Source organism: Anarhichas minor, unplaced genomic scaffold (genome assembly GCF_050575085.1).
Source record: "Anarhichas minor isolate MPS153535 unplaced genomic scaffold, ASM5057508v1 ptg000067l, whole genome shotgun sequence".
Classification (NCBI taxonomy): domain Eukaryota; kingdom Metazoa; phylum Chordata; class Actinopteri; order Perciformes; family Anarhichadidae; genus Anarhichas; species Anarhichas minor.
In genome coordinates this window covers 3,361,899-3,481,443 of record NW_027466513.1, presented here as the reverse complement: position 1 = coordinate 3,481,443, position 119,545 = coordinate 3,361,899, and the positions used below count along the sequence as shown (strand labels likewise).

Here is a 119,545-nt window from a genome sequence, read left to right as displayed (position 1 = left end):
CAGCTTTAGTTACTTTACAATTTCATATTTTATAGGAAGAGTTTTTAAACTATGATGTGTTGTTATAAATTAAATTACCCAAAAATGTTTAAAAGTACAGTTGAAACAACTTAATCATTTAAAGTCTTATTAGTTTTTTATAATATTAATAATAATTATTTATAGTTGTGGTTGAAGGTGTCTCGGTAATTGTGACGCCATTCTCACTATTTTCAGAATTTTTTACAAACATTTGATTTATGGTGAAAATATTCAGAAAATTAATCTATAATCAAAATAATCATTAGTTGCAGACTGATACAAAATTGACTCCAGCTCAACCAACTACAACCTGCTTTTACATTGATGCCAGAGTAATAATACTTCAGTAATATGATATATAATAGTTTAACACTCACAAGGGACATTTTTCTGCATTGAGTGCTTTTACTTTTAATATTCTAAGTAGCCAGAATTGTACTCACATACTTTAACTAAAGTTACATTTTCAATGCAGGACTTTCACTTGTCCCAGAGTATGTTTACCGCGTGGTACTTGTACTAAAGTAAAGGGTCTGAATAGTTCCTCCAGCACCAGTAGACGCTCTTACTTCAGTAGCTGCTTCATGGCTGCTGGTCATGTGGACGTTTGGCCAGAAGAGGGCGACAAAGTCCTTCAGCAAAATCTCCAGACAGCCTTCTACCTGGTGGTTGTTAAAAAAAATGATAATAATACCTTATTCACACTTTTAGCAAGTTGCCATCATTTAAAAACTTGTGGCACAGATACAGTTCTTTAAAAAAAAAAATAACAATGACAAGAAGCACAATTGAGTGTTTTCAATGTATTGTTTACAAAAGAAGCAGTTATTATTAATAATAATAATAATAATATACCAGATTTATAAAGTGTTTTTAAAGTTACCATGGATGCTTTACAAAGTAGGATAAAATAAGGAAACAAGCGGTTAACTATTCAATAAAAAGATAATAAAATAAAAGAGAATTAGAATAAAATGGTGTGGACAAGGAAATAAAAACATAGAGGGGGGTCAGCTGGGGAAGGGAAGTCTGAAGAGGTGGGTTCTAAGGGTCTTTCTGAATGATTAATGACAATGTGGGGTACATATATGTACAGTATATATAATGTACAGTATGTATAATGTATATATATGTATATCTGACTGAATTCTGTTTGAAATATGAGAAATGCAAAAGAAAAATCCTTTTCCAACATTTCTCTCAAACCTACAGTAAGAGAGAAATAATCTAAAATGTTTTATTTTAACAAAATATGAATGCTTGAGATTTTATTGCACATCAGAGCAGAACCTTCTTAAGACGATATTGTTTTAAACCTTGTTTCTGAGAGACAGGTGTTTTCATCCATTCGGATAAATGTGGTTCTTGTGTTTGGTGAGCCAAAGACATATTTCCACCCTGGTGGACAATAAAGGTTCATTGTATTATTGTGTTCTTACATAAATGACGGTCACAAAGGAAAACAGAAATGCAAACATTCATCCATAAATAAGCAACACTTGTTCCTTAATTGTATTGTTATTTTCTTAATGGGATCACCTTCATGCTGACCTACTGCAGACTGAGATGAACACTGTAAATAGACTTTAGAATAAATATATGAAACTAAATGGGTGTTTTGAACCAACCACACAGTTGTGCCCCTTTGTCCGTTAACAATTCACAATTCCAATATTATTGTAAAGAATTCCAAATCTATTCTCGGTATGTTTAGGTTTGTATCTGAACCCGACACACACAGCTCATGTCTGCAGATGAAAACGGCAGAGAAAATAAAATGTTGGGTTGCATCTCTGTCTTTGCACTATTGATTTCATGTCAATCCAAATATTCTGTGAGAAAGTGAAGTTAACTGACCCGGGTTTCTTCATAAAAGATCAAAATGGACGATTCTTCTGAACCGGCTGTTCATTTGGGTTTTATCCCTCTACATTCATCAGATCTCAATTAGTCGGCATCCATTGGTGAACTATGGAGTCTTCTTTAACAGCTGCAAGTAATTATTTTCATCTGGGGTAGATCGTTCTGATTTAGTAAAAAAAGTCCCATAAGAATAGTGAAAGAGACAGTTTCTCAGAGCTCATAGAGGTTTTCAAGACTTCGTCTGTCTTTTGTCTGAGCAACAATTTAAATACACACTATTGTATAAAAGGGACAAGCAGCAAACCCTCACATTTGAGTAAATAGTGACAGTTGCTTGATAATTGAAATTTGAATCCTTAAATTTCATGTCAGTCAATTCATGGATTCTGCACTAGGTCTTCATTTTGGTTTTAAAAGGGTAACAAAAAAAAAAACAAAAAAAACAAAAAAATAAATAAAAAGAAACCCAAAGCATTACAGCTTTAACTTCAATGCTATTGCTCACAGTATGCCATTCTGTTTTCACTTTAAAAAGTGACTGTCACACAGCTGAAGCCGTCATTGTGTCCTGTATAATTGGCACAATATGGACAAATGTTTACGGTTAACCACCGTCACCACTGCAATGAGGCAGCTGGTCGTACTGGGAACAGTCACTTAAGAGTCCCTTGAGGAGCCGTCGCGGTTAGTTGAGCATCTCACCAGTTCATGAGGGCAGAGTGTGGAGGTCAGCATGATGCAAAGTGACACTAATGCACCCGTGCATAAATGAAAAATATGTCTTGAATTATTGACGGCAACATCTGATGTCCACAGAGTTGAATTCTCGGAGTTAACGTTTGTTAACTTACGATTGGCCGCAGCGATAAATATGACAGACGCCCAAAGACAAAATGCATTCACTTCTTTTTATTATTCATAAGATGGGAATAATTTTGTTTTTTTACATCTTATGCACAGCAGATACAAAGACAAACATGTTTCTAAACCACAAACTAAATTCCTCCATCGCTCTGATCCTGCTTCCCATTTCAAAATGCCCCCTCCCCCCAAGAAAATAAACAACCCTTTACGTTTGTAGTCCAGTTTCACATTCTGAAACATCCGTTTTACAGCAATCTCGTTTTATCAGAATGGCACAAGCCACGTTCAGAATACTTCCATTTGTTTTAGACAGATACCCATTTCCCCTTTAAACAAATTGCACTTCTTTAAAACTACGTCAACAGGATTATAGGATCAAAAAGTTACACCGAAAAACACAAGAGACGACTAAACATCCAACTTATACAGGTTCATTATTTTTAGTTGCACAAAAATGCATAAATATACATTACGCAAAAAAGTACAAAAATACTTGTACTTTCCTTTGCTCAAATAAAGACACACTGATATGATCGTAAGGACACGGGGTTGTCATATAGAACATAGGGATGCATTCACGAGGTCCATGCGAGATAAGCCACAACAGCCTAGCTTTCACAGAGGTAAGACCAAGGTTCTACAGGGAAACAAAACATTTTCGCTGTCTAGGCCAAAAAAAGGTAAAGAGGCAACACAAACTAAGAAAATTAGGATACACAGAACTCTGCGTTCTAAATTCATGCCATAAAGACTAACATGCAATGACTCTTAACGCTTCTAAACCTCTCGGGAGCAGCGGTGACCCCATTCAAGGACTAGCTCAACAACAACTTCAATGCGTCAATTTTCCTCAGCAATAAAGATCCATGAAGTTTTGACTCGGCTTTTTGCATGAGGTTCTTTTTTTAATAAATTTTTTTATTTGAAGTGCTAAGATGGTACCGCAGTAGTTGCCAAGGATAAGCTCAGATTGTCGACAGCAAGATGGTTTCAACTCAGACTCCCCCCAGAGACAATCGGGAGGAGATATAAATACTGTTTATAATAATGCACATTTGTCCATTAAATAAACCTGATTAAATTAATTAATGAAGAGCGTGGCAAACCTCCCTTCAGCTGGACAGAAAGGTGTGGTTTCCAGAGGCCTGAGGAAGAAAAACAAGCATTAGTCTAAACACAACTTCATCCACACTTGCCACAGCGTAAGAAAGAATATTGCCATCAACTGATAAATGACAACATTGTTCGGCTTAATTTCTGTAACCAGTGTAGCATTAAAGCATGGCATTAAAGCATGGCGGAATTAACTAGCTAGCTGATTAGCTAGCTCTCGGCTTCAGAAAACTAGCATGCTAAAGCAGAGAGCTAGCTAGTTAGCTTGCTAATTCCGCGTTCAATGCTACACTGGTCACAGAAAATGAGCTGAACACCGTGCACTACAGAGCTCAGCTATTTTAGGAGATAATTTAGTGTTTTTTTTGGGGGATTAAAGTATATATTAATGGCCTGTTCTTGGGGTATTGTATTTAATCTTTTCATCGATTTGTTGACAAGACAGCATCGCCAGCCTTATCCTTTAAACAATATGTTTTTAGGCATTTTCACATACTGCAGATTTCAGTCAAACATTGTGTTAGTCTCATTATGCAGGTTTACATTTGCATGACATTAGGTTAGCAGTTAGTAGATAAAGGTGGGGGTTGGCATATCTTTTAAAAATAAACAGTTCGACCAAAGGTTACTCACTAAAAATCTAACAAAATTGCCGGGACTTCCATCCAGGCTGGGCAGTCTCAGAGGGTGTAGGGTACCAGCGCATCTGAAACACAAACATAATCATTTACAGCAGAATATAAACCAGGCTTTAGTCCTCAATTCAGCAGATCAACACAAACTATTTACTTTTGGACAAACTGGTTTAGGAGGACTGTCCCTTTAAGCCCTGGTCAATGGAGCCATGGGAATGTGGGTCACGTAACTGCTCATTGAGGACAATAGTCCTCGAGTAATTAAGAGGCATGGAAACGTGGAGAGTCTAACCTCTCCATGTGTTAAACATTCCCACAGGGTAAGAGACGGTATCTTTCCATACTTGTGGCAGAATGAGACATTTCTACACTGAATAAAAGAAACAGCTCGGGAGATCATCAACAGACATTTGATGTTACGCCGCTGTGTGTCACAGTCAAACTACGAAGGCCGAGAGTCAGTGGGAAGGGAACTTCTAGCGATCTTTCAACGGATTGCAATTAAAAAGGCTCCCCCCCCTTTGTGTGGCTACAGTCAGCTTATGTTCCAACAGGAACGTGGACAGTAAGTTGGCACCTTCGGAGAAAGGCCATCAGGTCGAACAATTTCTCCAAGCAAATACCTCACATTCCTCCGTCCTCTTACGCCCCGACAAAAATGGTCCATGTAATAGCTGCCGACTTTGCAGTGTAGCACTCCCCTGTGCTCTTACATTGCAGGAGGAAGTTGGATCAGAATGAACTTTAAATGAACCAACGAGGGAAATGTTTTCCATTGCTATTGCTACCAATGGCCCTGCCCACTGCTTTGTATTTAGCTGCTCTATTTCTGTAGCATTTAGCTAGCAATGTAAACACTTTGGGACAAAAACGTTCCATTGTGTCTGCCAAAAATTGTTCACCCATTTTGTTAAAAAGAATATTTGCAGACCAGATCTTAACATGACATTTAACTGATTTACTGTCTGAATGCAAACCAGGTCTTAGTTGGGATTAAACTATAACCTATTTTATTTAGTCTGCGCTGTAGAATAAAACATGGGTGTTTCATTAGTGAGAGCACATTTTGTCTTCCAGCACACAGACGGGACGCACTATTAAAAGGAAACATTTATATCTCAATCCACAAAAAACAACAAAGGAGACCATGAGCCAAAAACAGCCAGATGACGACCACAAAGAGGGATTTAAGGTAAGTGCGTGGCACCGTAACGCTACACCACATGAAAGCATGAACACGTCACTTCTGCTGACAGCAGAGCGGGAGTCGAGACATTTTCCATTTAGAGATGACAAATCTTTTTATTGCGATATAAATCAGGGTTTTAACTTTATTGCATTGAAGACTTGATATCTGGGGTTTCTCTTTGTGCCGTTATTGTTGTACCTCAGATGACCACTGGGGTCGTTTCAAGAATCTGAACCTCTGCTATTAATTGAAGCGGTGGATCCTTAAAGAAAAAAGCTGGAAATATGTGAAGTACTTATTTTCTATGGAGAGCAAGAGAGCCAGCTGTGCGTTGCATATTGCGTAATTATGAATCCCACTGCTCTTCTTGGCAAGACCTGCCCTGCGTAGCTGCTTGAGGCAGAGATGATTGGTTGAGGTTAGGCATTGACCTCGAGTAGTTATGGTCAGCATAGCCCATTGGTCAGGACATAGGACCAGAACAAATCAGGTTACCAGTACCTCTGTTAGCCTAGACAACTGACCCATCCTAGCGCTTGAATGCTGCAAAGGTCTTGCCAGAAAAGCTCTGGGATTCATAATAACAGTTGCATGATCCTTTTTAAATTGTGCCATTAATTACACATTTAATGTTTCTCAATTTAAAAGATAATATTGCACGTCAAGAAAGTTGCAGTTTGTCGTAATATTTAGTTTTGTGTGAAACTCTTCTCACACAATGTACCTCACCAACACCAAAATGGCCATTAGTTTGACTTGCTAGCTAGTTAGCCAACTTAGCTATGATGCACGCACAAATGTAACGTTATCTTACCAGATGAGTTTTATTAAATCATTTTTTATCAGCCGGGAAGCAAAAGAACGAGCAAGACACGGTGTAAAAACACCCCGACTTCAGAGAGAGACGTCACCGACACAAAATTGGGGTCCGACGTCTTTCCAATTACGCATTTTCAGTTTTATACTTAAGTTTTACGACAATGACTTTTATGGAGGTGCAAACATTTTTTTTAACTGACAAACGTTCAGGCAAAATTCAAATCAGGATCAAATAATGATTTATCTCTCGCCATTGACTACGGCACATATTTATTTTTAACTAAGGTCCCACGGTGGTCCACTGTACGGGGCAGGACTTTGTCTCTCGATACTCATTTTTCAGTAAATTTGGATTTAGGATTGTACCTGGGTGCAGGTGTTCATGCTGTGTCTCTACGAAGGATCACTGTTTTGTTAGAGCTGATGTTGGACTAGAGGATACTTAGGAAAGTAGAAGGAAAGAAGACAACGGTTGGTCCCTCACCTGGGCGTGGAGGGCTGCAGCAGCGGCAGCGGCTGCCGGGTACGTGAAGGCTGCGTGAGGGAGGCCTGGGGCCAGCTCCGTGGTGTACAGGGGGTAGGGAGTCCAGGCGTCCGGGGACGCTGGGATCAGCGCCGCCCCTGTCAGATCATCTGGGGAAGTACAGGACGGGAGGAAACGAAAAAGCTGACTGACCTATCCTTGAATATACGGCCCTGCATCATGTAGCCAATCGGTACAGAAGCTAAATATTGTAAATAAGGAAGACAATGCGTCATCAAAACATGCTGCAAAAAGAGGTTTTTGTTGACTGTAATGTGGCTTTTATGTCTACTAACGCGTCCCATTGTAGTAAGAGCTTCAACTGACTCTAAAAGACTAGAATTAACTTTTACAACCCAAAAAAATAAAATAAAAGGTAAAGTCAGACCAGATTTCGCTGCCCATTCATTTCTACGTGGAACAGGCCGGGACGGGATGTTTTCGAATGTCCCGTCAGTTTGAGAGCAGCTGGAGCTGATTGGAATATATTTGTTATACGCTGCCGTTCAAAAGTTTGGGATCGCTCGCCAAAAAAAAAAAACGCTTCTTTACAGTCGGATGTCTGAGAAGAATACTCCATGTTTGAATGGTCTTTAATGCTTTCAGCTTGTAGAAGGTCCTCTTTACTAAGCGATGATACTTGGGTTTGTACATGGGAACAAAACCACATCAAGATCCCTCCGAGTAACAGCTGAATAAGAGTAAAAGAAACTGGAAGCCTAGCATCAAGGTGTGCAGATTTAAACTGGAACAGCTTTAAACTTAATAGAAATAAGAGGTTAGTACTATTGGAATATCAGCTGAACAGTTTAAACCGTCAGAGAGACTAACTCAATAGTTAGAGTTCAATAAATCTGGAGGCTCAAAGACGCTTTTCTGGACTGGAAAATAAATTCAAAATCTAAGAGTACGGTTCCAACAGCATTGTAACACTTTGACAACAAACTAAAAGAGTTTTAATCATAAAGTTCTTTGTCTTTTGAGGGCAAAACTAATTCAAAATAAATAATGCATCAAGTGTAAAATCCAAGAAGAAAAACAGGTGACTCCAAGTTTTATAACGGCAGCGTTTCCTGCATGGCCAAATACGAGCAGCAAAGGATAGAGTGAGACCAAGGACGATTTACAATTTTACTGAAACCGTTTCTCAGTTTACAACCCAAACCACGCGGTTTTTTTCTGCCTCGACACGAATTCCACAGAGCGAATTCTGGTCTGAACGCAGCCTCGACACTGTTGTCACCTGTCGACATCTACTGAACCAAGCAGGTGTTTTATGCAAAGAGGAGCAGACACAGCTGCTGCCTAATAAAAAAAAAACAAGAAAAACAACTTGTGAGAGAGTGGAGACTTCCCAGCTGTACAGAAGCAAAGCGGCTGAACTAAGAGTAGAGATGATGCATGCATGTGGAGGTGAGTTAGTCTTTAATTAGTTAGACACTGTTTTTTAATCTCTGCCCGTTTGTATCTTGTAACAAACTATACTGAGATGTATATATATATTTTTTTTTAAATGGGCAAATCGAGTTCTGGCATTGCTAAGGTGAGAGTGGACGAGAAGAGCCTAAGAGTGGTGCAGCCGTACAACTTACATGGGTCCCGTGCAATGAAGTGTGCTCCTAGAGCAGGGTGGATATTTGTGGGGTTCGGGGTGGCCATCAGCTTACTCTTTGCCATCTTCGTGTTGGCTTTAGCAAACTCTAAGCGCAGGGTCTGGGGACTTTCGGGGTCAAAACGGATTCCCTGGGGGGAGAGACGGAGGAGGAGGACATAGCATCGTAAGGGAGGTGGGCTGAGTTAAAACAAAAGGAGCTGTAGCTCAGCAGTCTCACATGGCCTCCTTTTTTCCCTAAAGCCGTGTTGCAATACTCTGGCTGTATCCTCCTAAAAACATACCCTCTCACGTCTTCAAATAAAGACCGGAGGATACACTCCTGGAATATTCCAAACATGCTCGCATCCCTTTCTCTCCTCGTGACCAAATCAGGAGCGCAGGAGGAGAGCGAGATGAGGGGGAAAGAAAGGGGGTCGATGGGGAGACTTCTGAGTGCAACTCCTTTCAGGTGGTTGAACCCTGCTTGTGTTCTTGTGCCCTAAGCGTTGTGCCCACATGCAGGTGAGTAGTACTTTAGTGTATGTGTGTGTGTGTGTGTGTCTAAAAGAGGGGATGCTCATAAGGAAGGCTATGCTATGAGAGAGAGGTGTTAGATACTGCCAGATACGTGGGCTACTGGGTGATACAATGAGAGGTTACACTACTGGAGATGTGTACAAATAACACTACACATGTGGCTAATAGAACAAAGTATTACGATTAAAGCAGTGGTATGCAAAATAAAGGAAAGCTATAACAGACTAACGAAGGGGTGTGTATCAAGGTCAAAGTAAACTACCGTAAGGCTACGGGATTCTGGCCTCTTTCCAAAAATGGCCCTGCCATTGAATTGTAGGAAACAAAATGGGTTGACGTTGAGATTTTATGGGAAAGAAGACGTTTTTTTAAAGCTCCCAATCACGAACAAAAAAAAGGGACAGTTTACCCCAAAAACAAAAATATATATGGCCTGTAGTGCTTTTTATCAATCCAGATTTCTTTGGTGCGAGTAGCTGAGTGTAATTAGCCGTAGAGATCTCCGTCTTCTGATATAACTAGACTATATGAAACTCTTCTTGGGGTGCTCACACCAAAAAATAAAAATAAAAAAAATAAAAAAATACATTTGAAAAACTTTCCAGAAATCATGAGCCGGTTACTGAAGACAATCCACAGATCTTTTTGTTAGCGGTTTCATTAAGAACTACTTTCTTCCGACCAAACTACACCCCGGCCTACGTATCACTGCATCACTCATGTAAACTTTAGCTCTAGCTGGTTAGCTAGGTGAGCTAGCAGTGTAGCTGCACGCTTCCTTCTGCGCAGCAACACGTTTAGTTGGTGTAGTTCAGTAGAAAGAAAAATCTCTTTCAATCATAGTTCCTACGTGACACTGCCGACAACAGTTTGTAGTTTTTCAGTAACCGGGTCATGATTTCTGGAAAGAGATTTTTAAAAGTAACGTTGACGCTTTGAGCTCCACAAGCCGAGTGTCATATTGTCCCATTATACTGGAGAGAAGGCGGACGTCTCCAAAACAATGTAGATTGATAAACGGCACTACAGGTACGACGACAAATGTGAATTTATGATTTTGGAGGTTAACCGTCCCTTTAAGCAAAGGGTGGAACAAATCTGAGAAATACAAAGAAACATATTTAAAAGAGGATTTGAAAAAGAAAAGGGGGATGTTAAAACAGCAACAGACTCAGACATAATAAATCAATAAGAACATGGGAATGCTTACATTTAGAGAATTTTTGGCAGCTTCAGCTCCAGTGCGACTGTCAAAGGTTACAAACCCGACAGGCTGGAAGGAAAAAAGGGAAGAAACACTTTGACAACCAACAATAATCATCTTAACATGAAAGAACCTGCAGTTACATTAATGATGGATATTTATCTTAAGATAAAAAATAAGAAAAGGACATTTAAGTCTTTAGCCAATGTTAAAGTAACAAAAAGACAGAACAGCATTAAAGCAGCTCCGTCCACTGACGAAGCCTCTCACCTGTTTTGATGTTAACTTAATCAGTGACCCTTCATAACCCTGCGGGGAAGAAAGATAGCCAATTATCCACCCTGGAGTCACATGCAGCAAGTCAGGCATGAACGCTTCTCGCTGCGTCGGGAGAAACCCGCTTGTGTTCACCTTCAGTTTGAGCTCTGCAGCAGGACGTCACGAGTCCTGAGACGCTGTTGCATTTATGTTTGTTGTGGTAAAATAAGGCGAAACATACACATTCAACAAATGCAACTACAGCAGGGCGATAATATATCGTCTTTAAATGGAATCACAAAGACAATTAGGTCGTCTGAATTGATAAACACACAACAACTCCAGCTTTTCAGAAAACCTTATAATTTTGCACTTTAAGTTCTTAATTAAAAAGAGAAAATACTCAGAACGTTTCATTTGTCAAGTATTTAATTCACACAGGAATGTACAAAAAAGGCTTTATGTGGTTATTTCATATAGAGGGGTCGCAGGAGACTAAGGTCGCCAAATAAATCTGCAGGATTTCTTCCAGTCTTTTATTTAACATTTTATTTATATAATATTTATATCTTCAGTTAATCTTTAAGCCACATGAGGGAGCCTAAAATGTTTGTATCGTTCTAATAATTGTAGCCGACTTATACAATTTAACCTAATATGAAAAACTAGCGTCTCATTTGTAAAGTATTTTATATGCGTTTATGTTTTTAATAACGCAGGAATAAAACAAAGTTGTGATACATTAAAGGTACAAGTCTTCTAATATAAGGTGATGTCATTCTTTTCACAGTTAATAGATAAGGCCTATTGTGAATTATGATGTGATAGTTTGCCATTTTTAAAAAGTGGGTTCCCAGAAAAGTTTTTGCGAAACACTGATTTAAATGATGATCTGGTCTTGTTTTATAGCATTGGCCAATGTGTTTGCGAGTTCATTGTACAAAGTTAGTTCAAACCAAAAGAAAGGGAGCACTGTAGTGTTTGTTTTAAATACCAGAAAACATGATATATATATCGTTAAACGATAGGCAATGACAACGCGCAGTCCTGAATGCACCATGAATTTGACTACAAATAAATATCCTCAAAGCTAAAAAATAAAGTTAGCCACGTTTAGTTTTAAAGCACATGTTATCAGATATGTGATGGTTCTCTCTTACGCACAAGTTAAAGCATGGCGTCCAGATAAAGCCACTGGTTTTAAAACCAGGTTTAAAAACAGCACAAGGGTCGATTAAAGCAAGAGCAAATTCCTGAGAACTGAAGGGGAATTTGGCCAGACCGGAGTATTGATAGATGGGATCTCTGCTGATCCTGATTTACAGCCATGGAAAATTAAACAACTTTCACTGGCTGTCATAAATCCTAAGCAACAATCTGAACCAGATTTAGCCGAAGAGAAAACAACGAGGTAGGAATACAGTGTTCATTAAAAAAGTTCTCTCTTTGAAAACCTTCACTAAAACCCATGTTTGCACACACTGTTGCCTACTGTAGAGGCATAAAAAGTATAACGGTGTCACAATGACCTGAGGAAACGGAACATTTCAGTGGTTTCACAACAACTGAAAGTTACGAAGGTGAAATAAAAAAAAGAATAATAATTTCCATATGAGGTGGGCGAGCTGGGTCATGGAGAGGGTCGGTTGGCCAATCGCGAGGGCTACTCATTTACACATTCCACGAGATCATCCATGTGCGAGGGACACCACTTCCAATTTGGTTAGTTAGGACACGGGTGGGAGGGGAGTTTATGGAACTGGAGTCCAGTCACAAAAAACAACGGAGCAGTGGAGAAAACAATGATGTGGCCTCATTTCCATATATGCAAATATCTGCACGTCCATCAACAGGGGGATTGTTTGACGCAACTAAAAAGGAACTCTAATGAACTTTTTTCTGCGTAATTAGGATTCTGCATCATGAAAAGTAGTTTGCAAAAGGAAAACCTTCAGACTGGATTACAGCTGCTTCCTCAGTACTTAAACTCGTCTTCCTCTGCGTGCAGATAATCCTTTTGCAAACACTTTCCACGAGTCTTCTCCAGAACCTGGCGCTATATCTTCGTTTTGTTTTTAGGAAAAGTGAGAAGTCTGCAGCATTTGTATACCTCAAATCACAATTCTTCACAATTTGTGCAACCCAATAGTCACTTATAACTTACCTTGAAAGGTCTGAAGAGAAGGTAAAGTTCCCGTGGTTTGATATCGACCGGGAGGCCGCTGACGAACAGCGTTCGCACCTGCAAACAAAAACACTGCATTTAATATCGTGTATTTTTTTTAATTTGGAGTCTTCATTCTCTTGGTTATCAACTGAGCTGCACAAAAAAAAAAGAAAAAGATTTATAAATGCTTGGCCAACATCTCTCATTGTTCCTTAATAAGCAACACACATGGATGGACTTTTATAGTGGAACTTTAAGTCAAAAGTCCTGGAAAAGGAGAATACAAAGAAAAAAGGCTCCATTCCTGAACTTAAGATTTAAAAGAAATGCTACAAATGATTGTGAAAATCTTAAGACAGACGAACTTCAACGGTCATGAATTAAACGGTCCCATTTGCTCAGGGGTACAGTTGTTCTGTATACAACTGTTTAGTTTAAGTCTTCCAACCTTTTTAAGCTTGTGGCCCTTTAAAGTGACACCAACGTCTTCTTGGGACCCAAAATCAGTTTGCAGATGTGAGCACTTAATTCAAGTAGTGATTATTTCCTCCAAGATTGTTTTACTTTGATAAGTTAGGGGTCAAAATATCCTGTAATTAAACTCTTAATCAATTACTTTCAACCATCTCGCAACCCCTCAAATTCACTGAGCGACCCCTTGGCTGGGCCCCGACCCTCATGTTGGGAACCTTGTCAAGATCCAAAACATTAGATGACCCTCAGTATCCTACATTTGCATATGAATGAAAACCGTGATCCTCCAACATGATACGAGCTCAGTGAACAGCAATTGCTCTTCATCCTGATGGAGACCCCCTGGGTACCATTCAAGGACCCCTGGACTTTCCCCCCTCGAGCAGACGTTGAGAACCGATGCCGTGTGCAGTCCAGTGTGGCCGTGGAAACAAACAGTGCAGCGCGGAGGCCCATTAGTTCCCAGCCGGTGGGGAGGCCCGCAGTACAATGGGGCTGCCAGACGAACAGCGCGACACCATTTCCTTCCTCTGACCCGCGGCCCTTGACCCCGCCGGCATTTTTCAGGTGCCGCACAGCAGCGATTCTCAGCCCTTTACAAGTCAGCACATAGAGCGACGTGGAGGCCGGCTCAGCGGGACACAAACTCAATGGAGATGTTTTCATTTGTCCACCGGCTCCTCCTCGAGTTGTATGAACCCAAAAAAATCTGAAATGAGTCAGTCAAATTTAGGCAATTTCTCTCTAGAAATAACTATTAACGAGAGATAAGATTCTGTGTGTTGATGATTTAACACTTCAAGACTAAATTTATGTTTTTTGAGCCTCAACACAAACATCCGGTTTCATCTTTGTTCTTGATTACAAGGAGATAAAAATACACAAAAAAAGGGAAACCAGGCTAAGAAATGTCAAGAGGCCACACGTGTCTTTGTTGAAAGATAATGGGAACAAAGGAGGAGCAACAAAAGGCCCAGCACTCCCCTCAGAGTGTCTCCATAAGGAGTCATTAAAGAGGAAATATAGCTGGCCACACACACACACACACACACACACACACAACTGGCACAAAAAAAAGAAAGTCAACATGGATTAATTTGACTCCCCTGTTGAGGCTTTATGAGTTTTAGGTCTAAATGAAGTCACATTTCTTAGTTTAATTCAAGATTTAAACCTTTTAATTCTAATGCCATTACATTAAAGGTATTTTAATAGTTTAAAACAAAGTGCCTTGGAGTTCTCTTGTGATTTTTCTGTCAGTGCAGTTGATTTAAAAAACACAAATACCAAACAGGATGTCATGCAACAGTTTTTAATTAAATCTATTTATAAAGCATCTAATCAGAAACAGAAGTTCCATCTTTTAGGTTTCAGTTTCATGAAGACCTGGTGCCTCTTCACAAATCTGAGAAACCTGCAGCGTCTGTGTGACGCATCTTATTTAGTTTGACACCTGAATGAAAACAAAATGTCACCGCAACAAAGTGGATGCTCAAAAGTGAGGAAAAAATATATAAATGGATAATTGATAAATTAAAAAGAGTCCATATTTAACTTAAGCTATTGGACATTTTTTTCTTATTCAGTTAATTTACTGAGTGTTTAATATCAAATTATTATTTAAAAAAAAATTAAATACAGCTTACAATATTTGCAGTTTAGGTCACAATTTATAAAATATTTATAAAATGCACGGCTAACGGCTTAATTGCTTCATTTAAGTGCAGTGATTACTTCACACCTGGTCAAACACGTTTTCATTTGTAAAAAGAAAAAAGAGAGACGTTACTACAATGTTAATTAAGGAATGCATGTTGAAATAAAAATGTTGGAGGATATTCCTGCACAGACTTCCACTGGAAGTAGTTTCGCCTCTTTAAATTACTTCCTTTTCAAAGCTGCTCCAGAGGAGCGAAAAGCCACTTTGAGCTAAAAGGAACTTCAGCCAAACGAAGTCTTTAAACGACCCGAAACACAGTTTTATTCAGCTGCTAAACTTTGTTTTTTCTCTGAACTGACCTCTTCCTCGATGGAGACGTTGTTGTTCGGCTCTGCGTCAGCTTTCAGACTCATGTCGGCGGTCGCTTCTGCGGCTTCAGCTGCTGCTGCACAAAGTATCAAGCTTTTCCTCGTCGACTGATATTTCCCCCAAGTGCGTCTGAAGCTGCAGTGGAAGTCCTGGTGGCGTCTGAACTTCAGGGGCGAAGAGGTGCCGAGGTGGTGAGGTCGTGCGGACGAGGACGGCGAGGTGTCCGAGGATATCTTGCAAGTATTGCTAGAGAGAATCATTCATGAAAAAAGGGAGGAAATAGGGGAGTGAAATAAATATACAAGACCGCGCGCTAAAACTATAAAGGTGAGAGGGTGGATTTAGTGCTCCGTGTGTGTGAGAGTGAAAGACGTGGGGGGGAAAGAAGTGCGCGTAAAAAACAAGACAGCCTCTGCGCTCACATCAATGCCCCTCAGCTGTGGGGTTGTGCGGAGGAAGAACAAGTAAACTTTTCTCATTGGTAGCGCGTCTCTCTCTCCTCCTGTCCGCTGAGTGAGTCCCCCTCCTTTCTCTCTCTCCTCCTCCTGCTTTTCAATTAGGTCATCAATTATGTCGGAGTCTGCTGTGATCCGCAATCACGCTGCTGATCCGCCTCAGCTGTTGCAGGAAGACCCGCCGCCGCATCACCGTTCCTATGGGAGCCGGAGAGCCAATGGGAACTCAGCCCAAACCTATAAAATATAACCTATATAAAATAAATATTATTAATTCATGGCAGGTATTTTTTAATTTATTATTCTGTCACCTCAAACAATTAAAAAACAAAGTTTAAATAATAATAATATATAATATTGAATATTCTGTCTTTCTAACAACTTCATGACAACACATTTAATGTATTTGTTTTTATTTTTAGTAAATGATAGAGTGAGTTAACCTGCAACTTGATAATGGATTCATTGGTTTGAGCTTCTTCAGTGAGGATATTTCCTCCTCTCTTTAGTCCTCTGTGACAGTAAACGGAATATATTTGAGTTGTGGACAAAAAAACAACCTGATCGACATTTTGAAGATCAAACAGCTAATTTATTAATCGAGACAATAATCGACAGATTATTCGACAATGAAAATAATTGTTGGTTGCAGCGCTGTGTGGTAGTCTGAAACATGTATGACCACCACTTAATAACCCAACACTAAAGGGCTTTTTAAAGGGAAATTTGAGGCAATGTTATAAATGTTGCACATTTTACTACAGCGAATGTGCTTTAAAGCAACAAAGATTTTGATTTAATTTGATTCTTATTTAATTTTGATATAGTTTACTTATTTAGTATGCCTTTATCAGAGTGAATTAATATTGTGTATTTTGTTTATGTGTGAAATAGTTCAATATATTGTACAGCAGCATCATCTTCATATTGTACAGCAGCTATTTCATCATCATCAACTGCCTGTTGTGATTTAAGGAAATATTTCCTATCTCTCTCTCTCACACACACACACACACATTTATGTGATGTGACTGATAAATCGACTTGATGAATAAAATGATAAACCGTGTTTACAGAGATGTAATATCTTTATCTGTGCCATTACACATCTAAATCAATACATTCAACAATAATAATAATAGTAATATGAATAATGATGATGATGATGATGATGATGATAATAATAATAATAATAAGAAGAAGAAGTAGTCATGCCTGTGTGTGTTTTAATGCTCTGATCCTGGCTGATGTAAGAGGGGCGTAGGGCGGAGAAACGACCGTGTTGTGTATTGAGGCTCGGCCCTGGACGTGATCCCAGCATGCAGTGCGTTTCCTCACAACAGGACAGCTCCCAAAGGCCACACAGTTTCCTGACTTTGTATAGAAACACAATCAGACCTGCAGGCCGAGGAGGAGGAGGAGGAGGGGGGGGGGGGGGTTCTCACTGTACTTCTTCAGAGGTCTGATCTAAAAATAGAGGAGCTCTGCTGTGTTTACACTGTTTCTGTAACAACTGACTGAACCAGTGGGTAAATATATAAACAAATATATATAGAGAGAGAGAGACAAAGCGTTGGTCACGTGTGTAAATGATCATTGATTACTGCTTTTCTTTGTTTTACATCACTGTAAACTAAATATCTGTAAGATGTCGGTCAAAACGATACATTTTACAAAGAAAACAACTTCACAGACCAACCAGTTAATGGGTTTAATCGATGGGAAATAATCGACAGATTAATCAAAAATACAAAATGTCTTTGAAATCATTGAAAAATAGCAGCTCTTTTACAATTAAACACAGCTCTAAATGATTTAATGAGACAAAATCAATCGATTTGAATAAAAACTGAGCTTCGTATGTCTGATTTGTTTGTGATGAAGGTGGAAGCTGGAGGCCTGTAGGAGCCGGTGTGAAGGGTGACAATCATGATATTGATGTTTTAACCGTTCACTGGATGAACGCCAGGTTTTATGTGAGTGTGTGTGGTTAGTTTTAACATCTTTTTTTGTATTTTTGTTCAGTTTTTGTGTTCGAGTCTGTGTGTGTTTCACCTGGCTGCATTTCCACTTAAAGTTGAAATATAAATTGAGGCACGGCTCTACATCTCATATGAATGAAATACATTTGCAGAGATCCGTCCCCTTCGGTCAGCAGCTGCTTGTATACTTTTGAGAATGTTAAGGAACAACTCATATTACGCTCTGTTTGTCATTGCAGTTACACTCGCTGCCCATGAAATATTGACGGTGCTGCTGAGTGTTCATTAATGTATTCAGAAAGAACAGTTCGTTCAGGCCGTATATGACGGTTTAAATTCACAGGAGGCCACCATCTCTATGCACAAAAGCTGCATCATTTTCTTATTGCATTTCTTTTATTTTGCCTGGTTAAATAAAGGTTAAATTTGATTCAGGAATTATTACACTAAACCTCTCACTCTCCTCACGATTCACTGAGACAAAGTGAGGCACATAATGTCGATCATTACGCTGCTTCTCTGTCAGTTTTGCTGGAATCTCTGTTGTCCAAAAGCATGAATCTTAGTGCCTGTTTTGCTTTTACACACATAAAGAGTTTGATGTCTTGTAATGCAGAACAGTGAAACACAGTTCATCGCTTTAAATATCAGTTTGATGCTTTAATAATTGTGTAAATTTGCCTTATTTTGATACATATTGTTATTAACGTCAGGATCATTTTGGCCAGCTCTATTTGCTGCATGTCTTTCTTAATATGACGGGACTTTCCTAAACCTCTGCTCGAAACAAAAGCAGATTATTCCCATTGTTTGAGAACATGCAAACAAAATATGTTGATTTAAGAAAATGCTTGTTTTCGTATCATCTCTAATTTCTGACGATTGACACCTTTTGTTAAATCACTAAATATGTCATTTGAAGCCTGAAAATGTTTTTAATGCCTTTGTTGCGTGTCACGTCCTCTCTTTTCCCACGACTCTTCAATGCAACCGTCCAGAAATGGCCAAATTATAAAATAAAAAATAGGGACCAATGCCATACAAAGGGTTAAAGAGCAAGAACTGAGTCACTGAAGCTCTGAACCTTTTATGCCCAAAGAAGTCACTGACGTCCTCACTGTGAAGATAGATTGGTGAGCAAACGATGTCTTATTGATGCGTCTCTGCGGCTGGATTCAAAGGAATGCTTGACGTAGTTTGGAGCTAAATTCATAAACCTCTTCTCTCTAAGTGTCGGCATAGAGGCTTTACATAATTGAGGGCCGATACTTTTATAGCTGAAATTATCAAGAGATGTTTTTTTGTTTTATTTTTTAATGGATTGCCTCAGAACCTCAGGGGCTTTATAGGAATTTAAATCGCTGCTGCTCCTCATTAATTGAAGAAACAAGATAAAACTGTCTTCTGCTTTTACAACTAGTCCCACGTGTCTCAAATGTATCCAGTCTGGAAAAACTGTAGATGCACAAGAGGCCGTGAGGACGGAACCGTGTAAAATTGCTTGAGAAATGTTCTTATGGATAGAATAGAATAGAAATATACTTTATTCATCCCCAAGGGGACATTTGTCATGGAGGCTCACGATAGTTTGTGAAACAGAAATCCATGCAATCCATTAGTTTTATACAGGAGCACGAATGGTCTGTTTGTTTTTCGTGTCTCTCAGAATGACCTTTTCTTTCTGGTTGATGTTACGATACCAAACAAACGTTACTTTTTGGCATCAAAACCACTTATAACGGTTTTGGAAAAACATGGTTTGGGCTAAAAATAAGTTAGATTTAGGCAACAAAACCACTTATATGTGTCCACGTATACAGATAAAAAAAAATGTAAGGAATATTTTCCTTTACGCTTTAAAATAAAATTCTGTCCACTCGACCTTCGTTTTACTAAATATCTCGTCCACGCTGGAACGTAAAAAACTACGGGCCAGTAGGTGACGATAAAGGATTTCTCAACGACACTGCAAATACCAGAGAAGAAGAATTTGAGCATGCTCAGTGAGCTCTATTTCCTTCGGCGGTGTAAACGACAAAGTGGTGTTGCTGCTTAGCGTCACTTTAAGGCGATGAAAGCCCAAAAAAACGTTGACCTGGAGACTTGTTTTACAAAATATTCACACATCTTGGTGGCCATTCAGGAACCTGCCATGGAAGACTCTGAGATGACGTCATTGTTTCCCAAACGCTCTGTTTTACATGACATCACAGATACAAAGAAACCCGAAGTTTTAAAACCCCTAAATCCTAAAACTCTGTTTGAAAAATATCTGTATACGTGTAGACAGGGCCGTATAAGTTGAAGAAAAACATCACGGTTAGGCTTAAAATAACTACGAACAGTCAGGTCTAGGCAACAAAACCACAATGCAGTGCCGAACACAGGTCTCGTGGTTAAAAGTCCCGTGTCTGTTGGTCCATATCCACCATAAGTAATCTTTCTCAATATTTAATTCTACGAGAATTTGTATGTATGTTTAGGAAACCAATATTTTACATTTCATGACTATTTCACAACCTGCTGTGTTCCTGGTTAGACCCAGTGTTTGTCATTGGTTCCTAACATCTTTGGCTCGTGACTCTTAATACAAAGAAAATACTACTTCTCACAGGTCGAGTAAGTTCATAATCTGATGCTAAGAATGCTTGATTTTAATAATTTTAGATTCACAAAGAGGTGAAACCACCTAGTGTTTCAAAATAAAACAAAGCAAAAGCTTTAGAGAGAGAACATAATTCTGTGAAGCAGAATGTTTTTTGTTTTTTTCTTGTTTCTCTCACTGGTAATTAGCTCATGACCCCTTCCATTCATCTTGTGACAGAAACCACTAAATTAAATATGACACATTATATGATTCTTCTCTAAAATACCTGATTAATACCAATGCAAAAGCAGTGTCCTATCTAGTGATCTATTCATTTTAACCCTCCTGCATTCATATCTGTTTAACTTTTACATTCTTTTATAAATTATATAACATATAAATAAGATCTTATGACGTTAATTCTCTTAAAGTCTACTGTGTCGATGGTGGGTCTGCTGTTTAAAACCACATAACTTTATTTTAGATTCAAGATCCCAGAGTTTCTAAATCGGTTAGACGACATTTTTGGGGAAATAAAGACTATTTCCATTTTGATATGTCTTGAGGTTGATTATTTAACTCAGCTTATAAATCAGAAGCTTAATCAGAATAAATACACAATGCTGTCAGGCTGTAAAATGATTTTGACAACATTAAAGCTACTTACGGGGAAAAGTAAACTGTAAACTGGACATTAAGGAGTTCCTGAGCTTTAACAAAAAACAATACGTTCCACTGCATTACCCTTCATTGAATCAGGCAGATAATCCAAACAGTTCAGGAGCATTAAATCAGACCCCCCCTCTCTCTTTCTACCCACAAACACCTGACAGAAAACCGAGAGCGAACAGCTCAGAGGCTCTGGATAAACCCTCATGTTTTATTTGCGAAAAGCGGCCCCATTGTCCCATAAGTCACCTCGCACAGCACTCTTCTGCTTCACGCCACACTGAGCCTGTCCTACTGCGTTAGCATCACCCGCTGCTAAAGCACTTAGCTTGTGTTCTGCGTGTCCTCTGTGGTACAGCCAAACATCCATTTGGAGGTCCTAGGAAAACTTTGAAGCGCTTCCACCCACACACTGAGCGAGGGGGGAGCAGGGGGCGCATTTGTGACGTTTCGTGAATACTTTGTCCAATAAATAGTGCCTCTTCATGAATACATTAGAGCTGATAACAAACATGGATGTAGCCACGGCCCCAAAACAGAGCGACGGGTATGAAACGTGGTTCCATCGACTGAAGGATTTCATTGGGAGAGTCTAAACCAATAATATCTGTAAGGCCCCGTTAGCGAGCGATAGCACCGGTTATCCATTTGGTCGCCACGTTTTATCTGTTGCCCCTTTTTTTTCTTCTTCTTCCTTCCAACACTTGTCAGACATTGTCACACCTGCTGTGAGAGCCGGCAAGGACAGAAGGAGGGCGGAGAAGCCTCCACGTCGGCTTTGAAATCAATCGACCCTTTTACATGCTGCACCGCTAAACACACGCATCAAACATACCTCTGTTTGTTTTATTGGTAGACGCGTCTTCAAATGTTTTAGGTGACGTCGTTTGTGTCGCAGCAGTAGTTTGGCGGAGACAGCCGACTACATTTGTAATGATTTCAATGTTCTGCTTTCATTTGATGTCACAGCTGCGCTCAGAAGCAGTTTCACAGCTGCCATTTTCCATCAGCTCTTTGTTGTAGGCGAAGTTATTAAGAGGGGATTTTCACAGGAGGCGTATTTTTAATAGATGATTGTCCACAAAATGGAGGAAGTTCAAAAACAAGTTGGCAGTCGAGTAATTCGATTCTCAACAAATTTACTTAATGCTGTAGTTTCGTCAGCTGCATGATCGCCAGCTAAATTAACCTCAATCAACACCAGCCGCATAAATATAGACAGTGCAGGCAAGGCGGTTGCATCAGGGCCCGTAGGGTGTGTGTGTGTGTGTGGGTTTGTGTGTGGTGGGGGGTCCCGTAGAGTGAGCGGGCCCCACAACTACGTGTAGGAAGAGAATGAGCTCTTACCAAGCAGCAACCTCTGGTGATGAAAATAAAGCCAACCCAAAACCAGTGCCCAAAACTGCAGTTCCTCAAATGGCCACTTGAGGCTAGCTCCAAAAGCGAGTCATTCCCCATTGAGCGTTTTCGCCTAGATGTCCCCCATTGCTTTGTGGACTAAGGTTTCAAAGCCTCGAGTTCGGCATATTGGCCGTAGCCATCTTGAATCGGAAGTTACAGTATCTTTATCTTCTGTACTGTACATTCCAAAATGAAAGATTAAAATTTGAGCGGTGTACCGTTGCATTTTATTGGACCACTAAAAAGTTGGCAGGCTTAAAATTTAGCGGGATACATTCATGAACACAAAGCGTTTAGCTTTAGATACCAAAGAAACCACAATGATCAGAATCCTCAACCGGGAGTCAAATCCTCTGAACGGCAGCTGGAACAAACCATTTTCTTTCTCTAACACCTCCTGGTCCAGATGTGCACCACTGACCACATCTGTCAGGCCTCACTATGAGGAAAGAGAAATAGTTCACAGCTTTACTGAAGAGGCGTTTGGACGAAGCTTTCTCACTGACACCGATGAAGTAAACCATCCGAACGCACCGAAGCAGGCTTTGTTTGTGTTTTGCACATCAGCATTAATCACTTGTAAAGAAAACCAAAAAGGGTCTCGGCCACATCAGAAATATATTCAGACAGTCGTTCGGCTTCCTAACGTTTGTCGAACACAGTAACCCCAGTTCATTGCCTCCACCTCTCCTGGATCTCAGCGCTGTTGTGTTTTCTACAATGACAACAAAGTCGGTGCCAGCAGCAACTGTGTTTATTGTTTCATAAGAAGCAGAAAACAAAACTATGAGCTCAAAAATGTTCCGGAGGATTTGCCAGATATACTACTGCGAGATTGAGTGTAACACATTGTTTGCTGCTCAGATATATGAAAAAACATTTATTTTTTTCTGGCAGTCTGTCGATCTCTCTGTTTTTCTCACACACATTTTTTTGGGGGCGATTCTGGAGAAACGACAAGATGATCTTTTTCTTAACTTGATATCAAAGTGTTTCCTATTACACTCCCACTCTGAGCAGCCCTAACGAGAGGAAATGATGAGGAAACAACCCACTGGGACCATTTAAATAGTCATTTTCTCATGAAACTAGCAGATAAAATGAAACTCCACTGAGATTTCCTCAACATGGGAAAAACATGCCAAAAAAAAAAATTTTTAATCACATTCCGAAGGAACTAATCATGCAAAATAAAGTAAAAACGTTGTTTTAAATATAATTTAAAGACTGATTTCTTCATTTTCAGAGGTGGTGTCGTATGAAACACTAAGTAACTGTGAAAACGGTGAAAAATAAACACTTTCACAACATCCTCCCTCAGCAATAAGGTCTTCACTTCCTGTTTGTGTATGGAACATGGGACACGGAGGGTTATGCTATTTAAACCAAAAGGGCAGCAGATTCCCAGCTAGCAGAGGCTGGTGGGATCTGGAAGTCTGCTGCCAGCTTCTCAGGGGGACGTGCAGTGGGTGGGAAAAGGGCAGAAAGCAGGACGAGAAGGGAAACAAGATAATGACGCAAACAAGGATGGAAAAGAGGATAATTAAACAGGGGGGGGGGGGGGGGCTGGTCATGCAACTGTGAGGCGGAAGCTGCAGCATGATATCAGATTTTTACAACTTCAGATTATTTTAAGATTAAAGACAGACGTGTTCTTTTTTTAAAGAATCGGCTTTGCAATTAAGGAAAGAAACAAAATTGTCAGAGCTCAAAGATAAACACAATGTGTTGTGGTGAGTAACACTAAATGTAAACATACTCTTGTTTGTTTACAAGAAAACTTCACGGGGCACCTTTAATATTAAGCTGGAGGCAGGCTGTAGTTAGCCTAGCGTAGCATAAAGCAGAAGGAGCCTATCAACACCTCTGAAGCTCATTAACATCTTGTTTGTTTAATTCATATAAAAATCAGAAAGGTAAATAAATGTAAATTTGTGGTTTTGAGGGGATTTAAATAGTGTTGTTTTTTTTACGGTTAACAACCGGACTCACAAAGATGTTTCCATGTTTGGTCCCATGGTCCCTAATACAGTGCTGCAGAGATGATGTATTTTTGTTTGCCGAACAGCGCGGCAGTGGCTAGTTAGCTAGCTAGCCATCCGTCTCCATAGCAGCGTCTACTCTGCAACAAACTGCAACAGCACTTTACAGCCCTACTGACGTGTGCTGTCCCCAATAACAACGTTTTCTTTTGCACCACTCAAATGCAGAGGAAAACAGTTCAATGTCCGTTCTACTTCTACTCTATTTCTATGATCTGAACCCATAATGAGGATTGTGTGTAGCAGTGTGTGGACATTCAACCAGCACAGGGATTTCAAAGACAGGAAGGCCTCTTGATAACAATCAGAGCCAGCAGTGCCTGTAACGCCCTCCGCCTGCAGGCGCCCAAACAGAGCGGACAATCTCCTCCAGCAAACTTTAAAACGATGTTTGGACACGCGGTCATGTTCTGGTTTTGTGGCATCGTCTCTGGAATGTAAACTCCCCACTACCCACTCGTAAACACAGAAGACTTCTAATGAAATACAGTGGAAAGCTCCATTTAAGTTCCACATCATCACATGCCGAATAAATCTCATCGAACTTAACATGATTTTGACTCAACATTAACAATCATTATTGATGCTGGATCTTATTTCTCTTGGGGATTTCTTTTTTTAAACGACCTGTGATACTTCCACTTATTAAATCAGCAGTGTGTGTATTTGTGTTGTTTTATCAACACAAACGTTGTGTTTGTGGTCGTCGCTTTGAGGCAGATGTGTGTTTATTTTGCTCAGATAAAGATGACGTGCGTCGTACTGTCGACTGCAGCCTCTGGACTCATTAGATCATCTTTATCTCCGCAAACCCTTCACTTTAAGCTCTTCATTTGTTAATATATTGCACTTCTGGAGGAGGGATCCCTCCTCAGTCGCTCTCTCTGAGGTTTCTTCCTATTTTTTCCGTGTTAAAGGGGGTTTTTTTTGGAGGAGGGGTTCCTGTTCCGATGCGAGGGGCCAAGGACAGAGGATGCTGTTTGTTGTACAGATTGCAAAGCTCTCTGAGGCAGATATGTGTTGTTGGGCTCTATAAATAACATTGAAATGTGTTTTTTGGACAAAAATAAATGACACAAAATGTTTTGCATGTTTCTGTTTACACCCTTCAAAGTGATTAAAGCCAAACAAACAAACTTTCTGCAACTTTCTGTGGACTGTTTAATAAAAACAATGGAAGAGACTTGAGCCCTGAAATCCTGGCAAACCCCCAAAAGTTTTGATTACAGATTGTTGGAAGAAAATGCAAATGTGATACCTATAGAGCACCACTTTGCACCTCTTAAGCATCATACGTTTCCTTTTTTCTTTCATGCAGACTGACTGTGAGAAGCTTTCACAGCGCTGTGATGACAACATGCTGCTGTCTACCACCAGAGCTGAGAGCTGCAGCGCGCTATTTCTGTGGTGAGAGGGATGAGCCAACAGTGGAGAAGATGTTAACAGTTTCAGTGTATCATGGTGGACATTAACCTTTGTCTATCTATCTATCTATCTATCTATCTATCTATCTATCTATCTATCTATCTATCTATCTATCGATAGATGTAGACATCTATCGATAGATATCTATAGGTTAGAGAGATCAATATAGATAGATAGATAGACAGACAGATCATTTAATTACCCTATACATGTCTTTACTTGAGCATACTTCTTATGCACATATATTGATTTTTAAAAGAATATAGTCATGTTCTAGCCTCTTACCCCTCCTGCAGAGCAGTCTTCAGTGCAGTGAGACCTTCGTAAGTGTTACTGGGTAAATCTCAGAGAGCATCAATCACTGGACTCCAAGTCCAAACACACGTTCAGCGCACATTGTTCCCTCTCCGCTCCGCAGACCCGAGGCATGGCTCTCATCTCGTGGACAATAACAAGGCAGTTAACAGCAGCAGGTACGTAGTTCAGTCCCACTCAGAGACACTAAATCAATCTGTTTCACATAAACATCAGGCTTTTTACACCACTTGCTCATCCTGAAACCTGAGTTTGGAGTGTGACGTTTCTAACTTATTACACAGAGAGAAACAGATGAGTTATGTAAACAAGCGTCGTCGCTCTTCCTCATATTTCCGCTGCTCATCGTTTATCGTCTGTCCAGGCTCAGAAATCTTAATATTCCTTCCTGCAGTTAAGTGGAGCTATTTTAGGAATTCAGATTGTCCTCTTTTTATATACATAGTGACATTTCATGCAGATGAAATCATCAAGTTATTGCACTTTTTAAAATAAAAAGTGATTTATGTTACAATATCAATGGAGGCCCTACAGGCGGTTAATCCAACAGTGATATGATATAAAACATCTAATGTTGTGAGTGTAGATCTACATTTATGTTCACCACAGTTCAGTAAAAAACAACTCTTTGAAATAGATTTTTTGTTGTAAATTGTTAACTAATCTGCCGTTTTGGTCTTAATCGACTCAGATTTCTTCAGTTGATTTGTTTGTTTTATGCTTTTTGTCTTGCTGAATGACTTATTCCCAAGAAACTTTATGAGCACATTTCTGGTAAACACAATATGCTTTTGTGTGATTCTTTGTGAAGAAACAGATCTGTCGATTAAATCCACTAACTGATTAGTAGATATGAGTGTTAGTTGATTAAGAATATCTTAAGTGGAAGACAGCCACTCTAAACAATGTAAACTCATTTCTGGTGCTGTGTTATCGTTACTCAAAACTTACTCAATTGTTGTTCATTTCAGCCAAATATATCCGAGCTGTCCCTTTAACACGTTTGCACATTCAGGCGCCTCGTCTTCAGATTTGCATGTGAGAGTCGTCACATAACCTGAACACAAACACACATTTACTATTTCAGAATACATTCTTTGTCACACTCAGTATATTTTCACAGGTTGAAGAAAAGTTGTACATTAAATATGTTTCACAATAACTGCAAACAAGTCACACAACAATGAGGCAGGCTGCTGCTAAAATTAATATTGTCTAAAGGTGGAATTTTCTTGGCATGCAGCTTTAGATTGTCACTCATTACAAGTGAAACGCACCAACCATTAACTAAAGAGGAAAATTCAGGTTGCAATTTAGGGCTGGGAGGCATTCAGCAGAAGTAAAGAGTGCAGAAGCAGCGAGCAGAACTAATTTCATCAAATATTAAACCTGGTTTGGAGACTCAGATGAGCAGCGCAGGACTCAAGAGGGATTTCCCTGCATGAGGAGAGCCGGAGGATCATTTTCGCACAGGAAGTGGACGTGGGTGGTAGCCATTTTGAAAAAAATTATTAATACAAAGTATTGTGGGAAAACATCAGATCTGGAATTACCACACTGGCAAAGAAATCCCACTTTCAAAGCTTTTGGCACCAAAATAGATAAATGTATATATTTATCTGTGATAGAATATTATAAAGTCAAGATTCACTAACTATCTTTTTTAGGAGCTTTTCTTCTTCTGTGATATCTTTTGTGCATTTGGGTAATACTGACGATGGAAACAATCATCTTAAGAAAATCTTGATTCATTTTCAGGGCTGTTTGTCATGCTAATGCTAACACGTCTCACATGCTAGTCAGTATGTTTTCATAGCATACAGATTTCTCCTCCTGCATGTGACAGCTTATACACAAGAGGTGTTCTATGACTGTGTTCATTTTGTCTGACTTTTTGGATTTAGTTTGGTGTTTTTAGTCAATTTTAGACTAAAACTGTGGACATTTTAGTCCCGTCGAAGTCAGAGAAAACAAGAACATCGTCCGTCTAGTTTCTAGTTAGTCAACAAAAACACAACATTTTAGAAATCAAAGATTAGTCGACTAAAAAGTCCAGTTTTAGTTAAAGGTGCAGTGTGTGGTATGTGGCGCCATCTAGTGGTGAGGTTGCAGATTGCAACCAATTGAAGCTGAAACTTCTCCCGAACAACTATAGATGGCTGACGCGAAAATGCAAATGGTCCCATCTAGAGGCAGTGTTTGTTTTGTCCATTCTGGGCTACTGTAGAAACACGACGGCCGGCTCTGTGAAGAGCCACCGCTGTGTGTGTAGATAAAAATGGGTTATTCTAAGGTAACAAAAACGCAACAGTTCTTATTATCAGGTAATTATACACTGAAGAAAACATACGTATTAATATTAATACGTATGTTATATCCTATTTCTGCCAATAGATCCGCTTCAATGCGACACACTGTACCTTTAAGACCAAGAAGGAGCATTTCAATCAAACTTCACAGAACTGCAGTCTACGTGTTTCTGGCCAAGTAAATTAAGGAACTTAACTTGCCAGGTAAATAAAATTCATAATGCTGCATTCACATGGAATCAGGCAGACAAACGACACATGACGATATGAAAAAAAAAAAATTAAATAAAATGAGCTTGTGTCTACTATTTTATGTACTTATTCTAGTAATGCATATAGCTACACACAATGTGATTTCTCTTAATATGCTTTTGCAAACTTCAACAAATCACAAAATACCACTTTCAATAGAGCTGTCATCTTTGTCTTTACTGTCAGCGGGTTGACGTCATCTGTTCAGGACACGTGAAAAAAGGTCACAAGGTGACTTCTTCCTCTGTGTTGAAATGTGTTTTTTTTTTTTAAAGGTCCACATCCTGTAATGACAGGATGTGTCAAGCACTTATCATTAATCTAATAAATCTAAATATTAAGAGAGGAAGGGAACATACGGTCTTATTTCAGTTTAAAAGCAACAGTTCCATATTAATGATCAAGATGAATGTATAAACAGATACGTAGATATGTAGATACATGCACTCATACAAAGGTAAGAAGAGAAATATGAAATGTATCTTCAACCTGAACAGAATATATAAATGTAAGAAGAACATACGATGAAGAAATCTATTAAAGATTAAAAGCTAATGACTGTCAATGCAAACTGAGATAAAATCATCATCAAAGCTAAGATAATATAAGACAAAATAAAAGAAACTACGATACGATAAAAGAAAAGAAACTAAACTAAGATAAGTTCAGCTCAGCTAAACTGGAATAAAATTAACTAAGAGAAGAGAAGAGAAGACATTACAGAAAAAACTTTCCTCAAACAAGCTCAGCTTAAAATGGACAAGTTATTTAAATGCCTTTGACCATTATTTATTAGTTTTTTAATAAGGAGTGTTTTTAATCCTGTTTCGTGAATAAAAGGTAAAACAAAGTGCAATCTTTTTTGATTTCCAAGTGAAACTTCCTGCAGAAGCCGAGGAGCTGAAATACGTCTGTTTCTGTATTTCATCTCACCGATGGAGAAAAGCCTTTACTTCTTTTTATAAGACATTTTGGATGAGTTTGTCTAAATGGCTAAAGTACAGTAAATGGATATGATGAAAGTTTTAAGCATTTACACAAAAACAGACCGGCTTCATTGCTGTTGAGTGAAAGTGAAAGTTATCTTTGAACATCCTCCTCGCTCACAGAAAGTGCAGCAGTCTATAACCGTCTACCAGTCGTCCTCTGCTCGCTCCTGCCTGCAAAGCGACTGCATGCATTTTATTTTTGGGAAAGTTCTGTACTTCAGGTGGACATTTTAGGGTCGCGGCAGGTGCTGTGTTGAGAGGCAGGACACAGTAACAGGGGAACTGAAGGAGAGAGAGAGAGAATGTTTTTTTTTGGGGGGGGGGGGGGAGGTAAAGTGAAGCACATTACCCGCGGGCGGCCAATAGGTTGGCACCATCCTGTCGTCCTCCATCGCCTCCACTCAGCTCCTCCAGCTGAGGCGTACTTAGCACCATTCATAATGCATGGTCACCACCCCTCCACGCACAGGCCTGTCATGGCTTGTTCCCTTCGACAACTCAGCCCAACTCCACTTTCTCCCCTAAGTGGACGCCAACGGTTGCATAATTTAGATGCCGCCCGCTGTTTTCTGGGCTCATCTCTTATCAAAAATGTAACAGGCTGAGTTTCTGGGGGATTTTTTTATATCTTAAGGGGGAAATGGAAGATGTTCCAGTTGAGACAATGGCCAAAACTTCTTCCCTAAAACTTTTCTGCATCATGTATGGCTGACTGCCCACATGTGTACATGACATAAAGCTCCACACTGGATGAAGAACAGACACATGTACTGCATATTTAAAACCAAAAATGTTCGGATTAATTGAGGAAGACTAACGAGGGACTCTCATGTTGTTACTTTATCAATTAAAACCTTCTCCCGAAGATGTCTTTGAATGTCCAAATGTGAAATGATGTGTCCGAGCACATGTGCGTCTATCAGGGAGGATCAAAGTATAACATATTTAATAAATCAGAGTTTTTTTGGTTCAATGGAGTTGATAGAGGGAAACAAAAGGCCCATTGACGGTGACTCGTGCAGCCGGTGTGGCCAGCTGCAGTCGGGGCAGGTCAAGGTGACTGAGGGCACGATGAGAAGAAAGATATTTAAGAGAGACGACAAACACCTGCTGAGAATATCTGACTTCACCCTCGTAAAGAAAAGACATGGGTCACTTTGTATCAGCTGTGGTTAATTCAGTGAACGGAGGAGCCAGATATTTGGGGAATACAGCATGAAACAAAGTTTGCACAGGTATCTGAAGGACTGTTATTCCTGAACTGAAAGGTTCTCTATGTCAGTGTTTCCCATCTTTCTTATTGTTCTAGGGTCTCACTTTTTAAAATAGACAAACAATCATTACCCAACTCACAACTGGCCTTTTCTAAAATCGTGAGCGTGAAGTTAACCAGTCTTTGGGAATGACTGGTCTAAAAGACATTTGGAGCATTAATGTAGCAACAAACAACTATTATTAATGTAAAGATATAAAGGAGTAATGTCTGAGCAGAGAAGGAAGTCTCTCTCTCTCTCTCTCTCTCTCTGTGTGTTGTAATCAGAGTGCTTTGTTTAAATAGCCGGGCCGGCCTTTTAGAGCATGCTAGTGCATGTTAGCGTGGTTAGCTAACGACCACCGCTCTGCACTGCACTCATACGGCTGATAACGCCGCCTCGACCCACAGAGTCTTCATGGAAGCGTAGCATCCATCCCCCTCAGGGTAAACACTGTTAGCTCTGTTAGCACTTTCACCATAGTTAGCACCGTTAGCTGCTAGCACAGCCGTCGCCATGTTGAGAGCCGTATGGAGCCAACACTGTACCTTGATCACAACCAGAATACAAGTGTGCATGTAATCCATAGACTGCATATAACAAGTGGACGAAAGTTGTGTTTCTGTTCGTCGTGTCACAAAAGCGACGTGGATTAAGACGCCTGACTGTATTGTCCAGGCCTGTTTTTACTACTCGATCTACGTCTCCACAACAAAGGAGTTCAGCCCCACCACCGTATTAGGTATAAGCAGTGACTGGTGGCCGTTGTTCCAAGCAGAAAACAGACCAGCACGTCTGCAAGAACATCTCACCTAAACAGACTACAGTTTCAAATAAATAACCACCGACAATCATAACAAACGCCTGGTGTTTGTTTGAGAGTTATTACTCTCAATTACACTGCTAGAAACGTCTTATTTTTTACTACAAATGTATATCAGCTTGTTCTCGGGTTGTTATTGTTATTTTGTAAAATTAAAGAGATTTTAAAAGCCTGAGAGATTTGAAACAGAAGTAAAACAAAATTTGTGACAGCAAACAAAAATCTGACCATGCCAATATACTGTACTTTACCACGAACCCTGCTATTATGTTCCAGCAGCAACAATAACTTCATTTATGTCTCCATACATGGTCGCATCAGCAGCGCTGTCTGTAATTACTGTTTACTGCAACCTCGGCTCCATTTATGGTGAACCGTCTTGATCTGGTGGTGAGCAGCGAGTCTGTAATCTCAAGGATTTGCAGGCTGCTCATGAAATTACTGTCATGGGTGAGAGGATTATTTAATTCCTGATTCGCAGTAAGGTCAGGATTTCACACACCGGTGAGTGGGCCTCGGCTTTAAATAGGAGCTTGACGGTAAGCGGGACAGTCAGAGACAGAAGAAATGTTGAATCAGGACACTTCTGACTGCAGGTGTTGAGGAAATCAAGGTTCTCTCGGTTCCTTTTTCTTTGTTTTCCTCTTGGGGATTTGGGAGGTTTTAGCCTCCTGAGGTGCAGTTTGTTGTTCAAAAATGAAAATTACTCTCGGCACCGCATGTGTTACTTTTAATAATATCAACATTCAAGTTCGACCACAACTCTGTTATTATGGCTGTTATGCATAAAAGCTCAATGTGGATGCTCACACACTTGATTAACATGATCCAAAAATGTATTAGATCTTATTAAAATGTTTATTAGGTCCAGTTCTAAATGAGTTTCAAGGCTACACACCTGCTTCTAGTTCATATACTAGAACAACAACTGCAACATTCTGCAGCAATAATAACTTTTATTAACGTGTTTTATAATGATGGGACGGATGAAGACGATATTAGAAAACATGGTAAGATATCGAGAAAGAAACAGACGACCAGAGATCTTCTCCGTCAGTTGTCTGCCAGATAAAACGGACCCAAAGGCCCCGGTGCTGTATCATTACAACACAATCACACATTAAATAAACACATTAAGCAACATTATTAGTTAACGAGGAAACGCCAGCTCTTGAACTTTCACTGGCTGGAGTTCAACATAACGTCTCTTAAACCATCATGGACTTTTTCTGTGAGGCTTCAACTCTCAAGATCAGTTACAGGATCGGGATCAAGGGCTTCCCGTGCCATGTTTAGCCTCGTATGCTAACTGGTGTTTTTCCCCCTCTGGGGACTGAGATGGGGAGATGATTGCACTGGTATAACCCCCCCCTCCCTCCCACTTTTCTCTCTTTGCTTCCTCCTCTATCTCCTCCTCCTGCTCCTCCTCCAGCGCTCGCAGGATAACATACCGCCTTGCCTCTTGTTTGGATAAGTTAATGCTGAGATGTCAGCCTCGGATCTGATGTATACCACCTGCCTTGGCCTCCGGCTGACCTCGTACTCCAGCTCCCACTGCAGAGACATTCCAGTGCTTCTAGGGGGGGGGGGCTGTGTTTACACTGCAACAGATTGCCTTGCTCTCTCTCTCTCCCTCTATCTGCTTCATCACGGTGGACAGTAGAGGGCCTCTACATCCACGCTACGCTCGTGTCACATGCAAAGTCAACTGTAAAGGAAGCGTTAAAGAGCATCAACATGATGTTTTGGACATTAAATTCTGACAATATCCTAATTCCCAGCAGACTGGACATCTTTTAGGCTCGGGCCTCAGGAGGGGAGGAGGCCCGGGGCCGAGCGGTTCCGGTCATCCAGATGCAGAGATCCTCCCACTCGACTCTGTGAGGAGCTCATGTGAACACCGTGACCTCACTGCGTCACGCCCTTTAAATGAATCAGCGCTGTTGATTTACAGTTTTAAGTGCCGGTTTTTACGCCATCAAGCGATTTCACGACAACACAGAATAAAATCAAGAGCGTTCTGCTTGAGTTTATGGTGCGGCGACCGTGATTGTTTGGTGTGAAGTGATCATATTTTCATATTTTAGTTTATTTACTCTTTGACTCTTTTTTCTCGTCTTGACGTTCCTATAAAATCAAACATGCTAATTGTTTTGACAAGTGACCCTTCAGGATCCCAAGTCTTTGCAATGTTTTATAGTCTGTGACCAATTTGAACATTGAACATGAGTTTAACTGACATCCACCACTTTGTCAAATCGGTGACCAAGCAAATATTGACAATTTATATCCCCAACTTCCCAAACGTTCTTATTGGATCAGTATCTGTAGATACTTTTTTATATTTGGCCGTTTTGAGATTGTTGAATTAGTTTCCTGCAGTCAGTTTATTGTGAACCAAGCTCGCTTTAAACCAACGCTAACTGTTTGAGGTTCAGTAACTCTTCAAATTAATTTTTTCCATGACTTAAAAAAATCAAATATGTCAAATGTTTTTGACAAGTGACCCTGTAAGATCCGCAGTCTTTGCTTAATCTTACAGTCGGTGACTAATGGACAGACACGTTTAATTTAACATTTGTCCAATTTAAAAACAATGAGTGAGTTGTGACATAACTGACAATAACTCTAAAACAATACAAAATGATGAAGGCGGGGAGATTTCTGGAATATTCCTTTTAGAAAAGCACGGTGTGCAAAGAAGACGGGCACATGATCTTACATGTTTGCCCTCACAGTGGCCATGTTATTACAGCACATGCCCCAGCATTACCAACAGCTGGTACCAATCCAGTCATGACCACCTACATAGATGTAGTATGTCCCAAAACATTACATGTCAAAGGCAGTGCGCCAGAAATACCAGGATGTCCTACGACATCCGGTCGCATTTTACAGTACGCAAGCTTTTCTGGCCATTCTGACCCACAGTTCAAGGCCCCATGTTATGACACATTAGTATCTCCCTGGTTGAAAACATACAGCATGCAACAGTACATACTTTGTAAGGACATCTCGTACTAAAAGTAAAAAGAAAGTTAGTGATTTGGAACGCAGCCTCGATTCTCACATTCACCACCTGCTGTTTGACTCAACAAAACTCCCCAAATGACATTTGACTCACTGTCTCCAACACTGCTTGAATATGCAAAACCCTATGAAAGAATAACCATCGCACCACTTAACAGATCTATGTACAACTACAGTGTGTATATTGATATTAAAAAAAGACAAAAGACATTTGCTGTATTCAAGTCACAAAATATAGTTGTATGTTTAGTATTTATTGTTTAGATCCACTGTAACTACGGCATTAAACCAATATCATGGTGCGAGCTGTGCATTTTTGGGGATTAAATAGCACCTCTTTTTATGACTCATGCCATAGAAATGTCCTCAGTGAACACTATCGCCATCAAGTGGTGAACAGAAGAAATAACACTTTAAAGTGAATCATTAGGTATATCAGACATACTGTACATTATCTCTCTTTGAATATTAGAATTTATACCAAAACTAAATGAATAATCTCAGTTCTATTATTTTCCCTTTTTGTCTGGAAACATGGCGTGTTTAATTATTTTGCTTTAACACAATAACTCTCTTACTGAACTCAAAGACATACAAACTAAAACTATATCCAAAGTTCTGGGACCGACTGCGTGTCTGTTTCAACACGTTACTGTTCCTGTTTAGCTTCTCTGTGAGATTTTGATGTTTGAGAGCAAAGTTTCACTTCGTCGTTCACAACAAATGTAACTCTTTGAACTTTTGAACTCAGTTTAAACTAGTTTTAACTTTTGTTTCTTTGTAAAATTCACATTTGTGATGCCGCTTTAATTTTTGGAAATACAGAATCACGTTTATACGATTAAAAAAAAAAAACTGGAGGCCGAGCGTAATATTTATTAGGAAAAAAATCTTTTGAAGTTAGAGATTTAAATATATTTTTTTAATGCATCGAGTAAAATTACAAAAGCAAAACATTTCTTGCTCTTTAGAGTCACCAAACATGTTACTGTAAAGCTGCAACCACAGGACTGACGGCTCCATCATGTGGTGATAATATACATGCATATACAGTATGTGGATATATATGTATAACTCAATGGCATGCTTTAAGACCACATATGTGCCAACTATGAAGTGATATTAAACTTGTAGGATCAGTGAAGAAGAATACATGTTGGGGACTGAAGTTTATGTTAGTTGAATTATTTATTCCGTCCCATTTATATTTGAGAACAGCTGTTTAAAGAGTGTTTGTTGTTTTTAAAACTGCTCTTCACATCTGTGTAAAATTTGTTTTAAAAAAAGTTTGAAATAAAAACTCTTCCTCTTGTGACAAGGATACAGACAACAACACGTCCGTCAGTTTCCAAACTTTTAATGTAAAAGACAAAACAAATACAGGATTTGGTGACGGGAGGGAAAGAACAACTCTGATTTTGCTCATTTGTCCTTCTCCCTCTGCTCCTTCTCCTTCTTCTCCTTCTCAGACTTGGCCTCCTCGGCCTCGTGCCGCTTGATGAGTTCCTCAACTTCCTTCTGTTTCAGCACTTTGATTTTGGTTTTCCCGTCTTCTCGTGTCAGAGTGGCAATTTCCACTGAAACGGTGAAAAACAGCTTTGTGTTATTTTAACATCAAACATCTACACACCAGAAGATCTTCAGCAGTATGCAGTAATAACACATTCTGGTGTTTATTACAGAGTGACTGTTATAGTACGAAGAGTTGAGAGTCCTCACTAACTTCACTGGTTGAAGTTATTCTGTAGTACTACTGTTGTACTGTACTCTCTGCAGTACGGATACACACAAACATTTGATTATCTTAACTACATTTTACTCCAGTTATGAAATAAATCCACGTCATAACCGTTTTACGTCTCGTACCAGTTCAGGTAAAGGGTTTCTATGACACTGTTTATATTGAATAGATCCGGTATCGGTGCATCCCTTTCCTGCGCTAACACATTTCCTCCGGAGCTCGTGAAGCTCATGAGATGCTCATATTTAGGAGTTCTGAATGTCACCTTTCTCCGCTGACAGCTTGCTGACGTCCATCGTCTTGTTGAGGACTTTGACGGCCAGAGCCAGAGCCGAGGACAGACTCATCTCGCCCTCTTTGAAGTCCTGCTTCAGCATGGACACGGCAGACTGAGGGCCAAGAGGTCAACACGTCAAACAACACAGCGGAAGAGTATGGTAGCAATTACAATATAGATATATAAATAGTGCCGTTTGTACAAGAGAGTTGGTTCGTCTTCCTTATACAGCCGTACAGTAGAATTGAACACTGGTGCATTTTTCATTATAAGTCCATTTTACACAGAATCTGGATTTCCATGGGAATATTCCGGTAAAATAAAGGTTTTAATAAAATAAAACCAAAACAATTTCAAACTTACAGCGCTGTTGTTGCCAATACAGGTTGCCTTCCAGCCTCCATAGTTGCCACTTGGGTCACTCTGGTACAACTGGAAGCCATGGTGTTTGTCCCAGCCCATGTAGAGCAGAGAAACACCAAACGGCCTCTTCCCTGTCAAGACAGACCACACAGCTGTTACAGAAAGTCTAAATCCACCTCTTGTTTCTACACACAGATGAGTTATTGTAGCTTGTTCACTAATATGACATTTGAACAGGAGTTTTAGATGTTACTAGACACGGAAACTACTGTGCAACTCGCCTCCAAACTGTGTGTACGCTTGTTTGATGTCACACAGGGCCGTCACCAACTGCTCGCAGGGTATTGGCTCCTGGTACTGCAACAAATACCTGAAGAAGAAACGGACAAATAGGTAGAAACTGAAGCATGCTCATTTAACAAAGTTCATGAAGAATACCGTTCAACAGGTTAGTAGTTGGGACATCATTTTAGTCCCTCTGAAACTCACCTCTGTGCAATCAGCCGTAGCTCATTTGTCAGGACATTAGCATCAGATGTGATCCCAGCAACACTGCAGGCCAAGTCACTGTAAAAGTAAACCACACAAGAGATCAACGTTAAAGGTATTTCATGGTAAGAATGGGCTACATCCTGGGTGTTGAAGAGTCCTCGATTCACTCACTCATTGAGCTTGTAGATCTTCTCAGAGAAGAAAACCTCGTCGAGCAGTTTGTGGATGTTGCGTCTCTCTGCTGCTAACAGCACTCCATCATTGGCCAGAATCCCCAGACAAGTTCCAGCGTGACCGATGGCCTCCATCGCATACTCCACCTGATAGAGGCGTCCTGCAAAACATAGTCACAGAAGTATTGACATGGCTGGATATAACTGCAACCGTGTATATCTAAAGCACAAGTCGCCTTTGGAAGAAGCGAAGTAGCTGGACAAGATAACAGTCATTTAAGGTCCATTCACTGTCTTTTTTAGAGCACTGATCAGCTCAAACAACTTATAATTTGAGTCAAGATTTGGCTTGTTTTGGCAAACACCAAAATATCTACCATGTCAACAGACGCCACATTCATAGAAGACATTGCATGATGTAATGCACACGAGATATAAGATTTGCAATGTAATGAATTGGTTCATTAATAATGTAAAAAACTCAAAAAAAGTGGTAAAAAAAAAGACAAGACTTGCCTTCTGGAGAAAATATGGTTGTTCTGGAATCATATCTACGAGACTAAATAAAGATAAAAACAGATATTAGCTGACAGAAACAAGCAGGAGCATCCTATGAACATACATGATATTTGAGACGAGTACAACTACTTACCATCTTTTAACCGTCGCTCAAACTGTCCTGCAAAACAAAACAAAAGTTATAAATTCATGTAGCAAACCAGCAGAAACCAAAGAAGAAGAACGTTTCTGGGTCAAGTGGACACGGAAATGAATATGCTAACTCACAACAACAGTACGTATGGTTTACGACCCACTTTTGACTCTGTGCATGACAGCTAAAGCTAGCAGCTAAGCTAACTGCTGCTGAACAGAATGAAACTGCAATATCTGAGCATGCTAGTTCGTTAGCATGCTAGCCACGGAGCTAGCTCATAATAAAGACAGTTCCTCTGACTGGATACTCCTCTGACTGGACACAAACTGTACTTACACTCCAATATAGCGGTGGATTAAGACAATACTTTAGTGAATTATAAAATATGAATACATTACCTTACGTGAAAATAGGTCTAAGTTAGCGTAGTTTTAGCTAAGTTACTACTTTCAGTTTGATGCTCCTCAAACAGACCGGTATGACCCGCCCTACTATGCCTCTGATTGGCTAATACTCATTGCTCTCTTCTTCTTCTTGTTTGAGGTTTATTGGCGGTTGGCAAACAATGAATTAGTGCATTACCGCCACCAACTGGTATGGAGTGTGGATCAGGATGTGCAATAGGCTACTACTTATATACAAATTTAAATTCAAAAGGAAAAGAAAAAAGAAACAAAACAAAACAACAAGCTCATATTTTCTTAATAATATTAATTAATCTAAGATATTGAAATAATACTTGATAACACTCACTTTTTGAGTTATTTTGCAGAATATCCACTATATCCAACCATACCTTCATCTTGCCAAGGTCTCCAATCAGCTGCCCTCTTTCCTGCTCATATTTCTGACATTGTACAATTACATGCTCTATTATTTCCTCTTGCTCACAATAGTCACATTTCCCCGTTTCATGTTTACCTATTTTTTTAAGCATACCGTTTAGGCCTGTATGTCCAAATCTAAGCCTTGATATTACCGTTTCCTCTCTCCTGTTCCTTCCTGCACTCCCACTGTCATTTCTCCCACTTTCCTCTGAACTCGGTAAAACCACTCGTTGCTCTCATTGCTTCTTCTTCTCCTCCTTCTCCTCCTTCTCTAATTTAATTGGCGGATCGCAACCAACTTGAATTGTGTACCACCTACTGTACCGGAGTGTGCAGTTTCAGAGTAAAAGTTGAATCACTGTTCTAAAGGATAACAATAATAATAATAATAATAATAGTAATAATAATAATATGGTTGGATTGGTTTGGGTTCAACCCACAGTTTATGCGTATGGAGCGATATAACCCTGACCTGTAGGGGGCAGCAATGTGCAGGGAAGCATTCAGCATACCGTATTTTGAAAAGAAGAAGAAGCAGCTCTGCTGTTGTGTCATTGGTTGTTTGACCAACATACCGTTTGAATGAGAACCGGAAGTAAGCTGACGAGCAAGAAGGTAGCTAACACGTACGTCGTTACATATAAACATATATAAGCAACTGAATACGATACTCAGAATTGTATATTTTTTTATCGGCTGATTGACATGATTTTCAAAGTCTGACATACATTACGCACGTGACCTTGTAATAAACATCTGTCCGAAAAGGTAAGTGCTTGCTAATCACACCGATGCTAATGCTACATAACCTCAGAGCTAGCTCGGTGTTAGCTATCACAAGCTTTAGCCACACTAGCATGTTGACAATAGCCACATTTCTTTAATGAAAACACCCGGCGTTATCGTTGTTTTTGACTCACTTTGTTTTGGTTTTATATGAAGTGTTATTAGCTACACATCAGCTCTGGAACACGTCGTCCTCTGTCCCCGGTGTGGCCACTGGGGCTCAAGTACAAACTGGTGTCGCTAAGGTGTTTAGCTACTGGGAGACCAGTAAAGCGATATCTGTAATAGGACGGTCACAACACCGACATGGCCGATTGGATCATTGGAATCATTTAGCTTTCTTGCAGCATGACCTTTGAACTCTTACACAACGATAACTGGAGATCAATAGTATTTGCTCAAGGAGAAGACAATGTCAGGCCATGCTGCAGGAGTGGTTGGTAGACAGCAGGGTTCGAGCGATAGCAGGAGGTATAAATGAAGGGGATATCATCTGTCAGAGAGTTGTCAATACCTTGTGATACGAGTAATTGTCATTTCAATGTCAGTGTTGCAAATTAATGACAACATTGGATTTGTTGTATGATGTTTGCAGTAATGCAATGAATCCACCAGCCAGTATGCAAGTAGCACATTTTACTTTCATTGCTGTGAATGAGTGTTTCAAAACACGTTTTAAACAGAAGTAATTACATTTTACTTTTGCGGTATTTAGGTCAAGTTGTCAAACTACAATTTCCAAGGTCAACAATGAACTTCCACTTTTAAGTAGTTTCCTGACCGTACTGTTGTGTATGCAGGAATCAGTCTGATGTGGGGGCACCTCCAGCTGTCAGGATGCAGCAGAAAAGGAACATCCAGATCATCGAGTGGGAGGACCTCGACAAAAGGAAGTTCTACTCCTTCGGGGTGTTCATGACGATGACCATCCGGGCCACCGTCTACCCGGCCACGCTCATCCGCACTCGGCTGCAGGTGCAGAGGGGCACATCCCTCTACGGCGGCACCTTTGACGCCTTCTTCAAGATTCTGCGGGCGGAGGGCGTCCGGGGCCTTTATCGCGGCTTCATGGTCAACACCTTGACGCTCATCTCAGGCCAGGCTTACATAACCACCTACGAGCTGGTGAGGAAGTACGTCTCCCAGTATTCTGAGGACAACACGGTCAAGTCACTGGTGGCGGGCGGCTCGGCCTCGCTGGTGGCTCAGAGCATCACCGTTCCGATAGATGTGGTCTCTCAGCAGCTCATGATGCAGGGCCAAGGGCAGCAACTCACGCGCTTTCGTCTCAATTCCAACGCAGAGGCAGGAAAGTCCAAGAAAGTGTTCGGCCAGACCAGGAACATTATGGCTCAGATTTTTGCTGCTGATGGTTTCCGGGGCTTCTACAGGGGATATGTTGCTTCTCTCCTCACTTACATCCCAAACAGTGCTGTCTGGTGGCCTTTCTATCATTTTTATGCAGGTAAATGGCTGAAACACATGTTTTCTAAACTTCAAAGCACACAAAAAAGCACCATTTGCTCCGTTAAAGTTGTGTTTGGCCATGTCTTCAGTGTGTCAGTCTGTGTTCCCAGTGCATCTATACATCTACAGGGAGAAAGACTCACCAGTCCTTGTCTTGTGGTTAATCGAGTGTCTTTAATGTTCTACAGAGCAACTCTCCAAACTGGCTCCCAGTGACTGCCCTCATCTGCTTCTACAAGCCGTGGCCGGACCTCTAGCAGCTGCTACTGCCTCAACTGTCACCAACCCAATGGATGTGGTCAGAGCCAGAGTGCAGGTATTCACTGTGCATCCATCAGGCAGAGTGTGGGGCCGCTGGCAGCTTACAGATCAGTGACATCTAGTTTCTGCTGCCAAGAGCATCAAAAAGCTGGCAGAAAATCGCCTTCAAGCACAGAGTCTGTGTTTGGTCAGATGTTTCTCAATAGCTGAAGCTACAAATGTTAATAATTAGTCAGCTTTCTTAGTAAGTGTGTATAATAAGTGACTGTATCACTCTTCTTTAATTTGCGTATCAGGGAAGATTTTCCTGTCCGGGGAAATAAAGCAAAAGTTGTGCCGTAGTGACTGGTTCTGCAATCGAACAGTTCACTAAGTTGCTCCTTCAATAAAGAGTCAACAGCCAAAATTAATAGATATTGAGTGAAGTATTAATTGATAGAATTAATGTACAAAAGCGAGGCTGTGCCCTGAAGGTTGAACATGAACATACTTCGCCTCAGTCGTCTGAAATGTTAACACACATATTTTAGCCCTACATGTGTAAAAGTTATGTGTATCTCAAGACGGCTGTAATCTTCATTACTCCTGCTGAAAATAACCAATATTGTGCGTGTTGTTATCACAAAATTAGACATATTGTGTATAAAAAATGTATCAGAATTAATTGAAATAACTCAATGTATGTCGTCATGCCCAATGCTAGGTTGTACAGTATAACTACTGTAAGATACTGTATGTTTGTTGGTTTAGATTGAAGGGAGGTCTTCAGTCATCGAGACCTTCAGGCAGCTGATCAGAGAGGAGGGCTGCTGGGGGATGACCAAAGGACTGTCGGCGCGCATCATCTCCTCCACACCCACGGCCATCGTCATGGTGGTCGGCTACGAGACGCTAAAGAAGCTGAGTTTGCGACCGGAGCTGGTGGACTCGAGACACTGGTAGACCTGCACAGACCTTATATGGACCACGTTTTAGCCCCGAGTTAGACTTCCTGTGAAAACACTGGATGAAAGAAAGGTGTATTTAAAATACCAACCTGGAATCAGGCCACTGAAACATTAATTACATAAGACATTGAACGTGTGTTCATACCAACATATTAGTTGCAGACCCAGGTTCACATTTTATTCTGCTGCTTAACGGGGCGGATGCTTTTTAATGCAACTGAAAGCGGGTAACATGTTGTTTTTAACGTGGGAACGATTCATTTAACACACACTACAATCAGGTTGAAGCATGTTTGCTGTGGATTAAAGTGGAATTGATGGTTACTGTGTTTGTGCTGTCACAAAGCAAAGCGGTGTTGGGCCCAGAACTGGTTTTGATCAGTGGTTCAGAGAAGTTAAGATGATGCATTCACGTCAGCGTAAACACATCTTTGATTTCTCTGTTTGTTTCTTCCTCACATGTCTAGAGCTTTTTGGCCTTTTTGTTGTTTTTTAAATCGCTGCCTTCATAGTGTGATCAAGACAAACAATCTGCTCTTCGGTTTTGTTGAATGTGTGTGAGGAGAAAAGTAGGTGGTAGACTTTTGTTTATCACGACAGCCTCTGTGTTGTAGGTATATTCTACTGACCCTTCGCTAAGTCCCGCCCCTCGAACGCAGATTGGCCAATCATAGCGTAGCATCAACCAGCTCTGACCAGGGTCCGACAACTCTCCGTCTCTGCTCCTCAGACTCTCATCGATGGTTTCAGATGTTCCTCCTGTTCAGGCTGCTTTAGTGCATTCGGAGCTCGTCGTGGTTAAACGTTGTATAATAGAGATACTCGTTCGCTGGAGAGGTTGGGAGGAGATATAAGGTTACGGTTCTACGTTAACCTGTGGAGCTAACGTTAGCAGAGTACGTTAGCACATCATTGCTACGCTAGCTACTGAAGGTATACTGAATGTGCTTTAGCTTTTTGATGATTGTAACAGTGAATACTGAGGAACTCTAGTTTCATTGTCTTCTGTCTGGTTCTCACTTTAACTCTGTGATCTTCAGCTTCTATCTTTATCTTTTAAAACAGTTTTCACTGTTAAATCAGTTTGACATCATGGTTATATCCATAAAACACATCCTGTAGATTCTCTTCTCAGCTTCTCTTTTCGTTTTTCCAAAAGTTAGATAATATATTCAGGAAGTGCCGTTAGTGACAGTGTGGGCTCCACGGTAACGCAGCTCTGACAGCTTGACGGAGTAGCAGCGAGGGGCGGGGCTTAAAGAAGGGTCCATTTACTGTTGTCGTGTACACTGCACAAACCAAGTCAAAACAAATTACTTGGCAACTTCCATGCAAAACAGTGTCTACGTACAGACGTAACATACTTGCATGTCTCTTCGACATTGTCGATCATATTTCAGTGAGTAAATGATTTGGTGAACCGGTAACGTCCAGAAGAGAAAGATGGAAGTGAGCTGATGCTGATGCTGTTTCCCTCTTGTGACAGTAAACGTTTGAGTGCAATAATGTGTTTAATCCTTTTCAGGACATGTGATTTGTGTATTTCTTGTCAATTGTGTAAATAATGTGTCTTAAAGGAATGCATTACACCTAATTTATTCTCTTCATGTTTTTGGGGGATTATGACCACAGAAGTGTCCCAACTTTAAAAACGTCACATTATGTTAAAAGATGTTTCTTTAATGTGTTTAAGATGAATAACGTTGAGTATCGTGGCTCTTTCAGTTTGTTGCTTTTGTAACGAGGCTTTTTAGGAAAAAGGTGAAAATAAAATTTTATTAAGTTTGAAAATGAGATCTATTTAATATTCGATGTTGCACTTTGGGTATTTTCATCAGAGAAAAGGTGAATGTTTTACAGTGGACAGAATTAAGGGGGAAGGTTTCACAGTGGACAGAATTAAGGGGGAAGGTTTCACAGTGGACAGAATTAAGGGGAAGGTTTTACAGTGGACAGAATTAAGGGGGAAGGTTTCACAGTGGACAGAATTAAGGGGAGGGTTTTACAGTGGACAGAATTAAGGGGGAAGGTTTCACAGTGGACAGAATTAAGGGGAGGGTTTTACAGTGGACAGAATTAAGGGGAAGGTTTTACAGTGGACAGAATTAAGGGGAGGGTTTTACAGTGGACAGAATTAAGGGGGAAGGTTTCACAGTGGACAGAATTAAGGGGAGGGTTTTACAGTGGACAGAATTAAGGGGAGGGTTTTACAGTGGACAGAATTAAGGGGAAGGTTTCACAGTGGACAGAATTAAGGGGGAAGGTTTCACAGTGGACAGAATTAAGGGGAGGGTTTTACAGTGGACAGAATTAAGGGGGAAGGTTTCACAGTGGACAGAATTAAGGGGAGGGTTTTACAGTGGACAGAATTAAGGGGAGGGTTTTACAGTGGACAGAATTAAGGGGAAGGTTTCACAGTGGACAGAATTAAGGGGGAAGGTTTCACAGTGGACAGTATTAAGGGGAATGTTTCACAGTGGACAGAATTAAGGGGAAGGTTTTACAGTGGACAGAATTAAGGGGAAGATTTTACAGTGGACAGAATTAAGGGGGAAGGTTTCACAGTGGACAGAATTAAGGGGGAAGGTTTCACAGTGGACAGAATTAAGGGGGAAGGTTTCACAGTGGACAGAATTAAGGGGGAAGATTTTACAGTGGACAGAATTAAGGGGGAAGGTTTCACAGTGGACAGAATTAAGGGGGAAGGTTTCACAGTGGACAGTATTAAGGGGAATGTTTCACAGTGGACAGAATTAAGGGGAAGGTTTTACAGTGGACAGAATTAAGGGGAAGGTTTTACAGTGGACAGAATTAAGGGGAAGGTTTCACAGTGGACAGAATTAAGGGGGAAGGTTTCACAGTGGACAGAATTAAGGGGAGGGTTTTACAGTGGACAGAATTAAGGGGGAAGGTTTCACAGTGGACAGAATTAAGGGGAGGGTTTTACAGTGGACAGAATTAAGGGGAGGGTTTTACAGTGGACAGAATTAAGGGGAAGGTTTCACAGTGGACAGAATTAAGGGGGAAGGTTTCACAGTGGACAGTATTAAGGGGAATGTTTCACAGTGGACAGAATTAAGGGGAAGGTTTTACAGTGGACAGAATTAAGGGGAAGATTTTACAGTGGACAGAATTAAGGGGGAAGGTTTCACAGTGGACAGAATTAAGGGGGAAGGTTTCACAGTGGACAGAATTAAGGGGGAAGGTTTCACAGTGGACAGAATTAAGGGGGAAGATTTTACAGTGGACAGAATTAAGGGGGAAGGTTTCACAGTGGACAGAATTAAGGGGGAAGGTTTCACAGTGGACAGTATTAAGGGGAATGTTTCACAGTGGACAGAATTAAGGGGAAGGTTTTACAGTGGACAGAATTAAGGGGAAGGTTTTACAGTGGACAGAATTAAGGGTGAATGTTTTACAGTGGACAGAATTAAGGGTGAATGTTTTACAGTGGACAGAATTAAGGGGGAATGTTTTACAGTGGACAGAATTAAGGGGAAGGTTTTACAGTGGACAGAATTAAGGGGAAGGTTTTACAGTGGACAGAATTAAGGGGGAATGTTTCACAGTGGACAGAATTAAGGGGGAATGTTTCACGCCAAACAGTTTTAAAAATAAATGATTTACAGTGGACAGTTTCAAAAGGTAGATGTTTGAAGGATAGAAGCGTCAAAGGTAAATGTTTTACAGTGAAAAACATTAAAGGTAAAACGTGCAGCAGGGTCCTAATAACATTCTGATGTAGATTAATAATTGAAGTCAAAAAAGAGAACAGAGATTTTTAGAAAGGTGCTAAATAAAATGATCACTTTTCCTAAAACATCTCATAAGATAGATCTGAGTTAGTTTAAATGAAGCCATAACGTCTTATATTTTCTGAAGTCATCAATCTGCTCAGGGCCATGTAGAAATGTGTTATTCATGTTTAGGGGACGCCTGATGAATCTGGAATACCTCAGATTAATTTAAACTTCTTCAGGGCTTTTAAACGCACCTGATTCAAGTTTTACAGCGAACAACTGCCGGCTTCATTTCCTAAATTCAACTCATCGTAAACAGAAAACACACTTCATTCAAACTGGACAGAAACTCACCCGACACGTCTCGGTCGTCTGGTTCATCCTCTGGATCCTGAAGACGATGTCGTTGATGACGACAGCATTCAACAAAAAAACGTCCTCGCTGACATTCATTATATTTGAGCAAATGTTTGAATAGAAATTATTACTTCAAATGAAACAGATACTTAGGTAAATATATAAGCAAATTAACTTAAAACACTTAAAAGCTTGTGACTAAAATGAGACTAGCGTGTCCACCTTAAAGGAACAGAGTGAGCCGTTCACATCTACTGCACATCTCTGGTCCTCAGGGAGAGAACTCTGGAGGGTCAATGCTTTACCTAATATGCATGTTACTAAAATAAAAAGGGATAAATGAACGTGTTTCTTTGATGTTCATGTAACTCTGAGGCGACAGCACGTCTCATTGAAGGTGACACCAAAGATCACATCTCATCAGGACTCGTCATGTTAGAAAAGTATATTTTTATCACGAAATAGAGGAAATATATCCAGTGTTCTGTGAAAAGATCTAACAAAAGAGATACTTTTTGGAGGTTTTATTTTATTGCAATGTACTCGCATTCTCAATTTAAAAAAAAGTAAAACTCAAAACATTAAAGATTTACCTTACGAGACAAAATAACTGTTTGAGTGATTTAAAGTCAAATTAAACCTTTCAAAGCCATAAAATACCAGAAGTATTGGCACAAATGTTCAGTGTTACTTTCCATCAACAGGCCGATAGATGGCAGCAGAGCGCTCTCAAAGCTCGTCACACATCCTCAAACTCATAAACGTAACTTTTTATTTTTCTTAAATAAAATCCAGCAGATAAACGGACTGATGAGTGAAACAAACAAGGAGGCCCGGTGAAGCCTGAGACACGTCACGGTGGGATGACGGATCGCTCCCTGCTCGGCTCTGTACATTCATTATCACGCGACGTCTGGAAGGCACTCTGTCAAAAAGACTGATGAGGGGCCGTCAGAGAGGAAACACATGTGACCTGGCCGGGTTTAGAGGAAGGGCCTCTCACTCTCGTGCGTGTGTGTGTGAGTGAGTGTGTGTGTGAGTGTGTGTGTGCGTGTGAGATAGAAGATAGACGTGAGAGTTGTGTTGAAAAGACGGTGTTGTGTAATCTGTTTGTAAGATTTGAAAAGCAACAAAGGACAAAGAAGTATTTTAGAAAGCAGCTCAATTTGAATGAATTCATGAGCGTTGATTCATTGTGCATTCACACAAATATTTCATCTTTGAAAGGACTTCTTTTTCAAGTCAGTAAAACAATGCTCACATGCTAATACTCTCATGTCTAGTAAACCATAGAAAATAGTTTCCCGTTCAAATCAATGTAGCAGAATTAGCCATTTGAGCCCAGAGAGTTGCGACAACTTTGTGTTGTCACCATATCAACGAACAACAATCACCATTTTCTGTTGTTGGTCAAATGACCACAGAAAACAGTTCAATAACCCAGAACACAGAAACACTTTTTCATCCGGAAAATATCTCGTCCAACGGAAGAAATGAGACAAAATCAACCTTATTTCATGCAAAAATGTATTCTTTAGTAATATGAACTACACAAATCAAACGGGTATTTTGCAGGTCATTTTGGTGACACTGCTGAAGCTTCGTATTAACTTCTGAACTTTAGAAAACATTTGAACACAGAATGAGGACTCTGGACTTTGTTTGTCCACCATATCTTACATTGAAATCACTTCAGGGTTATATCTCTGCACGGTCGATATGGACTAAAGTAAAGTGACCCAAAAACTGTTTCAATGCACATAAGAACATGAGTATTTTTTATATGATATACTTAAAAAGACAACTTCTTTCAGGATTGTTTAATGCCGTTGTTTAAGGGCCAATCCACCCAAATATATCAATAAATAAAATAAAAACAAACTAAGTCTCGAGTGGTATCTCACCATGCAGATCATTTGGGGTTTTGTTTACCCCTAAACCTCCTCGGGTGAATGGAATTTTGTTTCTTTTGTTTCTTTTGTTCAAAGATGACTTAAAGATTCAGCCGCACAGTGTCCTCATTAACACTGTGAAACTAGTTTCTACCAAAGAAATAAGAACTAAACCAGGTGTGACACTGTTTGTGGAAAAGAGAAGTCTGAACACCAAATAAAACCTAAAGTGTCTTCATGGCTGGATGCAGTCGGAGGATTCCAGTGGAAGTGAGAAAATTAAACTCTCACTATAAAAGGAAAAGTAGAAGATCATCAATGCAGCTGTGGGTGCAAATGAGACATCTGTGAAAATAAAATCTGATACTAAAAATAAGAATTAGTATTATACTGAAATAAATATTTGTATAAATGCACCATTAAGTTCCACTAAACCTCAATCACATCGGATGATGAGACGAGACATTAAGACCATTCAACTGAATCATAATTTAGCACGGCCATTAAAATGCACTAATGAGAATAAACCGCTGACAGTGTGTGTGTGTGTGTGTGTGTGTGTGTGTGATTAATGAGTGGGAGAGGAGGCTGAGGTAGAGGGGGTTTGGTCGGCTGTGTGGGATCATTGCACACAGGGAGGAGAGCTAGAGGGAGGGAAGGAGGGAGGGAGGGAGGACGAGATAGAGGCTGAAGAAAAGGGAGCGGAGGAAACGAGCGACAGGAGACGGAAGGCTGACACACATTCAAAACCTCACCAGAAAAATGCCCAATTTCGCCGGCACCTGGAAAATGAAAAGCAGCGAGAATTTTGAAGACTTGCTCAAAACGCTTGGTGAGGAATGTTTACTCTCTTTTTCTACTAAGGTTTGAAGAGTGAGAGTGTATTTAAATTATTGTATCTGCACTGTAGACAAACAAACCTGGAATACAGACAGTCTGCAATCAAGGTGTATTTTAAATGAAATGCAGGGTTGACTGGTTTTAAGTAAATAGTTGATTGATCTTCAAATGTAAAAAGGAAAAACACCAAATGTAAGTAATTAAATGTGATGTTTTAAACCATGTTTCCACTAAACCAATGTCTCTTATTTGAGCTCCATAATCACAGGAGGTGGCTGCAATTTTAATAATCTTTCACATGGAAATATGGTTGCAGGAGACACATTTTAACATGGCTTGTTCCAAAGTAAAATACAACTGGTTTTGATTACGGGACGAGACAACACATTATTGTTTATTGTTGCTGCATTGTTTTTAAGTGATGAACTACGAGGACGGAGGTGCTCTCTCTTCTGATTGTTTGCACTGGAACTGTGACAGAAAGGGTTAATAGCTTTTCCACTCATTTGGACTGATCACGATCTACAGGAGAGCTAAACAAAGCAGCATTCCTCCCCCTCGTCACCTTGTCACTGCACCCCCATGTTTGCAACATCTGCTGATAATCTTTGCAGCTGGTGGAGGATCCTTTTCCTTTTATATTCAAAACCAAATGGTTTATACAACAACCATTCATCTGGTTAATCACCAACGTTTCATCTCTCTGATTTTTTTCTTGGGGCCCTTTTTGGCGCCAGAAGCAGACAGAAACAATGTGAGGTGACAACTCGATGTTAAGACAATAAAATATGGAGAAAGTAGGTCTTATAATTAGTGACAATAGGTGGGAACAACGTGATTTATGTACATTAGGTCATCATACTTTACAGACTAATCAGCCTACTTAAAGGAACAGTGTGTAGCATTTAGGGGAATCTATTGGCAGACATTTTATTATGTATTAAATATTAATAAGTACGTTTTCTTCAGTGTTTCATCACCTGAAAATAAGAGTTGTTGTGTTTTCATGACCTTAGAATGAGACGTTTACATCGACATACGGAGCCGGCCTCCATGTTTCTACAGTAGCCCAGAAAGGACAAACTGGCTCTCGATATGGACATTCACATTTTCACGCTTTTGCGCCGGCTACTGTAGTTTCAGTTGGTTGCAATATGCAACCTCACCACTAGATGGCGCCAAATCATCCACACTGCATCGTTGATATTCGTACTGTAGCCTCACAGGTGGCATTGTACGTGTTTTCAGGTGTGAACGCCATGCTGAGGAAGGTAGCAATGGCGGCTGCGTCCAAGCCCCACGTGGAGATAAGGCAGAACGGCGAGCACTTCTACATCAAGACTTCTACCACGGTCCGCACCACGGAGATCAACTTCCTCATTGGAGAGGAGTTTAACGAGGAGACGGTGGATGGCAGAAAGTGTAAGGTAATCGAATTAAACTGTGACAACAGCACATGAAGAGTTCTTACTTTCTGACAATTCAACTTTCTTTCTTTCTGACGTTTATGAATAAGTAAAAATGTAGAAGGATGATGTGACTTTGCGCGGTCATGCATCACTATTCATAAAGAGCGCATAGCGCTGACAAAATGCCTGTAGCTAGCGAATAATATCAGAGTTCAGCATGTCAAGTATTATTTTATCCCCCAAGGGTGCATTTGATGGGATGGGACAAGTTCGCTGTTAGCGAGCTAATGTTAGCTATGAGTTAGCTAGGGCCATTGCAAACATAATGAGTTAGGGCCATTGCAAACATAATACTGCAAAGTAAAGTGCATCTAACCACACAGCAGCTTTTAGGTGTTTTTCTGTTGATTGCTAGCAGACAAAAGTAACAATAAAGCCCCTTCACATAATACAAAAAGTCTAAAGAGAGCGACAAATAGGCAACTTCCAGTTCTGCCAAGTAAAGCCGATGTGGAAATGTCTTTAAAGCTGCATTCTCTCTAGTGTCCATCAGGGGGCGACTCCTCTGGTTGTATAGAAGTCTATGAGAAAATGACTCTACTTCTCTGTTGATTTATTACCTCAGTAAACATTGTAAACATGAGTTTATGGTCTCAATCTCTAGTTTCAAGTCTTCTTCAATACAGCATGATGTTCATTTAGTACATTATGGTCCATTTAGAGTCAAACAGACCATAAAGCAGGGGATGTTTTAGGGCGGGGCTACACAGTGATTGACAGGTTGCTGCTGCTACCAGAGCTGTATACGGCATCTCTGCGTCACTCCTTTGCATTACAAATATGGTAACTTCCGTTCACTGGTTGCAAAAAGCCAAGATGGCGACGGCCAAATCACCAAACTCGAGGCTTCAAAATGGCCAATGAGTGACATCGCGATGACTACGTCCACTTGTTATATACATTCTATGGTCTCAATGGACAGGTTCATTACTGTAACGACCGACGGTGTCAAACGTATAAACAACTGTCCCCGTAGATCTCTCATCCATCACTGTGCTTTACTGCTGACGTCCTGTAAGCCAGGTTAAGCTGAGGCGATAAATATAGGGAACTTAATTAAAGGGCTGCTTTTTCTACAGAGCTTGGCCACTTGGGAAGCAGAAAACAAGATTTACTGCAAACAGACTCTACTGAGCGGAAATGGCCCGAAGACCTTCTGGACCCGAGAACTCAATGGGGACGAACTCGTACTGGTGAGCAGTTGTTTTTAAATAAGAGAGAGAGTGCTGCATGCAGCTGTAGACTCATAGTCAAGTGTATAAAGCATTTATTGGTGCATGTGTCTCTTCAGCATCTTCCCTTTTGTTCCTCTTTCTAGAAAAATGCTCTCGATGTTCTTTTATAAAATTGCGGCTCCCAAATGCTCTTTCTTGTCCCATCAGCCGGCAGAAAGATGTCCAAACAATGACTCCTACTTTTATTAAAAGAATCTCTCAGGAGATCAATGAACAGATGTTTTGCAAAGTGGGATGATTTCTCAAATTTGGAAGTTTCTGTCTTTAACCTCATGAGGAGTTTTCTGTTTTTACTTCTCTTTCTGCCCAAAAGAAAACAAATGGATCGGTTAAAGGTGCAGTCCTCACGTTTTGTAAAAAGAAACACAGTTGTTCTATCCGCAAAGGAATTTAGGGAATTAAGCTTTTTTGGGAAAGAGTTAAAGGAGAAGTTAGATAGCTCTCTCTCAAATCAGTACAATAAATATGAAGCTACAGCCAGCAGCCGGTTAGATTAGCTTAGCATAAAGACTGGAAACAGCTAGCCTGGCTCTCAGGCAACAGAAATACACACTTCTCAGCAGATGTAGTTGTGGTTTTCTGAATATCTTTGGCTTTTGAATTGTTCAGATACAACAAGACATTTGAAGGCATCAGCTTGGATTCAACCTGCATTATCTCTAGTGTCCAGCAGGGGGCGACTCCTCTGGTTGTATAGAAGTCTATGAGAAAATGACTCTACTTCTCTCTTGATTTATTACCTCAGTAAACATTGTAAACATGAGTTTATGGTCTCAATCTCTAGTTTCAAGTCTTCTTCAACACAGCATGATGTTCATTTAGTAAATTATGGTCCATTTAGAGTCAAACAGACCATAAAGCAGGGTATGCTTTAGGGCGGGGCTTACAGTAATTGACAGGTTGCTACCAGAGATGTAAACGGCTTCTCTACGCCACTACACAGTCCAGATATGGTCACTTCTACTCACTGGTTGGAAAAACACGATTCTTATTTTCAGGTGATTGAACACTAAAGACAAAATAATCAATCCTACACACTGTTCCTTTAAACAATCAAGATAAAGAGCTTCATATTTACCACACAGACAATCCTCTCAGCTAACTCTCAGCAAGAAAGACAATTGATGGAGGATGTATCAGCAGAATCACAGCAGAAGCAGAAACCAACGCTACACAGATGGTCAAAAGAAGCCATAACTGGGTGGCGACACCAGATGTGAAAATGTCAAACGTTCGGACATGAAGCCAGATACAAGATTCATTTAATTTAGTTATTTTATTTTCCAAATGAGGGTTAGGATAAACATGGCTGCATCTGTGACACCAAACACTATCAAGATGCATTGATTTGTTTTGTTTGTCATTAATTGTTCAACTCAAAATGAAACGGAGGTTTTCTTAAATGTAGAAGTCAGACCAGCAAAGGGTGAGTTCATGTTGATCTGATTTCCATATTTGATTGCGTGACCCACATTTAAGAAGAATTATCAAAGACAAAGCAGTATTTTTTTTCTGTAACCATCTGGGCCAGCTTGGGATATTTATTGACCAGATGGAGATCTACTGTTTACCAAATGTGACTCACTCCTGCAGAGAAGCAATCAGGAGAAACATCTGAGAGAAGCTGTAATTTGGACTGAATGCAGGTTTCTTTTGAACGGGATGAAATGTGTTTGTGTTTAAGACCAGGGTGTGGACGTCCGTCTGTCCACGTAGGAGAGATGGGCTGTAATGTGATCGCGGGTTGAATCATCGGAAAATAAAAAAGGTCTTAATGGGACACCAGTGAGGGAGAGGTCGGGTATATTCCAGCTGTTCACTGATTTAAACAATACTCCCTCATATCACACCTCAATTAATGCTTGTTTGGATTCTTAGATTTGAATGATGCAGCAGAGATATTTGGCGATAAAGATGGAAATAGTTTACCAGTGATCGGGAGGCTGAGGTCACATCACTCCGTTATATAATACACAATAAATACAGATAGATAGATCAGAAGTTCACTATATCTTTATATATATATCTATATTGTGAAACTTCATGAACAGATTCACAGTACTGCTCTGTACTACAGTCTGCATGTCATTGTACTAACTTACTGAAACTAGACTTGACCCTTCATTAAGTCCCGCCCCTCAGACGCAGACTGGCCAATCACAGATAATTCCAGATGTTCAGGCTGGTTTAGTGGATTTAGAGCTAGTTAATTACAAACTCAAGGCTGTGTGCCTTCTCCGACCAGTCGAGTTGCAGTTTACATCCAGATTGTCATCACTTTGAAATTGCCATAATTAGTATATCAATTATGGAGCTGGAAGGAAATTCCCTCAATGCGTTGGTGAGACAGAATGGACCGGATGAACAGACGGACACGGCCGTTACAAAAGGGAACTAAAGACCAACACATCATCTCTTTCACTGAGACGAGTTCCCTCTCCTCTTGTCCTCGGAGGAATGTGATCGACCCCTCAGTATGAACAGAATGAAATGCACATAAAGTTGAATAAAAGCACTGGCCAGCAGATGAGGGGATTAGGCATTCGGGGGTGGATGCGGTGCTTAATTAAGACAACATGTGGCGGCTCACTTTGATCCAAGATGGGTGGACTTAAAAGAGACCAGTTGGAGAGTCTACTGGAGGTTAAACGCTCTTTTACTCGTCCATGCAAGGAGCCTCGTATACTTCCTTTACATTTTAAGCCAATGAATATTGATTAATGCAGTCCTGGATTGGCTATTTATGATGGGACTGGAGCCAGATGGATTTGTGTGGCTGTGATGGTGTCGGGGGTCCAGATCTCTGTGTGTGTGTGTGTGTGTCCTGCTGCTGGCTTTAATTGGTCTCATTGATCATGCTGTTAAAAAATGCCAATGGACCCTGGCGTTGCTTCCAGTTAATGTCTCCCTCGGCAATCGCGCCACGTGCCAGATGGGAGTCGCCCTCAGCTCCATTTTTCACCCCCCCCCCCTCGTCCCGCCACAATGCACGGCCTGAGATAATGATGATGTGTGGCCCTGCAGTTGGCCCCTGGGACGCCCATAAATCTTTTGGACTCTGACAGAACCCGGGGCGTCCCGTGTTTCCACCCCGTTCTCAGATCAGTTTGAGTCACGTCTGTTTCTTTCTTCGGGCAGCTGCGTCAAATTAAGATTGTGACATTAGCGGAGGCTGCAGAGACATGAGGACTTTAATATGGTGTTGGGAGACATTTAGGGACTACAATACATGAAAACCGGACATGTTAAGTGCTTCACCGGAGTGTGTAGAGCCAGCACTGAGATAGCGCTAAATAACATAAAGAGGGACAATTACTTCAACTGCAGCTTGTACAAACCTTTCAGCAATACATCGTTTGTGTCTCCAGTTTTGTTCGATTAAAAGAAAGAAACCTATTTCAAAAAGATGGTGGTAACATTGTTTTATACATTTAGTATCAGTGGGGGAAATTTGTAACCAACTATATTTTGTCAAGTACAATGTTGACACTTACTTGTAATTGAGTTATTTTGATTTCTGAGTATTTCTGAGTACTTCTTTCACTGCTGCTTAGTATCTCACCTAAGAGACAAAAGACGCGTTTTGATTCTGATGGACTGGTTGTATATATCGGAGACATGACACCACTGCTGATGAAGTGATAATCACATTTCCTTTTCTTCTCTTCTCTCAATCTCCTTTCAGACCTTCGGAGCCGATGACGTGGTGTGCACACGGATCTACGTACGAGCGTAGCAGAAGTCCACCAGTTCAAATTCCCTCCGACAAAAATAATGTTTCAGTGCCAGAAATTTAAAACAAAATCAAATAATTTGGTTTTTCACCATGAAAAAAATAAATAAATCACAATTTCAGAATACTGTTTTTTTGAACCTCCCTTTTTGTACAGATCTTTTCAAGCATTGGAAATTAAAGATCAGACGATGACGTCTTTGTGTTGCATCGTTGAGTTCATGCTGTCGGTCTTTAGATAGAAGCAGCAGCAGCAGCAGAGTCTGCACACTAAACATCACAGATATCACCTGATGAAGAACGTCCTGGTCAGACGCACGCCCCTTTTTAAAGAAAGAAAATAAAAACAGGAAGTGGTCGACTGAGTCTATTTAAAGGATCGTTTAATGCCAAACACCATACTAACACTCATGTACAACATCATAAGTCAAGAGAAGAGACACATTAAAACGAGATACAAACGATGTCTTTATGTACAATCATCTCCCCGGGGACTTCCTGTGGTATTCCTTATTAAAACACAGTAAATATAAAAATAAAAAGTCATAAACTGTTCCAAGATTGTCTGTAGCTGGTAATGTTTCGTGGAGGATGAAGGTTTAGTCGGGCAGCGCCTCCGTCGTGAACTTTTGGTGCGTTTGCTTCCGTCCTGCTCGTCGAAAAATAATGAGGATCTGACTTTGCTCCTCGCGTTAATATTGAGTCGGTTTCTGACCGCGTGATGTCTTCCCGTCTCCATCTGACATTACCTACAGCATCTACAGGGCCAATTCCAGCTTTATTAAACAAACTGCAGACGACAAAAGGCAATAAAAATGCTTCGTTTACGTCCCTCTGTTTTAAAGGGAATACAACATTCACATTTGTATTTCAGCAAGAAACACAAACCGATAGCTTTGATAAACTGCGTCTAAAGGAACTATTATTGCTGTTTTCTTAATCCTTAAACTGTACACAAGTCACATGTCTGACGTTCAAATATAGACCTTCTGTACATAAACAGCAACTCTAAAAATAAGAAATAAACACAACTGGTGTTCAGTGTTTATAGGCGACACATCGTGAGAACCTGTGGATCAGATTCTGACCATTTGGTAAAGTTTAAATACGGGAAAAAGTACTGTTTAGACTTCAGTACTTTGAAAAACGGACATATACTGTATTTAAAAAAAATAAAAATAAAAGAAGAGAAATTACGGCTCAGCTACATTCAATCATCTTAAAACCACGAGTGACACTGACGCCAAAGACGGAAGGTAGAAATGCGCAGAAACACGTAAAAAACGGACATTTTTCTACTAAACAGAGACTTTAAGGACGACATGTTAAACCACAAAGGTCTCCAATTACATCCTGTGGTACAAAAAAAAAAAAAAAAAAAAAGGAGACAGTTTTGCATTTTCTCTGCAACCTCTAGCTAAAGACTGGTACTCAATATGTGTGTGTTAATGCACGCTACACATCCATGACATCCGATAAAAAAAAGAAAGGATCTAGATATAAACAGCATATTTACACAGAAGCGTTTGGGCGGTCATAAATTATTGTACACGATATACACTGCTGGCTTTGTACTGCTGCCGAGCGTCTACCCAGCGGTCGCCAGAGAATATATTAGAGTGCCTCGCTGCACCTTTACCACCGAAGAAGAAAAAGCAAACATTCACAGGCTATACAAGTTTACAGGAAAACAAAAACTGAGCAGGTTTGTTTTCATTTCCTGTAAAATGTTGTGGTTCTCAAAAGACGCTTTAGTTTTTGTTATGAAATGCTTAACCACTTTTTAATTTGTGTAAACTGTGAATTTCTCCAAAAAGACGGAGTGTTTTCTCTTGATAATCATCTCATGTAAAAAATCTACATGTAATATAATATTGGGATTTCTGAGACAGGCAGTGAGAGCAACGCCTGCAGAACCTCTGTTTACACGAGCTTGAAAGTTCCTGTATTTTGGCATCTGAATCCAGCGACAGCAGGCTGTAGAAGTTCTGCACAAAGCTACTTTATATATATATATATACAAATACATATATGTATATATATATATATGAAGTCATCGTCCAGCGGTTTGTTGTGTGGAGAGAGTTGCTGCCAGTTTATCCTTCATTTAAAGAGAGACTACAGAGTTCTGTACTTCACCCGGTACTTGTTGACGTTGATGTAGTGGAGGACCTCCGGGTTGCAGGTGGTGCTGCAGGGCAACAGGCCCTCTCGTCTCTCTCCCATCAGCCACTTGCGGTTGTCGGCGGACATGTCGGCGGTCACGTGCTCTTCGGCCCAGGAGTCCAGCCAGGAGTGGAAGCGTCTGTGCAGCCGTGTGTTGACCCGCTGCTGGGACTGAGATTACAAATGGAACAGAACACAGCTCAGCTACTGGGAGACCAGTTCAACGAGTCACTCTGATAGTAGAACATATATATGAATATGAAAGAATATCCTGCTTCTTTGCCTTTAAATAGTTTGAAGGCAAAATGTGTGCCAAAATTCACATTTAGGTTTCTATTTTACTAGTTTGTCTGTTTGTGTCTGTGGATTTACCTTTAGATAATGCCTCATTTGCATATTTAAACAACATATTTCAGAAAACTTGTAATACTAATAATACTCCTCTTAACGTGAGTAATGAAGTGGTGAAGTTTCATGGTGATATCTGTGAGTTCATGTTGTGACCCTATTCACCTGTAGAGTCTCTAAATGTCTGTAATGTAACTAAACGTCTCTTTAAAGGACGTTTCCTCAAAATGAGTTTGTTCTCAGACTCTGATCCAGAAATCTCCACTTCAGCAGCTCTTACATTCACCAAACTTTACTCTTTCATTGCTCTCTGTGTGCTGAAGGTTCACACAGAGGGGTTTGTTCACACAGCACTCAGAAGAGGATTTATACAACATGTTATTAACAGAGAAAATAGATTCATTTTATGTCCGTTGACCGTATTTTCTGATTTATGGAGTGAAACAAAGAGAGATCTAAAATCTTCTCTGTAATAACAAAACCTTCGACTTTAATATGTCAACAAAATAATACACTTGTTTATATTTTTGTTCTGGAAATGTATGCAAATTAGCACACATTTGATAAGAGAATGCCTCATTTGCATATTTAAACATAACATTTCAGAAAGCTTGTAATAGAAAAACTATTTGTCTACGGCGAGTGTTGGACTTCTACTTCCTGTTCTTACCTGATGAGCCCGTGTGAGCGCCGTGTGCCGGTACATGTAGTCCTCCGACTTGCAGACGTAGACCATCTTGTAGGAGTTGAGCTTGAACATGCACTCCATCTTCAGCTCCCCGCTGGCGTCCTGCGACTTGTCCGAGGGCGCCTTGTTCATCCTCTCCTGCTGCAGCCGCTCCCATCCTCTCTGGCACTTCCTGATCCGTCTCAAGTTCCTGGAGGCCGAATAACAAATCAACAAGCGTGAGTAACGCCGACTGAGCATGCAACAACGACAAAAACATCTTCTGATTACTCCACGCATAAAATAAGTAAATAAAATAAATTTAAAAAAAAGAGCGTTTACAGGGAAAGTTCGCACAAATCTTCTAGAACTTGTTTTTATTTACTCGGCACAGATTTGTATTTGACAGCGTGCACAACACACATGACGTTAAGCAAATTTGAAAGCAGTAAAGTCATAATTTGAGAGGACTGTCCCTTTAAACAAGTATTTTTTTTTTTTTAAACCCATGCATTGTATAACTCACCGAGTGACTGAATTAGATTGGGAGTCAAATCATTGGAGGGAAATGTGGATCTATAAGAGCAGCAGAGGCAGCAGTCGTAATATCTCCGTACGGTGCACAGACACACAGCTTCAGATCTAAATATACTCGTTATTGGCACACAATGATTTTATATTTGAATTGGAAATTGATGATTTTTTGTAAATAAATAAAATGCACAGACTCAGCCCACCTGAATGAAAGGTTTAAATGTGTACTTACCACCGAGGGTACAGGTGAGCGGGGACTCACTTTAAAGACGTGACAGTGAGGCCAATTTAAAACTGTTAGAAACAGGGAAACAAATCGCTGCCTGATAGGAAAACCAATCCAAAAATATGATCGGGGAAATACTTTGATGTGCACATACTTTCACCAAACAACGTACAGTGTTATGATCATGAGATGAAGACCCAACACAACTGGAGAAGAAACTGCTGCAGTTTCTTTTTTTTTTTTTTGCTGCCATTGAAGACTTTTGTAGAAGGAAGTCTTTTGACCTCTTGTGCTGCTGATCTCTCATAGATTTGATGGAAAATAAAAGAAAGGGACAAGATGTGGGTGGCCCACTGATAAATCATAAGACCAGATTTATGCAATGGGTTGAAAAAAAAAAAAGAAGATAAAGCTTACGAGCAATATTTTAAAGCCTTTTTTTTTTTTTTAAGAAATGTTTATGGTAATGGACAGCCATCTCAAAGGAACACAAAATAAAAGCACCAACAGAAGCAATGACAGTTTATGTGCAACACTCATCGGGAGCTTTTAGGACGCGAGCTCTGAGGTAAAGAAATACGCCAACATGAACATACAATTTAGACAATCATTTTATTTACAAACCCTACTCCTCTGTACAAGTGTTGCAGATAATGTGCTTGACCAGAGTTTTTAAAAACTTACGAGCACTAATTTCTGTCAAAACCGGTGGAAAATCAAACCCCTCACCCACAACAAAAAGTTGCAACGGGAGCGTTTTCCACTGAAAATCATTACAAACATAACACTGAGTATAACAGACTTGAACAAATGGACATTTGAACATTTACAGTCAAATACAGGACCTTTGATCTGGATACAATCACAAAGAAAAGGGCATGATAGGGTAGAAAAGGAAACCACGTCACTGTCCTCTCAGGTCCAACACAACAGCTTCAGTCTCTCAAACTCAGCTCAAAGACATCCAAGAAAAACCAAAACCAAAAGAAAGGAAATAAAAGGTTGAACCCATGTGTTTCGCTTTCAGTTTGTGCATTCAATGACTTTTGTTCTTACGTTACACAATGAAAAATGAGCATTTCAATTCAATACAATATGAATAATCAAACCAAATAAATCCTCACAGCTGTATGAAACCCATGATCAAGCCAAAACCATTTTTAAAAAACCTTTGCTATTAATAAATAAAATTCCCGTTTAAAAAGGAACAGAATCAATGAATAAATAAATTCCATTATTTTATTTGTTTCTCTTTAAAAAGATGGCCGTGTAAAGTGCAATCTTCTGTTTGAGGCAGATGTCAGAAACTGAAAACGTTCACAGCCAATGAGATTCTTTACAAACAGGAGGGCGTTCAGGCGTCTTCAAGCTGCAACTCTGGAGTTACTCTGTTGTTGTTGTTGTTGTTTGTTTGTTTTAATGAACCTTCTCAAACCCTCGTCGTTTGTCCGTTCTTATGCCCCAAAAACGGTTGCGGTTAGAAAGAGCTTCCTAAGTCGGGCTTGTGCAGAAGAGCCACTGTTTTCTATCTCTGAAACATGAGTTGTATTTGGCAGCTGGTTTGGCTTGTCAACAGTTGGAGTGGCTGCTCGGCTGACTAGAGCCCGGGGGGGGGACAGAAAGTATGCAGACAAGAGGGACACATGGCTGAGGGGGGGGGCCTCACCTGGGGAGGAACACGGGCTTCTGGGACAGATGCTCACGCAGCTCTGGGGACGCAGAATCTGAGTTCAGGTACCGGCCCACGTAGACGGACCACCTCTGTGGAGGACGAGAAAACGTATCAACAGAAGCTCGCAGACAAACCTGTAGACCTCAATATTAGAGGCGTTAGTATAACGGTCCATCTGTACATAACAAATATAAATATATTATCCACCGACATGAGCGTATCGCAGAGATATTGGTATATAAATACTGCCAATAAGTTACAGGACACCGACGTACAGGAGCTCCAAAGATCGATGATTAATGCAGTTTAAAAACAGCGACGACATGAAACTAGACGGTAGTATTCTGGTCAGGATATATCTCTTTAAAATATATATATAATTTATGGATGACTATCAAAAATGTCTGTGTATGTGATGTATCTATGTAAAAAATATAAAACAGTCAGTATATTGTTATTGGACTTTTTGAACTCGCAAATATTGATATTGAATAATCACGAATTTTTCATCCTGATACTGTTAATATGTTGTCCTGCGGTATAGTTATAGTAATATATATACACACACACACACAGTATATCTGCTTTACTTGCTTCACCCTCTCTGTCCAATGATTTTCAATACAACCACATGAGGTGGAGGCTGCACAAGCTGGCACACTTATCTACAGACTGATGAGCACCGTCGTGGGCAAGATTTTCATTATTAAAAATAAAATAATAAAAGGTGCAATATACAGGATTCAGAGAATGAAATACAGCATCTACCATCTGTAATCTAATAATGTAGTGGAGGAATGTAATAGAAAACCAGATAACACCTAATAAAATGAGGACTTAAAGAGTATGACTTGTACGCGAATAACTAACGAGTCGTACCTCTGCATCCGCCGGCTCATCAGAGTTGTCGTCCTCCGTGTCTAGCAGCTCCATGGCCAGACTGACGGCTCCTCGGCTCTTCACAAACATCAGCTACACAAAACACAACCAGAAGGAGATCGCCTTTAAAACAAAGTGTCCGAAGTGGTTTACACTGACGGAGGATTTCACCACCGCTCTGTGGACTTGTTGTACCTTGAAGCAGTTCTCGTCCGTCATTAGCTGCTCTGCTTTGCGCTGGTAGGCTCCCTCCGCTGTGGCCCTGGACGTCTGCGTGGACAGAGCGCCGCCCGTGGATTTATTGGCACCTTCGCTCAGGTACATGTCAGTGACACGCGAGCACACGTCGTCAGTGACGAGGTGCTGGAGCTGTGGAGAGCAACAGGTGTGAGCACGCAACAGCTGTTTGAAGAGATGCAACAACTTGAGCTCGTTATGATCAGATCATCAGCACAGAAGTTATTGTTTAGGTTATTATCATTTACTTTTTTGTATTACAAGATTTCTAAAATATTGTGTTTAAAGGAGCAGTGTGTGGGAATCAGTGACATCTAGTGGTGAGGTTGCACATTGCATCAAACTAAATAACCCTTCGCTCACTCCTCCTAAAGTCAAAACGAGAAAGGCTCTCACTAGAACCAGTGGATTCTCCATTCTGGGCTACTGTAGAATACGGCAGAGCAACATGGCGGACTCTGTGGAGAGGACTTGCACCACATAAAGATATAACCGGCTCATTCTAAGCTAATGAAAACACAGCAATACTTAGTTTCCAGTCATCATACACTAATGAAAACACAGTTATGTATATAATGACTATAAATCCCTCTAAATCCCACACACTGTTCCTTTAAATATGCAAATGCAGCATTATCTAATGGTAACGAAAGGTAGTAAAATAAACACCTAAATGTGTATTTCGGATGTTTTCTTTCCACTAATCTGAAAGTTATGTTATGGAAGCAAAATCACACAAAATGTCCAAATTGACCAGTGCATGAAAAGCGATGTTTTGAATTTGAATTAAACTCAACAGTTCAGACGTCTAGACTAATCTTTGTGCTCCATAAATCAAATCCTTGTGGTACGATCCTGAATGTGCTGACCTGCCGGACGATGCTCTGGATGAGTTTGTCCATGGTGAAGGCGATGTAGGCGTGGATGGTAAACATTTCCCTCAGGGAGTCCTCGTAGTGAGTCGGCTCCATGTTTCCGTCCAACAGATTACGCACCATTTCCAGAAACACGGAGTAATAGTCCTCCACATCAACATCCACTGCAGGCAGAAGATAGTTCACGTGATATGGTGAGAAAAGTATGGAACATTGTTGTGTAGAGGACATTAATTCAACCAAACGTTTTTGTCTCACTTACTTGGCTCCTTCATCTTCAGTTGGATTGCTGGATTTTCGTTTTTCTCCCTTTTGAGCCCCAGCACTTCTCTTTCCCACTCTCTCTCGCGGGCGTCCTCCTCAATCTGCTTCTCGGCTTGGCCGTAGATGCGCAGCAGGCGAGAGCACAGGATGTGGTGAAGACGGAGGAAGATGTACCAGTAGTTGTTGACGAAGAACATGCTGTAGGCCTCATCGGTGCCCCGCAGCTTCTGAGCTGCCGTGCTGCCGAAGAGGAGCTTGGACTTGGACGGGCTGCTGCCGCCTGGCAGGCCGTTGTGCTTCTTGGGGCCGTCCGGGTCCAACTCCATGTCTTCTTCCTCATCCTCTTCCTCCTCCTCCTCCACATCGGAGAGCTCACCTCGCCGAGCGAACAGCAGGTCGGGGATGAAGTGGTGGATGATCTGTTTGATCTTGTATTTGTCTTCTTTCTGGATGCCCACCTGTCGTTTGACGTGGTGGATGATGAGGGCGGCGGCGTCCTCCAGGATTTGGCTGTCGTCGTAGGTCTGGGTCAGGTGTGGGCCGCTCGGCGGCGGTGTGGCGCTTTCCTCCGCCGCTCGCTCCTGGCGCTGCAGGACACACACAGGAGTAGATTGAGGTATTCCTCTTATTAGACAGATGCATTCTGGATGTATGAGTCCCACTTACAGCTTCAAAAATAAATTAAAATGTGTTGTGGGAAGCAAGAAGTTCAATACAAATATCCACAGCTAGGCAGATGACACATAATTATCCCTTTAAATGAAACTAACCCAGACGGCCTATCGTCTCTGACTTCCTGTTTGGCCTCAATAAAACAATGGATGAGTGACAATCTTATAAACTTTAATGTAGTACGTTTTGATCCTTCTACCACCATTTTACTACTTTTATTTCTCTGGCTTTATATTTTTAGGAACTTCTTATTCTCTGTATTTTACATCCGACGTGCGTCGTTGTTATTGTCATACCATAAAGCACGTTGAGCTGCATTTTATGCATGAAAAGCAAATAAAATGATCATTATAAGTTACCAATCACAAAGACCCGTTATGTTGTCTTCATGTTTACTTACGTCATCATACAGCATCTCAATTTCATTGAGTAAGGTCTTCGAACGCAACACTTTGGTGTCATTCTGCTTGAAGTTGATGCCTTGATGGTCGAGTGACTTCAGGTAATACTTCTCATTCTGCTCCCGCCAGATTTTGTTGAAGCCTCTCTGGGCTTCTCTCCACTCGTCCTCTTTCATTTTTAACCTGGAACAAAAGAAAAGTGATGCTTAAATCTGAAGTACAGACAATCTTTTAAGATCTAGGTTAATGCCTGAGCAGATAAGTAATTCAAATCAAGAGTATTCACCTTTTCAGCACTATGGGAACCGACACAGCCGGGTTCTTCTTGAGCCCGTCGATGATGTCGTGGGCCTTGTCCCCATATATCCTCTGGATGGCTTTGCGGTGAATCACCTCCGAGGAGCCGCCCATCGTGTTGTCCAGCTTGAAGCGCAGCTGCTCCTCCGCCGACATGCGGGACATCCTCCGCTGCACCGCCTCCAGGGCTCGTATCGTGGCCAGGTTGGCTTCCAACACCACGTCCAGCTAAAGCGGGAGAGATCGCAGGGAAGTTATTGGCAGGTGAAAAAAAAAAAAAAAAAGGTTTTCTGTGATCTTTTGACTTCTAATCAAAGTGCATCATGGACTTCCTCACCTCAAAGCGCTCGTCCTCACATCTGTAAATGTGCTCCTCGTATTGAGTCTTCTTGGAGCTCACAAACGTCGAATCTTCAGACCACGATGGAAACGACACCCACGTGTCATTCAGAACCTGCGAGATCACATTCAGTTCAACTCTAATGTCAGCTTTTAGGGAAAGACTTTGTGTGAAAGCTGTCATTTGACTTCATGTCAGGCACAAAGATCACAAAAAGCAGGAAGATAAGTCATAACAATCAAAGCGTGTAGGTTTCAGGCCTCAACACGTAATCAAAAATGCTTTATAGTTCTAAATATGAACTTCACTTTGTATGAAGCAGCAATCTAATGTAGAGAACACAGTGTCTGTAACATAATGTAGCTAAAAGATGGCCTTTTGTTCTTGATGAAACACTCAAGCAATCAATTAGTTTATCTTGTTTCTGCTCAGCTGGAACAAATAATCAGTTATAAAATAGTAAAAAAGTTAGAGGTTGTGGCGGCTTCTCAAATGTGAGGATTTGCTGCTTTCCTGTCATTTCAGTGTCATTTAAAAAGCTTTAAATTACTTTAACAATTAGACGAAGTCAAAGACAAGTGTGAGGAAATAATGGAACGCTCTGTTAACTTGTAAAGGACATTTGGTGTTTTTTAGACTGAATGCTCAATCAAGCGATTTAAGCAATGTTTCGGTAAACTTTGTCTGATGAACGTGGCAACATCTGGAGGCAACAACCTCAAACCTAAACACAAGTGCACCACAAGAGTGAAGCTGCCAAAAACAGGCAGCGCAGCAAAAGCTCGACCGGAGAGGTCGGACACACAGCCGTCAGAGATTAAAGTAAGCGCTTCACATGAACATCTTTTCTTTTAAATATCTGGTGTCGTGGGCAACACCGGTGTTGGCCCAAATTTAACCGGTGGCATCCCTAATAACAGCCCCGTAGCAGAGGATGAACAAGCGTCTGCAGTGACTCGCCTCTCTGCACAGCGGCGTCCTTCCTGTGCACTTGGGCTGCTGGTAGCTCTTGGGCAGCGCTCTGTAGCTGGAGCCCAGCCTCTTGCAGGAGGCGTAGTCGATCTCCATCGCGATGCCCTCGGTGGCGCGCTCCTTGGGTAAACTCTCCGCGTGGCTCAACTCCCCGTGAATCGACTCTCGGTAGCCCAGGAAGTTCTTAAACCACGTGAAAAGCTCTGGGAATTTTCTGTCAATCAAATAAAGAAATGCTATGAGACTGCAGCCCGGTAGTTTACGGGTATTGTATGTAACAGGGACATTTGTAGAGGATATTTTTCAGTGATAGAAGTATTAAATGTTATGTACATGGATGTTGAAACATAGTGTACATTTGGTTTTTTCATCTTATTGATTTTTATTATATTTGCACTCTGTCCTACTTTATATTGCAACTGCTGCACAAGCATGATGTTATTAAAAAAAAAAAAAAAAAAGCCATAGTAAGTCAGAGTAACATATTTACTGTCATAGGTGTATTTCTTATCTCCATCATACTGAATACATGTGTACAACTCATGTGTTTTAGTATGCTGTTGTTATTTAGCTACAATGAACAACAGTGCAGTTATAGAAACAATGAAGCTCTGGTGACTGTAGATGTGTGACCGACTGTGTGCATCTTTAAACTCACCCAAGAAATGGGATGACTAGCTGGACCAGCTCGGCCCGAGAGATCACTTCCTGGTTGAAAATGTGAAGACACCGCAGGAAGTTGTCGTACGCCTCAGAGCTCCGCAGAGCCTTCTTCACCTGGAAGAGAGTTTTCAGTGACGATATTAAAATAAATCAAACCTTTCCCTCGAGGTGATTCCATTAATATGTGTGTCATCATCTTGTTTTTGCAGGACAATAAACATAAACAATACTGACCTTCTCAAAGAACATGGTTTCAGTGCTGGTGCTGTGTTTGCCGACTTCAGTCATGCCGTGATCCTTCCCCAATATTTTGGGCTTTTTCTGCAATAGTATGAGGACATGATTGTTGCAAAATTGCTCTCAAAAATGACTTATTTTGAAAATGGTAAATGTTATAAAAGAAGATTTTTGGTAGATTTAAACACACTGAGTTGACAGTTTATATGTTAAACGTAGCTAAAACTAACAGAGTATAATAAAACCTTCCTTCGTGAAGGTTCCTAATGTTCAGTTTTTGTTAAAAATGTTTAACTATTGATTCAACTTTATGGTCATTTTGGAAGCTGCAGTTTGGTGGAGATGCTGCTGAACTGTCCTTGTGAGGAGTTTCAAATAATTTAACCTACCCTCATTCATTTAAATTGCAGCACACTGACATTTCTGGCGTCTAAAATATAGCAGAAAGAAACAAAAAGTGTTGAATATAAAGAAGAGAGTCAGCATGTCGAGTGTACCTTGACAGGCTGGGCTCCCACTCCAGCAGGTCTCCTGATCGGCAGGCCGTTCTGGCTCAGCCTCTGTTTGCTGTTCAGTAAAGGTCTCTTCACTGTGCCACCATGATCATTACGCACCGACTCGGCCCGGTCTGGTGTAGTCTTGCCCAGCAGCTGAGGAGAGGATTACAGTATTATTATTATTATCATAATCTCACCAACAAAATAACTGGAAACATCAAAGAAAATCTGTGTAAACGCGGTTTATAAGAGTCAGACGACAAAACCTCCGGCTCTGAAATTGAAGCCAATACTGAAGAGTCTTTAAGCTGCATTCTCTCTAATGTCCAGCAGGGGGCGACTCCTTTGATTGTATAGACGTCTATGAGAAAATTACTCTACTTCTCTCTTGATTGGTGTTGTCCGGTCTGGGAGTCACTACTACTTTAAGATCAAACATCTTTAACAGAATGACTTTGCTTCCACAGCCAAGAACGACCCCAACACCAACCGCATTAGTTTGTTTTAGTGCGTTCACAGAGACTCACCATTGTGCTGTTTGCATCTGGCAGGAACTGTCCGAACTCTGACAGCAGGTCCTCCTGGTTCTTGAAGAGTCTTGCCACCTGAGTGTAGACCTCCTGCTCGGTCAGTGATGGGATGTAGTTGCCCGCTGCCTCTTTAGCATTTCGTTGCTCCTTCTGGAAAATGTATCATAAAAAGAGGCCGTGAAATTACTACTTTGAGTATCCTAATTTCTTTTCTCAAGCAAAACACACTTAGGCTGGGTACCACCAAAGGAGGCCCCTCGAAACCCGGTTCGAAACGAGAACCGGTTCTAAATTAGTAGATTCCAGAGTACCAAGTACCGGAGCTAACGGTACTTTAGAAGTTAAGGAGTGAGATGTCCTGGTTTCAAACCTCTCTTTGTGCTTTACTCTGACACACACCGACTCAGTCTCGATAAAATCCTAACGATACCCATCCCTAGTACCAGCAGCCCTGTATATGCCGCATGTGGTATTTTCTCACCTGGTACGTGTGGAGGATTTCCAGGAAGGCTTTGTAGATGTCTGGCTGACCCTGGAAGCGGTTCTTGATCTTGTTGACGTAGTTTATAGCGTGGTTGAACTCCACGGGCTGGTTGTTCTGGAGAGGCGGCCCACCGGACGGCGTGCTGCTCACAGGAGTGTGGGACTGGACCGAGGGGGAGCGAGGCGAGGCGTAGGATGGGATGGATGGGTTGGGTTGGCTGGTGGGCGTGTGGGCCGGAGACTGAATCGGCTTAAAGGATTGACAGAGAAGAGCACAAGTGTGTCATTACAGTCATCTAGTAAACATTCAGTTTGGTGCAAACAATCAAAACACCTGAAACAAATCTATTCCAAAGAAACTACAGTATTTTTTCAAGTCAATGATACTCAATTCAGCAGATCAATACAGAAGCATGTCTTCTACCTTGCTGGTTTTGTTTGGAGCAGGTTGGGTGGGGGTCGGTGGGGTGGAGGTGGTGGTTGTGTTGGTGGTGGTGTTGGTGGCAGTGTGCGGGCCGGCCTGTGGCAGACTCTGGTGCTGGTTGTGGCTCGCGGGTTGGCTGGGCGCTCCACTTATAGGGATGTTCTGAACAGAGATGCCATGAGGGGTGATGTAGTGGATCTGACCTGGCGTGGTCACGTTGACCTGTTCGTTGGTCTGAACCTCGATCTTATATCCGGGTGGCAAGAAAGTGTTAAACCCCATGATGAGGTCTGGGTGGCCCTTGAAGAGCTGGGAGACGCGGTTGATGACTCCAGGAGTGTCTATGCTGTAGTGACAGAAGGAGTGACAGCAGTTTAGTATCTGAATCATCTTCAACTTGGGTCAACAGATGTTGTTTCTGCAAGTTAAAACTTAGAAAGAATTACATTAAACTGTCATTGTCAGTGATGAGAAAATGAGTGCAGTTTGCAGAGTTATCTACAGAGTATGGACAGAATGAACAGTAATATTTAGAATGAATATAGAATGTGGAATAAACGGTATGGGGGAGATATGAATATGCTACGAATAAGAAGGAAAAACACGTGCAGCAATTACAGTAGGCAGTGAGGGGAAATGTTTCAGTAAAATAAATAAAAATTACACAAAATGATGTACAGAATAAACAGCTGGAGGTATGATATGACGGTGTATACATTATAGATGTAAAGTATAATATAAGAGGTCCAGTTAGAGAAAATGTCCAGAACATCATAATGTCTAACTCGCTTTGAAACACAACGCCACATGTATTGAAGTAGCGGCTCAGATTGTTTGTTTTCTGTGCCTTCATTTCGGATGTGAGTGAGTATGTTACTCCCAACATTTGTGGTTTGTGTAATATGTAATAATTCTCAAAAATGTATCGGTTGAAGGTCTGAGACCGGAAGGGACGGCTTCTCGGTCCAGACCTGGACCACGTTCGCCTGTTAGTGACCTCTGGTATAGACGGTGGTATGAATATGAATACGCTATGGTGCAAATGTTCAGTGGGTTAGGGGAGGATAGAAATATCATGCAAGGATTTGGAGGAAAATGGCAATAAAATTAGAACTCACCTCTGTGATTTGAACTCTTTCATGATATCAAGGAAGTCGTTATAAACTTGTGGCTGATTCCCAAACTGCAGCTTCACTTGATCCAGATAGGACAAGGCATCTTCAACCTACAAAGTAAAGAAAGAACAATAAATAAACAAAATGAAGGTCTTACTTTGTACTATAATGTGAAATCAACAACTTTTCTATGTGTAATTGGTGTATTTCATTAGCAAATGTCAACACAAACACACAGGTGGCTGTGTCTTCGTTTCATCATGGTGGAAATAAGTGTGTGAAGTACCTTCAGTCGCTGAAACTGCTGTCCTTGGGTTGAAGTCATGGGTGCAGGTGGATGAACATGACCCTGGACCACCGCAGGGCCCTGGGACTGCACTGCCAGGGGGTGAGCGTGGGGACCAACATGAGGAGCAGCATTGTTATGTCCGTGTCCATGTCCACTCGTGCTCTGGGGCATCGTGGGCACCTTTTAGGAAGAAATCACTGGAATGTTAGGATCCATGAACCTTAAAGATCACCGTGTCTTCAGCTACGTATTCAGTCGGGTTGAAATATTTAAACTTAAAGCGAGAAATTCGTGTGATGCTGTATCAGCGTTAAGATTCTCTTGTCATCACCGACGTCCTGACGTTGAGTCAGCCATGAAGGGAAAACACACGTTCACCCAGAGACCGGACGAATCTACGTATGAATGTAAGTGTACAAACCATAGACTTTCTGTGGTTCAAACAATGACGACGCTGCCTTATTTACGCCTATATGACGTTATTTTGAGTGTTGATGGAGCTGCTACAATGATAGCAAAGTCGAGCACAAATCGATCCAAACTCCTTTCAGAAAACAAGCATTTTAAAAGTTGTTTGCTTGTCGTCTTGCGGATAGACCCACCAGAGCATGAATTCAGACTTTTTAAAAATCTGCATCATTCTGTAGTTATTTCAGCAGCTTTTTAAAAATCAATTTAATGCAGTTAAATCACAGCAAAATTGTTTATTTTGGGTTCATACCGCTGAAGTAGACCAGCCGACGTGTGGCTTGCTAGATACAGTGAATATAGCTCGGTGAAGTTCACCCAGCGCCTCCCGGGTGATGTTATGAACCCAGACACGAGGAGATCTGGGACTTTCACAACATGTACAAAGCAGCCGTGGTTGGTGAAAAGTTGTCTACACGGAGGGAACCCCTTCGCTCCTCCACGGCGCGTCTAGTGCGAGTGACGCAAATAAACATAAATGATGCCGAAAATGTGCTTCACATTTGGTGTGAACACAGCGTTACGGCTATGAAACCGTGAAACCGTATACAACCGATTTACGGTAAACATCCTAACACGTCTTATATCCAATAAAGCAAACTTTTTTTGGTGCATGGTAAAAGTTAATCTCAGACCCAATGGTACATTACAGCAACTCTTGCTCTGGGGGCTGTTGTACCAGCCGAATACATCAATGCTGTCATACCTGGTAGCCCTGGGGGAGAGAATACTGGATACCGGTGGACGGCTGCATGTTGTCTGCAGCTGCCTCGATCACAGAAGGGGCCGGGGCGAGGGCCCGGTGCTGGAAGCTGTCTGCAATGCCTTGAACTGGGGGGCGACGTGTTGGCTGTTGTTGGGGCGCAAATATTGGTTCCTGGTCCTCCACGCGCCTCTTCATTGTATACGCATACTCAAAGGGGCTAAAGGGGACAGAGACAGATGGACAGTAATGTAAGTAGTGTTCTACTTATACTTATTTGCACAGAAAGAATCAGGGACAGTAATGCTTTCTTTGCTAGCAAGTTACTTCATTTGAATACAACAAATATTCAACAACAAACAAAAGAATTTACCAGCACACACACACTCTGATTTTCTGATTGAAATCTAAACAGAATTCTGATTGAAATCTGACTAGATGATTAAAATTAGCTCATTTAAAGGGTGGGATGGAGGATTGTATTGCGCTTAAGAGTTTAACCTTTTTTTAAACTCCACACACCTCTGTCTCCTCAGCTGTGATGTGTTTGTTTAGGATGTATCGACTGCATTGCAAACATAAGTATAATGACACCGTTGCTCTTTTTATCATGGTCAATATACGTTGAAATAACCGAAAGAAAAACTGCACTGCAATCCAGTATTGAGTATCACAGAGTGTGTCAGAAAGGTGTTAATTTAACTAGAGTTCATCTGGAAGCAGTGAAAGGTGTTTCAGTATGATGCAATCCAATAAAACTTTGTGTCAAAAGTGTCAACGGTACTTAATCGCAGAAATTGTTACCGACTAACTGAAGAGTGAGGCTTTAATCAGAGGCTCTAAAACACTGTAAAAGTGTAGATCTTAAAAATATGATTGGTTTAGTATGTGTACATAGTTAAACAGTCACTCTCAGTCTACCTAATAAATGAACTCCGCACATATGACTTGGAAAGATATATTGATGATTGAAAGTCCTATTTTACAATTGACAAACAAATGCACAAAATACAAACAAAACAAATGTAATCAGGGGAAAACAAAAGCAGAAACTTAGTCCATCAAAAGGCTGTGACGAGACTTAATAGACATGCCATCATTGTCCAGCCGGTTAGGGACCATCCTTCAAGTAACAGATTTGTGTAAAGAGCTTCTTTTGCCTGCTACTACGATGTAAGTATATACTTGTTCTTACTGTTTTCATCTGTGTGTGTGAGAGTATATTTAGATATTATATATATATAAATATATAAATATATACACACCAATCTTTTTTGGGGTGTCACAATTCCTTCTCATTACGCATGGGCCCATGTTATTACGCATTGGGCGCCTGTTATGTACCGTTTTCATTACAGTTTATTCATTTTGTAGTTACCGTCTCCCATCATTTAAACAAGTCTTTGTGGCTCCAAGCACAAAACATGTGAGAAAAGTAATTTATTGACGCTCCCTAAACCTAAACGTCATTGTAGCCGTAGAGCGGTGGATTGAGCGGACATTGTGCCTCGCTACGCTGCACCACCAGTACCGGAAAACACGGTGGTGCTGAGCGTTACGGTCTTTAAGTCTCCGTCTGTCGCATTTCATCCAGCTTATTTGACCGGAACGCGAAGCAAATACGACACAGTGAAAAAAAAGATGGCGAAATGTATCGAGAAAAAAAAAGGCTAACGTTTAGCTTCCAGCTAACACTTTTACAGGCATGTTGTCGCTGTCTCTCTCTCATTTTCTCTCTCTCTCGTAGCCCTGCCTCATCCCCCCCCCCTCTCTCTCTCCCTCTCTCTCTCTCTCTGCCAAACACCGAGTTTTAACGCCATCCGTTCTCGGGTTCTTTCGGTAGTCTGATGACCGTTGGCTTTTCGTCCTAGCGCGCGACGCTAACTTATGTGGCAAGCAAGCTAACCTCAACTGTCTGCAAATTAACGGCTAGTTCGCATAAAAGACACAGCGAGTGTCGGTTTGTCACTCTAAATGGGACTTAAGTATAAAAATATCAATAAAATAAATCCAGATGAGCTGAACGTGTTAGCTACCGTGCCGTTAAATAGAAGAAACAGCCGCGCTTCATCGCAGCTGACAGCGCGCGACAACAGCTTAGTTTATAACGTATGGACTACCGTTAATACCGTAATACATAAAAGTCACGCAGTCTGTAATTAAGTATGGCTATCTATGCTAGCTGGCTAACGTTATGTCAAGGAAAAAAGACCGCTAGCTAAGTTAGCTAACAAGCTAACACAAGCCTCTCCGTAACGTTAACGTCGCAAGAAGTTCGACGATTGGTTGTCAGACAAAACGGATTCACCACCGTTAACGTTTGGCCGACCCGGACAGTAAAATTAGACATAGCAAAGAAGAAACTTAACAACAAATAAATTGCATGATGTCAGGTCAGTCTGCTTAGCGTTAGCATGTCAGCTAATTCACGTTCGCCGCTCTTAGCTTGCTAGCCTCACTAGCTTGACTTAACTTCATCGGCGCTGCAAGCTAATGTAGCCGCTAACTGTAATCCCACGTTATTTTGTGTGGAAGACGGAAATACAGTACACAATATATATTAGGTCATCACAGTAAAAGCAGTGAGTGCCCGATCGCTTTCTGGTCTATTCGACAAGGTTATATAGGAGCTAACTTGAAATGCTACACGTTAGCACAACAACCAACCCCCCATCAGTACAGGGCATCTCTTCGGGGGCTAACGAGCTAGCACTAGTTTAAACTTACCTCGCAGGACTGCCACCAGCAACAATTTGACCCACCAGTGAAATGGGACCCAGCCAACAAATTCACCTGTCCGTGACAAAAAAAAAGTGAAGTTCTGAGAAGTGGCAGCTGGTGGGAAATGTCAAAAAATGAAATTGGCCGTAGAGGCTAATACGTCGCTAACAACAGTGTATGTATGAAGCGGTGTTCCTTGAACATAGGGGCGTGTCTAACAATGAAGGCGGGGCGAGTCTCCTCCCAGTCTAAACTGTGATTGGTCAGATCTCCAGAATGAAAACAAATACAGTGAGGGCAGAGAGCCAGTGTCTTTGGTTAAAGGCGTCTGGTTTAGTTAGTTTACTTTATTTATTTTACACAATTCAAACAATAAAATAAAAAATAAAAAAACATAACAGAGATAAATGAATATCACAGTGCAGGAAGAGGCAAAAAGCCAACTGGGCTAATTTGAAACCTCCACCTATATAATATTAAAATGTTACAATATTACAGAGAACATACAATGAATATGCATAGGATATGACTACATAACATATTATAGTTTTATAGTATTATAGTTTTAATGGTCATGCCCAGTTTATTCCATGCTACTGAGAGGGGACTTTATAAACAAATATGCTTCATGAACTAAGGGCATGCCGGGTCTCAAAACTTGTGACATTTGAGTTTTTCTTTTTTACACAGACACTGATCTGCAGAACGGTCTACTATATTTATTATCATTTCTACATTAACATGTGAAAAAAGACACATTTGTGTCCAGCAAGGTATACGATCAGGAGGCGCAAGTGCTCTTTTAGAGACAGAAAGTTAATCAAATTAAGTCACTTTTGTTTTCCAACTCATTTGGAGCTCAAATAACACAATTTTTTGGGTCAAAATATTACTTTTACCTTTTCATTTTACACAGGGACAGTGTTTTGTAACAGCCTTTAAACATTGTAACATCATTTTAGAACAATACTGGTCTCAAACCTTCATGCAAACATTCACTTAAAAAGCAGAGTAGTTGAAACCCATTATAACTAAACGTTGTTCGGGACCATAAATAGACTCGCTTCACTTTTACTTTTTTAGCAGTTGATGGTGCATAATCTCACTTTGCACACATGCAACAGGAACTTTTCTCTGAATTGCATAAAGCTGCTTCTGTATACTGTACCTGTAGCTCTGCCAATGCAGTTTACCAACTTAAATCATTTGTTTTACAAAATGTGTGTGTAGTAAATTGAACTACTCCATTATTAGCTTCTCTGAGCTTTCAGCAAAATTATAAGCAAAAAGTATTTCAACTTTCCGTCTATTGATTTTGTCTGTGAAGGGCAAAGTACACAATTCAGACGTTAGAAGTCAAACTACCAGAACATATGTCAACATTTTTCATCATCTTTTAATTTATACATTGATCTTGACATAATATACACTTGTTTTTCATTTGTTTTATATTTCTATCAATAAGACATATTGTAATTTTATTTTGATGTATTGTTTGATTTTATTATTGACTGTAAGTTGTTCAATATACCTTTTAATATTGTTGCTTGTCTTACTTATGTGAAGCTTTTTGTAGCTTGGTTTTTGAAAAGTGCTCTCTGATTAACATTATTATCATTATTAGTACTTATGTACTTACTTGTAGCAAGTCTCATGCTCTTATAAATTCTTTTTAAAAATATATATTTTTACATTTATTTGCTTAAACAGTAGACTGCAGACAGGAAGTGATGGGAAAGAGAAGAATGACATAAAACAAAGTTCACATACTCGAACCAACGATGTTACAATTACAAGGTCAGCTTATTATTGTATCTCATCTCACCAGTAGTGGTAGGATGCTAAAGGACGCGACAGACAAGGTAGTCACACATTTACGTCCTGGAGACCATCAGGACCTCCAGGTCTTAAATGTGTGACTACCTTGTCTGTCGCATCCTTTAGCATCCTACCACTACTGGTGAGATGAGATACAATAATACAGATCATTCAATGTGAGCTGGGCGATAATTCAATATGATCATTTATTTGCTTTCAATGGATTCATATCTCGATGAAATCACATATTGAGATTTAGTGATGAATAGCACATTAACTCACAATTTCTCAGAATAATTTTGTTTATGCAAATACCCCAGTGTAGTTAAATCAAACTGCTGTCTTCATCTGATGACTCTGTTTTTGTGTGCACACATGTAAACAGAGTAGGTGTATTGTTTACATGCTGGAAATATAGATACATATAGTTTTTTCCTCTATAATTTCACTTTTGCACTGAAGTTCTTCATTTAATGACAAAATACTTAGTACTTAAGTATTTCATTCACAGAGGAGTAAACAAAAATAGGTTATACCATGATGTTATTTCACATAGGCTTTATTAAATTACTAGAAAACATGCATTATCAGGACTTATATCGTTATTGAGATACAAAATTATTAGGATTCTGGCCATTTAGCTCAGCCGTAAATGTGAACAGTGCAGCAATTATTTTATGATTTTTTGGGGAGTTTTTTTGACAGTTAGGTTTTTAAGAACAAAGGATGAGAGAGCCTGCAGGCCGCAGGTACTCTTCTGATGCGAGCTTCTTACTGCGCACACGCATCAGAAGAATGAGCTAGATCCGGTTCAAATTAAAAACAATATTTAATGTACTACACAAAGTTCACTTACAAACTGAATTAACTATCAATAGTAATGTTCTCGAGAGCAGAGACCACATACACGCATCTCCTCACAGTCCGGCGCGGCCAGTTAGCTGAAAATGAGAGCTGCAGAGATCTGAGGTAAACTCCCTAAAACATCGTCTTTTGTATCCCCTGAGAGTCGGAAAGTGTCCGATACTGTCATAAAACGTGTGAATGACCCTCCGTGGTGATTAGTGATTGGCTTCATTTGAATTCTGCCCCCTCCCATTATCGATCCCTTAGCAAAACATCTTGGCTCCTCACAAAACATCTTGAACTCCTCCTCTCTGTCCTGCTGGTCAGCTTGGCATTTGACCGTCCCACTGGCCCCATCCTCCATCGATGAGGTCGCCTCCATTTGCTGCTGCATGTCTGACACCTCACTCAGAATCCCTATCTGACCCTCAAGACTATTCTTAGTGTTTTAATACCTACAGTGACTATACTTCTATGATGTAATACATTCAATGAGTTAATATACTGTAACATATAATATCCTCTATAAGTAAGAATATTGTAAACCTATAATACATTCCATATGGAAACATATTGTGACTAACATATTTATTATTGTGACACTGCTCACCACTAGGGGTGTTATTTAATCCTACTAATAATGCATTTACTGAAATTCTCCACAGTACTGTAGTGTGCTCTCTGCTTTATTTATGTCTCTGCAAAAACTTAACCTACACAGATCATCACCCAGCAGCATGCTCAGTAAAGGAGGATGTTTTGAAGAAGTACACCGATAGTTGTTAAAATCACTCCTGCTGCCATGGACGAGGCTTGTTCTGGAGCTGCAAGAGACGCATTTACAATTACAGTGTTTCCGTGTACATTCTGACATTGAAACAGGATGATTTAACATGAATCAATACTTAAACTCTGAAAAAAATAAAAGGCTTATAAGAATTCTTATTATGAATTACAAAAATAATAAAAGTGGACCCTGACAAATGTAGCTTCTCAAATTTACTGCTTTTCTCTTTGGGAAGGCTGACAATGATGAAAAAAATATTGTTTGTTCTTAAGAATAGTTATTAAAATCACAAATCTAATATGCACTTTACCAAAAACAGATATTTTCTCACACGCTATAAACGTCAAACATTTTTCAAACATTTATGATCATTTGTACAGCTGGCAGTTGGAAATTGATATCAAACAGCTGAACATGTAAGTACGTTCCTCCAAAATAAAACAATCTATGATAAAATCTATGATGAGAAAACTATGATATTGATATTGTATTTCATGAATCATCACGAATTTAAAAAAAACAAAGACACGGAGGCTTGTTTAGAAGATAACTTCTTACCATGACTGACTGATGTGTTAGTAGTTGTAACAACAGCAGTAATCAGTGTAGCATCAGCCGGTGCAGTAGTGGTCGGTGCAGCAGCAGCCGGTGCAGTAGTGGTCGGTGCAGCAGCAGCCGGTGCAGTAGTGGTCGGTGCAGCAGCAGCCGGTGCAGTAGTGGTCGGTGCAGCAGCAGCCGGTGCAGTAGTGGTCGTAGGAGCGGTGATGACGGCTGCCGTGGTCGGTGCAGGAGTGGTCGGTGCAGTAGTGGTCGTAGGAGTGGTGATGACGGCTGTGGTGGTCGGTGCAGGAGTGGTGACCACAAGGCTAACGCGGCCTGATCTAATGGTGTAGGAGCCGGTAAACAAACTGTCAACCAGTATTCTGGAATCAAAGGAAGGGGTACACAGACTAGGGCACTTCTGAGATGGTAAGGTGGTGATGCAAAGATTGACTGTGCACTGGACGAACATCTGCAAAACACAAAATAAACAGACACCGGTTAGTTGTGTGGTGAGGCGGCTCACAAACATAATATGACTTCAACTATCTATAAGACATCATTGGTTGACAGAATACTGTAACAAAACATTTTTGATAATGGAAGAAGTGTAAGTTAAGGCAATGTTTAAGCTCAACAAACATGATCACATTAGCAAGTCTGTGTATACCAGGCTGTACTAAGGCACAATGGGGCTTTAAGTTAAATGCTATTCATAAAGATTGTATGAAATGTCTTATAGAACGACTTCTAGCAGATTGCTTGGGTACATCGCCGCTTGTTTTTGAAGTTGAAGTTAGCCAATTGCGGGTTTTATTCATTCAATTACTTAATACAGCTGTGTTTGTTGCAGACACACCTGGCAAAGATTTGCACTCTACTGAGTGCAGCTTTCTAGGTTTCGCATTTTTTGTTGAATAAACCAAAATTTAAAAAAAACTTTTTGAGCTGATGGTGGCAGCTGAAGAAAAGTTAAGGGCTCTCCAAAGTTATTACAATTCACCGTGTTGGAAAGATGAATGTTTGTACCAAATTTGAAGGTAATCTACTCAATAGCTGTTGAGACACTTCACTCAAAACCATGAATGTCAATCTCATGGTGGAGCGAGAGGAAAAGTCTGGGTCAAAAGTCAGTCAAATTGATTCTCAGGAAGCATAAACATCTGTATTTCATGACAATGTATCCAATAGCTGTTAAGATATCTCAGTCCGACCAGAAGACGTGGACCAAACAGTGTAGTCATAGGCATTCGTCCCAGCTGTTTCAGATGGCTTAATGGGAGCTAAATCTCCACAACATCCTGCAGAAAGTTTCACGATAGCAGCGTGGCCTACATGAGTGCCCTACTCAAAGATTCAAACAGAACCAATTCCTACAAAGTCTGTATAAAAGGGCAGTACATGAAATACATTTTGTGCTTAGACCTGGAAGAGGAGAACTGCAAAAAATGTATTGTATGAGTGTGTTGCATGAGAGTACAGACCGACGATCCTTTGGTCTTCACAGTGCTCAAATCAAGGCGGTAAACCTTGGAATTGTTTCGTGTTGTAACAACCTCGAATGTGCTTTCGGTAGATGCACACCTGGAAGAAAAAGAGTGAGAGAAGCATTGGAATTCATATAAGCTTCTGCAAAACAAGTCAATGTTTCTTTCAGAGGATAGTATTTCATACAGTATCCGTCCTCCTCTAATTAGTAACCTCAAACTATTACAGTGAACAAGTTTGATTGTCACTGACCCTTGCTCCATAATGGGGTAGGACACTGCAAAGTCCTCCGTCTCAGACTCCATGCAATTGCCCACCATCATCTCGGCTCGAGCGATGCTGCAGTTGGACAACACAAGGAGGTCCAGCTTGGAGATCCTGGACCCGATGGCCTTGCTGTCATAAGTGGAGGTTCTGTTGCTAGCGGTGCTGTTATCACGGGAGCTGGTGGAGGTGCTGTTGCTCTCTGATGGTGATTCTGCTTCTCGACGCACTCGCTCCGGCGCCATCCGGAGGGCGCGAAACTTGGGGATGCGTGTGAATTCTGCCAGGGGCCCCTCTCCTGGTAAGTGAAGTTCTAACCAAATCCTGACCTCACCGAAGGTCTCCCTCTCTGTGGGTGTGCCTATCTTGTACTGCGGCCCCTTGGCCTGGACTCCGGGGATTCGGCAGGCCAGAGGGAGGACGAGGGAGGGCTCGCGGCTGACTATAGTGTAGGGACGCACACTTTGCAAGGTGTTGGTGAAAACCAGCTCTGAACCAGAGTGCTGGGGGGGGGGGGGGGGGGGGGGGTTTAATCAGAGTTAACATTCAGCTGAATAAAAGGTCAATGCAAAGTATTTTTGAATTTCACGAGTAATTTAACACCAGGCTGAAAAGGAGTGTTTTACGGCCCTTTCTGGTTTTGAAAGTGTCACGACGTTTTCACTTCGGGTGTGATCAGAAGTGTGCTCTCTTGCACCTGCGACCAAACCCAACACTGTCCTGGAATACACCAGTACACGCTAAAGTTAAACCACTTGAGCTAAGCAAAGACTTTCGGACTTTTCAGAATATCAGGGGGTGTTAAATTACTCTTAAAGTACTGCTGTGATCCCTTTGTTAGTCACAGGTAGATGAAGAAAAGGAAGATATAAACTACACAGCATGAAACTAATAATGTTTTGTTCAAGTCCAATCATTTACATTTTGGGATAGCCAGTTACAAAGTACATCTTTTTTTACCTTTTGTCTTTTTTATGGCCATATGTTATCGTATATAAACACGTGAATGCAACAATTATTTTCGGTGCATGTACATGTAGAGTTTTAAATTGTTTTTATGTTGGGCATACAACATTTGTGTAAAAACGTCCTTTTTGTTGCCTTTTTAAAAAAGAAAACAAAAGAAAGACAGAGACAGGTGGAGCATCTTACCACAGTCTTGGTGCCGCAGCCAGTCAAGGAGATAGTTGCAGTCAGGTGTGTGCTGTTGTGGGTGATGGGACAGGTGGGGCTGTTGAGCTGCAGCTCGTCCAGGTTGATGTCCCTCAGGGAGGCGACAGGCAGCACCAGAGTCATCGCCGTCTTCTCACATGTCAGCACTGCAGGTCGACGGCAGCAAAGTCTTAGTAATTAAGTCACTCACAATGTGAATGACACGCTGAAACACTTGAATACAACAATATTTTCTCAACCTGTTCCATCGGGTAGCGTCCTCATCTCCCCTGAAAAGATGAAGAAAAGCATATTTTAATGGTCGAAAAGTTAACCGTCAGTATTTTCTGAGGTTAGGCGCGGTTCATTGTGAAGCAACAGTGAAGCATAACATTCTCATGATGTTTCTAAGAGGCTGAAGGTCTTACTTTGGTACAGCCACACGCATCGGGGCTCTGACTGCAAACTGGAGAGACAAGAAGTGCAAATCAGACGAGTTCGTGTGCTAAATATGGACTTTTGACTGGCGGTGTCAGCGGGAACCGTAAAGTATTTACGCTGCAGTTACAGGTTTTGGATAATTGACACAATATGAATACAGTAAGGAGACGTGGGACAATGAGCGTGACGTGAAACAAAGGTTCTCAAGATGTTGTAGTTATATGGTTTGTGTTTTAACATGCGTTTTTTATGTGTACTTTATGCAGATTTGTGTAAGTTTACTATAACAAATTACAGCCTTTTGGTAAACCTGGATATATTTGAGCATTTTTTTGCTGATTTCAAATTTATTCTGATGGCTTTAGTTCGTTTTTGTGGAAACACGAGACAATCCCAGTGAAATATGGTTTTAGCTTGTTTTTCTAATTCTAAACAAAGGAAAAATTCCACACATATAATTCACCTCTGCAAAGCCTTTTGATTTTATCAAGACATGTTAATGTTTCACTTAAACATACACACGTATGCAGTAAATACAAAATAAAAGAGGTAAATAAAGAGGACGTGTTCTTCGAGTGTTTTTTATGGGAATGTGGATCCTTCAGATCAGTGTGAGTTGTGACTCAGTGGTTTGCATGTTCCACATTTTATCGTAGGTGTGTCATGCAGTGGGACTCATACTGGTCTGATCTTGGTCTTGACTCGGTCTCAACCCCTCAAAGTCCTGGTCTCGTCTCGGTCTCGATACACTCGGGTCTTGGTCATGACTTGGTCTCGGTTTATCTTGTTTTGGTGTACACTTAACAGTTCTAAAATACTGGTACTAATTACATTATAGTATATAATGTATTATAAACAAAGGGAAATATGTGTATTCTATAGGTTATTTAAAAAGTGTCTTTTCAAACAAACTTGATATAAAACTCCACTTTTTCTCCAATAAGTCCTGCAGCATTAGTGCCATTCATGTAACAACGTACCTTTTGGTATTCGCAGCAAAGCAGATGGGCAAAAGCCGGGGCAGTTTGTTTTGGGAGCGGATCCAGGCCATCGTCATGGCTGACAGGGAGCTGATCGATTTGAAACCAACCCTGTAGAGTTCAGGGGGACCGACCACCGCCACCTCTGAAACACTGGAAACACAGAGAGAAACATTTCATTTGCTTCTTTTTTTTTATCGTATAATGGAAGTTTCTAAACTGTTTGATTTGATTTGTTTCCATGAAATCAGGTGCAAAAAATAGATATCGTTTAGATCGTCATCCCCGAAATGTAATTCAGAGTCAATGATATCAGGAATTTCTGATATCTGCTGGCACAGCCGGACTGGGAGGGTATTTCTGCCCAGTGGCGCTTTCCAGCTCTTCCTGGGAAAACCCCGAGGTGTTCCCAGGCCAGATTATATGTATAATCCCTCCAGTGTGTTCTGAGTCTACCTCGGGGCCTCTTACTAGTTGGACGTGCCCAGAAAACCTCTAAAGGGAGGCGTACAGGAGGCATCCATGATCAGATACCCGAACCACCTCAGTTGGCCGATTTTGACACGAAGGAGCTGCGTCTCCACTCCGGATGTTTGAGCTCCTCACCCCGTCTCTCAGGCTGAACCCACCCTACGCAGGAAGCTCATTACGTACGCTTGTCTCCACAATCTTATTCTTTAGGTCAGGTCCCAAAGCTCAAAGTGAAAAGTGTTCAAGGTGAGGTGAAGTGTTCAAAGTTCAAGGTGAGGGTCGGAATGTAGATGGACTGGTAGATCCAGAGTTTTTTCTTCTGGCTGTGCTCCCTCTTCGCCACAAGGGTGTGGTACAATGCCTGCAGCACTTTCCCCTCATGAACAAGACCTCTTGAAATACTTGAGCAGCAACTCACTCCCAACCTGGAGGGTTGCAATCCACCATTGTTCTTGCAGAGAATCATAATGTTGTCAGACTTGGAGGTACTGACTCTCATCCCGACCGCTTCACCCTCTGCTGCAAACCGTCCCAGTGCGTGCTGAAGGTCCCGTTCTGAAGGAACCAAAAGAACCACATCATCTGCAAAAAACGTAATTCAGAGGTCCCCAAACTCACGGCTGCAACTTGAAATCCTGTCCATGAAAATCACGATCAGGATCGGTGACTAGGGGCGACCCTGGCGGAACGGGTTTGACTTTGTGCTGAGAATCCGGACACAGCTCTCACTTTGGTTGCACAAGGAGAGGCTGGCTCGGAGCAACGACCCCGGTACCCCGTATTTCTGAGGATTCCCCATCCCCATAGGAGATAAATAAGATGGATGAAAGCAGCGGGAGGTCGGTGACTGTTGAGCCCACGTCTTCGCAGAGACCTGGATCCATCGTGGTCCAGGATCGAGCTGCACTTGATGGGCGGACAGCAGGACAGAGAGCAGGACTCCGGTGGGACGAGAGGAGGTGGAGCTCGGTGCTCAAACATCAGTCGAAGTGATGGACAATGTTTTAAGATGGCATGTTATCTGACAATGTTTGTGTTTTTGATGCAAATTCAAAAAATGCACTTCAGGAATCTAATCCTGTGTTTTTCTTGGGATGCAAATGGTCTACAAATGCATTTCGTTGTGCATCCCTGTGTTGCACAACGACAATAAATGATCCTTGGATCCTTGAATGTCGTATGCTAAGCAGATTGTAAAGCCCTCTGAGGCATTTGTGATCTTGGGCTATACAAATAAATTTAGTTGAATTGAACTGTATATTTATATCCAAGGACCCACCTCTCCCGCTGTGACGAGAAGTCAGTGTTGAATTGCACCTCCTGGTACGGCAGGACAAACAGCGTGGTGTCCTCTTTGGGGGTGTCACCTGTTGCCACAGTTTCATCAGTGCAGCTGTAAGCCGACTCCTCCACTAAAAAGGAAGGAAAGACAATAAGAGACGTTTCTATAACTGAAGACAGGAGAGAAACTATGAAAGGAAGGACATCAAATATTCTCCAACCATTCTGTTGTATGTTTTAACAACATCCTAATTCTGTTTGCTCCACAACATACAGTAAACATGCAGTATTAATGCTGCTATGATCTGACTGACGGACTCACCAGTGAGAGAGAGGTGCACAGGGACAGAGCTGAGGGGTTTATTGTCTTGGAGGCGGCTTGTTTTGGGCACAGGAATGTGGTCCTCTGCCATCAGGTAGATGAAATACTGTCCTACTGGTGCGTTTCCAGTGAACGACAACATGCATTTCTCCTGGTAAAAGAGTTTAGACAAACAGAACGCTTTCACTGAACTGAACCTTCAAAACAAGAAGGTAATAACGGTTAAAGATCCTTTGTGAATGGTTTACAAAGAAAATGAAGATGTAGTACATCAGTAGTTCAGATCATTTTGGAAAGATTTCTCAAATCTTAGTCATTCAGTGGCGATACATTTACTCAAGTACTGTACTTAAGTACAATTATGAGGTACTTTTTTTGAGGTATTTTTATTTTATGCAACTTTATAGATCCACTACAATTCAGAGAGAAACATTGTTCCTTAAACTCCACGACTATTTGTTTGACAGCTTTAGTTACTAGTTACTTTGCAGATGTAATTAAGTCATTTAAAGCATAATTAACAAATAAATGATGATGTATTATTATGGCTAAAGCAACCTGTCAGTGTACTCATTTGTTTGAATTAGCGCCACCTTGCTACAACATTAAAGTGACACTTATACATACATGCATGTATAATTGACTAATTGTATGATTATAATAATTATGCATGTATAAATAAAATTACATAATGTATATAATGATTCAGAAATGGGCCATACTGCATATTGAGTATTTACACTATTGGTCTGTAATACTTTTGTACTTTTGAAGGACTTTTAATTGTAACAGAGTATTTCTACACTTCTGCTTGAGTAAAAGATCTGACTAAATACTTCCTCCCCCACTTGAGATGGTGATGATGATGTTTTATAACTGTAAACATGTAAATAACTGTGTTGTGTGTGTACTGTTCATGGATGAAGTTGGACTCATCTCATTCAGCTCTATGAAGGAGTGCTGAGTGCAGTTGAGACACTCTTCCTCGTCGGGCCGGGCAAAGCGACACGTCACCCTGTCACCATCCAGGTCTTTCACCGATAATTGGAAGTGGTGAGGGCAGTTCGCTCGGACCCTCAAACAGAATCACAAATACAATTTAGGTTTACACTTCAGGTTTTGTTACAGTTGAAATAAGATCAAATTAGTGTTTGTATTGATGAAAGAAACGCTAAACATGTTGATAGGTGTGCTTTAGAGGTGCTAAAGAGCCAGGCTAGCTGTTTCCCCCTGTTTGCAGTCTTTATGCTAAGCTACGTTAGCCAACTGCTGGTTGTATCTTCATATTACATTTGTAAAACGCATATAATCATTTTTATGTTAAATTAAAATACGTGTTTACAGAGTAAGGTGTGTGTGTGTGTGTGTGTGTGTGTGTGTGTGTGTACCTCAGTGGAGGAGGGAGACCAACATAAGCAGGTTGGTTGAGTCTACCACTGTTTGCTCGAACCTTCGGTCCTGCGTTCATCGATACATACATTTCTGTGTTGGACCTAAACATTTACGAAAAAAGAAAGTGTATTAGAGAAACTAAGACTACTTGAGGAAGCCCGATTCAAACCACGACATCAATGCTTCAGTAAATAAAATAAATAACGTCCAATCACTCAAACACTGAGTAGAACATACTAGATTATAGTCAGTACATTTTACCTAAAAAAGCAGGATTATTGCAGGAATGTTAAAGAAATAAAAGCAATGAGCTACACGGGAAAAGAGTCACGAGACACCAATCGGAGTGAATGAATGAATAACATATAATAACCATAAGGCACTAGCATTTTTCGCAATACATTCATAAAAATGTCAGATGTTTTAGTCCAAAAGTTAAGACGGTGTGTGTGTGTGTGTGTGTGTGTGTGTGTGTGTGTGTGTGTGTGTGTGCGTGTGTGTGTGCGTGTGTGTGTGTCGGTCTCATACCCTAAATTTATGGTGGCTTTGTATTTACTGGGGACAGTTTTCTGCCACCGGCGGACACACCAGCCCGGGCTGGGTTTGGTGCCGGTGAAAGGTAACGATGTTGTGTGGACCAGACAGTCCTCCCCTGCAGAACACAGTCCAGACAGAGACGGACAGGGACTCGGAGCGATGGCGGTGAAATGAGCCCGAACCTGCAAGAAGCAAAGAGACAACATGACAAACTGACACGTCATTAACATGTTAAAATAAGGCTGTACAGAAACACACAATGTCTTAATTTCTGTATCTCCTCTATAGTTATTTAAGAAGGGGAAACATGAAATAATTATTATATAGGATTATTATATCAGATGTTACAGCCTAAACAAATTGGGCGGCGCTTAGGAGGTTTACATGGAGGTTGAAACTGTGATCAGATTTAGTTTAAAAACAAACAAAATCTCAGTTTTCCTGGGTATTCATTATTTTTCTCTCATTTATTTCTGTATTTCATTCTATGTTTTGCCAAGTGGGTGTAAAATACCTGCATTTATAATGAATATATAGCCTTGCATAGATGTAGATGTGCTATGCAACACAATATTTCAGTTACCTGATGTACAAAGTCTCTTCCATAAAGGGGGAAACAGGTAAACCTATAAATGTGTTGAGAGGGTTGATGAGCTCTATCATGGCAGGTGCTAAAACATCCCAAAAAACAATTAACAATTTAAGAAAGTACATAGAAAAAGTACATCAAAGTTTTACAAAACAACTGCCATCACAGAGCTCATCAGCCTGTTGGCATGATGTTTAAATATGGGTGTGGTTTCAACTTCTCACCTGAAGAACATCCTAGTAAGAATGAAATGTTGTCTTTATTAAACGTTTGTTTCATGGTGTAAGAGTGCAGGTTTAGTCTTTCTTGTATTAGTTCACTGTCACCTGAGACGGCACAAAAGCTTCAATAGATAATAGTCTGGATCTGAAGACCCAGAGACAAAAGGTTATTTGAGGAAGTGAACATGTTGAGCACCGTATTCCCTCCATTGCTGTCCAGGGGCACAACGTGGACCGTCAGCCCCAGAGAAGAGGCTCCGCAGGCCGGGCCGAACAGGACCAGAGTCAGGCCCAGCAACAGGATGCTCAGTTTGAATATTCTCCACATCGCAGCGACTCAGTCAGACAGGAAGTCTGAACCTTTGGGAAACACAGAAACAGAAATGTTAGGCAGTCTCATACGGAGACAAGAAAAAAAAAACATCTGTAAAAGAATCAGAAAATAAATATGGAAATACAAAGAGAAATAAATTAAATAATAAATACATATTAAAGATGAATCATCAACATTTTCATTTATTTTCACATTTATTTCCTAAATTGTTTTCTATATATATTTATTTCTATATATATTTTGGATTTGTTTTTTAGCATTTAAATTAATAATTAAATCTGTATAATCTGTATTTTTATTTTTTATATAATGTAATTTATATAATTGTATCTATCTCTTTACTTTTCCCAGTTGTTTTTGCTATTTCTAGAAGGGCCAATCGAAGTAGTCAATTCATGCACAAATACTCTACTTTATATAAATAATACAGTCATTTATACGCAAAGAAAATACAAAAACAAGTTTTTGGCAATATATTCATTATAAATGGAGGTATTTTACATTCACTTGGCAAAAGATATAATTAAATATATATATATAAATATATATATATGTAGAGAAATAAATGAACAAATAAATGTGAAAAATATATAAAAATGCTTATAATTACTACAATATTTCCACATTTATTTTCTTATTATTTTACAGATTAATTATTTTTACGGCACTCACATAACATAACTATACAAGAGTTATAGTCTGAGACTCATTATAGGATGTCAAAGTTGCTATTTTCACTGTGCATTGAGTTGAAAGACAATAAGCAGACATCATGTTGTTTAAAAATGACAAGTCATTTTTTGAATTGGCAATTCACACACCCAGCGTAACGAGTCCTGACACTGTGTGAGAGAAGTGAGAGGGCCTGTGGTGTCTTGCAGAAAACATGCGAGACAGATGACAGAGGAATGTTGAGCGATGTAAAGAGACCCAAGTTTCAAAAGTCGCTACAGAAGCAGTTCTATCAGAGCAACCAATCAATGAGAAGTTAGATGCATCGATTATCAATCTAAAGCACCATCACGATCAGACATGTGACCTATTCACTGATAGGTAATGTCATTATTTCAGTTGGAACAGTCACGTTAAGGTTTGAACATAGCAATAGAATAGGAGTTGAATGGAAATTCCCATTAAAATCAATGTAGCAGGACGCAGCGGCCATTTTTAAGTATGTTGTTTCCATTGTGACCGTGCTAGCCTCCTCATGAACTAAACCGACTCACGGCAAAGACTCACTGAGGTGAGGTTTTGCAGTAGCGACAAGCACAAGTAGGGGAGTCGTAACATTGAGAAGCGTAGTGAGACAGAGTAAATGAGTAAATTTGAACAACTCAATGCTTCATCCTCACATGAAGCACATTTGTCTTTGTTTAGATGCCTGAAATAAGGCCTGTGGTCAGTGCGTGATTGAGACATGAAGACGCACAAGAACTTGTTAACAGACACAATTAGGCTTCATGAGTTAGTGTTGAATTATAAAACCTGTAAGACGGTGATTGAAGACTTTATTTTCTAATATTCGGTCACAGTATTGAGGAAAGATGTTTGAGGTTCAGAGGTTGTTGAGTTTAGATCCTACATTTTAAAAACAACCTCAGCGCTCCATCTCTGTATTAACAATCTGTTTTGGCCCAATTGTTGAGAGTGTTAAATATCCACATTTCAGTCAGTTGATGCCATTAGTGTTCCCTGAGAGACTTTGTTCTTCTTGACCTCTTAACTGACACGATGTTCTTAACAAAAACTACCAATTATTGGTTGTGTAACTCGGGTTTCTTTTGTCATTTCTTCTTCTATTGTTAGAAGTTGTTTGCTGATTAGAGGTTTAAAACAGGAAGGGATTAGGACTTTTAAATCCGTTGCATATGTGTTTCCCGCACACACTAAAGGAAAACACAAGTGAAGGAAACAAGGATGCAGTTTAAGAGACTTTGGATTGTGTTTTTGGAGCTAAATCACTTCTTACGAAGACATTTTAATTGATTTGCTTTTGTATTGTTTCCTTCTATTGTCCAGATTATTGCTTATCCTCTTCTTTAATGTTTGTACTAAATACAAATAAATATCAACCAACAATAATGTTAAATTGCACTTAAAGCACAAGTTGGACCGATACTGAACCATTAAAAGACATTTCACGTGAAGATTAATTTAAACATCTTTATCATATCAACTATAACACACAGGTGAAATAATAACTCTAGGGCCAAAAACAAACAATTCCATCCATCCATCCAATTTGAATTTCTAAAAATAAAATAAGGTTTTGTCCTGGAGTTTGGACATTTATCTTTGCTTACATGAGATACGGCTGATGATCTTATGTTTGATGAGATGTGTCCGTTAAAAAGGTTTATGTTTCAAACCACCTTGAAGTGAAGTTAACCATTTTGAATCTCTTTGTTGTAAGACGTTCATGTCTTTTGCTTTTGTTTTGTCAGAACAGGTAGAGATAGATTTCACAGCCGAGCGTCACGGCTGAGTGTCACAGGTATGCCGAGCTTCAACTACACGTTCAAGGATGGAATGCGTTCACCGTCTGTTACATAAACACACTGGTTGGTCTTTTTTTAAAGCAGTGAGACACCTTTTAAAAGATTGCATTTCTTTAGATTATACATCAATCTATAGATCTCTATATTTATTTTGTTGTACACTGAGAAATAGTTTACATCACATCTGCTCCCTAAAACAAAACAAAGAAATTCACCTCTTGTGTCATTAAAGTTTCTGTCGTACAATCACTTTGTTACAAGATTTGGACAACGTAGTTTACATTACCTTTGTAAGTCTACTTATGTGCATAATGTTGTTAAACCAATTGTATAAAATCTCGCCTTCGAATCATAGACAAATTCTGCCAGCTTCTTTTTGCTAAAAACCAACTAAAATCTCCACAAACTGCATGAAATAATCACACAAACACAAGAGGAAACTTATCAAATACATTAAGTTAAATGAATCCTTAATTACCTTAAGACACCCGCCACACAAAAAGCTTCGAAGTCCCACTAAACACTGAGGTGTTGACAAACAGGTGCTTCAGTAAATGCGTTCTCTTTAGCACTGCAGGTGTTGAGGTGGAGCTACGCTTAATGTGAGCAGACAGAATGACGTTCAACTGGCTTGGCAACAGGGGCGTCGTTAGGCCTATTTTAGGGGGGCTTCAAAATAATTTGGGGGGGGGCAACTGTCCAGAATTATTTATTTTTTGTCGTCATTAAATTAAACTATTTTTTCTCACATGGACAAGTTATTTATAAGTCTAATATGCTATATTTGTGCGTGCGTTCTGGTTTATATGTTTTCTCCCCCTTCAAATTACAATCCAACAGCCTATCGTCATACTTAACGATATAAAGTTGACACTGTCAGGTCCATTCTCCAGCCATTGTGTGCGGCCCCTTTAAGAATTAGGATTTGGGAGTGACGAGGATATGAAAGCTAGTTTATCCGTCTTTCCTTTACAAGCAGGAAAATCATTTCTCTTTATTTGAGAAAAGTTAATATTTGTGTTGTCAAATTTCACTATGACCCTGAAATTCTGTCTCTTGTGTTATCATATACTGAACGCAAGCAAAACTACAGAGCAAAATCACACTCTCTTTGAACCAATCTATGAACTGTCTGAAACAATGGATATCCACAGCCCCAAAAACAATTGCCGCGCGCTACAGCCGCAAACATCTTACTCCCCTTGGGGCTAGGCCCCCCCCCCCCCCCCCCTTCTTTGAATCCTAGAAACGCCCCTGCTTGGCAAGATACGGTAAAATTTAAATAAAAACTCATGACGTCTCTTCTCAGGAAGCTGGTAAACTGCAAAAAATAATCCTGGTTCATCTAAACCTCACGGCGTTTTCTTTGTGTCAGACACCTGTTGCAACTCACCAACCTGTTGACAAAGACAAAACAAGCCAAACAAATGTAATGACTGAGATTTTTATTCACCGAAATAGCAAAAGATTATCTTCTGAGGAATGAGGGGACGATGTTGGTCATTTATCAAACTCGGGCTCTCAATCCCCCGAAAAATGGTCCAGTAGTCGCGTGATGTTACACGCTTCATTTCTTCTACAAGAGTTTGTCCCTTTCTGGTCAAATTTCTAGTAAAAATACGACTATTTTACAGCAAATCCACACAAGCATCAATCACCATTTATGTTTGGTCAGAAAAACAAACAGTTAATCTCAGTCTAAGAGAGGACCTCCGGTCAGGACGGGGGTCCCTGGAGTTTGGTCAGATGAGGAGAGGGGAGGCCTTGCAGCGCTTTGGACCTTCTCTCAGGTGGTTGGAGACAAAGACGGCGGCCCGCTAACTCCTTTTACCTCCTGTCGATGCAGCCGGAGACGCCTGATCTGTGCATTACTTGCCGTTTTTCACGTTGAGCATTTTCTCCTGTGATTCAGGAGAAAAGAACCAAAAAGAGTCAGCACACACCAACGAAATCATCTTTAAACTGACTGCAAGGAAAACAGCACGTTCTTAGTACGAGTGTTCAAATCGAAACACACATTTAACAATAACACCAACGTACTTTGATCATGGTCTCCAGCTTGATGGCGTCAGCAGCGAACTTGCGGATGCCGTCGGACAGCTTCTCCACGGCCATGCGGTCCTCGTTGTGCTGCCAGCGGTAGTCCTTCTCATCCAGGTGGATCTTCTCCAGATCACAGGCCTTAGCTGCAGACACAAACCACCGAGGTCAAGCTGGAAACACGCGCATCCTAGCTTTGAAGGTTTTACATATAGTTGGAAAGTCGCCGTCACTGGATGGTGTCGACACAAAACTAAAATGACGACTTCATCGAGACACACCGACTAAATATCTCGGCAAAATGTTAACAGAAAGATTTATGAAATCATAGAAACTTAAAATGATTTCCTTGATAGTTAACTTTCTATTTTGAGAGTAATTAAAAATAAAAGCTAAAAAGAAAATACTCATTTGCAACCAGATATCACGACACAAAAGTTTACATTGTGTGACACAGCGCCCCAGTAACAGTTCAGGCAGCCAGTGGTACTGCAGCACGGGCTTCCAAAACCAAACTAAATGATACCAACTTCAGATGAAGTTCTGCGAGACATGAGTGCGACTGCTGTACACGCATGATAGTGTGGTGACTCTCCCAATGCTCCGCGGTGCATTTACTGGCACTGATGGAGAGTACGTGAATGGAAGAATAGGCGGGAACGAGTGTTCAGGGAACACCTCACCCAAAAGCAGTCAGATTTCTCTGTCACATAAGTTCCTTTTCGTACGTCTTCCTCTCCGTCGTTGCCATGATTCAGCGGTATTACAGCAGCAAAGTGCAACAACAAGAGGCATCAGCAAAAGAACAAAACAAGCGTCATAAATAAATCAGACAGTCAAGATGTAAGAAATGGGTGAGCCGTAAAACTAAAACATGATGATACGAGTCTGATCCACAATTCCAGGTTGATTTGGGATTTATAAATTGAACACTGGCAGACGTATGTGAAGTTTTCAAGTGTCACCAAAAAAAAAAAACTACATTTTACAACATTTGATTTGAACACATCCTGATAACGTTATATTCCTTTGCCCAATACTCACATTTACTGAGCAGAGCCTGAACGCACCATGGAAGTCAACGCAACCTTTTTTATCTCCGTACTGTCGGCAGAGGGTCCTACGGTTCCTCTGAGAAGCACGGATGGGAATGAATTACAATATAATGAGTTTCTGATTAAGTTCGCTGTTCCTCCACGGCGTATTTTTGGACTTGTTGTGATAAATCCCTCACCGACACATGTGTCTGTGTGCAGGCGTACAAAACGAAAACAATATCACGACATGAAACTTGTCAGCGTTTCGATCTGCAGCCGACCGATCGGTGCGTCTCAAGGCTCTACCGGTCAGCACGGTATAATGGAAACTCATACCGAAGGACTAAATCCATACCCTTCTATAACTTCCACCCCAGGTGCGGTCGTTTTTATACTTTATCCTGATCACAGCGAACGGTACCTGTCTCCGCTTTGAGCATCTCGGGGACGGCGCTGTGGTCCTGGCTGAGCTCCGCCAGCAGCCCGGGGGAGATGGTGAGCAGGTCGCAGCCCGCCAGCGCCTTCACCTGCCCCGTGTTCCTGAAGGAGGCGCCCATCACCACGGTGCTGTAGTCGAACTTCTTGTAGTAGTTGTAAATCTTGGTCACGCTCAGCACACCTGGGAGAGGAACATTCAAACAAACAGAAGGATGATTTCTTAAGGAGAAGACATTTTAAAGATGAGGCTCCTCCTCCTTGTTGAATGAGTTTGGTGGTCTGGTTGAAAAAAATCTGAAGACTGATAGTTTAACTTTTACAGAATGATACCTTAAGAAGCTTCTTAATTATATTTTGTAATCGATTGCTGCTCGTTCAGGCATACAGAATTATGTCAAAGACCCTTTTACAGCCAGCGGCAAGATGACGTCATGATGTCAGCTTGAGGACAGACAGCAGGCGAACACGAGTCACCTCACAGTAGAGGGTTGAATTACATCTTGGTGTGTTGGGTGCCAGAAGAGACATCGTATTCATTCGAGATGATAAAACTGATTCGAAGCCGTAGCGAGCAGCAACGTTGGCAAAGCGTTTTCAGAGATGGAGATCAAATGTTAAATAAAGCTAAGAGTTTAGCTTAGCTTTCTGCTAACAACCGCAGCAGGCTCAATTATTAGGGAGATGGAGAGATGGCCCCCTGTTGGGCTGAGTTTCTGTGACCAGTGTAGCATGGTGGAGGTAGCCAGCTAACTAGCCAGCTAACTAGCCGTCATGCAAAACTGGTTCATGAAAATACGATAGCAAAGTGCTTCTCCACTCTGACAACCATGTGTGGGTGAAGTATTCTTTTGTACAATTGTTTTCGCTTTTAGCTAGCTACCTTGCCAATTCATGTACATATTTAGAAAAACTAAAATTTTGTTTTCTTTCACAAAGCAAGAATTATGGTCTGGAGAAATGGAGATTGCTTTAGCCCCGTTTGAATCAGAAGGGAGTAGCCGCCTAAACGCTGCAGGGGGAGTTTGTAGCGTGGGTGCTACTGTTGCTTTTCCTGCTAGGCCAGTTTAGCATAGCGTGCCTCCCAGAACATGCGAGCCTCACCACAGTGTTCTGATGCAGTGGGAGTGTCAGACAGCATGTTGCCAGGTTGACCGAGTTAAGTATTTTCTTTGCCTGCTCCAGTTTGTTTATTTTGATGACTCGCCAATCCAGTGGCACAATAAAACTAATCTGGTGTCAACAACATTTATGTTCGGCGCAGCCAGTCTAAAACTAGACAACAGCATTCTCTGCATGGCACCTTTTATACATCACGTCCCCTTCAGCGGATTCACTCTTGATTTGAGTGATGTGAGAGTGTCTCTTACTAATGGCCACTTCGGGCTTCTGCACAAACCCAACCCAAAAGAAACTTCAGATAAAACATTTAACCGTGTGGTGAAACGTCTTTGTCCCCTCATGTACAGCCGGTCAATTGATCGGCCAACAGCGTGACAACGGCTGCGTGACTCGATGTGAATGCAGCCTTCAGCGAGGCGCCAATGTGCCAACATCTTGGTTGTGACCAAAAATAGATCAAGCCTCATTTTGCTCCAGATTGATGCATTTAACTTTAGAATGTACACAGTTCTCTGTCCCCAGACTTCTTTGCAGGAACCACTTGATTACCTGGGTCTTCGTGTGGCTCGTAGCTTGCACGGCCGGTGCTCTCCTTGTACCAGTCGAGGATGCGGCCAACGAAGGGTGATATAAGAGTCACTTTTGCTTCTGCGCAGGCCACAGCCTGAGCGAAAGAGAACAGCAAGGTCATGTTGCAGTGAACACCGTGGTCTTTCTCCAGCACCCTGTAGAAAAAAACAAAAATCACATATACTTCATTTAAAAAAACAAAGAATAAGAATCTGAGACGATACAGTTCTCAAGGTGCAGTGTAGACGGCTGTTTATTTGAAGAGACTGGATGAATGCAACGAGCAGAAACCGACACGTGTTGCTGAAATTTTGTAGGACTTTTACGTAGGATATCAAAAACCGTTGTATAAACATTAGATGCACATTGCCATTGATTGGCAGACAGGTGAAACATGTTTCAATCAGGAGCCCGGGCGTTGCTACACAGTTCCTCTGATATCCTCATGTTCTCTTCACGAGGATAATATTCTCTTCTTCCATGCGCCTGAATACTTTGAGTGCCATCGTTTATGGCCCCTCATCGTACTATTTTAGCTGCATGTTAATGCCCGACAGCAGCTGTAGAGTGACTTTTTAGAGCTGCAACGATTAACCGACTAGTTGTCAACGGTTAAATGCATCAGTTACTATTTAGACTATCAATTAAAAATCGGTTCGAGTGATTTATTTTTACTCTGCGACGATAAAACTGAATATCTTTGAGCTGTTAGTTGCAGCTTTAGTGGATTCCCCACAAAGTGACAACAACACTGCCGTCTCCACTTTATGCACCCGTGTCATAAATGTCTGAGTCATGAAGCCGTTCCCCTGCAACAATGTGCTTTGAGTATTTCGAGTGCCATGAAGATGACTTCACTTCCAGAACCGCCGGAGGAACTCCGTCGTGTTTAAAAGGAAACATTATATACTGCACAAAGTTAAAGGTTGAGTGGAGGCGACGAGCCAACGCCCCGAATTCAAACATTAAATAAAATGCTACCGTTAAATGTGTCACACAGCTACCGGACATGAGCTTTATGGAGCACAAAATGGATTACGGCTGCGGCAGCTTTTATTTTCACAGTTGATTCAGCGACTGAAAATGTTTTAGATTAATAAAATGTCATAAAATTGTGACCCTATATTCAAGAGTCTTGCTAGAAATAGTGCTGTTCCTGGAAGGATTTTATAAATACTCTTATCGATAATCTTCGGTTCTGTTCTTCATCGACAAATCTAAAGAATGTCCTCCGATGTGATTCACTGCCCGCTGGTAGAGGGAGGAGCGCTGCTCCGTCTCAACCAGCAGAGAAGTTTACAAGGACTTAGAGATAAACTGAGCTTAACTAAACACGGCGTGTTTTAGCTGGTTTGTATGAGTATCGATACATTATTGGCTTTTCACTCGTGAAGGTTTTATTGAGCTTAGAGGAGCAAAAAACATAGTTTTCAAAATTACTTAACCGTCTCCATCGCTGCCTCTCTGAGAGAGTGAGTGAGTGAGTGAGTGAGAGTGAGAGAGAAGATGCTGCACTGTGATAATATGTTCGACCAAATCATTAAAAAGTACAGATCCGGGTTTCGGTACCCTAACCCTAGTTCCTGCGCGCTTACATCATTTTCATGTCTCAGCTATAGAGCATTATTAAATCATTTTAAAGAATTATTTGGGTGCTTTTATGCCATTATTACGGATAGTTACGAGACGGCAAAAACTGCCTCAGAATACCAAAAAAGGATCATAAAACCCGGTCCATAGAGTTAAAATGCAAATTTTAAAAGCCAGGCGAGCATAGCTCACGTTACACGCTCACCTGCCGGCCTGGATCCCCTCCCAGGTAGACGACAGCTTGATGAGCACTCGCTCCTTACCGATTCCAGCTTCTTCGTAGAGAGCGATGAGCCTCAGGGCCCTGGCAACCATCTCATCTTTGTCAAAAGAAAGTCTGTTGACCAAGAGACACAAAAGAGACGTTGTGCATTTCAGCAATTAGCTGCTTTCCATCTTGAGAAAGAATTGTTTTGGTTCACCATAGGCAAAAGAAAACAATAACATGAAAGAGCATCTCTCAGTCTCTGTGTGTCATAATTAGCACCGTGTGACATGTTTGCACCGACCTGGCGTCCACCTCGGTAGAGACTCGGCCCGGGACCTTCTTGAGGATCTCTAGCCCGAAGCTCACGAACAGCTTGTCCATGGTGTTGTCTATCTGCTCCTCCTCAGTTCTGCACAAAGAACATCATGAGCTGGTTAACTTAATGTCAGCTACACGGAAAAAGGAATTTAATGGACATTGTGTCGTTGTTACATTATACTCAAACAATAAAAGATGCAAAGTCAAACACCAAATGCAGTTTTTCATGTTTAACAAACACATTTCACGAGTCTACGAATTAAAAAAAACAGACTAACAAAATTCAAGGTCCTAAATTCGATAATCAGAGCCGAGGGATATGCCCAACCACCAATGCTCCTTAATGAGTAGCGATACTCATCAACGACTAAAATAACTAACTAACAGCGCTAACCTGGGGACTGGAGGGTAGACGCATCAGTCATTCTGGTTTTAGTCGACTCAGATTTCTTAAGTCTTTTTATGCTGAATGACTTATTTCCAACGACTTAAGAGCGCATTTCTGGTAAACACAAGATATAAAATGGTGCTTTCGAGTGATTCTTTGTGTAGAACGTCACTTTTACAAATCTGTCGGTTACATCAGCTATTTGATTAGTTGACAAAATGTGAGTTGGTGTTAGTCTAATAAGAATGTATTTGGTTGAGGACAGCCTCAGCGCTAACGTGCACTAAAAGGCACTAGCACTGTCGACAAACATTTTAAATATATATATATATATATATATATATTTTAATTATATAACAAACTGTTTATTTAAAATAAAAATGATTTGATGGTGAAATAAAGCTGCACTAATGCAGCCGTCCGCCTGGCGTGCGCCGCTGACTGCACATGTCACTTTGATTAGTTGAAAATAACAGCACGAGTTACGTTATAAACAAACCACGACTCTCAGCTGTGCTCGACATCAGACTGGAGACGTAACCACGTACACACAGCACAGTAGTGTTGTTTACTGGAAATGTTGATACAATATAGACTAACGCAAGTAGGAAGCTGTTAACACCGCGCACAGAGGAACTGTGCAACATCTTCAAAAACACATACGTTCCCTTTGACTTCCACTTCAAGACTGTTTGTATTCAGGTGTAATTTCAACAGTTATACAAACAATTGTGTCATTTTAGGGTTCTCTCGTTCGTGCTCAACATCTTACCCGCCTTTGGCGACGCCGTATTTAATGGCCTGGTCCACCAGGTGCTGGTAGGCCGGCATCTTGGCAGCAGCCAGGATGAGAGACGGGTTGGTGGTGGCATCCTGAGGCTTGTACTCCTCGATGGCTGCAGGACGGGAAGACCGAGCGAAGTAGTTAACAGCCACATACAAAAACACCCCACAGCCTGGTTTCTAACAAATGTCTCACACATGGGAACATCGTATCGTGGAAGATGTACTAATACTTTATGACCTTTATTATGTTTTCATTCCTGGATGTTTTATGATCCAGTAAATGACGAAATGTTTAACTGAATCCTTTCACATCTTCAGGTGGAGGCATTAACATTTAGACCATCATGATATGGAAACATTTTAACAACTTTATTATTTTGAACATGTCTCACTATCATATTTATTAAAATTTAGAAAAATTATGCAAATACTGTTCGTGTATTCTTTACAAAATTCAAATCTTAATCTACAAAAACAAGCTTTAAATGCAGCTCTGCAACAGATTTAATAAGCAAAAACAGAGGAAACTAAACTGTTTCCCTAGAATGTTTTTGTTATAATCTTTCATGATTTCATATGTAAAACCATCCTAAACCTCCCCATCGGCGTCTTTACCGACAGACTAAATTGAACCAGTTGAATCGACAATAAACCGCTGCGGGCAGATAGAAAATGGCGCCATCTAGTGTGTAGAGATGCGTCTGTACAGTCCTCGAAACTATTCACACTGAGACGGAAGATGCAGTTCAACACAACCTCCAGTCCGACGAAGGCTTAAGTGGGGCAATGATTAATGATTCAATAGTCTTTTGTTCATTTCTAAAGACTGATTATATGCTGCTGGGAATTCTTAAGACTGAAACTAACAAAATGCTTTCTGCTGATGCTGCAACTTAAGGAGCTAATGGAATATTTAGTGCTGAAAGATCGAATCATGACGATTAAGTGAAAAATATTAAATTGTCACAAGGCCGGAGTAAAACTTCTTCCATGGCCTAAAGAAGTCCACTCTGAAAGCATCCTGTTGCAGCTCACAGGACAGAAGTGCAGTATTTAATTGGACGTGCGTGAGCGCCTCGTTATGAAGCACGGGGGGGTTTTATTCAGCACGCCATTGTTGCTGCAGAATCCAGTCGGTGCTGCCAGCTCGTCAGCAGAAGCACAAAGCTCGGCTGTTATCTCTCAACCCCCCCCCCCCCCCCAAAAAAAACAACAACAAAGCTAAATGGGATCCTTCTGCAGGTCAGTGGGTTTGGACTAAATACTTAACTTAAGTGCTGCTGATTACAGCAGCATTCCCAAAACATGGGGCCTGGTCTGTCTACCACCTGGGGCATGAAAAAACAAAACAAACGGTGTTGTAAGCATTACATAGTTTAATAGCCATCCCAAATATAGTGTTGCATGGTATAAACTTTTGTTAACTATAACAAAAAAAATACAAACTCAAGTACAGGAGACATTATTAATATATTTTTGGACGATGTCAATGGCAGTAGAGGGTGTGAAAGAAGAATGTTGTACAATCGTGCATTCATACATATTAATATGCAACTCAGACTGGAGACTCCTGATAGTATAACAGGCTAAATATTTGCAGAGACAAGTACTACAAGTTATTTTGTCAAGTTTCCTCTTAAAGAAACGCTCAGCCTCTGAGTTATTATTTTATTACCTTCATATAGACACAACTCATAACCCGAGCCAAACAAAGTCATATAATTCTACTGTAATGCAGCCTTTTAAAACCAGGAAACGAAACCTTAGGCATGCATATGCATAATAAACCATCAATAACTGTGCAGGATTACTAAACTGGTTAGCAAGAAGACTTGCACAAACTTTTACAAGTTCCCCCTCGGTCCTTCTCCATTTACCTTTCAAGCTACTCCAGGCAACCCCCCACCCCCCCCCATGTGAAGAAAGAGCCGTTTCACCATGCTTGACCAAGTTCCTGCATTTCTTATGTGAAACACAAGTGTTGCGGCTTGACTTCAACATGTCTAAACCTGCATCCAGTGAAACGTTACAACATTCATGCAACAGAGTCTAAAAAATAAAAAAATGGAGCTGGCAAATCTCGAGTAACCACTCTTCTTATCACCACCATCATCTTCATAAACTTGTCTTTTTCTAACGACGTGCTGACAGAAATGTTCACAAAGGGTGAGAGATGATCTGATCATCGCTCGAGTTGTGATGCATTCGATTAAACAAGCTGCAAACTAATTATTCCCACGGTCGTTTAAAATCGGTTGATTCATTGATTAACTGCTTTTTAGTCGATAAAGATGTTAGAAAAATGACCTGAAAAAAAAGAGTCAGAGTCTTCAAATTGTTTTCTGTGCATTAGACTCTGTTATTGCTCATATTTGTATTTGAGCTGTAATACTGAATTATTAGCTCATCAGTTTACTACAACACACTTTGAGTTGCACAGAATTTGTATGAAGGGTACTATAATGTGTATAGTACTTGTACAGACAAGTATTGTCCATTGAAAGTCAAGCTCTGAGAGATGAACAGCAAACACTCACTTTGGAGAAGCTAGACTGGCGTTTTGTTTGAGGATTAAATTAAAGCAACGACAACAAATCAAAATAGTTATTTTTCTGTTGAGCAACTAATATTCTGCTTTTAATAACAGCATTATTAGACTGCACAAAAATTACACAGCTGATTGTGTCGGTGCCTATTCTCTGTATGCATGCCTTAAAAACAAAAAAAAAGTGTCTAAATTCCAGTAAACTCATTGTTTAATTTAACAAAAGACTTGTTTGTGCAACCCCCCGCCCGCTGTGTAACATGAGGAACATTAGAGTCACGCCTCGCTGTCACTAACCAGTTCTGTCGTGTCATTGTGAGTCTGCAGGCTGAGGAACTATATCTGGTGGTTTTGCATCACATTTGTGTTACACACACAGTTCCTCATTCTGACCCATTGAGAAACGCAACCTTTGACCTCTCTGTGGCGCATGAACGAGAGAAACGAGGAAGGACAGAAATCACCGTTGCATGTGCAGGTTGCACAGCAGGCTATAACTTTAAGTTTCACCTCCACGCACATGCGCAGTGCTTGCAAGTTGTAGCTCGTTGCAAGATGTCATTTTTAATAAGGCTAATGTAAACAAAAGTTTAATAGAATAAGCACAGACGTAATGTTGTTAGTTAGCATAGTTTGCTGATGTGGCTAACGTAAGTAGCTACTGATACTAAATTAATAAGTAATCGGATTATCAGATTGTCAACTTTACGTAGTTAACGTAACAAAAGTAAAACTATCGTACAAACCTCCTAGGAGTTGGTTAGCTTTACGGGTAGTTAGCTAACATTAGCATGTCGGTTTAAAATGAATGAGATTGATGCTAACGTTTCACACGGAGGTCATTCACACTAAGCGCTCAGTTAGTTAGCATGCTAACTGAGCTAGCGTTAGCATGCTATTGGAAGCAGAGTGTGCGTTTTACCGTTAAAGTCTCCGGTGTCTGCCACCACCACGGTGTGCTTCTTCAGCTGGTTCAGCGCGGACTCCATCTTCCTCCGTTTGTCTGGTGACAGAGTGGACATGATGAGCACAGACAGACAGGGGACCCTTTTTATACACAGACAGCACGTGAGAGCACGCGGAATGTCAGAGAGACACGGGAGCGCGCAAAGTAGTGAGCGGGAACGCGCTACGGACAAATTAGACTTCAAGGAAGCTCGTGCAGAACAGGAAGTGGAGAAGAAACAGATATATGACTATTACAAATCTAATGTATTACAGATTTTACAGATTTAACTATGCAAGTCATAGTTATATTACATCAAGTGGAGGAGGAAGTACTCAAATATTTTACTGCGTTTAAAACTTAATTTAAGGACAAGTACACAAGTACAAGCATTACAATATCCTTAAAGTACCAAAAGTAAAAGTACTCATAAGCAGCATGGCCAAGTTCAGAATATTACAGTATTATAATTAGTGATAAGTATTTGGCTATTAATGTTGCAGCTAGTAAAGTTGGGGTCAGTTTTAATTACCTTATGTACTTCCTTTATAGTACATACATTTATAAAACATTTATAAATTGATTATACTTTGTATTAATGAGCTTAATTTTCAAAGTTACTTGTAACTAATGTTATCAAATAAATGGAGTCCAACATTCACCTCCAAAATGTAGTGGAGAAGAAATATAAAATAACTAGTATAAAGTAGGCTAGAGTAGAAGTATAAAGTAACATAAAATACAAATACTTCAAAATTACACTTGAGTAGAATAATAATAATATAGTAAATGTACTTAGCTACATCTCACCACTGCATACCTCATATAAATATGTCTCATAAGTCAATGAAGTAATGTAGAAGATGTATCCGACGTCTAAAAGTAGTAATAACCGAGTATAAAAGTACTCCATTACTGATAAAAGTCCTGTATTCAAAATGTTATATGCGTATAGGAAGTTTTGTTAACCCTTATAATTAGGGATGCACAATATCTATAAATTATCGTCTGATAATGGAAAATGTATATTGTTATTTATTATTCCAATAATTAGATTATAGCGGATAAATTATCGTCCGTTAATACAAAGCCAAATTACTTTCAAATGACTGAACAAGTGCAGCATCTACACAAAGAAGACACAATTATATTTTGCATTTCAAGATTTGAAGAACTTTAGATGAATATATAAACATTTGACGAGTCAGAACTATTCTTTGTTGTGTAAACAACAGGTTGTTGTTTTTAATGTTCATATATATATACTTTTCATATATATATTTATATTTGTACAGAATAGATGTTATATGCTTACCTCTGTTTTACTTTGTTGTCTATTTCTGTGTTTGTACGTTGAAAGCAACGGAGAAACCGGAGTCAAATTCCTTGGGTCCGCATACATGGCCTATAAAGCTGATTCTGATTCTGATATAGAGAATGAAATAGTCCATCTTTGCTCTCTACTCAGCCTTTCTTACCCTCAGGTGTGCATATACAGGCTATGAGCTTCCTTTGAAAAATGCCTCGTAGGTATCGGCAGGTTGGTATCGGTCATCTTATCGGCCGAAATAAATCCATATCCTCCATCCCTCCTCTGAAAATCACTGGTACACTAAAGTCTATTGAAGGAATTAAGTTGCAATCTTGAATCTTTTACTTGCTATGCAATGAGATTTAAATGACTCTGTGAATCGCAGAATACCACATGAAAAATGTAACATGTGGTACATGTAATAACACAAAGAGTACAGCCTGCTGTGTGAGTTTGGTTGCTTGATTATCTCAATAACTGTTCTGAGGCACCCGCTCCTGAAATATCTTCGTGCCCTCTGGTAACAGCTACTTGAACACGACTCTTATTAGCAATAATATGGGGACAATTTAATTTAAGAAACCATTACATTTGCTGCGATTGCCTCGCGCACCTTTCAGTTTATGTGCCTGTATTAAAAAACGAGACTTCAGCCCTCAGGCTTTAGCAGCTTAATGATGCTGTCACTTACTCCAGTACCACTCTTGGAGGCCTCATTCACTGATATTGATATTTAACAATAATTTCTCTTTTACAGTAATTACAGGGCGTTGATCATTACCTGAATGATTTCAATGAGCTTCGTACTTTTCCATGTGTGAAAACCTTCCTTCAACAAACTATTTCCACCCCAAAAGCAAATATATAAACCTCCATCAGTGCAGTTGCAGATGCATGAACTTTGTGATCTCTTTTCTTTGTAGTTGTTGTTTATCTTCCCAGAGTGGCAGCTTTGTTATGTTAGGGTTGTAGGTCTATGCTTATTCTTGTTTTTTTGTGGTCTATGACATTGTTTCCTGCATTTAAACGGACAGTTCACCCCAAAGTCAAAAATACATATTTTCCACAAGCCCCCATTGACTTTGAGTCGAGGGAACCAGAAGTTCAAAAATGCTGACTTACTCCTGCAGCACTCTATTCAGCGATCGGTTGTAATTTGCTTATAATCCACAGAGCATGTCTGTGGATGTCTGCTTGTGTTTGTTACAAGCAGCTATTTGTATTCATCTGATGCTGCTTTTTAAATCGTCGCCTCAGTCAGAGCCAATAGCCTGTAAATTACTTTTTGCAAACTGTCAGTGGCAGCTCCACAAAGGAGGATTGTCTTACATTAAGTGCGATAACTTTACTCACCACTGGATGTCGACCTTCTGCTGTTTTTTTTTCTCTCACATGTGCAAGTGCATCCATGTTGAGAGAGAGAGAGAGAGAGAGAGAGAGAGAGAGAGAGAGAGAGAGAGGAGAGAGAGAGAGAGAGAGAGAGAGAGCGAGAGAGAGAGAGAGAGAGAGAGAGGGAGTCTGTGGAGAGAAACAGCTTCAGAAGTTTTGTGATACTCTGAGGGAAGAAGAGGGAGAGCCGGGAGTGAGATAAGTGAGTGGTAAGTCATTTCTCTGTATTTAAATGAGACTACATCCACTAACTCTTATTCCTGACTTCTCTTCTTCTCTTCTTCTTGTCTTTAACTCTGTATTCCAGCTCCGACACTGATGTCAGTGACCTTGTTTTAGAGATTTAACTTTGATAAATAGGTGTGCTTTTGCCGGCTGAGTTTGTCTAATTAGAATGGATAAACTACGTCCTGGTTCCATTTATCTTGCGTGAATCGGTTAGTGAATGTTTACTTAAAGGGTGGGATTACATTAATCATACTTGAGCTCGCTCTCTGTGATTTCACTCTTTTGAATGTTTCCCCCCCCCAGCTTGTTAGTTGTTGTCTATAATTGTTTTATGTTGTGATTGTGCAAACGTGGTGATGTGGTGAGAATGAAGCTCTCTGATTGGCTGAGGAATGTTTCCCCCGGGGGCCTCGATGAAAGACAGAAATAAACTTGTGGAGAAGAACAACATTTCAGAATACCGACCATTCCTCCGGTGATTCCCTCCCATCAGTTTTCTTTTTCTTTTTTTCTGGAGTTGTTGTAGGAACTTAAGGCCTCAGTGATTTCTTGAGCCGTGGCTGGCTGGCAGAGTGCAGAGGAAATCACTGGCGTACAATGTGCCCTTGTGTTAGGTTAAAGTCTCCCACATGGAGCTGCTCCATATTACATGTGGCACATTAAACATTTATGGCAGCGTCAATGTAGGCAGCATTAAAGGGGTCTACACTAAAAACTGTTCAAACTGAACATGTTCCTGTGGCCCATGTTGTTTTGTGGTGTGTATTTTTTTATTTTATTTTGAAAGTAGGAAAGTAAATCTCCCATTTGTCACAGAGATTTTTTGATAGAATTTACAGTTTGTGTTGATTCTCGACTGTCGAACACGGAGACATGTTTAGTGAGAGGTTTTACATTTTTATGTTCCACTGACAGAAACCACAACAGACCAGAATGCAATGCGGCTACAAGACATTTGAATAAGGAGCAACACTTTGACTTTTTTTCTCGGCTAGAAAAACTCTCACTCCCACTGCGCTGAAGAACTTATGTTGTATAAACAAAATACATCAACGCTGAGATGCATTACGATAACGCATTAAAACGTGTTTAATGAAAGTCCTTAATGATTATGTAGATGTTGACTGTAGTGATAGTCCTCTGTATTTCAATGAAAAGTGATTAAAATAGACGAGGAGACTTTAGGAAAGAATTCAATTACATCACAATTCTACGAAAAGTTACTCCTCATTTTTCCTGCCTTTTCCCACCAAAGTCCAGCAACACGTGTCAATTTATGCTCGTTATATTCATTCAGTCTCTTCAAAATAAACCTCTGTCTTCACAGGAAACTCAGTTAGGTTCAGGCAACAAAAATACTTAGTTAGGTTTAATAAAAGATGGTGAAATACTTAGTTAGGTTTAATAAAAGATAGAAAAATACTTGGTTTGGTTTAGGAAAAGTTTGTCGTTTTGGGTTAAAATAACTACAGAAGTGCTGTTACTGAACTACGACAGTTTCGTGTCAAATAAATCAACGTTGACGGGGAATAAACTGGGTGAATTATCGTTTGACCCGTCATCCCTCCTACCCGCCCTGTGTGTGCTTTTGCAGTCTTTATACTTCCTGGTTCACGATGATGTGGATTAATTGATATTGTGGCATGTCTACCAATCACAGCGCATTCTTTTTCGTAGGTATAGCTACGATCGCTGGATGGGACCAGCCTGCACACATTGATGAATCAGACTATTGAAGGGCACATGTTTCCCCTCATGAATAAATCTATGCTCTATATATAAACCTAATGACTGCTGCTCATCAAATCTCCAGCTCTTGGTGACAGTCAGACTGCCATGACACGTTCCAGGATGTGCAGACAGAGACAGCAAAGAGAGGGAGACAGCTTTCTACCCCCCCATGTCCTCCCTCATGTCATCAGCTCCAGCCGTACTGAAGCTGATGACTCTGCTGGCAGCTGCCCGCTGTTTACGCTCAGCCTGCAATCACTGGCCAAGACCAAACCTGCTGCCAATACACTATTTTTTTTTAATTGCCATGGCGTTTAGTGACATTCCAGCTATTTTGACGGAAGCGGTGAAAATATGTTGGAGGTGTTTTCTTTAATCGTTTGTCCAACGGGAGCTCAACTTGTGGGGTCGTCTAGGTGTGGCAACTCCCTGGATAATGGCCCTGAACCACTGGCTGAAGGTGGATATAACAAGGCTGCATTGTGCTGCAGGTGTGTGTGTGTGTGTGTGTGTGTGTGTGTGTGTGTGTGTGTGTGTGTGTGTGTGAGTGAGTGTGTGTGTGTGTGTGTGTGTGAGTGTGTGTGCACTGCTCTGCTCTAAATTCCCCCAATTTCTCCCCAGTCCTCTGTTCCTTCAGGAGCCTACTTTTCTTTTTTTTCTTTTTTCGCCAGATTGCAGCCGGTCCTCTCTCCCCTTTGTTCCCTCACTATATTTCATGCCAGCAGTTTTTAAGCCCACTTTTCTCCAGTCCTGCCAGAAGACGAAAGAGCTGAGAGGCGTACAAATATATATATATATGTTCTGTTGAAAATAAGTAACATACGCAAGGTATTTCTTTAGTTTTTGATTCTGATCTTAGAGGGAATTGCATGAGCACAGGGATGAAAAATAGACAGTATCTGAAGGGAAATCAGGAGTAAGGTGACATAAGGTGATCCAGGATGGAGGGCCGGTGCACGGTGAGAGGTAGTGCAAAAACACAATGTGTAGCAAAGAAAAAATAGTTATCCTTGGATGAACCTTGTAACACTGCAGCCCATCACCAGTAGATATGAGGTACCACCAAGTAGTCACTATGAATTAATAATTCGGCCAACAGGAACCGTATTAGATAAGAAACTGGAAGATTAAACTTTGATAGTTGTTCTGGGTCGAACGAGGCGGTAGGAAACCGTGAATACAACATTACAAAAAACAACATTAGATACATTTTTGTGAGGACAACCAATGCACATCACTGCAGTGTTCCTATGTTTAAAAGTATTTAATGTATTAGTGGTGGGCCGTCAGGGCCTGCAAAGCCTTCTCTGCTGGCCTAAACAGAATCACAAAGTTATATCTATTTTATAATTGAATAATTTTTCTTAAATACACTACATGTATTATAATTTATAAAAATATTTTTCCCATTATCTTATTTTCTCATTGCACAGCTACTGTCTTCCTCAGTTGCTCTGCTTCCAGTGCAGCTTGTTTTAAGTAGAGCTTTTATCCAATCAGATTTCACCTCTGTGTCTCTAGGTAAGAACAGAGGCCCGAGGCCTGCAGACTCACAAGTGCATCCATGTGCAGTTTAAGTGAATGGGGACGATATTGTTGATTGTCATAGTCTTCAACCAATCAGATCTTTAGTTTGACATGTTGGGCGTATTCTTTGACGTGTCAGAGCCTGCTAGCTGGCCTACAAGTACATTTTTATGCAAATAACCACTATAGATGACTGCAACACAGCAAAAGGATTACTTTAAGAATATTTGATGGTTTACACCAGGCAGCAACCTCCTTTTCTGAAAAGTGAAGCCAATGCTGAAGTGTCTTAAAACTTGCAGTCTTTCTAATGACCAGCAGGGGGCGACTCCTCTGGTTGTATAGAAGTCTATGAGAAAATGACTCTACTTCTCTCTTGATTTATTACCTCAGTAAACATTGTAAACATGAGTTTATGGTCTCAATCTCTAGTTTCAAGTATTCTTCAATACAGCATGATGTTCATTTAGTACATTATGGTCCATTTAGAGTCAAACAGACCATAAAGCAGGGGATGCTTTAGGGCGGGGCTAATGTGATTGACAGGTCACTCCTCCACGGTTCAAATATGGTAACTTCCGTTCACTGATTGAAAAAAGCCAAGATGGCGACGGCCAAAACGCCAAATTTGAGGCTTCAAAACGTCAGTCCACAAACCAACGCATGACGTCACGACAACTACGTTCACTTCTTATATACAGTCTGTAGTTTACACTGACTTCAGAGCAGTTGGAAATATTTTTGGGACGATGGCGAAAACAAATTGTGTGGAGCCTTGTCTACCAGCTGCTATAACAAAAGTAAACAACAACAAACGATCTGTAACGGTCGATACGGATCTTCAACAATGGTCAGTCGGTATCATCAGCAAAAAAGCGAGATCAGTGAATCTCTTAAAGTTATATTTTCTGCAATTTGTTTCTTTTGTGCTGATCTGATCTGTGATTCAAAACCAAGATATGATCCAAACCGTTCGTTTTATGATCCCTCGCACCACAAATTGTTCTGTAGATGTTTTAGAAACGTCTCCTTCCAACATCTAACGAGTAACGAGTGTAACTATTACGCAATGTTTAACCATGACCAGCTCCAAATACACTAAACCATCCTGAAAATGAAGAACATCTGCAACCATTGATGAGAGCCTGAGGAGCAGAGATAGTTGCAGCTAGCTGATGCCACGCTATGATTGGCCAGTCTGCGTTCGAGGTCTGCGTAAATTCCACTAATAAAGAAATATAATCCTTTGTTATTCACAATATAATAACAATATTCTCATACACTTGTATATATTCAACTCTATAGTCCTACATGTATTGTATATTTATATATATAAATGTACTTTTCTTCCATTCGGGTCATGGAGGGGACAGATTTGTTTGAGGTTGCCCTCAACAATGAATAAAGAGGTTTGACAGCCAAAGTCACAGCGACAATAATTTTGCTCTCAACTGTACACACTTGATGTCACACACATGGTTGCTGTTTTATTTTCCCACTTGTCCTCTCAGGATGCGAGGCAGCAGCACGGCCTCTCACATTTTGAAGGGTCTGTTTTGTCCCCTCTGTTCCTTCCTCGTTGAGAGCTCTGCTGAGATGTCGCTGCCGAGTGAAAACCACAAGCCCATACAACCGCACTCTTTTCACTGCTGCCGACTCCCAGTCTCACGCCCTGTTTAACAGAAAGAAACCAACACAAGGCAGGGTTGTCCCCCCGACTGTATTTCTTGATGTGTCCTCCACTACATCTCATTCTGCCCACCATAGTTTGCTCCCCCTGTCTTTATATTCTATTTAACTGTTTGTTTAGAGTGATAAAAATAGCAGCAAGCATTGACATTCTGTGTATACACCTTCTTTGTGGTGTAACAACTGCAGACTAAGCTTTACATGACATGTAATTTTGCATCGCATGGGGAGCAGGCGTCCCACACAGTCAAAGTATTTCCTGTACATTTCTGTTTGTATGGTTTATATCTTTGCTTCGCTTTCATCAAGCGCTTTCTCTCTCTACGTGTTTCTTGATATGATGAGTCCGAAGTAAGAGCTTGACACTCATTTAAATTAGTTTCCGGCAGCCGATCGCAGCTGACCTTAATGGTCTTGGTCTAACTTTATAGAGGCTGGCTCCCTGGACGCAGATCATGCTATTGCCTCAGAGGGAAAAATCAATTGTCATGACTTTAAAGTGAAGAGCTACTGTTTACAAACTTTCTGAAACCCCCATGGCGTCCTGAAGTGTGCCGCACTGAATTCAAAGTGGGAAAAAAAAGTGATTTGTTGTTGACAATCGGCACAGAACACTTTTTAATGAAAAATGTAGCACAGCTCTAATTCTTTTGTTTTTCCCCAGTTATTTAGTTTTATTATCCCATTCAAACATGGGGGTGAAATTACAGCTTCAGCTCTTCTTAGATGTGTCTTTGTTTGGTTGTCACATCTGGATTTCTTTTCAACTGTTCAGAAAGTGTGCAGTGTTTCTCCAGCTCAACGGGGAACCTCTGTGAACAGAGACTTCGAATAGGATTCATTCAAGCCTGTTTTTATTGGGTTTTTCTGCTCAGCCACTGAAGCATTTCTAGTACTGAATCTATTCTATTTGGTATTAAGACTGGTTCTCATGCAGTTTTTAAAATGAAAAGCTGTCCCACACAATCAGTTGTAGCTTCTTATTGCAACAGTTTTCTGTCAAATATTTCTTGATCAGTCTTAGTCGTCACAATATGAATCAGCTACTGAGAATAAAATATATCTGACAAACTCAACGGATAAATTCAATTTAAAATGTTTTTTGTGACAAAATAAATTGTCTCTCCAGTCTATCACAGACTAGTACTTTAAAGCCTCCTTCGCACATCGATCCTGATACATTACTGGGATAACCTTTCACTTTTCACACATGCACTACATCAGGGAACATTTCTGCACCTTTTCACACATGCTATAGCAATGCCGGAACAGACGGGGCAAGGCACAGTTCAGCAGATGGTGCTAATGCAACACTTGGTGATGCCAAACGCCATAAAACTCAACAGAAGAAGAAAAAGATGAGGAAAGGCTGGACGTGCTATAGCCAGTGAATAAGAAGTGGAAGTAGTCGTCGAAATGTCACCCATTGGTTTGTGGACTGCTGTTTTGAAGCTTTCAATTTGGCAATTTGGCCGTCGCCATCTTGTTTTTTTGCAACCAGTGAACGGAAGTGACTATATTTGAACAGCAGAGGAGTGACGTAGAGACGCCGTATACGTCTCTGGTAGAGAGACCTGTCAATCACTGTGTAGCCCCGCCCTAAAGCATCCCCTGCTTTATGGTCTGTTTGACTCTAAATGGACCATAATGTACTAAATGAACATCATGCTGTATTGAAGAAGACTTGAAACTAGAGATTGAGACCATAAACTCATGTTTACAATGTTTACTGAGGTAATAAATCAAGAGAGAAGTAGAGTCATTTTCTCATAGACTTCTATACAACCAGAGGAGTCGCCCCCTGGTGGACACTAGAGAGAATGCAAAGGAAATCAAATTATATCTTTTTGAACACACACACACACACACACACACACTCACGCACACGCACCCACACACACACACATACACACACACACACACACACACACACACAGTGGAGAGAGAAATGCCTAATCTTGCTCTTATTTGTTGTGTTCTTATGTAGGTCTGAGGTATAATTAACATTCAAAGTCTGCCTCTCCGTGCTCCACAGTGACTCGTTCTCATTGAGAAGTTCACTTCTTTACTGCCACAGCCTGCGGATTAGTTGCCATGGAGACAAAGCTGTCGAGAGTCAGCAGGAATACGTTACCGATACTTGTGTGTGCTTTCTCCGGCAGAGGATACTTTAAGAAAAAGTTTGGAGAGTTGTGTTGACGGAGGCTCGGTAGCTCGGTAGCTCTCTGTTTCTGCTCTGACTGTCCGTCCAGCTTTTTGCTCTGCGCTTTGGTCGAGAATCCCACTTTTTTACACCGAATGTTTGGTGATTTATTCATCAAAAGCCAAATGGAGGGCTTAAAAACAAACTGTATAATGCTTAAAATACAGTAGTAAGAAAAGAAACCTCAGCCCTTGCATTAATAACCTGATAATTCCTTCATGAATTATTCACTAAGAGGAGCTGCATGTTTGCTTTATCTGCCCAGACAGTATTATTTGCGCCTTAACCTTGAATTGTTTGCATATTAGCCAGATTAATTAGCAGATTATGATTGTACTCTCGGTTAGTATTTCAAAAGAATAGATATAGTGCTGCAAATCATATTCAGAACAAAAGGCACTGCAGCACAACCTGTCTCAGATAGAAACACAGCCTGCATGTTTTCCCTCATAACAGGAGGATTATTAACAGACAGTAAGGTGTTTGTGTTTCGACTCCTGTGATTGGAGCTGACACAGTGGAGCCTCTCTGCTCCCAGTTGATAACGGAGGTACTGGAGATACTGGAGGTACTGGAGATACTGGAGGTTCTGGAGATACTGGAGGTACTGGAGATACTGGAGGTACTGGAGGTACTGGAGATACTGGAGGTTCTGGAGATACTGGAGATACTGGAGGTTCTGGAGATATTGGAGGTACTGGAGATACTGGAGGTACTGGAGGTTCTGGAGATACTGGATGTACTGGAGATACTGGAGGTTCTGGAGGTACTGGAGGTACTGGAGATACTGGAGATACTGGAGGTTCTGGAGATACTGGAGGTACTGGAGATACTGGAGATACTGGAGGTTCTGGAGATACTGGAGATACTGGAGGTACTGGAGGTACTGAAGATACTGGAGGTTCTGGAGATACTGGAGGTATTGGAGGTACTGGAGATACTGGAGATACTGGAGGTACTGGAGGTAGTGGAGGTACTGGAGATACTGGAGGTACTGGAGATACTGGAGGTACTGGAGATACTGGAGGTTCTGGAGATACTGGAGGTACTGGAGGTACTGGAGATACTGGAGATACTGGAGGTTCTGGAGATACTGGAGGTACTGGAGATACTGGAGGTACTGAAGATACTGGAGATACTGGAGGTACTGGAGGTTCTGGAGATACTGGAGGTTCTGGAGATACTGGAGGTTCTGGAGATACTGGAGGTACTGGAGATACTGGAGGTACTGGAGGTTCTGGAGATACTGGAGGTACTGGAGATACTGGAGATACTGGAGGTACTGAAGATACTGGAGATACTGGAGGTACTGGAGGTTCTGGAGATACTGGAGGTTCTGGAGATACTGGAGGTACTGGAGGTATTGGAGATACTGGAGATACTGGAGTGGCAGCACGCAGTTTTGAATTTGGCCACTGGGAGCTAAACGAGCCATTTAGTGTGTCTGTGGTGAAAAGACGGGGCTGGATGACTCCCCATGTGCTCATCATGTTTAGGGAGGATGGAAAATACTAACTGGCTGAAAATAGATAAATGTCTTATGAATATAAAATGTGTGCAGCGTTTGTGGAATAAAACAGCCGGACTATCCAGCACTCCACTCTCACCATTTGGCTCTCATTATTTTAAGATACTAACTGATTAGTTTGAGATACTAACTCATTATTTTGTAGATATTAAGCGACTAAGTAAGGAATAACCCACATAAAACATGTAAATTGTCGCGTTTCGGCCACATCAAGTCTCTCGACAGCATCAGAAATAACTGCTTTTGCTGTATTTCTCCTCTAATTGACTCACTTCTGTTTGTGTTGGTACGAGTTTGAGTAACACATGCAGGATGTCTCATCGTTGTCACATCGTCTTAACACAGCAGTCATTTTCTTTTTAAAAAACAGAACATCAGTCAAATTTGTGTTTGGAGTGTTTCAATTCATTTCCATGCACTAATAAAGCCTCCTACCACATTCACATCTCAACAGTCCTGTCTCACCACAGTACGACTGCTCAGCTAACAGTCGCGTTGATAATGATGAGCTACGGAGGCGTCGCTTGAAAGAAAGACTAAAAATATCCACTTTGACCAGTTTTTCCAGGACGTAAAACCATCAAAACATAACAACACGTATGAATGTTTCTTGATGCAGAAGGCAGATATGAAAGCCTGTTTAATGAGCTGTTTTTTTTGTTGTTTTCATCATAATCATGTTTTAGTTGAAGGAACGGCGATACAGCAGAACACATCAACCACTCGGTACTTTGAAGCCGTCTCCATTAAAGAGAGAATGATCCTGTTCAGTGAAACATGTAATTTACGTCCAGAAAAAAACATTTGATGATCAAACTCTTTTTCATCTCTGGGTGCAAGTTATTTACTACGCAACACTGATCGCTGTTAACCATCTGACCCATGCTGCATGGGGGCAGATCCACTGCTCCTCCAAGGGTGGTATAGAGAGAGAAATTAAGACTTTCATTTAATAAGACTGCAGCTTCCCATCATTATCCCTGTTATAGATACATATTATGCACTTATAGTGGAGCAAGCAGGTAGTAATGACACTCAGGAACTATCTTACTCACTGTAACATTGCAATGGGAAAAAACAATACACTAAGCGTAATTAAACACATATTATTATTGTATAATATAAGGAATTATAGTATTTGATTATGCTAAGCTAACCGACGCCAGGCATAACGTGTTATTTTTGTGAGCTGTATTGTTCATTTTCCCAATTTACATCATTGTAATACAGCATTTTACCAAGTGATAGGTTGACTTTATTCAATATTATTATATATAATATTATTTTATATTAGCGTGCTAATGTTAGCTTTGGCATTTGGTTCAGTTAGCTACGCGACCAACTCGCTCCCAGTGAGTCAAATACTGCAGTTTGGTCGGTGCTCCTCGATGTCTGAAGACGACATGCTGAAGCCTCTTCAGCGTCTGTAGGTGGTCAAACAAACACAGACCACGGTTTGTGTGCCGTGCAAAAACTTAAGGTCAACAATGAAATTTGGTAAAGCTAGTCACGCAACTCGCTTATCATCGCTGGACACCACGTATGGCTCTGGTAGCGACCTGTCAATCACAGTAGCCCCGCCCTAAAGCATACCCTGCTTTATAGTCTGTTTGACTCTAAATGGACCATAATGTACTAAATGAACATCATGCTGTACTGAAGAAGACTTGAAACTAGAGATTGAGACCATAAACTCATGTTTACAATGTTTACTGAGGTAATAAATCAAGAGAGAAGTAGAGTCATTTTCTCATAGACTTCTATACAACCAGAGGAGTCGCCCCCTGGTGGACAGTAGAGAGAATGCTGGTTTAAGGGACTTCAGTCCAGTGTGATGATGAATGAATACGTTGATATTTTGACATGTCAGACATTGGACACGTGAGTTGTCAGTCAGGTAAGTTACAAGTTTACAGCCTTTGCTGCTAGCTGTCTGCTCTTGCATCCTCTGGCTGCCTCAGCTCCACCGGCAATCCACGTGTTTGACCATTTTTAGAGTTAGGCCGTGTCGTCACTGCCAAGATGGCGACGGCCGGAGCAGACCCCCCCTGCACACTGCAAAAACTAAAGAAGTTAGCCGGCTACAACATTGGCAATGGCAATAGTACACATAAAAAAGTTAATTCGAATGAAAATGTCTGCTCTACTCTTATTTTATTTCTATGTCTAAGACGCAGAAACGACACAATCCACTCAGCAAGTACAACATATAAAATATAGTGTGTAAATGCGCTTAAGGACAAATGTGTTACGTTTAAAACCCAACATTGTATTTTATTATATCATGACAGACGACTGTATCACCATTGGATGGATAAAACAAGATTAACTCAAGTTTGCTCACTTGTCATGGAGACAGTTTGGTTGAAAGCTCTGGAAAAAAAGTGAATGTTTTATATTCAAGATGGACATTTGGTCTTTTTTTAAGAAACATGATCTCGTTCATTTTAAATATTTGCAACACATTTTCTCCACAGTGAGGATTAGACGTCATATTTCGTCTTGTTGTGTAACGTCACCATAGAAACACAAACAATCGAACAAACATGTTCCTTTTCTGGACCTTGATTCCAGGACCCCATAAAGAACAACATCACCGCAAATGGGATTCATTAAAAACTGCTTTTCCTGCCGCCGCTGGTTGTGCTAAATCCATTTCAGCCTTGTGAGTTTCATCACAGCAGCTGCAGAAGGCAAACCTGCACCACATGACAGAAAATTGCCTGCGTGACACATGACGTGATTGTAACGTTGACAGACATTAGCAGCTCGGCTCCTCTGCAGACTGTCAGGTTAGATGAGAACACTGCTGGATGCCCTTGGGACTCCCGCTGAAAGCTCGACTCTATCTGTGTTTCAAACACTATCGACAGCCTCAGCAGAACACCGTGGACCAAGGTCCTTGAGGAAAGATGGAGCTCACACACACACACACAAACAAACACACACACACACACACACACACACACACACACATACTAACACAATACTCACTCGTGCACCAGTTGATATGTCTTGATCCGAGTTGTTTCATCTCGGCTCCAGGGGACTTTATCGCTGGTTATCTCTCTGGTGCTCTCCGTCTCCTGGATCAAGCAGGTTTTTTGCCGGCACTCAGCCACCTGTCTGAACACTCCCCCTGATGAGACTACTCACACTGGGATTTCGGCTGTGTTGTGCTGCGCACGTGCTTTGATGTGATACCCTCTTAATGCAGCGAAGGAGGGCGGACAGATGTCTCTGTGTGTGTTTCTGTGTGTGGCCTACTGTTAAAAAAAAACACGAAATCTATTTGAAATGCAACGCCTGTTGATTTCTACATACTCAAAATATACAGTGACGGGAGCAAATGTAAATTATTAGTGTCTAATGCGCACATTCGGTGAAATGAAGACGCTCAATTGTCACACAAGGAAACTCACTGCATCTCATTACACTTCAAAACCATTCAAAGATAAGAGCATGTCTGCTAATCAAAGATACTGATTAGTAAAATACTTTCTGAATACCCAGTGATTGGACGTTCATGCACATGGCACTGTGGTTATAAGCACTTAAAGAGTCGATGTATTCACTTGTAGTGTAATGAGCAATGCAAATGGGACAATCACGGTGCAGGTTCAGACATTTCATGCATTTCGGGTCTTAAAAGCATTTTTACGCAAATCAAATTTTAAAGCCTTTGATTTGATATTCAAGTCAGATTTAACGACGTGTTAGTCGGGCCTCGCAAATCAGATTTCAGACTGTGATCTGTGTGTGTGCGTGTGTGTGTGTGTGTGTGTGTGTGTGTGCGTGTGTGTGTGTGCGTGTGTGTGTGCGTGTGTGTGTGTGCGTGTGTGTGTGTGTGTGTTGGCGTTGAAATGAGACCGCTCTAATTTGCTTTTTCGCTCCAAAACCATTCGATACAGCGTCTGAGGAAACATTGACACATCACAGCTTTCTCAGTTTTATCTGCAAATAACAATGAGTTGGATACTTTCAGTGAAAGAGGATTTTGTTAAAAGCAATGTGCTGTAAATAGATGTTTTTTTTAAATTTCTTTAAAGGAGTATAATCTAGGAGTGGGAGTGTACTGCATGTATGTCAAGTAACCGTCACAGTGTCAACACAGTGGGGGTGGTCGTTCATGCATGTATGTTTTTACATAATGTGAGACGCGTGTTTGTGTAACATGAGTGTATTTACAGCAACCCCCCTCCCTGCTTCCTCTCCTCCCATGGGGGATTTTTTTTTCTTCCCTTTATGCCCATAAATACACATCCACACTGAGCATATTTGTCTCTTCTTGGGCCGCGTTTGACTGGCAAGCAGGGTAATAACCTTCGGAGCTCGGAGGGATTAGTGGCAGAATGCAAATGACGGATGTGACACGTACTGTATGCATGCATCATGTTTGCAGGTTGTTATTTTTCTTCCCCCATGCTGGGTGTGGAGAAGAGATCAGGAATCAGTCGTGAAAGCGGCTGACACCCCGAATGAAAAGCAAAGGCCTGATGAATTGACGGAGATATGGATGAAGATAGATGGAGATATTAATAGGTGGGAATTACCGTTCTGTGCCAGGTCTGAAAGGTTTCCTCTGAGGTGTTGGCAGCGTTTGTCACAGGCTGACTAATGCCGCACCTGGATGCAATTTCCTTGTCAATTTGCAAAGTGAAAGAAGACATGATTGAGTCAGAGATACCGGTTGTTCATCGGCCATCGGTTTACTGTCTTGCATGAGCCGGACTAATGAGAGAGCCGCAAGGTGTAAATAATGGAAGTCACCCGCAGTTCTTAACAGCTTGGATGTGTTAATCAGCCTGCCACCATTATTCACACACATAGTGACATATTAATGTATTAACCGTTAACCCAGCCCGCTCTCACCAAATGCCGTGTGAAAGTCGTTTGTAAGTCATTTAACGTGCAATTACAACTATTATTTCTTTCTCCATTCAGGAGGGAAGGTCAATGGGTCAAACAAAAAGGCCCGGTGTTCGTGTCGCAAAGTGTTGTCGAGTTATTTAGAAGTTGCGTTAGTGTTGTTTGTGTCGTGTTTTACGTACTTGTTTTAAGCCCAACCATGATGTTTTCCCAAGTGTTTTTGTTGCCTAAACCCAACTGCGGCCGTGTCACAGTAACAACGTGGCATAAAATCACATGCAAAAAAAAAGCCTAAAATGCGTTATCATGACACGCGGAATGTCCTTAAAATGTGCTATTTATACGGCCTTCTCCGGTTGTAAAAAG

At 40.8% G+C, this 119,545-nt stretch overlaps 7 protein-coding genes across 11 annotated transcripts; 2 read left to right on the top strand and 5 right to left on the bottom strand.

Annotated features, from left to right (window-relative positions):
* Positions 1 to 2,778: 2,778 nt before the first annotated feature.
* On the bottom strand, positions 2,779 to 15,892 carry LOC142934278 (RNA-binding protein, mRNA-processing factor 2a). 2 transcript variants are annotated; one of them, XM_076078792.1, is made up of 9 exons: positions 15,693 to 15,892; positions 15,281 to 15,536; positions 12,785 to 12,862; positions 10,633 to 10,671; positions 10,369 to 10,431; positions 8,620 to 8,770; positions 6,989 to 7,137; positions 4,495 to 4,567; positions 2,779 to 3,893 (listed from the first exon to the last, which is right to left on the bottom strand). In XM_076078792.1, the coding sequence occupies exons 1-8, from the start codon at positions 15,767 to 15,769 to the stop codon at positions 4,502 to 4,504; spliced, it is 879 nt and encodes a 292-aa protein (XP_075934907.1). In that variant the 5' UTR covers positions 15,770 to 15,892; the 3' UTR covers positions 2,779 to 3,893; positions 4,495 to 4,501. The 2 variants fall into 2 exon arrangements, with proteins under 2 accessions (XP_075934907.1, XP_075934906.1); XM_076078791.1 differs by lacking the exon at positions 15,693 to 15,892 and having other exon boundaries at positions 15,281 to 15,692.
* A 20,271-nt stretch (positions 15,893 to 36,163) lies between these two features.
* On the bottom strand, positions 36,164 to 39,044 carry LOC142934237 (proteasome subunit alpha type-4-like). Of its 2 annotated transcripts, none has more exons than XM_076078719.1 (9): positions 38,922 to 39,044; positions 38,521 to 38,547; positions 38,385 to 38,427; positions 37,867 to 38,029; positions 37,693 to 37,770; positions 37,485 to 37,573; positions 37,204 to 37,334; positions 36,829 to 36,952; positions 36,164 to 36,399 (listed from the first exon to the last, which is right to left on the bottom strand). In XM_076078719.1, exons 2-9 carry the CDS (start codon positions 38,521 to 38,523, stop codon positions 36,245 to 36,247), a joined length of 786 nt encoding a protein of 261 aa, XP_075934834.1. In that variant the 5' UTR covers positions 38,524 to 38,547; positions 38,922 to 39,044; the 3' UTR covers positions 36,164 to 36,244. The 2 variants fall into 2 exon arrangements, with proteins under 2 accessions (XP_075934834.1, XP_075934835.1); XM_076078720.1 differs by lacking the exon at positions 38,922 to 39,044 and adding an exon at positions 38,655 to 38,701.
* An 867-nt stretch (positions 39,045 to 39,911) lies between these two features.
* slc25a44b (solute carrier family 25 member 44b) lies at positions 39,912 to 44,602 on the top strand. 2 transcript variants are annotated; one of them, XM_076078782.1, is made up of 4 exons: positions 39,912 to 39,965; positions 40,937 to 41,601; positions 41,792 to 41,919; positions 42,615 to 44,602. In XM_076078782.1, the coding sequence occupies exons 2-4, from the start codon at positions 40,974 to 40,976 to the stop codon at positions 42,804 to 42,806; spliced, it is 948 nt and encodes a 315-aa protein (XP_075934897.1). In that variant the 5' UTR covers positions 39,912 to 39,965; positions 40,937 to 40,973; the 3' UTR covers positions 42,807 to 44,602. The 2 variants fall into 2 exon arrangements, with proteins under 2 accessions (XP_075934897.1, XP_075934898.1); XM_076078783.1 differs by having other exon boundaries at positions 39,940 to 39,976.
* Positions 44,603 to 49,562: 4,960 nt separating this feature from the next.
* LOC142934128 (cellular retinoic acid-binding protein 1) lies at positions 49,563 to 56,080 on the top strand. Its single transcript, XM_076078548.1, has 4 exons — positions 49,563 to 49,632; positions 50,889 to 51,067; positions 52,189 to 52,302; positions 56,030 to 56,080. Exons 1-4 carry the CDS (start codon positions 49,563 to 49,565, stop codon positions 56,078 to 56,080), a joined length of 414 nt encoding a protein of 137 aa, XP_075934663.1.
* Positions 56,081 to 56,443: 363 nt separating this feature from the next.
* On the bottom strand, positions 56,444 to 74,959 carry LOC142934152 (paired amphipathic helix protein Sin3a-like). 2 transcript variants are annotated; one of them, XM_076078573.1, is made up of 21 exons: positions 74,764 to 74,959; positions 72,040 to 72,256; positions 70,863 to 71,045; positions 70,580 to 70,686; positions 69,462 to 69,807; positions 69,036 to 69,287; positions 68,552 to 68,704; positions 68,025 to 68,177; positions 67,525 to 67,611; positions 67,286 to 67,404; positions 66,616 to 66,841; positions 65,653 to 65,769; positions 65,305 to 65,543; positions 65,018 to 65,201; positions 63,944 to 64,532; positions 63,676 to 63,845; positions 62,765 to 62,938; positions 62,570 to 62,662; positions 61,685 to 61,779; positions 59,262 to 59,469; positions 56,444 to 58,414 (listed from the first exon to the last, which is right to left on the bottom strand). In XM_076078573.1, the coding sequence occupies exons 2-21, from the start codon at positions 72,232 to 72,234 to the stop codon at positions 58,196 to 58,198; spliced, it is 3,909 nt and encodes a 1,302-aa protein (XP_075934688.1). In that variant the 5' UTR covers positions 72,235 to 72,256; positions 74,764 to 74,959; the 3' UTR covers positions 56,444 to 58,195. The 2 variants fall into 2 exon arrangements, with proteins under 2 accessions (XP_075934688.1, XP_075934689.1); XM_076078574.1 differs by lacking the exon at positions 74,764 to 74,959 and adding an exon at positions 73,302 to 73,778.
* A 1,777-nt stretch (positions 74,960 to 76,736) lies between these two features.
* On the bottom strand, positions 76,737 to 88,298 carry LOC142934287 (uncharacterized). Its single transcript, XM_076078799.1, has 13 exons — positions 88,083 to 88,298; positions 87,068 to 87,258; positions 86,536 to 86,640; positions 85,148 to 86,222; positions 84,824 to 84,956; positions 83,074 to 83,226; positions 82,081 to 82,118; positions 81,913 to 81,942; positions 81,653 to 81,819; positions 80,489 to 81,003; positions 80,233 to 80,332; positions 78,767 to 79,220; positions 76,737 to 78,245 (listed from the first exon to the last, which is right to left on the bottom strand). Exons 4-13 carry the CDS (start codon positions 85,287 to 85,289, stop codon positions 78,163 to 78,165), a joined length of 1,815 nt encoding a protein of 604 aa, XP_075934914.1. The 5' UTR covers positions 85,290 to 86,222; positions 86,536 to 86,640; positions 87,068 to 87,258; positions 88,083 to 88,298; the 3' UTR covers positions 76,737 to 78,162.
* Positions 88,299 to 92,148: 3,850 nt separating this feature from the next.
* taldo1 (transaldolase 1) lies at positions 92,149 to 102,873 on the bottom strand. The gene is made up of 8 exons (XM_076078664.1): positions 102,680 to 102,873; positions 99,199 to 99,322; positions 98,022 to 98,129; positions 97,718 to 97,849; positions 95,902 to 96,077; positions 94,217 to 94,414; positions 92,759 to 92,904; positions 92,149 to 92,619 (listed from the first exon to the last, which is right to left on the bottom strand). Exons 1-8 carry the CDS (start codon positions 102,777 to 102,779, stop codon positions 92,587 to 92,589), a joined length of 1,017 nt encoding a protein of 338 aa, XP_075934779.1. The 5' UTR covers positions 102,780 to 102,873; the 3' UTR covers positions 92,149 to 92,586.
* Positions 102,874 to 119,545: the final 16,672 nt, after the last annotated feature.

What these genes read in the sequence shown, in the direction of transcription:
- LOC142934278 (XM_076078792.1), bottom strand. Translation starts at nt 15,769, where the DNA reads ATGAGAAAAGTTTACTTGTTCTTCCTCCGCACAACCCCACAGCTGAGG. An exon ending in TTCTCTTCAGACCTTTCAAG is followed by an intron (nt 10,672 to 12,784) that starts GTAAGTTATAAG and finishes TCTTCCCCGCAG; the next exon opens with GGTTATGAAGGGTCACTGAT. An exon ending in TTAAGTTAACATCAAAACAG is followed by an intron (nt 10,432 to 10,632) that starts GTGAGAGGCTTC and finishes TTTTCCTTCCAG; the next exon opens with CCTGTCGGGTTTGTAACCTT.
- LOC142934237 (XM_076078719.1), bottom strand. An exon ending in AAGATCTACAAGCTCAATGA is followed by an intron (nt 37,771 to 37,866) that starts GTGAGTGAATCG and finishes TTACTTTTACAG; the next exon opens with TGACTTGGCCTGCAGTGTTG. An exon ending in AGCGTACACACAGTTTGGAG is followed by an intron (nt 37,335 to 37,484) that starts GCGAGTTGCACA and finishes CTGTCTTGACAG; the next exon opens with GGAAGAGGCCGTTTGGTGTT.
- slc25a44b (XM_076078782.1), top strand. Translation starts at nt 40,974, where the DNA reads ATGCAGCAGAAAAGGAACATCCAGATCATCGAGTGGGAGGACCTCGAC. An exon ending in TTTCTATCATTTTTATGCAG is followed by an intron (nt 41,602 to 41,791) that starts GTAAATGGCTGA and finishes AATGTTCTACAG; the next exon opens with AGCAACTCTCCAAACTGGCT. An exon ending in TGGTCAGAGCCAGAGTGCAG is followed by an intron (nt 41,920 to 42,614) that starts GTATTCACTGTG and finishes TTGTTGGTTTAG; the next exon opens with ATTGAAGGGAGGTCTTCAGT.
- LOC142934128 (XM_076078548.1), top strand. Translation starts at nt 49,563, where the DNA reads ATGCCCAATTTCGCCGGCACCTGGAAAATGAAAAGCAGCGAGAATTTT. An exon ending in AGACTTGCTCAAAACGCTTG is followed by an intron (nt 49,633 to 50,888) that starts GTGAGGAATGTT and finishes ACGTGTTTTCAG; the next exon opens with GTGTGAACGCCATGCTGAGG. An exon ending in TGGATGGCAGAAAGTGTAAG is followed by an intron (nt 51,068 to 52,188) that starts GTAATCGAATTA and finishes CTTTTTCTACAG; the next exon opens with AGCTTGGCCACTTGGGAAGC.
- LOC142934152 (XM_076078573.1), bottom strand. Translation starts at nt 72,234, where the DNA reads ATGAAGAGGCGCGTGGAGGACCAGGAACCAATATTTGCGCCCCAACAA. An exon ending in CTCTCCCCCAGGGCTACCAG is followed by an intron (nt 71,046 to 72,039) that starts GTATGACAGCAT and finishes TCTTCCTAAAAG; the next exon opens with GTGCCCACGATGCCCCAGAG. An exon ending in GTTCCCATAGTGCTGAAAAG is followed by an intron (nt 65,202 to 65,304) that starts GTGAATACTCTT and finishes CTTTTGTTCCAG; the next exon opens with GTTAAAAATGAAAGAGGACG.
- LOC142934287 (XM_076078799.1), bottom strand. Translation starts at nt 85,289, where the DNA reads ATGTTGTCGTTCACTGGAAACGCACCAGTAGGACAGTATTTCATCTAC. An exon ending in TTTGCTGCGAATACCAAAAG is followed by an intron (nt 82,119 to 83,073) that starts GTACGTTGTTAC and finishes TTGTCTCTCCAG; the next exon opens with TTTGCAGTCAGAGCCCCGAT. An exon ending in TGAAGACCAAAGGATCGTCG is followed by an intron (nt 79,221 to 80,232) that starts GTCTGTACTCTC and finishes TGTGTTTTGCAG; the next exon opens with ATGTTCGTCCAGTGCACAGT.
- taldo1 (XM_076078664.1), bottom strand. Translation starts at nt 102,779, where the DNA reads ATGTCCACTCTGTCACCAGACAAACGGAGGAAGATGGAGTCCGCGCTG. An exon ending in AGACACCGGAGACTTTAACG is followed by an intron (nt 99,323 to 102,679) that starts GTAAAACGCACA and finishes CCCGTCCTGCAG; the next exon opens with CCATCGAGGAGTACAAGCCT. An exon ending in AGCTGGAGACCATGATCAAA is followed by an intron (nt 92,620 to 92,758) that starts GTACGTTGGTGT and finishes CCTGAATCACAG; the next exon opens with GAGAAAATGCTCAACGTGAA.